Source organism: Somniosus microcephalus, unplaced genomic scaffold (assembly GCF_052327205.1).
Source record: "Somniosus microcephalus isolate GS21.2 unplaced genomic scaffold, FLI_Smic_1.0 unresolved_chr5, whole genome shotgun sequence".
NCBI lineage: Eukaryota > Metazoa > Chordata > Chondrichthyes > Squaliformes > Somniosidae > Somniosus > Somniosus microcephalus.
In genome coordinates, this window is record NW_028225183.1 from 54,828,144 (window position 1) to 54,968,639 (window position 140,496).

The window sequence follows — 140,496 nt, forward strand, 5'->3', positions numbered from 1 at the left end:
AGTGTCAGTATTTACCGAGTGTCCCCGGGACGGTGTCAGTATTTACCGAGTGTCCCCGGGACTGTGTAAGTATTTTCTGAGTGTCCCCGGGACAGTGTCAGTATTTACCGAGTGTCCCCGGGACAGTGTCAGTATTTACTGAGTCTCCCCGGGACAGTATCAGTATTTACCGAGTGTCCCCGGGACAGTGTCAGTATTTACCGAGTGTCCCCGGGACAGTTTCATTATTTTCTGAGTCTCCCCGGGACAGTATCAGTATTTACTGAGTCTCCCCGGGAGAGTATCAGTATTTACCGAGTGTCCCCGGGACAGTGTCAGTATTTACCGAGTGTCCCCGGGACAGTGTCAGTATTTACTGAGTCTCCCCGGGACAGTATCAGTATTTACCGAGTGTCCCCGGGACAGTGTCAGTATTTACCGAGTGTCCCCGGGACAGTGTCAGTATTTACCGAGAGTCCCCGGGACAGTGTCAGTATTTACTGAGTGTCCCCGGGACAGTGTCAGCATTTACCGAGTGTCCCCGGGACAGTGTCAGTATTTACTGAGTGCCCCCGCGACAGTGTCAGTATTTACCGAGTGTCCCCGGGACAGTGTCAGTATTTACTGAGTGTCCCCGGGACAGTGTCAGTATTTACCGAGTGTCCCCGGGACAGTGTCAGTATTTACGGAGAGTCCCCGGGGCAGTGTCAGTATTTACCGAGTGTCCCCGGTACGGTGTCAGTATTTACCGAGTGTCCGCGGGACAGTGTCAGTATTTACTGAGTCTCCCCGGGACAGTGTCAGTATTTACCGAGTGTCCCCGGGACAGGGTCAGTATTTACTGAGAGTCCCCGGGACAGTGTCAGTATTTACTGAGTGTCCCTGGGACAGTGTAAGTATTTACCGAGTGTCCCCGGGACAGTGTCATTATTTACTGAGTGTCCCCGGGACAGTGTCAGTATTTACTGAGTCTCCCCAGGAGAGTGTCAGTATTTACCGAGTGTCCCCGGGACAGTGTCAGTATTTACTGAGTGTCCCCGGGACAGTGTCAGTATTTAGTGTGAGTCCCCGGGACAGTGTCAGTTTTTACTGAGTGTCCCCGGGACAGTGTCAGTATTTACTGAGTGTCCCCGGGACAGTGTCAGTGTTTACTGAGTGTCCCCGGGACAGTGTCAGTATTTACCGAGTGTCCCCGGACAGTGTCAGTATTTACTGAGTGTCCCCGGGACAGTGTCAGTATTTACTGTGTCTCACCGGGACAGTGTCTGTATTTAATGAGTGTCACCGGGACAGTGTCAGTATTTACTGCGTGTCCCCGGGATAGTGCCAGTAATTACTGAGAGTCCCCGGGACAGTGTCAGTATTTACTGAGTGTCCCCGGGACAGTGTCAGAATTTACTGAGTGTCCCCGGGACAGTTTCAGTATTTACCGAGTGTCCCCGGGACAGTGTCAGTATTTAACCGAGTGACCCCGGGACAGTGTCAGAATTTACCGAGTGTCCCCGGGACAGTGTCAGTATTTACCGAGTGTCCCCGGGACAGTGTCAGTATTTACCGAGTGTCCCCGGGACAGTGTCAGTATTTACCGAGTGTCCCCGGGACAGTGTCAGTATTTACCGAGTGTCCCCGGGACAGTGTCAGTATTTACCGAGTGTCACCGGGACAGTGTCAGTATTTACTGAGTGTCCCCGGGATAGTGTCAGTATTTACCGAGCCTCCCCGGGACAGTGCCAGAATTTACTGAGTGTCCCCGGGACAGTGTCAGTATTTACTGAGAGCCCCCGGGGCTGTGTCACTATTTACTGAGTGTCCCCGGGACAGAGTCATTATTTACCGAGTGTCACCGGGACAGTGTCAGTATTTACCGAGAGTCCCCGGGACAGTGTCAGTATTTACCGAGTGTCCCCGGGACAGTGTCAGAATTTACTGAGTGTCCCCGGGACAGAGTCAGTATTTACCGAGTGTCCCCGGGACAGTGTCAGTATTTACGGAGAGTCCCCGGGGCAGTGTCAGTATTTACCGAGTGTCCCCGGGACGGTGTCAGTATTTACCGAGTGTCCCCGGGACTGTGTCAGTATTTACTGAGTCTCCCCGGGACAGTGTCAGTATTTATCGAGTGTCCGCGGGACAGTGTCAGTATTTACTGGTTGTCCCCGGGACAGTGTCAGTATTTACCGAGTGTCCCCGGGACAGGGTCAGTATTTAATGAGAGTCCCCGGGACAGTGTCAGTATTTACTGAGTGTCCTCGGGACAGTGTCATTATTTACCGAGTGTCCCCGGGACAGTGTCAGTATTTACTGAGTGTCCCCGGGACAGTGTCAGTATTTACTGAGTATCCCCAGGAGAGTGTCAGTATTTACCGAGTGTCCCCGGGACAGTGTCAGTATTTACTGAGTGTCCCCGGGACAGTGTCAGTATTTAGTGTGAGTCCCCGGGACAGTGTCAGTTTTTACTGAGTGTCCCCGGGACAGTGTCAGTATTTACTGAGTGTCCCCGGGACAGTGTCAGTATTTACCGAGAGTCCCCGGGACAGTGTCAGTATTTACCGAGTGTCCCCGGGACAGTGTCAGTATTTTCTGAGTGTCCCCGGGACAGTGTCAGTAATTACCGAGAGTCCCCGGGACAGTGTCAGTATTTACCGAGTGTCCCCGGGACAGTGTCAGTATTTTCCGAGTGTCCCCGCGACAGTGTCAGTATTTACCGAGTGTCCCCGGGACAGTGTCAGTATTTACTGAGTGTCCCCGGGACAGTGTCAGTATTTACTGAGTGTCCCCGGGGCTGTGTCAGTATTTACCGAGTGTCCCCTGGACAGTGTCAGTATTTACCGAGAGTCCCCGGGACAGTGTCAGTATTTACTGAGTGTCCCCGGGACAGTGTCAGTATTTACCGAGTGTCCCCAGGACAGTGTCAGTATTGACCGAGTGTCCCCGGGACAGTGTCAGTATTTACTGAGTGTCCCCGGGACAGTGTCAGTATTTACCGAGTGTCCCAGGGACAGTGTCAGTATTTACCGAGTGTCCCCGGGACAGTGTCAGTATTTACTGATTGTCCCCGGGACAGTGTCAGTATTCATTGATTGTCCCCGGGACAGTGTCAGTATTTACTGAGTGTCCCCGGGACAGTGTCAGTATTTACTGAGTGTCCCCGGGGCTGTGTCAGTATTTACCGAGTCTCCCCTGGACAGTGTCAGTATTTACCGAGAGTCCCCGGGACAGTGTCAGTATTTACTGAGTGTCCCCGGGACAGTGTCAGTATTTACCGAGTGTCACCAGGACAGTGTCAGTATTGACCGAGTGTTCCCGGGACAGTGTCAGTATTTACTGAGTGTCCCCGGGACAGTGTCAGTATTTACCGAGTGTCCCAGGGACAGTGTCAGTATTTACCGAGTGTCCCCGGGACACTGTCAGTATTTACTGAGAGTCCCCGGGACAGTGTCAGTATTTACTGAGTGTCCCCGGGACAGTGTCAGTATTTACTGAGTGACCCCGGGACAGTGTCAGTTTTTACCGAGTGTCCCCGGGACAGTGTCAGTATTTAGCGAGTGTCCCCGGGACAGTGTCAGTATTTACCGAGTGTCCCCGGGACAGTGTCAGTATTTACTGAGTGTCCCCGGGGCAGTGTCAGTATTTACCGAGTGTCCCCGGGACAGTGTCAGCATTTACTGAGTCTCCCCGGGACAGTGTCAGTATTTACCGAGTGTCCCCGGGACAGTGTCAGTATTTACCGAGTGTCCCCGGGACAGTGTCAGTATTTACTGAGTGTCCCCGGCAAAGTGTCAGTATTTACTGAGTGCCCCCAGGACAGTGTCAGTATTTACCGAGTGTCCCCGGGACAGTGTCAGTATTTACCGAGTGTCCCCGGGACAGTGTCAGTATTTACTGAGAGTCCCCGGGACAGTGTCAGTATTTACTGAGTGTCCCCGGGACAGTGTCAGTATTTACCGAGTGCCCCGGGACAGTGTCAATATTTACCGAGTCTCCCCGGGACAATGTCAGTATTTACCGAGTGTCCCCGGGACAGTGTCAGTATTTTCTGAGTGTCCCCGGGACAGTGTCAGTATTTACCGAGTGTCCCCGGGACAGTGTCAGTATTTACTGAGTCTCCCCGGGACAGTATCAGTATTTACCGAGTGTCCCCGGGACAGTGTCAGTATTTACCGAGTGTCCCCGGGACAGTGTCATTATTTACTGAGTCTCCCCGGGACAGTATCAGTATTTACTGAGTCTCCCCGGGAGAGTATCAGTATTTACCGAGTGTCCCCGGGACAGTGTCAGTATTTACCGAGTGTCCCCGGGACAGTGTCAGTATTTACTGAGTCTCCCCGGGACAGTATCAGTATTTACCGAGTGTCCCCGGGACAGTGTCAGTATTTACCGAGTGTCCCCGGGACAGTGTCAGTATTTACCGAGAGTCCCCGGGACAGTGTCAGTATTTACTGAGTGTCCCCGGGACAGTGTCAGCATTTACCGAGTGTCCCCGGGACAGTGTCAGTATTTACTGAGTGTCCTCGGGACAGTGTCATTATTTACCGAGTGTCCCCGGGACAGTGTCAGTATTTACCGAGTGTCCCCGGGACAGTGTCATTATTTACTGAGTCTCCCCGGGACAGTATCAGTATTTACTGAGTCTCCCCGGGAGAGTATCAGTATTTACCGAGTGTCCCCGGGACAGTGTCAGTATTTACCGAGTGTCCCCGGGACAGTGTCAGTATTTACTGAGTCTCCCCGGGACAGTATCAGTATTTACCGAGTGTCCCCGGGACAGTGTCAGTATTTACCGAGTGTCCCCGGGACAGTGTCAGTATTTACCGAGAGTCCCCGGGACAGTGTCAGTATTTACTGAGTGTCCCCGGGACAGTGTCAGTATTTACCGAGAGTCCCCGGGACAGTGTCAGTATTTACTGAGTGTCCCCGGGACAGTGTCAGAATTTACTGAGTGTCCCCGGGACAGAGTCAGTATTTACCGAGTGTCCCCGGGACAGTGTCAGTATTTACGGAGAGTCCCCGGGGCAGTGTCAGTATTTACCGAGTGTCCCCGGGACGGTGTCAGTATTTACCGAGTGTCCCCGGGACTGTGTCAGTATTTACTGAGTCTCCCCGGGACAGTGTCAGTATTTATCGAGTGTCCGCGGGACAGTGTCAGTATTTACTGGTTGTCCCCGGGACAGTGTCAGTATTTACCGAGTGTCCCCGGGACAGGGTCAGTATTTAATGAGAGTCCCCGGGACAGTGTCAGTATTTACTGAGTGTCCTCGGGACAGTGTCATTATTTACCGAGTGTCCCCGGGACAGTGTCAGTATTTACTGAGTGTCCCCGGGACAGTGTCAGTATTTACTGAGTATCCCCAGGAGAGTGTCAGTATTTACCGAGTGTCCCCGGGACAGTGTCAGTATTTACTGAGTGTCCCCGGGACAGTGTCAGTATTTAGTGTGAGTCCCCGGGACAGTGTCAGTTTTTACTGAGTGTCCCCGGGACAGTGTCAGTATTTACTGAGTGTCCCCGGGACAGTGTCAGTATTTACCGAGAGTCCCCGGGACAGTGTCAGTATTTACCGAGTGTCCCCGGGACAGTGTCAGTATTTTCTGAGTGTCCCCGGGACAGTGTCAGTAATTACCGAGAGTCCCCGGGACAGTGTCAGTATTTACCGAGTGTCCCCGGGACAGTGTCAGTATTTTCCGAGTGTCCCCGCGACAGTGTCAGTATTTACCGAGTGTCCCCGGGACAGTGTCAGTATTTACTGAGTGTCCCCGGGACAGTGTCAGTATTTACTGAGTGTCCCCGGGGCTGTGTCAGTATTTACCGAGTGTCCCCTGGACAGTGTCAGTATTTACCGAGAGTCCCCGGGACAGTGTCAGTATTTACTGAGTGTCCCCGGGACAGTGTCAGTATTTACCGAGTGTCCCCAGGACAGTGTCAGTATTGACCGAGTGTCCCCGGGACAGTGTCAGTATTTACTGAGTGTCCCCGGGACAGTGTCAGTATTTACCGAGTGTCCCAGGGACAGTGTCAGTATTTACCGAGTGTCCCCGGGACAGTGTCAGTATTTACTGATTGTCCCCGGGACAGTGTCAGTATTCATTGATTGTCCCCGGGACAGTGTCAGTATTTACTGAGTGTCCCCGGGACAGTGTCAGTATTTACTGAGTGTCCCCGGGGCTGTGTCAGTATTTACCGAGTCTCCCCTGGACAGTGTCAGTATTTACCGAGAGTCCCCGGGACAGTGTCAGTATTTACTGAGTGTCCCCGGGACAGTGTCAGTATTTACCGAGTGTCACCAGGACAGTGTCAGTATTGACCGAGTGTTCCCGGGACAGTGTCAGTATTTACTGAGTGTCCCCGGGACAGTGTCAGTATTTACCGAGTGTCCCAGGGACAGTGTCAGTATTTACCGAGTGTCCCCGGGACACTGTCAGTATTTACTGAGAGTCCCCGGGACAGTGTCAGTATTTACTGAGTGTCCCCGGGACAGTGTCAGTATTTACTGAGTGACCCCGGGACAGTGTCAGTTTTTACCGAGTGTCCCCGGGACAGTGTCAGTATTTAGCGAGTGTCCCCGGGACAGTGTCAGTATTTACCGAGTGTCCCCGGGACAGTGTCAGTATTTACTGAGTGTCCCCGGGGCAGTGTCAGTATTTACCGAGTGTCCCCGGGACAGTGTCAGCATTTACTGAGTCTCCCCGGGACAGTGTCAGTATTTACCGAGTGTCCCCGGGACAGTGTCAGTATTTACCGAGTGTCCCCGGGACAGTGTCAGTATTTACTGAGTGTCCCCGGCAAAGTGTCAGTATTTACTGAGTGCCCCCAGGACAGTGTCAGTATTTACCGAGTGTCCCCGGGACAGTGTCAGTATTTACCGAGTGTCCCCGGGACAGTGTCAGTATTTACTGAGAGTCCCCGGGACAGTGTCAGTATTTACTGAGTGTCCCCGGGACAGTGTCAGTATTTACCGAGTGCCCCGGGACAGTGTCAATATTTACCGAGTCTCCCCGGGACAATGTCAGTATTTACCGAGTGTCCCCGGGACAGTGTCAGTATTTTCTGAGTGTCCCCGGGACAGTGTCAGTATTTACCGAGTGTCCCCGGGACAGTGTCAGTATTTACTGAGTCTCCCCGGGACAGTATCAGTATTTACCGAGTGTCCCCGGGACAGTGTCAGTATTTACCGAGTGTCCCCGGGACAGTGTCATTATTTACTGAGTCTCCCCGGGACAGTATCAGTATTTACTGAGTCTCCCCGGGAGAGTATCAGTATTTACCGAGTGTCCCCGGGACAGTGTCAGTATTTACCGAGTGTCCCCGGGACAGTGTCAGTATTTACTGAGTCTCCCCGGGACAGTATCAGTATTTACCGAGTGTCCCCGGGACAGTGTCAGTATTTACCGAGTGTCCCCGGGACAGTGTCAGTATTTACCGAGAGTCCCCGGGACAGTGTCAGTATTTACTGAGTGTCCCCGGGACAGTGTCAGCATTTACCGAGTGTCCCCGGGACAGTGTCAGTATTTACTGAGTGCCCCCGGGACAGTGTCAGTATTTACCGAGTGTCCCCGGGACAGTGTCAGTATTTACTGAGTGTCCCCGGGACAGTGTCAGTATTTACCGAGTGTCCCCGGGACAGTGTCAGTATTTACGGAGATTCCCCGGGGCAGTGTCAGTATTTACCGAGTGTCCCCGGGACGGTGTCATTATTTACCGAGTGTCCCAGGGACTGTGTCAGTATTTACTGAGTCTCCCCGGGACAGTTTCAGTATTTACCGAGTGTCCGCGGGACAGTGTCAGTATTTACTGGTTGTCCCCGGGACAGTGTCAGTATTTACCGAGTGTCCCCGGGACAGGGTCATTATTTACTGAGAGTCCCCGGGACAGTGTCAGTATTTACTGAGTGTCCCCGGGAAAGTGTAAGTATTTACCGAGTGTCCCCGGGACAGTGTCAGTATTTACTGAGTGTCCCCGGGACAGTGTCAGCATTTACTGAGTCTCCCCAGGAGAGTGTCAGTATTTACCGAGTGTCCCCGGGACAGTGTCAATATTTACTGAGTGTCCCCGGGACAGTGTCAGTATTTAGTGTGAGTCCCCGGGACAGTGTCAGTTTTTACTGAGTGTCCCCGGGACAGTGTCATTATTTACTGAGTGTCCCCGGGACAGTGTCAGTGTTTACTGAGTGTCCCCGGGACAGTGTCAGTATTTACCGAGTGTCCCCGGACAGTGTCAGTATTTACTGAGTGTCCCCGGGACAGTGTCAGAATTTACTGTGTCTCACCGGGACAGTGTCTGTATTTAATGAGTGTATCCGGGACAGTGTCAGTATTTACTGCGTGTCCCCGGGATAGTGCCAGTAATTACTGAGAGTCCCCGGGACAGTGTCAGTATTTACTGAGTGTCCCCGGGACAGTGTCAGTATTTACCGAGTGTCCCCGGGACAGTGTCAGTATTTACCGAGTGTCCCCGGGACAGTGTCAGTATTTACCGAGTGTCCCCGGGACAGTGTCAGTATTTACTGAGTGTCCCCGGGACAGTGTCAGTATTTACCGAGCCTCCCCGGGACAGTGCCAGAATTTACTGAGTGTCCCCGGGACAGTGTCAGTATTTACTGAGAGCCCCCGGGGCTGTGTCACTATTTACTGAGTGTCCCCGGGACAGAGTCATTATTTACCGAGTGTCACCGGGACAGTGTCAGTATTTACCGAGAGTCCCCGGGACAGTGTCAGTATTTACCGAGTGTCCCCGGGACAGTGTCAGAATTTACTGAGTGTCCCCGGGACAGAGTCAGTATTTACCGAGTGTCCCCGGGACAGTGTCAGTATTTACGGAGAGTCCCCGGGGCAGTGTCAGTATTTACCGAGTGTCCCCGGGACGCTGTCAGTATTTACCGAGTGTCCCCGGGACTGTGTCAGTATTTACTGAGTCTCCCCGGGACAGTGTCAGTATTTACCGAGTGTCCGCGGGACAGTGTCAGTATTTACTGGTTGTCCCCGGGACAGTGTCAGTATTTACCGAGTGTCCCCGGGACAGGGTCAGTATTTAATGAGAGTCCCCGGGACAGTGTCATTATTTACCGAGTGTCCCCGGGACAGTGTCAGTATTTACTGAGTGTCCCCGGGACAGTGTCAGTATTTACTGAGTCTCCCCAGGAGAGTGTCAGTATTTACCGAGTGTCCCCGGGACAGTGTCAGTATTTACTGAGTGTCCCCGGGACAGTGTCAGTATTTAGTGTGAGTCCCCGGGACAGTGTCAGTTTTTACTGAGTGTCCCCGGGACAGTGTCAGTATTTACTGAGTGTCCCCGGGGCTGTGTCAGTATTTACCGAGTGTCCCCTGGACAGTGTCAGTATTTACCGAGAGTCCCCGGGACAGTGTCAGTATTTACTGAGTGTCCCCGGGACAGTGTCAGTATTTACCGAGTGTCCCCAGGACAGTGTCAGTATTGACCGAGTGTCCCCGGGACAGTGTCAGTATTTACTGAGTGTCCCCGGGACAGTGTCAGTATTTACCGAGTGTCCCAGGGACAGTGTCAGTATTTACCGAGTGTCCCCGGGACAGTGTCAGTATTTACTGATTGTCCCCGGGACAGTGTCAGTATTCATTGATTGTCCCCGGGACAGTGTCAGTATTTACTGAGTGTCCCCGGGACAGTGTCAGTATTTACTGAGTGTCCCCGGGGCTGTGTCAGTATTTACCGAGTCTCCCCTGGACAGTGTCAGTATTTACCGAGAGTCCCCGGGACAGTGTCAGTATTTACTGAGTGTCCCCGGGACAGTGTCAGTATTTACCGAGTGTCACCAGGACAGTGTCAGTATTGACCGAGTGTTCCCGGGACAGTGTCAGTATTTACTGAGTGTCCCCGGGACAGTGTCAGTATTTACCGAGTGTCCCAGGGACAGTGTCAGTATTTACCGAGTGTCCCCGGGACACTGTCAGTATTTACTGAGAGTCCCCGGGACAGTGTCAGTATTTACTGAGTGTCCCCGGGACAGTGTCAGTATTTACTGAGTGACCCCGGGACAGTGTCAGTTTTTACCGAGTGTCCCCGGGACAGTGTCAGTATTTAGCGAGTGTCCCCGGGACAGTGTCAGTATTTACCGAGTGTCCCCGGGACAGTGTCAGTATTTACTGAGTGTCCCCGGGGCAGTGTCAGTATTTACCGAGTGTCCCCGGGACAGTGTCAGCATTTACTGAGTCTCCCCGGGACAGTGTCAGTATTTACCGAGTGTCCCCGGGACAGTGTCAGTATTTACCGAGTGTCCCCGGGACAGTGTCAGTATTTACTGAGTGTCCCCGGCAAAGTGTCAGTATTTACTGAGTGCCCCCGGGACAGTGTCAGTATTTACCGAGTGTCCCCGGGACAGTGTCAGTATTTACCGAGTGTCCCCGGGACAGTGTCAGTATTTACTGAGAGTCCCCGGGACAGTGTCAGTATTTACTGAGTGTCCCCGGGACAGTGTCAGTATTTACCGAGTGCCCCGGGACAGTGTCAATATTTACCGAGTCTCCCCGGGACAATGTCAGTATTTACCGAGTGTCCCCGGGACAGTGTCAGTATTTTCTGAGTGTCCCCGGGACAGTGTCAGTATTTACCGAGTGTCCCCGGGACAGTGTCAGTATTTACTGAGTCTCCCCGGGACAGTATCAGTATTTACCGAGTGTCCCCGGGACAGTGTCAGTATTTACCGAGTGTCCCCGGGACAGTGTCATTATTTACTGAGTCTCCCCGGGACAGTATCAGTATTTACTGAGTCTCCCCGGGAGAGTATCAGTATTTACCGAGTGTCCCCGGGACAGTGTCAGTATTTACCGAGTGTCCCCGGGACAGTGTCAGTATTTACTGAGTCTCCCCGGGACAGTATCAGTATTTACCGAGTGTCCCCGGGACAGTGTCAGTATTTACCGAGTGTCCCCGGGACAGTGTCAGTATTTACCGAGAGTCCCCGGGACAGTGTCAGTATTTACTGAGTGTCTCCGGGACAGTGTCAGCATTTACCGAGTGTCCCCGGGACAGTGTCAGTATTTACTGAGTGCCCCCGGGACAGTGTCAGTATTTACCGAGTGTCCCCGGGACAGTGTCAGTATTTACTGAGTGTCCCCGGGACAGTGTCAGTATTTACCGAGTGTCCCCGGGACAGTGTCAGTATTTACGGAGATTCCCCGGGGCAGTGTCAGTATTTACCGAGTGTCCCCGGGACGGTGTCATTATTTACCGAGTGTCCCAGGGACTGTGTCAGTATTTACTGAGTCTCCCCGGGACAGTTTCAGTATTTACCGAGTGTCCGCGGGACAGTGTCAGTATTTACTGGTTGTCCCCGGGACAGTGTCAGTATTTACCGAGTGTCCCCGGGACAGGGTCATTATTTACTGAGAGTCCCCGGGACAGTGTCAGTATTTACTGAGTGTCCCCGGGAAAGTGTAAGTATTTACCGAGTGTCCCCGGGACAGTGTCAGTATTTACTGAGTGTCCCCGGGACAGTGTCAGCATTTACTGAGTCTCCCCAGGAGAGTGTCAGTATTTACCGAGTGTCCCCGGGACAGTGTCAATATTTACTGAGTGTCCCCGGGACAGTGTCAGTATTTAGTGTGAGTCCCCGGGACAGTGTCAGTTTTTACTGAGTGTCCCCGGGACAGTGTCATTATTTACTGAGTGTCCCCGGGACAGTGTCAGTGTTTACTGAGTGTCCCCGGGACAGTGTCAGTATTTACCGAGTGTCCCCGGACAGTGTCAGTATTTACTGAGTGTCCCCGGGACAGTGTCAGAATTTACTGTGTCTCACCGGGACAGTGTCTGTATTTAATGAGTGTATCCGGGACAGTGTCAGTATTTACTGCGTGTCCCCGGGATAGTGCCAGTAATTACTGAGAGTCCCCGGGACAGTGTCAGTATTTACTGAGTGTCCCCGGGACAGTGTCAGTATTTACTGAGTGTCCCCGGGACAGTGTCAGTATTTACCGAGTGTCCCCGGGACAGTGTCAGTATTTACCGAGTGTCCCCGGGACAGTGTCAGTATTTACTGAGTGTCCCCGGGACAGTGTCAGTATTTACCGAGCCTCCCCGGGACAGTGCCAGAATTTACTGAGTGTCCCCGGGACAGTGTCAGTATTTACTGAGAGCCCCCGGGGCTGTGTCACTATTTACTGAGTGTCCCCGGGACAGAGTCATTATTTACCGAGTGTCACCGGGACAGTGTCAGTATTTACCGAGAGTCCCCGGGACAGTGTCAGTATTTACCGAGTGTCCCCGGGACAGTGTCAGAATTTACTGAGTGTCCCCGGGACAGAGTCAGTATTTACCGAGTGTCCCCGGGACAGTGTCAGTATTTACGGAGAGTCCCCGGGGCAGTGTCAGTATTTACCGAGTGTCCCCGGGACGCTGTCAGTATTTACCGAGTGTCCCCGGGACTGTGTCAGTATTTACTGAGTCTCCCCGGGACAGTGTCAGTATTTACCGAGTGTCCGCGGGACAGTGTCAGTATTTACTGGTTGTCCCCGGGACAGTGTCAGTATTTACCGAGTGTCCCCGGGACAGGGTCAGTATTTAATGAGAGTCCCCGGGACAGTGTCATTATTTACCGAGTGTCCCCGGGACAGTGTCAGTATTTACTGAGTGTCCCCGGGACAGTGTCAGTATTTACTGAGTCTCCCCAGGAGAGTGTCAGTATTTACCGAGTGTCCCCGGGACAGTGTCAGTATTTACTGAGTGTCCCCGGGACAGTGTCAGTATTTAGTGTGAGTCCCCGGGACAGTGTCAGTTTTTACTGAGTGTCCCCGGGACAGGGTCATTATTTACTGAGAGTCCCCGGGACAGTGTCAGTATTTACTGAGTGTCCCCGGGAAAGTGTAAGTATTTACCGAGTGTCCCCGGGACAGTGTCAGTATTTACTGAGTGTCCCCGGGACAGTGTCAGCATTTACCGAGTCTCCCCAGGAGAGTGTCAGTATTTACCGAGTGTCCCCGGGACAGTGTCAGTATTTACTGAGTGTCCCCGGGACAGTGTCAGTATTTAGTGTGAGTCCCCGGGACAGTGTCAGTTTTTACTGAGTGTCCCCGGGACAGTGTCATTATTTACTGAGTGTCCCCGGGACAGTGTCAGTGTTTACTGAGTGTCCCCGGGACAGTGTCAGTATTTACCGAGTGTCCCCGGACAGTGTCAGTATTTACTGAGTGTCCCCGGGACAGTGTCAGAATTTACTGTGTCTCACCGGGACAGTGTCTGTATTTAATGAGTGTCACCGGGACAGTGTCAGTATTTACTGCGTGTCCCCGGGATAGTGCCAGTAATTACTGAGAGTCCCCGGGACAGTGTCAGTATTTACCGAGTGTCCCCGGGACAGTGTCAGTATTTACCGAGTGTCCCCGGGACAGTGTCAGTATTTACCGAGTGTCCCCGGGACAGTGTCAGTATTTACCGAGTGTCCCCGGGACAGTGTCAGTATTTACCGAGTGTCCCCAGGACAGTGTCAGTATTGACCGAGTGTCCCCGGGACAGTGTCAGTATTTACTGAGTGTCCCCGGGACAGTGTCAGTATTTACCGAGTGTCCCAGGGACAGTGTCAGTATTTACCGAGTGTCCCCGGGACAGTGTCAGTATTTACTGATTGTCCCCGGGACAGTGTCAGTATTCATTGATTGTCCCCGGGACAGTGTCAGTATTTACTGAGTGTCCCCGGGACAGTGTCAGTATTTACTGAGTGTCCCCGGGGCTGTGTCAGTATTTACCGAGTCTCCCCTGGACAGTGTCAGTATTTACCGAGAGTCCCCGGGACAGTGTCAGTATTTACTGAGTGTCCCCGGGACAGTGTCAGTATTTACCGAGTGTCACCAGGACAGTGTCAGTATTGACCGAGTGTTCCCGGGACAGTGTCAGTATTTACTGAGTGTCCCCGGGACAGTGTCAGTATTTACCGAGTGTCCCAGGGACAGTGTCAGTATTTACCGAGTGTCCCCGGGACACTGTCAGTATTTACTGAGAGTCCCCGGGACAGTGTCAGTATTTACTGAGTGTCCCCGGGACAGTGTCAGTATTTACTGAGTGACCCCGGGACAGTGTCAGTTTTTACCGAGTGTCCCCGGGACAGTGTCAGTATTTAGCGAGTGTCCCCGGGACAGTGTCAGTATTTACCGAGTGTCCCCGGGACAGTGTCAGTATTTACTGAGTGTCCCCGGGGCAGTGTCAGTATTTACCGAGTGTCCCCGGGACAGTGTCAGCATTTACTGAGTCTCCCCGGGACAGTGTCAGTATTTACCGAGTGTCCCCGGGACAGTGTCAGTATTTACCGAGTGTCCCCGGGACAGTGTCAGTATTTACTGAGTGTCCCCGGCAAAGTGTCAGTATTTACTGAGTGCCCCCGGGACAGTGTCAGTATTTACCGAGTGTCCCCGGGACAGTGTCAGTATTTACCGAGTGTCCCCGGGACAGTGTCAGTATTTACTGAGAGTCCCCGGGACAGTGTCAGTATTTACTGAGTGTCCCCGGGACAGTGTCAGTATTTACCGAGTGCCCCGGGACAGTGTCAATATTTACCGAGTCTCCCCGGGACAATGTCAGTATTTACCGAGTGTCCCCGGGACAGTGTCAGTATTTTCTGAGTGTCCCCGGGACAGTGTCAGTATTTACCGAGTGTCCCCGGGACAGTGTCAGTATTTACTGAGTCTCCCCGGGACAGTATCAGTATTTACCGAGTGTCCCCGGGACAGTGTCAGTATTTACCGAGTGTCCCCGGGACAGTGTCATTATTTACTGAGTCTCCCCGGGACAGTATCAGTATTTACTGAGTCTCCCCGGGAGAGTATCAGTATTTACCGAGTGTCCCCGGGACAGTGTCAGTATTTACCGAGTGTCCCCGGGACAGTGTCAGTATTTACTGAGTCTCCCCGGGACAGTATCAGTATTTACCGAGTGTCCCCGGGACAGTGTCAGTATTTACCGAGTGTCCCCGGGACAGTGTCAGTATTTACCGAGAGTCCCCGGGACAGTGTCAGTATTTACTGAGTGTCTCCGGGACAGTGTCAGCATTTACCGAGTGTCCCCGGGACAGTGTCAGTATTTACTGAGTGCCCCCGGGACAGTGTCAGTATTTACCGAGTGTCCCCGGGACAGTGTCAGTATTTACTGAGTGTCCCCGGGACAGTGTCAGTATTTACCGAGTGTCCCCGGGACAGTGTCAGTATTTACGGAGATTCCCCGGGGCAGTGTCAGTATTTACCGAGTGTCCCCGGGACGGTGTCATTATTTACCGAGTGTCCCAGGGACTGTGTCAGTATTTACTGAGTCTCCCCGGGACAGTTTCAGTATTTACCGAGTGTCCGCGGGACAGTGTCAGTATTTACTGGTTGTCCCCGGGACAGTGTCAGTATTTACCGAGTGTCCCCGGGACAGGGTCATTATTTACTGAGAGTCCCCGGGACAGTGTCAGTATTTACTGAGTGTCCCCGGGAAAGTGTAAGTATTTACCGAGTGTCCCCGGGACAGTGTCAGTATTTACTGAGTGTCCCCGGGACAGTGTCAGCATTTACTGAGTCTCCCCAGGAGAGTGTCAGTATTTACCGAGTGTCCCCGGGACAGTGTCAATATTTACTGAGTGTCCCCGGGACAGTGTCAGTATTTAGTGTGAGTCCCCGGGACAGTGTCAGTTTTTACTGAGTGTCCCCGGGACAGTGTCATTATTTACTGAGTGTCCCCGGGACAGTGTCAGTGTTTACTGAGTGTCCCCGGGACAGTGTCAGTATTTACCGAGTGTCCCCGGACAGTGTCAGTATTTACTGAGTGTCCCCGGGACAGTGTCAGAATTTACTGTGTCTCACCGGGACAGTGTCTGTATTTAATGAGTGTATCCGGGACAGTGTCAGTATTTACTGCGTGTCCCCGGGATAGTGCCAGTAATTACTGAGAGTCCCCGGGACAGTGTCAGTATTTACTGAGTGTCCCCGGGACAGTGTCAGTATTTACTGAGTGTCCCCGGGACAGTGTCAGTATTTACCGAGTGTCCCCGGGACAGTGTCAGTATTTACCGAGTGTCCCCGGGACAGTGTCAGTATTTACTGAGTGTCCCCGGGACAGTGTCAGTATTTACCGAGCCTCCCCGGGACAGTGCCAGAATTTACTGAGTGTCCCCGGGACAGTGTCAGTATTTACTGAGAGCCCCCGGGGCTGTGTCACTATTTACTGAGTGTCCCCGGGACAGAGTCATTATTTACCGAGTGTCACCGGGACAGTGTCAGTATTTACCGAGAGTCCCCGGGACAGTGTCAGTATTTACCGAGTGTCCCCGGGACAGTGTCAGAATTTACTGAGTGTCCCCGGGACAGAGTCAGTATTTACCGAGTGTCCCCGGGACAGTGTCAGTATTTACGGAGAGTCCCCGGGGCAGTGTCAGTATTTACCGAGTGTCCCCGGGACGCTGTCAGTATTTACCGAGTGTCCCCGGGACTGTGTCAGTATTTACTGAGTCTCCCCGGGACAGTGTCAGTATTTACCGAGTGTCCGCGGGACAGTGTCAGTATTTACTGGTTGTCCCCGGGACAGTGTCAGTATTTACCGAGTGTCCCCGGGACAGGGTCAGTATTTAATGAGAGTCCCCGGGACAGTGTCATTATTTACCGAGTGTCCCCGGGACAGTGTCAGTATTTACTGAGTGTCCCCGGGACAGTGTCAGTATTTACTGAGTCTCCCCAGGAGAGTGTCAGTATTTACCGAGTGTCCCCGGGACAGTGTCAGTATTTACTGAGTGTCCCCGGGACAGTGTCAGTATTTAGTGTGAGTCCCCGGGACAGTGTCAGTTTTTACTGAGTGTCCCCGGGACAGGGTCATTATTTACTGAGAGTCCCCGGGACAGTGTCAGTATTTACTGAGTGTCCCTGGGAAAGTGTAAGTATTTACCGAGTGTCCCCGGGACAGTGTCAGTATTTACTGAGTGTCCCCGGGACAGTGTCAGCATTTACCGAGTCTCCCCAGGAGAGTGTCAGTATTTACCGAGTGTCCCCGGGACAGTGTCAGTATTTACTGAGTGTCCCCGGGACAGTGTCAGTATTTAGTGTGAGTCCCCGGGACAGTGTCAGTTTTTACTGAGTGTCCCCGGGACAGTGTCATTATTTACTGAGTGTCCCCGGGACAGTGTCAGTGTTTACTGAGTGTCCCCGGGACAGTGTCAGTATTTACCGAGTGTCCCCGGACAGTGTCAGTATTTACTGAGTGTCCCCGGGACAGTGTCAGAATTTACTGTGTCTCACCGGGACAGTGTCTGTATTTAATGAGTGTCACCGGGACAGTGTCAGTATTTACTGCGTGTCCCCGGGATAGTGCCAGTAATTACTGAGAGTCCCCGGGACAGTGTCAGTATTTACCGAGTGTCCCCGGGACAGTGTCAGTATTTACCGAGTGTCCCCGGGACAGTGTCAGTATTTACCGAGTGTCCCCGGGACAGTGTCAGTATTTACCGAGTGTCCCCGGGACAGTGTCAGTATTTACTGAGTGTCCCCGGGACAGTGTCAGTATTTACCGAGCCTCCCCGGGACAGTGCCAGAATTTACTGAGTGTCCCCGGGACAGTGTCAGTATTTACTGAGAGCCCCCGGGGCTGTGTCACTATTTACTGAGTGTCCCCGGGACAGAGTCATTATTTACCGAGTGTCACCGGGACAGTGTCAGTATTTACCGAGAGTCCCCGGGACAGTGTCAGTATTTACCGAGTGTCCCCGGGACAGTGTCAGAATTTACTGAGTGTCCCCGGGACAGAGTCAGTATTTACCGAGTGTCCCCGGGACAGTGTCAGTATTTACGGAGAGTCCCCGGGGCAGTGTCAGTATTTACCGAGTGTCCCCGGGACGGTGTCAGTATTTACCGAGTGTCCCCGGGACTGTGTCAGTATTTACTGAGTCTCCCCGGGACAGTGTCAGTATTTACCGAGTGTCCGCGGGACAGTGTCAGTATTTACTGGTTGTCCCCGGGACAGTGTCAGTATTTACCGAGTGTCCCCGGGACAGGGTCAGTATTTAATGAGAGTCCCCGGGACAGTGTCAGTATTTACTGAGTGTCCTCGGGACAGTGTCATTATTTACCGAGTGTCCCCGGGACAGTGTCAGTATTTTCTGAGTGTCCCCGGGACAGTGTCAGTATTTACCGAGTGTCCCCGGGACAGTGTCAGTATTTACTGAGTCTCCCCGGGACAGTGTCAGTATTTACCGAGTGTCCCCGGGACAGTGTCAGTATTTACCGAGTGTCCCCGGGACAGTGTCAGTATTTACCGAGTGTCCCCGGGACAGTGTCAGTATTTACTGAGTGTCCCCGGGACAGTGTCAGTATTTACCGAGCCTCCCCGGGACAGTGCCAGAATTTACTGAGTGTCCCCGGGACAGTGTCAGTATTTACTGAGAGCCCCCGGGGCTGTGTCACTATTTACTGAGTGTCCCCGGGACAGAGTCATTATTTACCGAGTGTCACCGGGATTTACCGAGAGTCCCCGGGACAGTGTCAGTATTTACCGAGTGTCCCCGGGACAGTGTCAGAATTTACTGAGTGTCCCCGGGACAGAGTCAGTATTTACCGAGTGTCCCCGGGACAGTGTCAGTATTTACGGAGAGTCCCCGGGGCAGTGTCAGTATTTACCGAGTGTCCCCGGGACGCTGTCAGTATTTACCGAGTGTCCCCGGGACTGTGTCAGTATTTACTGAGTCTCCCCGGGACAGTGTCAGTATTTACCGAGTGTCCGCGGGACAGTGTCAGTATTTACTGGTTGTCCCCGGGACAGTGTCAGTATTTACCGAGTGTCCCCGGGACAGGGTCAGTATTTAATGAGAGTCCCCGGGACAGTGTCAGTATTTACTGAGTGTCCCCGGGACAGTGTCATTATTTACCGAGTGTCCCCGGGACAGTGTCAGTATTTACTGAGTGTCCCCGGGACAGTGTCAGTATTTACTGAGTCTCCCCAGGAGAGTGTCAGTATTTACCGAGTGTCCCCGGGACAGTGTCAGTATTTACTGAGTGTCCCCGGGACAGTGTCAGTATTTAGTGTGAGTCCCCGGGACAGTGTCAGTTTTTACTGAGTGTCCCCGGGACAGGGTCATTATTTACTGAGAGTCCCCGGGACAGTGTCAGTATTTACTGAGTGTCCCCGGGAAAGTGTAAGTATTTACCGAGTGTCCCCGGGACAGTGTCAGTATTTACTGAGTGTCCCCGGGACAGTGTCAGCATTTACCGAGTCTCCCCAGGAGAGTGTCAGTATTTACCGAGTGTCCCCGGGACAGTGTCAGTATTTACTGAGTGTCCCCGGGACAGTGTCAGTATTTAGTGTGAGTCCCCGGGACAGTGTCAGTTTTTACTGAGTGTCCCCGGGACAGTGTCATTATTTACTGAGTGTCCCCGGGACAGTGTCAGTGTTTACTGAGTGTCCCCGGGACAGTGTCAGTATTTACCGAGTGTCCCCGGACAGTGTCAGTATTTACTGAGTGTCCCCGGGACAGTGTCAGAATTTACTGTGTCTCACCGGGACAGTGTCTGTATTTAATGAGTGTCACCGGGACAGTGTCAGTATTTACTGCGTGTCCCCGGGATAGTGCCAGTAATTACTGAGAGTCCCCGGGACAGTGTCAGTATTTACCGAGTGTCCCCGGGACAGTGTCAGTATTTACCGAGTGTCCCCGGGACAGTGTCAGTATTTACCGAGTGTCCCCGGGACAGTGTCAGTATTTACCGAGTGTCCCCGGGACAGTGTCAGTATTTACTGAGTGTCCCCGGGACAGTGTCAGTATTTACCGAGCCTCCCCGGGACAGTGCCAGAATTTACTGAGTGTCCCCGGGACAGTGTCAGTATTTACTGAGAGCCCCCGGGGCTGTGTCACTATTTACTGAGTGTCCCCGGGACAGAGTCATTATTTACCGAGTGTCACCGGGACAGTGTCAGTATTTACCGAGAGTCCCCGGGACAGTGTCAGTATTTACCGAGTGTCCCCGGGACAGTGTCAGAATTTACTGAGTGTCCCCGGGACAGAGTCAGTATTTACCGAGTGTCCCCGGGACAGTGTCAGTATTTACGGAGAGTCCCCGGGGCAGTGTCAGTATTTACCGAGTGTCCCCGGGACGGTGTCAGTATTTACCGAGTGTCCCCGGGACTGTGTCAGTATTTACTGAGTCTCCCCGGGACAGTGTCAGTATTTACCGAGTGTCCGCGGGACAGTGTCAGTATTTACTGGTTGTCCCCGGGACAGTGTCAGTATTTACCGAGTGTCCCCGGGACAGGGTCAGTATTTAATGAGAGTCCCCGGGACAGTGTCAGTATTTACTGAGTGTCCTCGGGACAGTGTCATTATTTACCGAGTGTCCCCGGGACAGTGTCAGTATTTTCTGAGTGTCCCCGGGACAGTGTCAGTATTTACCGAGTGTCCCCGGGACAGTGCCAGAATTTACTGAGTGTCCCCGGGACAGTGTCAGTATTTACTGAGAGCCCCCGGGGCTGTGTCACTATTTACTGAGTGTCCCCGGGACAGAGTCATTATTTACCGAGTGTCACCGGGATTTACCGAGAGTCCCCGGGACAGTGTCAGTATTTACCGAGTGTCCCCGGGACAGTGTCAGAATTTACTGAGTGTCCCCGGGACAGAGTCAGTATTTACCGAGTGTCCCCGGGACAGTGTCAGTATTTACGGAGAGTCCCCGGGGCAGTGTCAGTATTTACCGAGTGTCCCCGGGACGCTGTCAGTATTTACCGAGTGTCCCCGGGACTGTGTCAGTATTTACTGAGTCTCCCCGGGACAGTGTCAGTATTTACCGAGTGTCCGCGGGACAGTGTCAGTATTTACTGGTTGTCCCCGGGACAGTGTCAGTATTTACCGAGTGTCCCCGGGACAGGGTCAGTATTTAATGAGAGTCCCCGGGACAGTGTCAGTATTTACTGAGTGTCCCCGGGACAGTGTCATTATTTACCGAGTGTCCCCGGGACAGTGTCAGTATTTACTGAGTGTCCCCGGGACAGTGTCAGTATTTACTGAGTCTCCCCAGGAGAGTGTCAGTATTTACCGAGTGTCCCCGGGACAGTGTCAGTATTTACTGAGTGTCCCCGGGACAGTGTCAGTATTTAGTGTGAGTCCCCGGGACAGTGTCAGTTTTTACTGAGTGTCCCCGGGACAGGGTCATTATTTACTGAGAGTCCCCGGGACAGTGTCAGTATTTACTGAGTGTCCCCGGGAAAGTGTAAGTATTTACCGAGTGTCCCCGGGACAGTGTCAGTATTTACTGAGTGTCCCCGGGACAGTGTCAGCATTTACCGAGTCTCCCCAGGAGAGTGTCAGTATTTACCGAGTGTCCCCGGGACAGTGTCAGTATTTACTGAGTGTCCCCGGGACAGTGTCAGTATTTAGTGTGAGTCCCCGGGACAGTGTCAGTTTTTACTGAGTGTCCCCGGGACAGTGTCATTATTTACTGAGTGTCCCCGGGACAGTGTCAGTGTTTACTGAGTGTCCCCGGGACAGTGTCAGTATTTACCGAGTGTCCCCGGACAGTGTCAGTATTTACTGAGTGTCCCCGGGACAGTGTCAGAATTTACTGTGTCTCACCGGGACAGTGTCTGTATTTAATGAGTGTTACCGGGACAGTGTCAGTATTTACTGCGTGTCCCCGGGATAGTGCCAGTAATTACTGAGAGTCCCCGGGACAGTGTCAGTATTTACCGAGTGTCCCCGGGACAGTGTCAGTATTTACCGAGTGTCCCCGGGACAGTGTCAGTATTTACCGAGTGTCCCCGGGACAGTGTCAGTATTTACCGAGTGTCCCCGGGACAGTGTCAGTATTTACTGAGTGTCCCCGGGACAGTGTCAGTATTTACCGAGCCTCCCCGGGACAGTGCCAGAATTTACTGAGTGTCCCCGGGACAGTGTCAGTATTTACTGAGAGCCCCCGGGGCTGTGTCACTATTTACTGAGTGTCCCCGGGACAGAGTCATTATTTACCGAGTGTCACCGGGACAGTGTCAGTATTTACCGAGAGTCCCCGGGACAGTGTCAGTATTAGCCGAGTGTCCCCGGGACAGTGTCAGAATTTACTGAGTGTCCCCGGGACAGAGTCAGTATTTACCGAGTGTCCCCGGGACAGTGTCAGTATTTACGGAGAGTCCCCGGGGCAGTGTCAGTATTTACCGAGTGTCCCCGGGACGGTGTCAGTATTTACCGAGTGTCCCCAGGACTGTGTCAGTATTTACTGAGTCTCCCCGGGACAGTGTCAGTATTTACCGAGTGTCCGCGGGACAGTGTCAGTATTTACTGGTTGTCCCCGGGACAGTGTCAGTATTTACCGAGTGTCCCCGGGACAGGGTCAGTATTTAATGAGAGTCCCCGGGACAGTGTCAGTATTTACTGAGTGTCCTCGGGACAGTGTCATTATTTACCGAGTGTCCCCGGGACAGTGTCAGTATTTTCTGAGTGTCCCCGGGACAGTGTCAGTATTTACCGAGTGTCCCCGGGACAGTGTCAGTATTTACTGAGTCTCCCCGGGACAGTATCAGTATTTACCGAGTGTCCCCGGGACAGTGTCAGTATTTACCGAGTGTCCCCGGGACAGTGTCATTATTTACTGAGTCTCCCCGGGACAGTATCAGTATTTACTGAGTCTCCCCGGGAGAGTATCAGTATTTACCGAGTGTCCCCGGGACAGTGTCAGTATTTACCGAGTGTCCCCGGGACAGTGTCAGTATTTACCGAGTCTCCCCGGGACAGTATCAGTATTTACCGAGTGTCCCCGGGACAGTGTCAGTATTTACCGAGTGTCCCCGGGACAGTGTCAGTATTTACCGAGAGTCCCCGGGACAGTGTCAGTATTTACTGAGTGTCCCCGGGACAGTGTCAGCATTTACCGAGTGTCCCCGGGACAGTGTCAGTATTTACTGAGTGCCCCCGGGACAGTGTCAGTATTTACCGAGTGTCCCCGGGACAGTGTCAGTATTTACTGAGTGTCCCCGGGACAGTGTCAGTATTTACCGAGTGTCCCCGGGACAGTGTCAGTATTTACGGAGATTCCCCGGGGCAGTGTCAGTATTTACCGAGTGTCCCCGGGACGGTGTCATTATTTACCGAGTGTCCCAGGGACTGTGTCAGTATTTACTGAGTCTCCCCGGGACAGTTTCAGTATTTACCGAGTGTCCGCGGGACAGTGTCAGTATTTACTGGTTGTCCCCGGGACAGTGTCAGTATTTACCGAGTGTCCCCGGGACAGGGTCATTATTTACTGAGAGTCCCCGGGACAGTGTCAGTATTTACTGAGTGTCCCCGGGAAAGTGTAAGTATTTACCGAGTGTCCCCGGGACAGTGTCAGTATTTACTGAGTGTCCCCGGGACAGTGTCAGCATTTACTGAGTCTCCCCAGGAGAGTGTCAGTATTTACCGAGTGTCCCCGGGACAGTGTCAATATTTACTGAGTGTCCCCGGGACAGTGTCAGTATTTAGTGTGAGTCCCCGGGACAGTGTCAGTTTTTACTGAGTGTCCCCGGGACAGTGTCATTATTTACTGAGTGTCCCCGGGACAGTGTCAGTGTTTACTGAGTGTCCCCGGGACAGTGTCAGTATTTACCGAGTGTCCCCGGACAGTGTCAGTATTTACTGAGTGTCCCCGGGACAGTGTCAGAATTTACTGTGTCTCACCGGGACAGTGTCTGTATTTAATGAGTGTATCCGGGACAGTGTCAGTATTTACTGCGTGTCCCCGGGATAGTGCCAGTAATTACTGAGAGTCCCCGGGACAGTGTCAGTATTTACTGAGTGTCCCCGGGACAGTGTCAGTATTTACCGAGTGTCCCCGGGACAGTGTCAGTATTTACCGAGTGTCCCCGGGACAGTGTCAGTATTTACCGAGTGTCCCCGGGACAGTGTCAGTATTTACTGAGTGTCCCCGGGACAGTGTCAGTATTTACCGAGCCTCCCCGGGACAGTGCCAGAATTTACTGAGTGTCCCCGGGACAGTGTCAGTATTTACTGAGAGCCCCCGGGGCTGTGTCACTATTTACTGAGTGTCCCCGGGACAGAGTCATTATTTACCGAGTGTCACCGGGACAGTGTCAGTATTTACCGAGAGTCCCCGGGACAGTGTCAGTATTTACCGAGTGTCCCCGGGACAGTGTCAGAATTTACTGAGTGTCCCCGGGACAGAGTCAGTATTTACCGAGTGTCCCCGGGACAGTGTCAGTATTTACGGAGAGTCCCCGGGGCAGTGTCAGTATTTACCGAGTGTCCCCGGGACGCTGTCAGTATTTACCGAGTGTCCCCGGGACTGTGTCAGTATTTACTGAGTCTCCCCGGGACAGTGTCAGTATTTACCGAGTGTCCGCGGGACAGTGTCAGTATTTACTGGTTGTCCCCGGGACAGTGTCAGTATTTACCGAGTGTCCCCGGGACAGGGTCAGTATTTAATGAGAGTCCCCGGGACAGTGTCAGTATTTACTGAGTGTCCCCGGGACAGTGTCATTATTTACCGAGTGTCCCCGGGACAGTGTCAGTATTTACTGAGTGTCCCCGGGACAGTGTCAGTATTTACTGAGTCTCCCCAGGAGAGTGTCAGTATTTACCGAGTGTCCCCGGGACAGTGTCAGTATTTACTGAGTGTCCCCGGGACAGTGTCAGTATTTAGTGTGAGTCCCCGGGACAGTGTCAGTTTTTACTGAGTGTCCCCGGGACAGGGTCATTATTTACTGAGAGTCCCCGGGACAGTGTCAGTATTTACTGAGTGTCCCCGGGAAAGTGTAAGTATTTACCGAGTGTCCCCGGGACAGTGTCAGTATTTACTGAGTGTCCCCGGGACAGTGTCAGCATTTACCGAGTCTCCCCAGGAGAGTGTCAGTATTTACCGAGTGTCCCCGGGACAGTGTCAGTATTTACTGAGTGTCCCCGGGACAGTGTCAGTATTAGTGTGAGTCCCCGGGACAGTGTCAGTTTTTACTGAGTGTCCCCGGGACAGTGTCATTATTTACTGAGTGTCCCCGGGACAGTGTCAGTGTTTACTGAGTGTCCCCGGGACAGTGTCAGTATTTACCGAGTGTCCCCGGACAGTGTCAGTATTTACTGAGTGTCCCCGGGACAGTGTCAGAATTTACTGTGTCTCACCGGGACAGTGTCTGTATTTAATGAGTGTCACCGGGACAGTGTCAGTATTTACTGCGTGTCCCTGGGATAGTGCCAGTAATTACTGAGAGTCCCCGGGACAGTGTCAGTATTTACCGAGTGTCCCCGGGACAGTGTCAGTATTTACCGAGTGTCCCCGGGACAGTGTCAGTATTTACCGAGTGTCCCCGGGACAGTGTCAGTATTTACCGAGTGTCCCCGGGACAGTGTCAGTATTTACTGAGTGTCCCCGGGACAGTGTCAGTATTTACCGAGCCTCCCCGGGACAGTGCCAGAATTTACTGAGTGTCCCCGGGACAGTGTCAGTATTTACTGAGAGCCCCCGGGGCTGTGTCACTATTTACTGAGTGTCCCCGGGACAGAGTCATTATTTACCGAGTGTCACCGGGACAGTGTCAGTATTTACCGAGAGTCCCCGGGACAGTGTCAGTATTTACCGAGTGTCCCCGGGACAGTGTCAGAATTTACTGAGTGTCCCCGGGACAGAGTCAGTATTTACCGAGTGTCCCCGGGACAGTGTCAGTATTTACGGAGAGTCCCCGGGGCAGTGTCAGTATTTACCGAGTGTCCCCGGGACGGTGTCAGTATTTACCGAGTGTCCCCGGGACTGTGTCAGTATTTACTGAGTCTCCCCGGGACAGTGTCAGTATTTACCGAGTGTCCGCGGGACAGTGTCAGTATTTACTGGTTGTCCCCGGGACAGTGTCAGTATTTACCGAGTGTCCCCGGGACAGGGTCAGTATTTAATGATAGTCCCCGGGACAGTGTCAGTATTTACTGAGTGTCCTCGGGACAGTGTCATTATTTACCGAGTGTCCCCGGGACAGTGTCAGTATTTACTGAGTGTCCCCGGGACAGTGTCAGTATTTACTGAGTCTCCCCAGGAGAGTGTCAGTATTTACCGAGTGTCCCCGGGACAGTGTCAGTATTTACTGAGTGTCACCGGGACAGTGTCAGTATTTAGTGTGAGTCCCCGGAACAGTGTCAGTTTTTACTGAGTGTCCCCGGGACAGTGTCAGTATTTACTGAGTGTCCCCGGGACAGTGTCAGTGTTTACTGAGTGTCCCCGGGACAGTGTCAGTATTTACCGAGTGTCCCCGGACAGTGTCAGTATTTACTGAGTGTCCCCGGGACAGTGTCAGTATTTACTGTGTCTCCCTGGGACAGTGTCTGTATTTAATGAGTGTCCCCGGGAGAGTGTCAGTATTTACTGAGTGTCCCCGGGATAGTGCCAGTAATTACTGAGAGTCCCCGGGACAGTGTCAGTATTTACCGAGTGTCCCCGGGACAGTGTCAGTATTTACGGAGAGTCCCCGGGACAGTGTCAGTATTTACTGGTTGTCCCCGGGACAGTGTCAGTATTTACCGAGTGTCCCCGGGACAGGGTCAGTATTTAATGAGAGTCCCCGGGACAGTGTCAGTATTTACTGAGTGTCCCCGGGACAGTGTCATTATTTACCGAGTGTCCCCGGGACAGTGTCAGTATTTACTGAGTGTCCCCGGGACAGTGTCAGTATTTACTGAGTCTCCCCAGGAGAGTGTCAGTATTTACCGAGTGTCCCCGGGACAGTGTCAGTATTTACTGAGTGTCCCCGGGACAGTGTCAGTATTTAGTGTGAGTCCCCGGGACAGTGTCAGTTTTTACTGAGTGTCCCCGGGACAGGGTCATTATTTACTGAGAGTCCCCGGGACAGTGTCAGTATTTACTGAGTGTCCCCGGGAAAGTGTAAGTATTTACCGAGTGTCCCCGGGACAGTGTCAGTATTTACTGAGTGTCCCCGGGACAGTGTCAGCATTTACCGAGTCTCCCCAGGAGAGTGTCAGTATTTACCGAGTGTCCCCGGGACAGTGTCAGTATTTACCGAGTGTCCCCGGGACAGTGTCAGTATTTACTGAGTGTCCCCGGGACAGTGTCAGTATTTACTGTGTCTCCCTGGGACAGTGTCTGTATTTAATGAGTGTCCCCGGGAGAGTGTCAGTATTTACTGAGTGTCCCCGGGATAGTGCCAGTAATTACTGAGAGTCCCCGGGACAGTGTCAGTATTTACCGAGTGTCCCCGGGACAGTGTCAGTATTTACGGAGAGTCCCCGGGACAGTGTCAGTATTTACTGGTTGTCCCCGGGACAGTGTCAGTATTTACCGAGTGTCCCCGGGACAGGGTCAGTATTTAATGAGAGTCCCCGGGACAGTGTCAGTATTTACTGAGTGTCCCCGGGACAGTGTCATTATTTACCGAGTGTCCCCGGGACAGTGTCAGTATTTACTGAGTGTCCCCGGGACAGTGTCAGTATTTACTGAGTCTCCCCAGGAGAGTGTCAGTATTTACCGAGTGTCCCCGGGACAGTGTCAGTATTTACTGAGTGTCCCCGGGACAGTGTCAGTATTTAGTGTGAGTCCCCGGGACAGTGTCAGTTTTTACTGAGTGTCCCCGGGACAGGGTCATTATTTACTGAGAGTCCCCGGGACAGTGTCAGTATTTACTGAGTGTCCCCGGGAAAGTGTAAGTATTTACCGAGTGTCCCCGGGACAGTGTCAGTATTTACTGAGTGTCCCCGGGACAGTGTCAGCATTTACCGAGTCTCCCCAGGAGAGTGTCAGTATTTACCGAGTGTCCCCGGGACAGTGTCAGTATTTACTGAGTGTCCCCGGGACAGTGTCATTATTTACTGAGTGTCCCCGGGACAGTGTCAGTGTTTACTGAGTGTCCCCGGGACAGTGTCAGTATTTACCGAGTGTCCCCGGACAGTGTCAGTATTTACTGAGTGTCCCCGGGACAGTGTCAGAATTTACTGTGTCTCACCGGGACAGTGTCTGTATTTAATGAGTGTCACCGGGACAGTGTCAGTATTTACTGCGTGTCCCCGGGATAGTGCCAGTAATTACTGAGAGTCCCCGGGACAGTGTCAGTATTTACCGAGTGTCCCCGGGACACTGTCAGTATTTACCGAGTGTCCCCGGGACAGTGTCAGTATTTACCGAGTGTCCCCGGGACAGTGTCAGTATTTACCGAGTGTCCCCGGGACAGTGTCAGTATTTACTGAGTGTCCCCGGGACAGTGTCAGTATTTACCGAGCCTCCCCGGGACAGTGCCAGAATTTACTGAGTGTCCCCGGGACAGTGTCAGTATTTACTGAGAGCCCCCGGGGCTGTGTCACTATTTACTGAGTGTCCCCGGGACAGAGTCATTATTTACCGAGTGTCACCGGGACAGTGTCAGTATTTACCGAGAGTCCCCGGGACAGTGTCAGTATTTACCGAGTGTTCCCGGGACAGTGTCAGAATTTACTGAGTGTCCCCGGGACAGAGTCAGTATTTACCGAGTGTCCCCGGGACAGTGTCAGTATTTACGGAGAGTCCCCGGGGCAGTGTCAGTATTTACCGAGTGTCCCCGGGACGGTGTCAGTATTTACCGAGTGTCCCCGGGACTGTGTCAGTATTTACTGAGTCTCCCCGGGACAGTGTCAGTATTTACCGAGTGTCCGCGGGACAGTGTCAGTATTTACTGGTTGTCCCCGGGACAGTGTCAGTATTTACCGAGTGTCCCCGGGACAGGGTCAGTATTTAATGAGAGTCCCCGGGACAGTGTCAGTATTTACTGAGTGTCCTCGGGACAGTGTCATTATTTACCGAGTGTCCCCGGGACAGTGTCAGTATTTACTGAGTGTCCCCGGGACAGTGTCAGTATTTACTGAGTCTCCCCAGGAGAGTGTCAGTATTTACCGAGTGTCCCCGGGACAGTGTCAGTATTTACTGAGTGTCACCGGGACAGTGTCAGTATTTAGTGTGAGTCCCCGGAACAGTGTCAGTTTTTACTGAGTGTCCCCGGGACAGTGTCAGTATTTACTGAGTGTCCCCGGGACAGTGTCAGTGTTTACTGAGTGTCCCCGGGACAGTGTCAGTATTTACCGAGTGTCCCCGGACAGTGTCAGTATTTACTGAGTGTCCCCGGGACAGTGTCAGTATTTACTGTGTCTCCCTGGGACAGTGTCTGTATTTAATGAGTGTCCCCGGGAGAGTGTCAGTATTTACTGAGTGTCCCCGGGATAGTGCCAGTAATTACTGAGAGTCCCCGGGACAGTGTCAGTATTTACCGAGTGTCCCCGGGACAGTGTCAGTATTTACGGAGAGTCCCCGGGGCAGTGTCAGTATTTACCGAGTGTCCCCGGGACGGTGTCAGTATTTACCGAGTGTCCCCGGGACTGTGTCAGTATTTACCGAGTGTCCCCGGGACAGTGTCAGTATTTACCGAGAGTCCCCGGGACAGTGTCAGTATTTACTGAGTGTCCCCGGGACAGTGTCAGTATTTACCGAGTGTCCCCAGGACAGTGTCAGTATTGACCGAGTGTCCCCGGGACAGTGTCAGTATTTACCGAGTGTCCCCGGGACAGTGTCAGTATTTACCGAGTGTCCCAGGGACAGTGTCAGTATTTACCGAGTGTCCCCGGGACAGTGTCAGTATTTACTGATTGTCCCCGGGACAGTGTCAGTATTGATTGATTGTCCCCGGGTCAGTGTCAGTATTTACCGAGTGTCCCCGGGACAGTGTCAGTATTTACCGAGTGTCCCCGGGACACTGTCAGTATTTACCGAGTGTCCCCGGGACACTGTCAGTATTTACTGAGAGTCCCCGGGACAGTGTCAGTATTTACTGAGTGTCCCCGGGACAGTGTCAGTATTTACCGAGTGTCCCCGGGACAGGGTCATTATTTACTGAGAGTCCCCGGGACAGTGTCAGTATTTACTGAGTGTCCCCGGGAAAGTGTAAGTATTTACCGAGTGTCCCCGGGACAGTGTCAATATTTACTGAGTGTCCCCGGGACAGTGTCAGTATTTAGTGTGAGTCCCCGGGACAGTGTCAGTTTTTACTGAGTGTCCCCGGGACAGTGTCATTATTTACTGAGTGTCCCCGGGACAGTGTCAGTGTTTACTGAGTGTCCCCGGGACAGTGTCAGTATTTACCGAGTGTCCCCGGACAGTGTCAGTATTTACTGAGTGTCCCCGGGACAGTGTCAGAATTTACTGTGTCTCACCGGGACAGTGTCTGTATTTAATGAGTGTATCCGGGACAGTGTCAGTATTTACTGCGTGTCCCCGGGATAGTGCCAGTAATTACTGAGAGTCCCCGGGACAGTGTCAGTATTTACCGAGTGTCCCCGGGACAGTGTCAGTATTTACCGAGTGTCCCCGGGACAGTGTCAGTATTTACCGAGTGTCCCCGGGACAGTGTCAGTATTTACCGAGTGTCCCCGGGACAGTGTCAGTATTTACTGAGTGTCCCCGGGACAGTGTCAGTATTTACCGAGCCTCCCCGGGACAGTGCCAGAATTTACTGAGTGTCCCCGGGACAGTGTCAGTATTTACTGAGAGCCCCCGGGGCTGTGTCACTATTTACTGAGTGTCCCCGGGACAGAGTCATTATTTACCGAGTGTCACCGGGACAGTGTCAGTATTTACCGAGAGTCCCCGGGACAGTGTCAGTATTTACCGAGTGTCCCCGGGACAGTGTCAGAATTTACTGAGTGTCCCCGGGACAGAGTCAGTATTTACCGAGTGTCCCCGGGACAGTGTCAGTATTTACGGAGAGTCCCCGGGGCAGTGTCAGTATTTACCGAGTGTCCCCGGGACGCTGTCAGTATTTACCGAGTGTCCCCGGGACTGTGTCAGTATTTACTGAGTCTCCCCGGGACAGTGTCAGTATTTACCGAGTGTCCGCGGGACAGTGTCAGTATTTACTGGTTGTCCCCGGGACAGTGTCAGTATTTACCGAGTGTCCCCGGGACAGGGTCAGTATTTAATGAGAGTCCCCGGGACAGTGTCAGTATTTACTGAGTGTCCCCGGGACAGTGTCATTATTTACCGAGTGTCCCCGGGACAGTGTCAGTATTTACTGAGTGTCCCCGGGACAGTGTCAGTATTTACTGAGTCTCCCCAGGAGAGTGTCAGTATTTACCGAGTGTCCCCGGGACAGTGTCAGTATTTACTGAGTGTCCCCGGGACAGTGTCAGTATTTAGTGTGAGTCCCCGGGACAGTGTCAGTTTTTACTGAGTGTCCCCGGGACAGGGTCATTATTTACTGAGAGTCCCCGGGACAGTGTCAGTATTTACTGAGTGTCCCCGGGAAAGTGTAAGTATTTACCGAGTGTCCCCGGGACAGTGTCAGTATTTACTGAGTGTCCCCGGGACAGTGTCAGCATTTACCGAGTCTCCCCAGGAGAGTGTCAGTATTTACCGAGTGTCCCCGGGACAGTGTCAGTATTTACTGAGTGTCCCCGGGACAGTGTCAGTATTTAGTGTGAGTCCCCGGGACAGTGTCAGTTTTTACTGAGTGTCCCCGGGACAGTGTCATTATTTACTGAGTGTCCCCGGGACAGTGTCAGTGTTTACTGAGTGTCCCCGGGACAGTGTCAGTATTTACCGAGTGTCCCCGGACAGTGTCAGTATTTACTGAGTGTCCCCGGGACAGTGTCAGAATTTACTGTGTCTCACCGGGACAGTGTCTGTATTTACTGGTTGTCCCCGGGACAGTGTCAGTATGTACCGAGTGTCCCCGGGACAGGGTCAGTATTTAATGAGAGTCCCCGGGACAGTGTCAGTATTTACTGAGTGTCCTCGGGACAGTGTCATTATTTACCGAGTGTCCCCGGGACAGTGTCAGTATTTACTGAGTGTCCCCGGGACAGTGTCAGTATTTACTGAGTCTCCCCAGGAGAGTGTCAGTATTTACCGAGTGTCCCCGGGACAGTGTCAGTATTTACTGAGTGTCACCGGGACAGTGTCAGTATTTAGTGTGAGTCCCCGGAACAGTGTCAGTTTTTACTGAGTGTCCCCGGGACAGTGTCAGTATTTACTGAGTGTCCCCGGGACAGTGTCAGTGTTTACTGAGTGTCCCCGGGACAGTGTCAGTATTTACCGAGTGTCCCCGGACAGTGTCAGTATTTACTGAGTGTCCCCGGGACAGTGTCAGTATTTACTGTGTCTCCCTGGGACAGTGTCTGTATTTAATGAGTGTCCCCGGGAGAGTGTCAGTATTTACTGAGTGTCCCCGGGATAGTGCCAGTAATTACTGAGAGTCCCCGGGACAGTGTCAGTATTTACCGAGTGTCCCCGGGACAGTGTCAGTATTTACGGAGAGTCCCCGGGGCAGTGTCAGTATTTACCGAGTGTCCCCGGGACGGTGTCAGTATTTACCGAGTGTCCCCGGGACTGTGTCAGTATTTACCGAGTGTCCCCGGGACAGTGTCAGTATTTACGGAGAGTCCCCGGGGCAGTGTCAGTATTTACCGAGTGTCCCCGGGACGGTGTCAGTATTTACCGAGTGTCCCCGGGACTGTGTCAGTATTTACCGAGTGTCCCCGGGACAGTGTCAGTATTTACCGAGAGTCCCCGGGACAGTGTCAGTATTTACTGAGTGTCCCCGGGACAGTGTCAGTATTTACCGAGTGTCCCCAGGACAGTGTCAGTATTGACCGAGTGTCCCCGGGACAGTGTCAGTATTTACCGAGTGTCCCCGGGACAGTGTCAGTATTTACCGAGTGTCCCAGGGACAGTGTCAGTATTTACCGAGTGTCCCCGGGACAGTGTCAGTATTTACTGATTGTCCCCGGGACAGTGTCAGTATTGATTGATTGTCCCCGGGTCAGTGTCAGTATTTACCGAGTGTCCCCGGGACAGTGTCAGTATTTACCGAGTGTCCCCGGGACACTGTCAGTATTTACCGAGTGTCCCCGGGACACTGTCAGTATTTACTGAGAGTCCCCGGGACAGTGTCAGTATTTACTGAGTGTCCCCGGGACAGTGTCAGTATTTACCGAGTGTCCCCGGGACAGGGTCATTATTTACTGAGAGTCCCCGGGACAGTGTCAGTATTTACTGAGTGTCCCCGGGAAAGTGTAAGTATTTACCGAGTGTCCCCGGGACAGTGTCAATATTTACTGAGTGTCCCCGGGACAGTGTCAGTATTTAGTGTGAGTCCCCGGGACAGTGTCAGTTTTTACTGAGTGTCCCCGGGACAGTGTCATTATTTACTGAGTGTCCCCGGGACAGTGTCAGTGTTTACTGAGTGTCCCCGGGACAGTGTCAGTATTTACCGAGTGTCCCCGGACAGTGTCAGTATTTACTGAGTGTCCCCGGGACAGTGTCAGAATTTACTGTGTCTCACCGGGACAGTGTCTGTATTTAATGAGTGTATCCGGGACAGTGTCAGTATTTACTGCGTGTCCCCGGGATAGTGCCAGTAATTACTGAGAGTCCCCGGGACAGTGTCAGTATTTACCGAGTGTCCCCGGGACAGTGTCAGTATTTACCGAGTGTCCCCGGGACAGTGTCAGTATTTACCGAGTGTCCCCGGGACAGTGTCAGTATTTACCGAGTGTCCCCGGGACAGTGTCAGTATTTACTGAGTGTCCCCGGGACAGTGTCAGTATTTACCGAGCCTCCCCGGGACAGTGCCAGAATTTACTGAGTGTCCCCGGGACAGTGTCAGTATTTACTGAGAGCCCCCGGGGCTGTGTCACTATTTACTGAGTGTCCCCGGGACAGAGTCATTATTTACCGAGTGTCACCGGGACAGTGTCAGTATTTACCGAGAGTCCCCGGGACAGTGTCAGTATTTACCGAGTGTCCCCGGGACAGTGTCAGAATTTACTGAGTGTCCCCGGGACAGAGTCAGTATTTACCGAGTGTCCCCGGGACAGTGTCAGTATTTACGGAGAGTCCCCGGGGCAGTGTCAGTATTTACCGAGTGTCCCCGGGACGCTGTCAGTATTTACCGAGTGTCCCCGGGACTGTGTCAGTATTTACTGAGTCTCCCCGGGACAGTGTCAGTATTTACCGAGTGTCCGCGGGACAGTGTCAGTATTTACTGGTTGTCCCCGGGACAGTGTCAGTATTTACCGAGTGTCCCCGGGACAGGGTCAGTATTTAATGAGAGTCCCCGGGACAGTGTCAGTATTTACTGAGTGTCCCCGGGACAGTGTCATTATTTACCGAGTGTCCCCGGGACAGTGTCAGTATTTACTGAGTGTCCCCGGGACAGTGTCAGTATTTACTGAGTCTCCCCAGGAGAGTGTCAGTATTTACCGAGTGTCCCCGGGACAGTGTCAGTATTTACTGAGTGTCCCCGGGACAGTGTCAGTATTTAGTGTGAGTCCCCGGGACAGTGTCAGTTTTTACTGAGTGTCCCCGGGACAGGGTCATTATTTACTGAGAGTCCCCGGGACAGTGTCAGTATTTACTGAGTGTCCCCGGGAAAGTGTAAGTATTTACCGAGTGTCCCCGGGACAGTGTCAGTATTTACTGAGTGTCCCCGGGACAGTGTCAGCATTTACCGAGTCTCCCCAGGAGAGTGTCAGTATTTACCGAGTGTCCCCGGGACAGTGTCAGTATTTACTGAGTGTCCCCGGGACAGTGTCAGTATTTAGTGTGAGTCCCCGGGACAGTGTCAGTTTTTACTGAGTGTCCCCGGGACAGTGTCATTATTTACTGAGTGTCCCCGGGACAGTGTCAGTGTTTACTGAGTGTCCCCGGGACAGTGTCAGTATTTACCGAGTGTCCCCGGACAGTGTCAGTATTTACTGAGTGTCCCCGGGACAGTGTCAGAATTTACTGTGTCTCACCGGGACAGTGTCTGTATTTACTGGTTGTCCCCGGGACAGTGTCAGTATGTACCGAGTGTCCCCGGGACAGGGTCAGTATTTAATGAGAGTCCCCGGGACAGTGTCAGTATTTACTGAGTGTCCTCGGGACAGTGTCATTATTTACCGAGTGTCCCCGGGACAGTGTCAGTATTTACTGAGTGTCCCCGGGACAGTGTCAGTATTTACTGAGTCTCCCCAGGAGAGTGTCAGTATTTACCGAGTGTCCCCGGGACAGTGTCAGTATTTACTGAGTGTCACCGGGACAGTGTCAGTATTTAGTGTGAGTCCCCGGAACAGTGTCAGTTTTTACTGAGTGTCCCCGGGACAGTGTCAGTATTTACTGAGTGTCCCCGGGACAGTGTCAGTGTTTACTGAGTGTCCCCGGGACAGTGTCAGTATTTACCGAGTGTCCCCGGACAGTGTCAGTATTTACTGAGTGTCCCCGGGACAGTGTCAGTATTTACTGTGTCTCCCTGGGACAGTGTCTGTATTTAATGAGTGTCCCCGGGAGAGTGTCAGTATTTACTGAGTGTCCCCGGGATAGTGCCAGTAATTACTGAGAGTCCCCGGGACAGTGTCAGTATTTACCGAGTGTCCCCGGGACAGTGTCAGTATTTACGGAGAGTCCCCGGGGCAGTGTCAGTATTTACCGAGTGTCCCCGGGACGGTGTCAGTATTTACCGAGTGTCCCCGGGACTGTGTCAGTATTTACCGAGTGTCCCCGGGACAGTGTCAGTATTTACCGAGAGTCCCCGGGACAGTGTCAGTATTTACTGAGTGTCCCCGGGACAGTGTCAGTATTTACCGAGTGTCCCCAGGACAGTGTCAGTATTGACCGAGTGTCCCCGGGACAGTGTCAGTATTTACCGAGTGTCCCCGGGACAGTGTCAGTATTTACCGAGTGTCCCAGGGACAGTGTCAGTATTTACCGAGTGTCCCCGGGACAGTGTCAGTATTTACTGATTGTCCCCGGGACAGTGTCAGTATTGATTGATTGTCCCCGGGTCAGTGTCAGTATTTACCGAGTGTCCCCGGGACAGTGTCAGTATTTACCGAGTGTCCCCGGGACACTGTCAGTATTTACCGAGTGTCCCCGGGACACTGTCAGTATTTACTGAGAGTCCCCGGGACAGTGTCAGTATTTACTGAGTGTCCCCGGGACAGTGTCAGTATTTACCGAGTGTCCCCGGGACAGGGTCATTATTTACTGAGAGTCCCCGGGACAGTGTCAGTATTTACTGAGTGTCCCCGGGAAAGTGTAAGTATTTACCGAGTGTCCCCGGGACAGTGTCAATATTTACTGAGTGTCCCCGGGACAGTGTCAGTATTTAGTGTGAGTCCCCGGGACAGTGTCAGTTTTTACTGAGTGTCCCCGGGACAGTGTCATTATTTACTGAGTGTCCCCGGGACAGTGTCAGTGTTTACTGAGTGTCCCCGGGACAGTGTCAGTATTTACCGAGTGTCCCCGGACAGTGTCAGTATTTACTGAGTGTCCCCGGGACAGTGTCAGAATTTACTGTGTCTCACCGGGACAGTGTCTGTATTTAATGAGTGTATCCGGGACAGTGTCAGTATTTACTGCGTGTCCCCGGGATAGTGCCAGTAATTACTGAGAGTCCCCGGGACAGTGTCAGTATTTACCGAGTGTCCCCGGGACAGTGTCAGTATTTACCGAGTGTCCCCGGGACAGTGTCAGTATTTACCGAGTGTCCCCGGGACAGTGTCAGTATTTACCGAGTGTCCCCGGGACAGTGTCAGTATTTACTGAGTGTCCCCGGGACAGTGTCAGTATTTACCGAGCCTCCCCGGGACAGTGCCAGAATTTACTGAGTGTCCCCGGGACAGTGTCAGTATTTACTGAGAGCCCCCGGGGCTGTGTCACTATTTACTGAGTGTCCCCGGGACAGAGTCATTATTTACCGAGTGTCACCGGGACAGTGTCAGTATTTACCGAGAGTCCCCGGGACAGTGTCAGTATTTACCGAGTGTCCCCGGGACAGTGTCAGAATTTACTGAGTGTCCCCGGGACAGAGTCAGTATTTACCGAGTGTCCCCGGGACAGTGTCAGTATTTACGGAGAGTCCCCGGGGCAGTGTCAGTATTTACCGAGTGTCCCCGGGACGCTGTCAGTATTTACCGAGTGTCCCCGGGACTGTGTCAGTATTTACTGAGTCTCCCCGGGACAGTGTCAGTATTTACCGAGTGTCCGCGGGACAGTGTCAGTATTTACTGGTTGTCCCCGGGACAGTGTCAGTATTTACCGAGTGTCCCCGGGACAGGGTCAGTATTTAATGAGAGTCCCCGGGACAGTGTCAGTATTTACTGAGTGTCCCCGGGACAGTGTCATTATTTACCGAGTGTCCCCGGGACAGTGTCAGTATTTACTGAGTGTCCCCGGGACAGTGTCAGTATTTACTGAGTCTCCCCAGGAGAGTGTCAGTATTTACCGAGTGTCCCCGGGACAGTGTCAGTATTTACTGAGTGTCCCCGGGACAGTGTCAGTATTTAGTGTGAGTCCCCGGGACAGTGTCAGTTTTTACTGAGTGTCCCCGGGACAGGGTCATTATTTACTGAGAGTCCCCGGGACAGTGTCAGTATTTACTGAGTGTCCCCGGGAAAGTGTAAGTATTTACCGAGTGTCCCCGGGACAGTGTCAGTATTTACTGAGTGTCCCCGGGACAGTGTCAGCATTTACCGAGTCTCCCCAGGAGAGTGTCAGTATTTACCGAGTGTCCCCGGGACAGTGTCAGTATTTACTGAGTGTCCCCGGGACAGTGTCAGTATTTAGTGTGAGTCCCCGGGACAGTGTCAGTTTTTACTGAGTGTCCCCGGGACAGTGTCATTATTTACTGAGTGTCCCCGGGACAGTGTCAGTGTTTACTGAGTGTCCCCGGGACAGTGTCAGTATTTACCGAGTGTCCCCGGACAGTGTCAGTATTTACTGAGTGTCCCCGGGACAGTGTCAGAATTTACTGTGTCTCACCGGGACAGTGTCTGTATTTAATGAGTGTCACCGGGACAGTGTCAGTATTTACTGCGTGTCCCCGGGATAGTGCCAGTAATTACTGAGAGTCCCCGGGACAGTGTCAGTATTTACCGAGTGTCCCCGGGACAGTGTCAGTATTTACCGAGTGTCCCCGGGACAGTGTCAGTATTTACCGAGTGTCCCCGGGACAGTGTCAGTATTTACCGAGTGTCCCCGGGACAGTGTCAGTATTTACTGAGTGTCCCCGGGACAGTGTCAGTATTTACCGAGCCGCCCCGGGACAGTGCCAGAATTTACTGAGTGTCCCCGGGACAGTGTCAGTATTTACTGAGAGCCCCCGGGGCTGTGTCACTATTTACTGAGTGTCCCCGGGACAGAGTCATTATTTACCGAGTGTCACCGGGACAGTGTCAGTATTTACCGAGAGTCCCCGGGACAGTGTCAGTATTTACCGAGTGTCCCCGGGACAGTGTCAGAATTTACTGAGTGTCCCCGGGACAGCGTCAGTATTTACCGAGTGTCCCCGGGACAGTGTCAGTATTTACGGAGAGTCCCCGGGGCAGTGTCAGTATTTACCGAGTGTCCCCGGGACGGTGTCAGTATTTACCGAGTGTCCCCGGGACTGTGTCAGTATTTACTGAGTCTCCCCGGGACAGTGTCAGTATTTACCGAGTGTCCGCGGGACAGTGTCAGTATTTACTGGTTGTCCCCGGGACAGTGTCAGTATTTACCGAGTGTCCCCGGGACAGGGTCAGTATTTAATGAGAGTCCCCGGGACAGTGTCAGTATTTACTGAGTGTCCTCGGGACAGTGTCATTATTTACCGAGTGTCCCCGGGACAGTGTCAGTATTTACTGAGTGTCCCCGGGACAGTGTCAGTTTTTACTGAGTGTCCCCGGGACAGTGTCAGTATTTACTGAGTGTCCCCGGGACAGTGTCAGTGTTTACTGAGTGTCCCCGGGACAGTGTCAGTATTTACCGAGTGTCCCCGGACAGTGTCAGTATTTACTGAGTGTCCCCGGGACAGTGTCAGTATTTACTGTGTCTCCCTGGGACAGTGTCTGTATTTAATGAGTGTCCCCGGGACAGTGTCAGTATTTACTGAGTGTCCCCGGGATAGTGCCAGTAATTACTGAGAGTCCCCGGGACAGTGTCAGTATTTACCGAGTGTCCCCGGGACAGTGTCAGTATTTACGGAGAGTCCCCGGGGCAGTGTCAGTATTTACCGAGTGTCCCCGGGACAGTGTCAGTATTTACCGAGTGTCCCCGGGACAGTGTCAGTATTTACCGAGTGTCCCCAGGACAGTGTCAGTATTGACCGAGTGTCCCCGGGACAGTGTCAGTATTTACCGAGTGTCCCCGGGACAGTGTCAGTATTTACCGAGTGTCCCAGGGACAGTGTCAGTATTTACCGAGTGTCCCCGGGACAGTGTCAGTATTTACTGATTGTCCCCGGGACAGTGTCAGTATTGATTGATTGTCCCCGGGTCAGTGTCAGTATTTACCGAGTGTCCCCGGGACAGTGTCAGTATTTACCGAGTGTCCCCGGGACACTGTCAGTATTTACCGAGTGTCCCCGGGACACTGTCAGTATTTACTGAGAGTCCCCGGGACAGTGTCAGTATTTACTGAGTGTCCCCGGGACAGTGTCAGTATTTACTGAGTGACCCCGGGACAGTGTCAGTTTTTACCGAGTGTCCCCGGGACAGTGTCAGTATTTAGCGAGTGTCCCCGGGACAGTGTCAGTATTTACCGAGTGTCCCCGGGACAGTGTCAGTATTTACCGAGTGTCCCCGGGGCAGTGTCAGTATTTACCGAGTGTCCCCGGGACAGTGTCAGTATTTACCGTGTGTCCCGGGGACAGTGTCAGTATTTACCGAGAGTCCCCGGGACAGTGTCAGTATTTACCGAGTGTCCCCGGGACAGTGTCAGTATTTACCGAGTGTCCCCGGGACAGTGTCAGTATTTACTGAGTGTCCTCGGGACAGTGTCATTATTTACCGAGTGTCCCCGGGACAGTGTCAGTATTTACTGAGTGTCCCCGGGACAGTGTCAGTATTTACTGAGTCTCCCCAGGAGAGCGTCAGTATTTACCGAGTGTCCCCGGGACAGTGTCAGTATTTACTGAGTGTCACCGGGACAGTGTCAGTATTTAGTGTGAGTCCCCGGGACAGTGTCAGTTTTTACTGAGTGTCCCCGGGACAGTGTCAGTATTTACTGAGTGTCCCCGGGACAGTGTCAGTGTTTACTGAGTGTCCCCGGGACAGTGTCAGTATTTACCGAGTGTCCCCGGACAGTGTCAGTATTTACTGAGTGTCCCCGGGACAGTGTCAGTATTTACTGTGTCTCCCTGGGACAGTGTCTGTATTTAATGAGTGTCCCTGGGACAGTGTCAGTATTTACTGAGTGTCCCCGGGATAGTGCCAGTAATTACTGAGAGTCCCCGGGACAGTGTCAGTATTTACCGAGTGTCCCCGGGACAGTGTCAGTATTTACGGAGAGTCCCCGGGGCAGTGTCAGTATTTACCGAGTGTCCCCGGGACGGTGTCAGTATTTACCGAGTGTCCCCGGGACTGTGTCAGTATTTACCGAGTGTCCCCGGGACAGTGTCAGTATTTACCGAGAGTCCCCGGGACAGTGTCAGTATTTACTGAGTGTCCCCGGGACAGTGTCAGTATTTACCGAGTGTCCCCAGGACAGTGTCAGTATTGACCGAGTGTCCCCGGGACAGTGTCAGTATTTACCGAGTGTCCCCGGGACAGTGTCAGTATTTACCGAGTGTCCCAGGGACAGTGTCAGTATTTACCGAGTGTCCCCGGGACAGTGTCAGTATTTACTGATTGTCCCCGGGACAGTGTCAGTATTGATTGATTGTCCCCGGGTCAGTGTCAGTATTTACCGAGTGTCCCCGGGACAGTGTCAGTATTTACCGAGTGTCCCCGGGACACTGTCAGTATTTACCGAGTGTCCCCGGGACACTGTCAGTATTTACTGAGAGTCCCCGGGACAGTGTCAGTATTTACTGAGTGTCCCCGGGACAGTGTCAGTATTTACTGAGTGACCCCGGGACAGTGTCAGTTTTTACCGAGTGTCCCCGGGACAGTGTCAGTATTTAGCGAGTGTCCCCGGGACAGTGTCAGTATTTACCGAGTGTCCCCGGGACAGTGTCAGTATTTACCGAGTGTCCCCGGGGCAGTGTCAGTATTTACCGAGTGTCCCCGGGACAGTGTCAGTATTTACCGAGTGTCCCGGGGACAGTGTCAGTATTTACCGAGAGTCCCCGGGACAGTGTCAGTATTTACCGAGTGTCCCCGGGACAGTGTCAGTATTTACCGAGTGTCCCCGGGACAGTGTCAGTATTTACCGAGTCTCCCCGGGACAGTGTCAGTATTTACCGAGTGTCCCCGGGACAGTGTCAGTATTTTCTGAGTGTCTCCGGGACAGTGTCAGTATTTACCGAGAGTCCCCGGGACAGTGTCAGTATTTACCGAGTGTCCCCGGGACAGTGTCAGTATTTTCTGAGTGTCCCCGGGACAGTGTCAGTATTTACCGAGAGTCCCCGGGACAGTGTCAGTATTTACCGAGTGTCCCCGGGACAGTGTCAGTATTTACCGAGTGTCCCCGGGACAGTGTCAGTATTTACCGAGTGTCCCCGGGACGGTGTCAGTATTTACCGAGTGTCCCCGGGACTGTGTCAGTATTTACTGAGTCTCCCCGGGACAGTGTCAGTATTTACCGAGTGTCCGCGGGACAGTGTCAGTATTTACTGGTTGTCCCCGGGACAGTGTCAGTATTTACCGAGTGTCCCCGGGACAGAGTCAGTATTTAATGAGAGTCCCCGGGACAGTGTCAGTATTTACTGAGTGTCCTCGGGACAGTGTCATTATTTACCGAGTGTCCCCGGGACAGTGTCAGTATTTACTGAGTGTCCCCGGGACAGTGTCAGTATTTACTGAGTCTCTCCAGGAGAGTGTCAGTATTTACCGAGTGTCCCCGGGACAGTGTCAGTATTTACTGAGTGTCACCGGGACAGTGTCAGTATTTAGTGTGAGTCCCCGGGACAGTGTCAGTTTTTACTGAGTGTCCCCGGGACAGTGTCAGTATTTACTGAGTGTCCCCGGGACAGTGTCAGTGTTTACTGAGTGTCCCCGGGACAGTGTCAGTATTTACCGAGTGTCCCCGGACAGTGTCAGTATTTACTGAGTGTCCCCGGGACAGTGTCAGTATTTAGTGTGAGTCCCCGGGACAGTGTCAGTTTTTACTGAGTGTCCCCGGGACAGTGTCAGTATTTACTGAGTGTCCCCGGGACAGTGTCAGTGTTTACTGAGTGTCCCCGGGACAGTGTCAGTATTTACCGAGTGTCCCCGGGACAGTGTCAGTATTTACTGAGTGTCCCCGGGACAGTGTCAGTATTTACTGAGTGTCCCCGGGACAGTGTCAGTATTTACTGAGTGTCACCGGGACAGTGTCAGTATTTAGTGTGAGTCCCCGGGACAGTGTCAGTTTTTACTGAGTGTCCCCGGGACAGTGTCAGTATTTACTGAGTGTCCCCGGGACAGTGTCAGTGTTTACTGAGTGTCCCCGGGACAGTGTCAGTATTTACCGAGTGTCCCCGGGACAGTGTCAGTATTTACTGAGTGTCCCCGGGACAGTGTCAGTATTTACTGAGTCTCCCCAGGAGAGTGTCAGTATTTACCGAGTGTCCCCGGGACAGTGTCAGTATTTACTGAGTGTCACCGGGACAGTGTCAGTATTTAGTGTGAGTCCCCGGGACAGTGTCAGTTTTTACTGAGTGTCCCCGGGACAGTGTCAGTATTTAGCGAGTGTCCCCGGGACAGTGTCAGTATTTACCGAGTGTCCCAGGGACAGTGTCAGTATTTACCGAGTGTCCCCGGGACAGTGTCAGTATTTACTGATTGTCCCCGGGACAGTGTCAGTATTGATTGATTGTCCCCGGGTCAGTGTCAGTATTTACCGAGTGTCCCCGGGACAGTGTCAGTATTTACCGAGTGTCCCCGGGACACTGTCAGTATTTACCGAGGGTCCCCGGGACACTGTCAGTATTTAATGAGAGTCCCCGGGACAGTGTCAGTATTTACTGAGTGTCCCCGGGACAGTGTCAGTATTTACTGAGTGACCCCGGGACAGTGTCAGTTTTTACCGAGTGTCCCCGGGACAGTGTCAGTATTTAGCGAGTGTCCCCGGGACAGTGTCAGTATTTACCGAGTGTCCCCGGGACAGTGTCAGTATTTACCGAGTGTCCCCGGGGCAGTGTCAGTATTTACCGAGTGTCCCCGGGACAGTGTCAGTATTTACCGAGTGTCCCGGGGACAGTGTCAGTATTTACCGAGAGTCCCCGGGACAGTGTCAGTATTTACCGAGTGTCCCCGGGACAGTGTCAGTATTTACCGAGTGTCCCCGGGACAGTGTCAGTATTTACCGAGTCTCCCCGGGACAGTGTCAGTATTTACCGAGTGTCCCCGGGACAGTGTCAGTATTTTCTGAGTGTCTCCGGGACAGTGTCAGTATTTACCGAGAGTCCCCGGGACAGTGTCAGTATTTACCGAGTGTCCCCGGGACAGTGTCAGTATTTTCTGAGTGTCCCCGGGACAGTGTCAGTATTTACCGAGAGTCCCCGGGACAGTGTCAGTATTTACCGAGTGTCCCCGGGACAGTGTCAGTATTTACCGAGTGTCCCCGGGACAGTGTCAGTATTTACCGAGTGACCCCGGGACAGTGTCAGTATTTACTGAGTGTCCCCGGGACAGTGTCAGTATTTACCGAGTGTCCCCGGGACAGTGTCAGTGTTTACCGAGTGTCCCCGGGACGGTGTCAGTATTTACCGAGTGTCCCTGGGACAGTGTCAGTATTTACTGAGAGTCCCCGGGACAGTGTCAGTATTTACCGAGTGTCCCCAGGACAGTGTCAGTATTTACTAAGTGTCCCCGGGACAGTGTCAGTATTTACTGAGTGTCCCCGGGGCTGTGTCAGTATTTACCGAGTGTCCCCTGGACAGTGTCAATATTTACCGAGAGTCCCCGGGACAGTGTCAGTATTTACTGAGTGTCCCCGGGACAGTGTCTGTATTTACCGAGTGTCCCCGGGACAGTGTCAGTATTTACCGAGTGTCCCCGGGACAGTGTCAGTATTTTCTGAGTGTCCCCGCGACAGTGTCAGTATTTTCTGAGTGTCCCCGGGACAGTGTCAGTATTTACCGAGAGTCCCCGGGACAGTGTCAGTATTTACCGAGTGTCCCCGGGACAGTGTCAGTATTTACCGAGTGTCCCCGGGACAGTGTCAGTATTTACCGAGTGACCCCGGGACAGTGTCAGTATTTACTGAGTGTCCCCGGGACAGTGTCAGTATTTACCGAGTGTCCCCGGGACAGTGTCAGTGTTTACCGAGTGTCCCCGGGACAGTGTCAGTATTTACCGAGTGTCCCCGGGACAGTGTCAGTATTTACTGAGAGTCCCCGGGACAGTGTCAGTATTTACCGAGTGTCCCCAGGACAGTGTCAGTATTTCCTAAGTGTCCCCGGGACTGTGTCAGTATTTACTGAGTGTCCCCGGGGCTGTGTCAGTATTTACCGAGTGTCCCCTGGACAGTGTCAATATTTACCGAGAGTCCCCGGGACAGTGTCAGTATTTACTGAGTGTCCCCGGGACAGTGTCTGTATTTACCGAGTGTCCCCGGGACAGTGTCAGTATTTACCGAGTGTCCCCGGGACAGTGTCAGTATTTTCTGAGTGTCCCCGGGACAGTGTCAGTATTTACCGAGAGTCCCCGGGACAGTGTCAGTATTTACCGAGTGTCCCCGGGACAGTGTCAGTATTTACCGAGTGTCCCCGGGACAGTGTCAGTATTTTCTGAGTGTCCCCGGGACAGTGTCAGTTTTTACCGAGTGTCCCCGGGACAGTGTCAGTATTTAGCGAGTGTCCCCGGGACAGTGTCAGTATTTACCGAGTGTCCCCGGGACAGTGTCAGTATTTACCGAGTGTCCCCGGGGCAGTGTCAGTATTTACCGAGTGTCCCCGGGACAGTGTCAGTATTTACCGAGTGTCCCGGGGACAGTGTCAGTATTTACCGAGAGTCCCCGGGACAGTGTCAGTATTTACCGAGTGTCCCCAGGACAGTGTCAGTATTTACTAAGTGTCCCCGGGACAGTGTCAGTATTTACTGAGTGTCCCCGGGGCTGTGTCAGTATTTACCGAGTGTCCCCTGGACAGTGTCAATATTTACCGAGAGTCCCCGGGACAGTGTCAGTATTTACTGAGTGTCCCCGGGACAGTGTCTGTATTTACCGAGTGTCCCCGGGACAGTGTCAGTATTTACCGAGTGTCCCCGGGACAGTGTCAGTATTTTCTGAGTGTCCCCGGGACAGTGTCAGTATTTTCTGAGTGTCCCCGGGACAGTGTCAGTATTTACCGAGAGTCCCCGGGACAGTGTCAGTATTTACCGAGTGTCCCCGGGACAGTGTCAGTATTTACCGAGTGTCCCCGGGACAGTGTCAGTATTTACCGAGTGACCCCGGGACAGTGTCAGTATTTACTGAGTGTCCCCGGGACAGTGTCAGTATTTACCGAGTGTCCCCGGGACAGTGTCAGTGTTTACCGAGTGTCCCCGGGACAGTGTCAGTATTTACCGAGTGTCCCCGGGACAGTGTCAGTATTTACTGAGAGTCCCCGGGACAGTGTCAGTATTTACCGAGTGTCCCCAGGACAGTGTCAGTATTTCCTAAGTGTCCCCGGGACAGTGTCAGTATTTACTGAGTGACCCCGGGGCTGTGTCAGTATTTACCGAGTGTCCCCTGGACAGTGTCAATATTTACCGAGAGTCCCCGGGACAGTGTCAGTATTTACTGAGTGTCCCCGGGACAGTGTCTGTATTTACCGAGTGTCCCCGGGACAGTGTCAGTATTTACCGAGTGTCCCCGGGACAGTGTCAGTATTTTCTGAGTGTCCCCGGGACAGTGTCAGTATTTACCGAGAGTCCCCGGGACAGTGTCAGTATTTACCGAGTGTCCCCGGGACAGTGTCAGTATTTACCGAGTGTCCCCGGGACAATGTCAGTATTTTCTGAGTGTCCCCGGGACAGTGTCAGTTTTTACCGAGTGTCCCCGGGACAGTGTCAGTATTTAGCGAGTGTCCCCGGGACAGTGTCAGTATTTACCGAGTGTCCCCGGGACAGTGTCAGTATTTACCGAGTGTCCCCGGGGCAGTGTCAGTATTTACCGAGTGTCCCCGGGACAGTGTCAGTATTTACCGAGTGTCCCGGGGACAGTGTCAGTATTTACCGAGAGTCCCCGGGACAGTGTCAGTATTTACCGAGTGTCCCCGGGACAGTGTCAGTATTTACCGAGTGTCCCCGGGACAGTGTCAGTATTTACCGAGTCTCCCCGGGACAGTGTCAGTATTTACCGAGTGTCCCCGGGACAGTGTCAGTATTTTCTGAGTGTCTCCGGGACAGTGTCAATATTTACCGAGAGTCCCCGGGACAGTGTCAGTATTTACCGAGTGTCCCCGGGACAGTGTCAGTATTTTCTGAGTGTCCCCGGGACAGTGTCAGTATTTACCGAGAGTCCCCGGGACAGTGTCAGTATTTACCGAGTGTCCCCGGGACAGTGTCAGTATTTACTGAGTGTCCCCGGGACAGTGTCAGTATTTACTGAGTCTCCCCAGGAGAGTGTCAGTATTTACCGAGTGTCCCCGGGACAGTGTCAGTATTTACTGAGTGTCACCGGGACAGTGTCAGTATTTAGTGTGAGTCCCCGGGACAGTGTCAGTTTTTACTGAGTGTCCCCGGGACAGTGTCAGTATTTAGCGAGTGTCCCCGGGACAGTGTCAGTATTTACCGAGTGTCCCAGGGACAGTGTCAGTATTTACCGAGTGTCCCCGGGACAGTGTCAGTATTTACTGATTGTCCCCGGGACAGTGTCAGTATTGATTGATTGTCCCCGGGTCAGTGTCAGTATTTACCGAGTGTCCCCGGGACAGTGTCAGTATTTACCGAGTGTCCCCGGGACACTGTCAGTATTTACCGAGGGTCCCCGGGACACTGTCAGTATTTAATGAGAGTCCCCGGGACAGTGTCAGTATTTACTGAGTGTCCCCGGGACAGTGTCAGTATTTACTGAGTGACCCCGGGACAGTGTCAGTTTTTACCGAGTGTCCCCGGGACAGTGTCAGTATTTAGCGAGTGTCCCCGGGACAGTGTCAGTATTTACCGAGTGTCCCCGGGACAGTGTCAGTATTTACCGAGTGTCCCCGGGGCAGTGTCAGTATTTACCGAGTGTCCCCGGGACAGTGTCAGTATTTACCGAGTGTCCCGGGGACAGTGTCAGTATTTACCGAGAGTCCCCGGGACAGTGTCAGTATTTACCGAGTGTCCCCGGGACAGTGTCAGTATTTACCGAGTGTCCCCGGGACAGTGTCAGTATTTACCGAGTCTCCCCGGGACAGTGTCAGTATTTACCGAGTGTCCCCGGGACAGTGTCAGTATTTTCTGAGTGTCTCCGGGACAGTGTCAGTATTTACCGAGAGTCCCCGGGACAGTGTCAGTATTTACCGAGTGTCCCCGGGACAGTGTCAGTATTTTCTGAGTGTCCCCGGGACAGTGTCAGTATTTACCGAGAGTCCCCGGGACAGTGTCAGTATTTACCGAGTGTCCCCGGGACAGTGTCAGTATTTACCGAGTGTCCCCGGGACAGTGTCAGTATTTACCGAGTGACCCCGGGACAGTGTCAGTATTTACTGAGTGTCCCCGGGACAGTGTCAGTATTTACCGAGTGTCCCCGGGACAGTGTCAGTGTTTACCGAGTGTCCCCGGGACGGTGTCAGTATTTACCGAGTGTCCCTGGGACAGTGTCAGTATTTACTGAGAGTCCCCGGGACAGTGTCAGTATTTACCGAGTGTCCCCAGGACAGTGTCAGTATTTACTAAGTGTCCCCGGGACAGTGTCAGTATTTACTGAGTGTCCCCGGGGCTGTGTCAGTATTTACCGAGTGTCCCCTGGACAGTGTCAATATTTACCGAGAGTCCCCGGGACAGTGTCAGTATTTACTGAGTGTCCCCGGGACAGTGTCTGTATTTACCGAGTGTCCCCGGGACAGTGTCAGTATTTACCGAGTGTCCCCGGGACAGTGTCAGTATTTTCTGAGTGTCCCCGCGACAGTGTCAGTATTTTCTGAGTGTCCCCGGGACAGTGTCAGTATTTACCGAGAGTCCCCGGGACAGTGTCAGTATTTACCGAGTGTCCCCGGGACAGTGTCAGTATTTACCGAGTGTCCCCGGGACAGTGTCAGTATTTACCGAGTGACCCCGGGACAGTGTCAGTATTTACTGAGTGTCCCCGGGACAGTGTCAGTATTTACCGAGTGTCCCCGGGACAGTGTCAGTGTTTACCGAGTGTCCCCGGGACAGTGTCAGTATTTACCGAGTGTCCCCGGGACAGTGTCAGTATTTACTGAGAGTCCCCGGGACAGTGTCAGTATTTACCGAGTGTCCCCAGGACAGTGTCAGTATTTCCTAAGTGTCCCCGGGACTGTGTCAGTATTTACTGAGTGTCCCCGGGGCTGTGTCAGTATTTACCGAGTGTCCCCTGGACAGTGTCAATATTTACCGAGAGTCCCCGGGACAGTGTCAGTATTTACTGAGTGTCCCCGGGACAGTGTCTGTATTTACCGAGTGTCCCCGGGACAGTGTCAGTATTTACCGAGTGTCCCCGGGACAGTGTCAGTATTTTCTGAGTGTCCCCGGGACAGTGTCAGTATTTACCGAGAGTCCCCGGGACAGTGTCAGTATTTACCGAGTGTCCCCGGGACAGTGTCAGTATTTACCGAGTGTCCCCGGGACAGTGTCAGTATTTTCTGAGTGTCCCCGGGACAGTGTCAGTTTTTACCGAGTGTCCCCGGGACAGTGTCAGTATTTAGCGAGTGTCCCCGGGACAGTGTCAGTATTTACCGAGTGTCCCCGGGACAGTGTCAGTATTTACCGAGTGTCCCCGGGGCAGTGTCAGTATTTACCGAGTGTCCCCGGGACAGTGTCAGTATTTACCGAGTGTCCCGGGGACAGTGTCAGTATTTACCGAGAGTCCCCGGGACAGTGTCAGTATTTACCGAGTGTCCCCAGGACAGTGTCAGTATTTACTAAGTGTCCCCGGGACAGTGTCAGTATTTACTGAGTGTCCCCGGGGCTGTGTCAGTATTTACCGAGTGTCCCCTGGACAGTGTCAATATTTACCGAGAGTCCCCGGGACAGTGTCAGTATTTACTGAGTGTCCCCGGGACAGTGTCTGTATTTACCGAGTGTCCCCGGGACAGTGTCAGTATTTACCGAGTGTCCCCGGGACAGTGTCAGTATTTTCTGAGTGTCCCCGGGACAGTGTCAGTATTTTCTGAGTGTCCCCGGGACAGTGTCAGTATTTACCGAGAGTCCCCGGGACAGTGTCAGTATTTACCGAGTGTCCCCGGGACAGTGTCAGTATTTACCGAGTGTCCCCGGGACAGTGTCAGTATTTACCGAGTGACCCCGGGACAGTGTCAGTATTTACTGAGTGTCCCCGGGACAGTGTCAGTATTTACTGAGTGTCCCCGGGGCTGTGTCAGTATTTACCGAGTGTCCCCTGGACAGTGTCAATATTTACCGAGAGTCCCCGGGACAGTGTCAGTATTTACTGAGTGTCCCCGGGACAGTGTCTGTATTTACCGAGTGTCCCCGGGACAGTGTCAGTATTTACCGAGTGTCCCCGGGACAGTGTCAGTATTTTCTGAGTGTCCCCGCGACAGTGTCAGTATTTTCTGAGTGTCCCCGGGACAGTGTCAGTATTTACCGAGAGTCCCCGGGACAGTGTCAGTATTTACCGAGTGTCCCCGGGACAGTGTCAGTATTTACCGAGTGTCCCCGGGACAGTGTCAGTATTTACCGAGTGACCCCGGGACAGTGTCAGTATTTACTGAGTGTCCCCGGGACAGTGTCAGTATTTACCGAGTGTCCCCGGGACAGTGTCAGTGTTTACCGAGTGTCCCCGGGACAGTGTCAGTATTTACCGAGTGTCCCCGGGACAGTGTCAGTATTTACTGAGAGTCCCCGGGACAGTGTCAGTATTTACCGAGTGTCCCCAGGACAGTGTCAGTATTTCCTAAGTGTCCCCGGGACTGTGTCAGTATTTACTGAGTGTCCCCGGGGCTGTGTCAGTATTTACCGAGTGTCCCCTGGACAGTGTCAATATTTACCGAGAGTCCCCGGGACAGTGTCAGTATTTACTGAGTGTCCCCGGGACAGTGTCTGTATTTACCGAGTGTCCCCGGGACAGTGTCAGTATTTACCGAGTGTCCCCGGGACAGTGTCAGTATTTTCTGAGTGTCCCCGGGACAGTGTCAGTATTTACCGAGAGTCCCCGGGACAGTGTCAGTATTTACCGAGTGTCCCCGGGACAGTGTCAGTATTTACCGAGTGTCCCCGGGACAGTGTCAGTATTTTCTGAGTGTCCCCGGGACAGTGTCAGTTTTTACCGAGTGTCCCCGGGACAGTGTCAGTATTTAGCGAGTGTCCCCGGGACAGTGTCAGTATTTACCGAGTGTCCCCGGGACAGTGTCAGTATTTACCGAGTGTCCCCGGGGCAGTGTCAGTATTTACCGAGTGTCCCCGGGACAGTGTCAGTATTTACCGAGTGTCCCGGGGACAGTGTCAGTATTTACCGAGAGTCCCCGGGACAGTGTCAGTATTTACCGAGTGTCCCCAGGACAGTGTCAGTATTTACTAAGTGTCCCCGGGACAGTGTCAGTATTTACTGAGTGTCCCCGGGGCTGTGTCAGTATTTACCGAGTGTCCCCTGGACAGTGTCAATATTTACCGAGAGTCCCCGGGACAGTGTCAGTATTTACTGAGTGTCCCCGGGACAGTGTCTGTATTTACCGAGTGTCCCCGGGACAGTGTCAGTATTTACCGAGTGTCCCCGGGACAGTGTCAGTATTTTCTGAGTGTCCCCGGGACAGTGTCAGTATTTTCTGAGTGTCCCCGGGACAGTGTCAGTATTTACCGAGAGTCCCCGGGACAGTGTCAGTATTTACCGAGTGTCCCCGGGACAGTGTCAGTATTTACCGAGTGTCCCCGGGACAGTGTCAGTATTTACCGAGTGACCCCGGGACAGTGTCAGTATTTACTGAGTGTCCCCGGGACAGTGTCAGTATTTACCGAGTGTCCCCGGGACAGTGTCAGTGTTTACCGAGTGTCCCCGGGACAGTGTCAGTATTTACCGAGTGTCCCCGGGACAGTGTCAGTATTTACTGAGAGTCCCCGGGACAGTGTCAGTATTTACCGAGTGTCCCCAGGACAGTGTCAGTATTTCCTAAGTGTCCCCGGGACAGTGTCAGTATTTACTGAGTGACCCCGGGGCTGTGTCAGTATTTACCGAGTGTCCCCTGGACAGTGTCAATATTTACCGAGAGTCCCCGGGACAGTGTCAGTATTTACTGAGTGTCCCCGGGACAGTGTCTGTATTTACCGAGTGTCCCCGGGACAGTGTCAGTATTTACCGAGTGTCCCCGGGACAGTGTCAGTATTTTCTGAGTGTCCCCGGGACAGTGTCAGTATTTACCGAGAGTCCCCGGGACAGTGTCAGTATTTACCGAGTGTCCCCGGGACAGTGTCAGTATTTACCGAGTGTCCCCGGGACAATGTCAGTATTTTCTGAGTGTCCCCGGGACAGTGTCAGTTTTTACCGAGTGTCCCCGGGACAGTGTCAGTATTTAGCGAGTGTCCCCGGGACAGTGTCAGTATTTACCGAGTGTCCCCGGGACAGTGTCAGTATTTACCGAGTGTCCCCGGGGCAGTGTCAGTATTTACCGAGTGTCCCCGGGACAGTGTCAGTATTTACCGAGTGTCCCGGGGACAGTGTCAGTATTTACCGAGAGTCCCCGGGACAGTGTCAGTATTTACCGAGTGTCCCCGGGACAGTGTCAGTATTTACCGAGTGTCCCCGGGACAGTGTCAGTATTTACCGAGTCTCCCCGGGACAGTGTCAGTATTTACCGAGTGTCCCCGGGACAGTGTCAGTATTTTCTGAGTGTCTCCGGGACAGTGTCAATATTTACCGAGAGTCCCCGGGACAGTGTCAGTATTTACCGAGTGTCCCCGGGACAGTGTCAGTATTTTCTGAGTGTCCCCGGGACAGTGTCAGTATTTACCGAGAGTCCCCGGGACAGTGTCAGTATTTACCGAGTGTCCCCGGGACAGTGTCAGTATTTACTGAGTGTCCCCGGGACAGTGTCAGTATTTACTGAGTCTCCCCAGGAGAGTGTCAGTATTTACCGAGTGTCCCCGGGACAGTGTCAGTATTTACTGAGTGTCACCGGGACAGTGTCAGTATTTAGTGTGAGTCCCCGGGACAGTGTCAGTTTTTACTGAGTGTCCCCGGGACAGTGTCAGTATTTAGCGAGTGTCCCCGGGACAGTGTCAGTATTTACCGAGTGTCCCAGGGACAGTGTCAGTATTTACCGAGTGTCCCCGGGACAGTGTCAGTATTTACTGATTGTCCCCGGGACAGTGTCAGTATTGATTGATTGTCCCCGGGTCAGTGTCAGTATTTACCGAGTGTCCCCGGGACAGTGTCAGTATTTACCGAGTGTCCCCGGGACACTGTCAGTATTTACCGAGGGTCCCCGGGACACTGTCAGTATTTAATGAGAGTCCCCGGGACAGTGTCAGTATTTACTGAGTGTCCCCGGGACAGTGTCAGTATTTACTGAGTGACCCCGGGACAGTGTCAGTTTTTACCGAGTGTCCCCGGGACAGTGTCAGTATTTAGCGAGTGTCCCCGGGACAGTGTCAGTATTTACCGAGTGTCCCCGGGACAGTGTCAGTATTTACCGAGTGTCCCCGGGGCAGTGTCAGTATTTACCGAGTGTCCCCGGGACAGTGTCAGTATTTACCGAGTGTCCCGGGGACAGTGTCAGTATTTACCGAGAGTCCCCGGGACAGTGTCAGTATTTACCGAGTGTCCCCGGGACAGTGTCAGTATTTACCGAGTGTCCCCGGGACAGTGTCAGTATTTACCGAGTCTCCCCGGGACAGTGTCAGTATTTACCGAGTGTCCCCGGGACAGTGTCAGTATTTTCTGAGTGTCTCCGGGACAGTGTCAGTATTTACCGAGAGTCCCCGGGACAGTGTCAGTATTTACCGAGTGTCCCCGGGACAGTGTCAGTATTTTCTGAGTGTCCCCGGGACAGTGTCAGTATTTACCGAGAGTCCCCGGGACAGTGTCAGTATTTACCGAGTGTCCCCGGGACAGTGTCAGTATTTACCGAGTGTCCCCGGGACAGTGTCAGTATTTACCGAGTGACCCCGGGACAGTGTCAGTATTTACTGAGTGTCCCCGGGACAGTGTCAGTATTTACCGAGTGTCCCCGGGACAGTGTCAGTGTTTACCGAGTGTCCCCGGGACGGTGTCAGTATTTACCGAGTGTCCCTGGGACAGTGTCAGTATTTACTGAGAGTCCCCGGGACAGTGTCAGTATTTACCGAGTGTCCCCAGGACAGTGTCAGTATTTACTAAGTGTCCCCGGGACAGTGTCAGTATTTACTGAGTGTCCCCGGGGCTGTGTCAGTATTTACCGAGTGTCCCCTGGACAGTGTCAATATTTACCGAGAGTCCCCGGGACAGTGTCAGTATTTACTGAGTGTCCCCGGGACAGTGTCTGTATTTACCGAGTGTCCCCGGGACAGTGTCAGTATTTACCGAGTGTCCCCGGGACAGTGTCAGTATTTTCTGAGTGTCCCCGCGACAGTGTCAGTATTTTCTGAGTGTCCCCGGGACAGTGTCAGTATTTACCGAGAGTCCCCGGGACAGTGTCAGTATTTACCGAGTGTCCCCGGGACAGTGTCAGTATTTACCGAGTGTCCCCGGGACAGTGTCAGTATTTACCGAGTGACCCCGGGACAGTGTCAGTATTTACTGAGTGTCCCCGGGACAGTGTCAGTATTTACCGAGTGTCCCCGGGACAGTGTCAGTGTTTACCGAGTGTCCCCGGGACAGTGTCAGTATTTACCGAGTGTCCCCGGGACAGTGTCAGTATTTACTGAGAGTCCCCGGGACAGTGTCAGTATTTACCGAGTGTCCCCAGGACAGTGTCAGTATTTCCTAAGTGTCCCCGGGACTGTGTCAGTATTTACTGAGTGTCCCCGGGGCTGTGTCAGTATTTACCGAGTGTCCCCTGGACAGTGTCAATATTTACCGAGAGTCCCCGGGACAGTGTCAGTATTTACTGAGTGTCCCCGGGACAGTGTCTGTATTTACCGAGTGTCCCCGGGACAGTGTCAGTATTTACCGAGTGTCCCCGGGACAGTGTCAGTATTTTCTGAGTGTCCCCGGGACAGTGTCAGTATTTACCGAGAGTCCCCGGGACAGTGTCAGTATTTACCGAGTGTCCCCGGGACAGTGTCAGTATTTACCGAGTGTCCCCGGGACAGTGTCAGTATTTTCTGAGTGTCCCCGGGACAGTGTCAGTTTTTACCGAGTGTCCCCGGGACAGTGTCAGTATTTAGCGAGTGTCCCCGGGACAGTGTCAGTATTTACCGAGTGTCCCCGGGACAGTGTCAGTATTTACCGAGTGTCCCCGGGGCAGTGTCAGTATTTACCGAGTGTCCCCGGGACAGTGTCAGTATTTACCGAGTGTCCCGGGGACAGTGTCAGTATTTACCGAGAGTCCCCGGGACAGTGTCAGTATTTACCGAGTGTCCCCAGGACAGTGTCAGTATTTACTAAGTGTCCCCGGGACAGTGTCAGTATTTACTGAGTGTCCCCGGGGCTGTGTCAGTATTTACCGAGTGTCCCCTGGACAGTGTCAATATTTACCGAGAGTCCCCGGGACAGTGTCAGTATTTACTGAGTGTCCCCGGGACAGTGTCTGTATTTACCGAGTGTCCCCGGGACAGTGTCAGTATTTACCGAGTGTCCCCGGGACAGTGTCAGTATTTTCTGAGTGTCCCCGGGACAGTGTCAGTATTTTCTGAGTGTCCCCGGGACAGTGTCAGTATTTACCGAGAGTCCCCGGGACAGTGTCAGTATTTACCGAGTGTCCCCGGGACAGTGTCAGTATTTACCGAGTGTCCCCGGGACAGTGTCAGTATTTACCGAGTGACCCCGGGACAGTGTCAGTATTTACTGAGTGTCCCCGGGACAGTGTCAGTATTTACCGAGTGTCCCCGGGACAGTGTCAGTGTTTACCGAGTGTCCCCGGGACAGTGTCAGTATTTACCGAGTGTCCCCGGGACAGTGTCAGTATTTACTGAGAGTCCCCGGGACAGTGTCAGTATTTACCGAGTGTCCCCAGGACAGTGTCAGTATTTCCTAAGTGTCCCCGGGACAGTGTCAGTATTTACTGAGTGACCCCGGGGCTGTGTCAGTATTTACCGAGTGTCCCCTGGACAGTGTCAATATTTACCGAGAGTCCCCGGGACAGTGTCAGTATTTACTGAGTGTCCCCGGGACAGTGTCTGTATTTACCGAGTGTCCCCGGGACAGTGTCAGTATTTACCGAGTGTCCCCGGGACAGTGTCAGTATTTTCTGAGTGTCCCCGGGACAGTGTCAGTATTTACCGAGAGTCCCCGGGACAGTGTCAGTATTTACCGAGTGTCCCCGGGACAGTGTCAGTATTTACCGAGTGTCCCCGGGACAATGTCAGTATTTTCTGAGTGTCCCCGGGACAGTGTCAGTTTTTACCGAGTGTCCCCGGGACAGTGTCAGTATTTAGCGAGTGTCCCCGGGACAGTGTCAGTATTTACCGAGTGTCCCCGGGACAGTGTCAGTATTTACCGAGTGTCTCCGGGGCAGTGTCAGTATTTACCGAGTGTCCCCGGGACAGTGTCAGTATTTACCGAGTGTCCCGGGGACAGTGTCAGTATTTACCGAGAGTCCCCGGGACAGTGTCAGTATTTACCGAGTGTCCCCGGGACAGTGTCAGTATTTACCGAGTGTCCCCGGGACAGTGTCAGTATTTACCGAGTCTCCCCGGGACAGTGTCAGTATTTACCGAGTGTCCCCGGGACAGTGTCAGTATTTTCTGAGTGTCTCCGGGACAGTGTCAATATTTACCGAGAGTCCCCGGGACAGTGTCAGTATTTACCGAGTGTCCCCGGGACAGTGTCAGTATTTTCTGAGTGTCCCCGGGACAGTGTCAGTATTTACCGAGAGTCCCCGGGACAGTGTCAGTATTTACCGAGTGTCCCCGGGACAGTGTCAGTATTTACCGAGTGTCCCCGGGACAGTGTCAGTATTTACCGAGTGACCCCGGGACAGTGTCAGTATTTACTGAGTGTCCCCGGGACAGTGTCAGTATTTACCGAGTGTCCCCGGGACAGTGTCAGTGTTTACCGAGTGTCCCCGGGACAGTGTCAGTATTTACCGAGTGTCCCCGGGACAGTGTCAGTATTTACTGAGAGTCCCCGGGACAGTGTCAGTATTTACCGAGTGTCCCCAGGACAGTGTCAGTATTTACTAAGTGTCCCCGGGACAGTGTCAGTATTTACTGAGTGTCCCCGGGGCTGTGTCAGTATTTACCGAGTGTCCCCTGGACAGTGTCAATATTTACCGAGAGTCCCCGGGACAGTGTCAGTATTTACTGAGTGTCCCCGGGACAGTGTCTGTATTTACCGAGTGTCCCCGGGACAGTGTCAGTATTTACCGAGTGTCCCCGGGACAGTGTCAGTATTTTCTGAGTGTCCCCGGGACAGTGTCAGTATTTTCTGAGTGTCCCCGGGACAGTGTCAGTATTTACCGAGAGTCCTCGGGACAGTGTCAGTATTTACCGAGTGTCCCCGGGACAGTGTCAGTATTTACCGAGTGTCCCCGGGACAGTGTCAGTATTTACCGAGTGACCCCGGGACAGTGTCAGTATTTACTGAGTGTCCCCGGGACAGTGTCAGTATTTACCGAGTGTCCCCGGGACAGTGTCAGTGTTTACCGAGTGTCCCCGGGACAGTGTCAGTATTTACCGAGTGTCCCCGGGACAGTGTCAGTATTTACTGAGAGTCCCCGGGACAGTGTCAGTATTTACCGAGTGTCCCCAGGACAGTGTCAGTATTTACTAAGTGTCCCCGGGACAGTGTCAGTATTTACTGAGTGTCCCCGGGGCTGTGTCAGTATTTACCGAGTGTCCCCTGGACAGTGTCAATATTTACCGAGAGTCCCCGGGACAGTGTCAGTATTTACTGAGTGTCCCCGGGACAGTGTCTGTATTTACCGAGTGTCCCCGGGACAGTGTCAGTATTTACCGAGTGTCCCCGGGACAGTGTCAGTATTTTCTGAGTGTCCCCGGGACAGTGTCAGTATTTACCGAGTGTCCCCGGGACAGTGTCAGTATTTACCGAGTGACCCCGGGACAGTGTCAGTATTTACTGAGTGTCCCCGGGACAGTGTCAGTATTTACCGAGTGTCCCCGGGACAGTGTCAGTGTTTACCGAGTGTCCCCGGGACAGTGTCAGTATTTACCGAGTGTCCCCGGGACAGTGTCAGTATTTACTGAGAGTCCCCGGGACAGTGTCAGTATTTACCGAGTGTCCCCAGGACAGTGTCAGTATTTCCTAAGTGTCCCCGGGACAGTGTCAGTATTTACTGAGTGACCCCGGGGCTGTGCCAGTATTTACCGAGTGTCCCCTGGACAGTGTCAATATTTACCGAGAGTCCCCGGGACAGTGTCAGTATTTACTGAGTGTCCCCGGGACAGTGTCTGTATTTACCGAGTGTCCCCGGGACAGTGTCAGTATTTACCGAGTGTCCCCGGGACAGTGTCAGTATTTTCTGAGTGTCCCCGGGACAGTGTCAGTATTTACCGAGAGTCCCCGGGACAGTGTCAGTATTTACCGAGTGTCCCCGGGACAGTGTCAGTATTTACCGAGTGTCCCCGGGACAATGTCAGTATTTTCTGAGTGTCCCCGGGACAGTGTCAGTTTTTACCGAGTGTCCCCGGGACAGTGTCAGTATTTAGCGAGTGTCCCCGGGACAGTGTCAGTATTTACCGAGTGTCCCCGGGACAGTGTCAGTATTTACCGAGTGTCCCCGGGGCAGTGTCAGTATTTACCGAGTGTCCCCGGGACAGTGTCAGTATTTACCGAGTGTCCCGGGGACAGTGTCAGTATTTACCGAGAGTCCCCGGGACAGTGTCAGTATTTACCGAGTGTCCCCGGGACAGTGTCAGTATTTACCGAGTGTCCCCGGGACAGTGTCAGTATTTACCGAGTCTCCCCGGGACAGTGTCAGTATTTACCGAGTGTCCCCGGGACAGTGTCAGTATTTTCTGAGTGTCTCCGGGACAGTGTCAGTATTTACCGAGAGTCCCCGGGACAGTGTCAGTATTTACCGAGTGTCCCCGGGACAGTGTCAGTATTTTCTGAGTGTCCCCGGGACAGTGTCAGTATTTACCGAGAGTCCCCGGGACAGTGTCAGTATTTACTGAGTGTCCCCGGGACAGTGTCAGTATTTACCGAGTGTCCCCGGGACAGTGTCAGTATTTACCGAGTGACCCCGGGACAGTGTCAGTATTTACTGAGTGTCCCCGGGACAGTGTCAGTATTTACCGAGTGTCCCCGGGACAGTGTCAGTGTCTACCGAGTGTCCCCGGGACAGTGTCAGTATTTACCGAGTGTCCCCGGGACAGTGTCAGTATTTACTGAGAGTCCCCGGGACAGTGTCAGTATTTACCGAGTGTCCCCAGGACAGTGTCAGTATTTACTAAGTGTCCCCGGGACAGTGTCAGTATTTACTGAGTGTCCCCGGGGCTGTGTCAGTATTTACCGAGTGTCCCCTGGACAGTGTCAATATTTACCGAGAGTCCCCGGGACAGTGTCAGTATTTACTGAGTGTCCCCGGGACAGTGTCTGTATTTACCGAGTGTCCCCGGGACAGTGTCAGTATTTACCGAGTGTCCCCGGGACAGTGTCAGTATTTTCTGAGTGTCCCCGGGACAGTGTCAGTATTTTCTGAGTGTCCCCGGGACAGTGTCAGTATTTACCGAGAGTCCTCGGGACAGTGTCGGTATTTACCGAGTGTCCCCGGGACAGTGTCAGTATTTACCGAGTGTCCCCGGGACAGTGTCAGTATTTACCGAGTGACCCCGGGACAGTGTCAGTATTTACTGAGTGTCCCCGGGACAGTGTCAGTATTTACCGAGTGTCCCCGGGACAGTGTCAGTGTTTACCGAGTGTCCCCGGGACAGTGTCAGTATTTACCGAGTGTCCCCGGGACAGTGTCAGTATTTACTGAGAGTCCCCGGGACAGTGTCAGTATTTACCGAGTGTCCCCAGGACAGTGTCAGTATTTACTCAGTGTCCCCGGGACAGTGTCAGTATTTACTGAGTGTCCCCGGGGCTGTGTCAGTATTTACCGAGTGTCCCCTGGACAGTGTCAATATTTACCGAGAGTCCCCGGGACAGTGTCAGTATTTACTGAGTGTCCCCGGGACAGTGTCTGTATTTACCGAGTGTCCCCGGGACAGTGTCAGTATTTACCGAGTGTCCCCGGGACAGTGTCAGTATTTTCTGAGTGTCCCCGGGTCAGTGTCAGTATTTACCGAGAGTCCCCGGGACAGTGTCAGTATTTACCGAGTGTCCCCGGGACAGTGTCAGTATTTACCGAGTGTCCCCGGGACAGTGTCAGTATTTTCGGAGTGTCCCCGGGACAGTGTCAGTATTTACCGAGAGTCCCCGGGACAGTGTCAGTATTTACCGAGTGTCCCCGGGACAGTGTCAGTATTTTCTGAGTGTCCCCGGGACAGTGTCAGTATTTACCGAGAGTCCCCGGGACAGTGTCAGTATTTACCGAGTGTCCCCGGGACAGTGTCAGTATTTACCGAGTGTCCCCGGGACAGTGTCAGTATTTACTGAGTGTCCCCGGGACAGTGTCAGTATTTACCGAGTGTCCCCGGGACAGTGTCAGTATTTACCGAGTGTCCCCGGGACAGTGTCAGTATTTACCGAGTGTCCCCGGGACAGTGTCAGTATTTACTGAGAGTCCCCGGGACAGTGTCAGTATTTACCGAGTGTCCCCAGGACAGTGTCAGTATTTACTAAGTGTCCCCGGGACAGTGTCAGTATTTACTGAGTGTCCCCGGGGCTGTGTCAGTATTTACCGAGTGTCCCCTGGACAGTTTCAGTATTTACCGAGAGTCCCCGGGACAGTGTCAGTATTTACTGAGTGTCCCCGGGACAGTGTCAGTATTTACCGAGTGTCCCCGGGACAGTGTCTGTAATTACCGAGTGTCCCCGGGACAGTGTCAGTATTTACCGAGTCTCCCCGTGACAGTGTCAGTATTTACCGAGTGCCCCCGGGACAGTGTCAGTATTTTCTCCAGGGACAGTTTCAGTATTTACGAGAGTCCCCGGGACAGTGTCAGTATTTACCGAGTGTCCCCGGGACAGTGTCAGTATTTTCTGTGTGTCCCCGGGGACAGTGTCAGTATTTACCGAGAGTCCCCGGGACAGTGTCAGTATTTACCGAGTGTCCCCGGGACAGTGTCAGTATTTACTGAGTGTCCCCGGGACAGTGTCAGTATTTACCGAGTGTCCCCGGGACAGTGTCAGTATTTACCGAGTGTCCCCCGGGACAGTGTCAGTATTTACCGAGTGTCCCCGGGACAGTGTCAGTATTTACTGAGAGTCCCCCCGGGACAGTGTCAGTATTTACCGAGTGTCCCCGGGACAGTGTCAGTATTTACTAAGTGTCCCCGGGGACAGTGTCAGTATTTACTGAGTGTCCCCGGGGCTGTGTCAGTATTTACCGAGTGTCCCCTGGACAGTGTCAGTATTTACCGAGAGTCCCCGGGACAGTGTCAGTATTTGCTGAGTGTCCCCCGGGACAGTGTCCAGTATTTACCGAGTGTCCCCGGGACAGTGTCTGTATTTACCGAGTGTCCCCGGGACAGTGTCAGTATTTACCGAGTCTCCCCGTGACAGTGTCAGTTATTTACCCGAGTGTCCCCGGGACAGTGTCAGTATTTTCTGAGTGTCCCCGGGACAGTTTCAGTATTTACCGAGAGTCCCCGGGGACAGTGTCAGTATTTACCGAGTGTCCCCGGGACAGTGTCAGTATTTTCTGTGTGTCCCCGGGACAGTGTCAGTATTTACCGAGAGTCCCCGGGACAGTGTCAGTATTACCGAGTGTCCCGGGACAGTGTCAGTATTTACCGAGTGTCCCCCGGGACATTGTCAGTATTTTCTGAGTGTCCCCGGGACAGTGTCAGTTTTTACCGAGTGTCCCCGGGACAGTGTCAGTATTTAGCGAGTGTCCCCGGGACAGTGTCAGTATTTACCGAGTGTCCCCGGGACAGTGTCAGTATTTACCGAGTGTCCCCGGGGCAGTGTCAGTATTTACCGAGTGTCCCCGGGACAGTGTCAGTATTTACCGAGTGTCCCGGGGACAGTGTCAGTATTTACCGAGAGTCCCCGGGACAGTGTCAGTATTTACCGAGTGTCCCCGGGACAGTGTCAGTATTTACCGAGTGTCCCCGGGACAGTGTCAGTATTTACCGAGTCTCCCCGGGACAGTGTCAGTATTTACCGAGTGTCCCCAGGACAGTGTCAGTATTTTCTGAGTGTCTCCGGGACAGTGTCAGTATTTACCGAGAGTCCCCGGGACAGTGTCAGTATTTACCGAGTGTCCCCGGGACAGTGTCAGTATTTTCTGAGTGCCCCCGGGACAGTGTCAGTATTTACCGAGAGTCCCCGGGACAGTGTCAGTATTTACCGAGTGTCCCCGGGACAGTGTCAGTATTTACCGAGTGTCCCCGGGACAGTGTCAGTATTTACCGAGTGACCCCGGGACAGTGTCAGTATTTACTGAGTGTCCCCGGGACAGTGTCAGTATTTACCGAGTGTCCCCGGGACAGTGTCAGTGTTTACCGAGTGTCCCCGGGACAGTGTCAGTATTTACCGAGTGTCCCCGGGACAGTGTCAGTATTTACTGAGAGTCCCCGGGACAGTGTCAGTATTTACCGAGTGTCCCCAGGACAGTGTCAGTATTTACTAAGTGTCCCCGGGACAGTGTCAGTATTTACTGAGTGTCCCCGGGGCTGTGTCAGTATTTACCGAGTGTCCCCTGGACAGTGTCAATATTTACCGAGAGTCCCCGGGACAGTGTCAGTATTTACTGAGTGTCCCCGGGACAGTGTCTGTATTTACCGAGTGTCCCCGGGACAGTGTCAGTATTTACCGAGTGTCCCCGGGACAGTGTCAGTATTTTCTGAGTGTCCCCGGGACAGTGTCAGTATTTTCTGAGTGTCCCCGGGACAGTGTCAGTATTTACCGAGAGTCCTCGGGACAGTGTCAGTATTTACCGAGTGTCCCCGGGACAGTGTCAGTATTTACCGAGTGTCCCCGGGACAGTGTCAGTATTTACCGAGTGACCCCGGGACAGTGTCAGTATTTACTGAGTGTCCCCGGGACAGTGTCAGTATTTACCGAGTGTCCCCGGGACAGTGTCAGTGTTTACCGAGTGTCCCCGGGACAGTGTCAGTATTTACCGAGTGACCCCGGGACAGTGTCAGTATTTACCGAGTGTCCCCGGGACAGTGTCAGTATTTACCGAGTGTCCCCGGGACAGTGTCAGTATTTACCGAGTGTCCCCGGGACAGTGTCAGTATTTACCGAGTGTCCCCGGGACAGTGTCAGTATTTTCTGAGTGTCCCCGGGACAGTGTCAGTATTTACCGAGAGTCCCCGGGACAGTGTCAGTATTTACCGAGTGTCCCCGGGACAGTGTCAGTATTTACCGAGTGTCCCCGGGACAGTGTCAGTATTTACCGAGTGTCCCCGGGACAGTGTCAGTATTTACCGAGTGTCCCCGGGACAGTGTCAGTATTTACCGAGTGTCCCCGGGACAGTGTCAGTATTTACCGAGTGTCCCCGGGGACAGTGTCAGTATTTACTGAGAGTCCCCGGGACAGTGTCAGTATTTACCGAGTGTCCCCAGGACAGTGTCAGTATTTACTAAGTGTCCCCGGGACAGTGTCAGTATTTACTGAGTGTCCCCGGGGCTGTGTCAGTATTTACCGAGTGTCCCCTGGACAGTGTCAGTATTTACCGAGAGTCCCGGGACAGTGTCAGTATTTACTGAGTGTCCCCGGGACAGTGTCAGTATTTACCGAGTGTCCCCGGGACAGTGTCTGTAATTACCGAGTGTCCCCCGGGACAGTGTCAGTATTTACCGAGTTCTCCCGTGACAGTGTCAGTATTTACCGAGTGCCCCCGGGACAGTGTCAGTATTTTCCTGAGTGTCCCCGGGACAGTTTCAGTATTTACCGAGAGTCCCCGGGACAGTGTCAGTATTTACCGAGTGTCCCGGGACAGTGTCAGTATTTTCTGTGTGTCCCCGGGACAGTGTCAGTATTTACCGAGAGTCCCCGGGACAGTGTCAGTATTTACCGAGTGTCCCCGGGACAGTGTCAGTATTTACTGAGTGTCCCGGGACAGTGTCAGTATTTACCGAGTGTCCCCGGGACAGTGTCAGTATTTACCGAGTGTCCCCGGGACAGTGTCAGTATTTACCGAGTGTCCCCGGGACAGTGTCAGTATTTACCGAGAGTCCCCGGGACAGTGTCAGTATTTACCGAGTGTCCCCCGGGACAGTGTCAGTATTTACTAAGTGTCCCCGGGGACAGTGTCAGTATTTACTGAGTGTCCCCGGGGCTGGGTCAGTATTTACCGAGTGTCCCCTGGACAGTGTCAGTATTTACCGAGAGTCCCCGGGACAGTGTCAGTATTTACTGAGTGTCCCCCGGGACAGTGTCAGTATTTACCGAGTGTCCCCGGACAGTGTCTGTATTTACCGAGTGTCCCCGGGACAGTGTCAGTATTTACCGAGTCTCCCCGTGACAGTGTCAGTATTTACAGAGTGTCCCCGGGACAGTGTCAGTATTTTCTGAGTGTCCCCGGGACAGTTTCAGTATTTACCGAGAGTCCCCGGACAGTGTCAGTATTTACCGAGTGTCCCCGGGACAGTGTCAGTATTTTCTGTGTGTCCCCGGGACAGTGTCAGTATTTAACGAGAGTCCCCGGGACAGTGTCAGTATTTACCGAGTGTCCCCGGGACAGTGTCAGTATTTACCGAGTGTCCCCCGGGGACAGTGTCAGTATTTACCGAGTGTCCCCGGGACAGTGTCAGTATTTACTGAGTGTCCCCGGGGGCAGGGTCAGTATTTACCGAGTGTCCCCGGGACAGTGTCAGTATTTACTGAGTGCCCCCGGGACAGTGTCAGTATTTACCGAGTGTCCCCGGGACAGTGTCAGTATTTACTGAGTCTCCCCGGGACAGTATCAGTATTTACCGTGTGTCCCCGGGACAGTGTCAGTATTTACCGTGTGTCCCCGGCACCGTGTCATTATTCACTGAGTCTCCCCGGGAGAGTATCAGTATTTACCGAGTGTCCCCGGGACAGTGTCAGTATTTACCGAGTGTCCCCGGGACAGTGTCAGTATTTACTGAGAGTCCCCGGGACAGTGTCAGTATTTATTGAATGTCCCCGGGACAGTGTCAGTATTTACCGAGTGTCCCCGGGACAGTGTCAGTATTTACCGTGTCTCCCCGGGACAGTGTCAGTATTTACCGAGTGTCCCCGGGACAGTGTCAGTATTTTCTGAGTGTCCCCGGGACAGTGTCAGTATTTACCGAGAGTCCCCGGGACAGTGTCAGTATTTACCGAGTGTCCCCGGGACAATGTCAGTATTTTCTGAGTGTCCCCGGGACAGTGTCAGTAATTACCGAGAGCCCCGTGACAGTGTCAGTATTTACCGAGTGTCCCCGGGACAGTGTCAGTATTTTCCGAGTGTCCCCACGACAGTGTCAGTATTTACCGAGTGTCCCCGGGACAGTGTCAGTATTTACTGAGTGTCCCCGGGACAGTGTCAGTATTTACTGAGTGTCCCCGGGGCTGTGTCAGTATTTACCGAGTGTCCCCTGGACAGTGTCAGTATTTACCGAGAGTCCCCGGGACAGTGTCAGTATTTACTGAGTGTCCCCGGGACAGTGTCAGTATTTACCGAGTGTCCCCAGGACAGTGTCAGTATTGACCGAGTGTCCCCGGGACAGTGTCAGTATTTATTGAGTGTCCCCGGGACAGTGTCAGTATTTACCGAGTGTCCCAGGGACAGTGTCAGTATTTACCGAGTGTCCCCGGGACAGTGTCAGTATTTACTGATTGTCCCCGGGACAGTGTCAGTATTGATTGATTGTCCCCGGGTCAGTGTCAGTATTTACCGAGTGTCCCCGGGACAGTGTCTGTATTTACCGAGTGTCCCCGGGACACTGTCAGTATTTACTGAGAGTCCCCGGGACAGTGTCAGTATTTACTGAGTGTCCCCGGGACAGTGTCAGTATTTACTGAGTGACCCCGGGACAGTGTCAGTTTTTACCGAGTGTCCCCGGGCAGTGTCAGTATTTACCGAGTGTCCCCGGGACAGTGTCAGTATTTACTGAGAGTCCCCGGGACAGTGTCAGTATTTACTGAGTGTCCCCGGGACAGTGTCAGTATTTACCGAGTGTCCCCGGGACAGTGTCAGTATTTACCGTGTCTCCCCGGGACAGTGTCAGTATTTACCGAGTGTCCCCGGGACAGTGTCAGTATTTTCTGAGTGTCCCCGGGACAGTGTCAGTATTTACCGAGAGTCCCCGGGACAGTGTCAGTATTTACCGAGTGTCCCCGGGACAATGTCAGTATTTTCTGAGTGTCCCCGGGACAGTGTCAGTAATTACCGAGAGTCCCCGGGACAGTGTCAGTATTTACCGAGTGTCCCCGGGACAGTGTCAGTATTTTCCGAGTGTCCCCGCGACAGTGTCAGTATTTACCGAGTGTCCCCGGGACAGTGTCAGTATTTACTGAGTATCCCCGGGACAGTGTCAGTATTTACTGAGTGTCCCCGGGGCTGTGTCAGTATTTACCGAGTGTCCCCTGGACAGTGTCAGTATTTACCGAGAGTCCCCGGGACAGTGTCAGTATTTACTGAGTGTCCCCGGGACAGTGTCAGTATTTACCGAGTGTCCCCAGGACAGTGTCAGTATTGACCGAGTGTCCCCGGGACAGTGTCAGTATTTACTGAGTGTCCCCGGGACAGTGTCAGTATTTACCGAGTGTCCCAGGGACAGTGTCAGTATTTACCGAGTGTCCCCGGGACAGTGTCAGTATTTACTGATTGTCCCCGGGACAGTGTCAGTATTGATTGATTGTCCCCGGGTCAGTGTCAGTATTTACCGAGTGTCCCCGGGACAGTGTCAGTATTTACCGAGTGTCCCCGGGACACTGTCAGTATTTACTGAGAGTCCCCGGGACAGTGTCAGTATTTACTGAGTGTCCCCGGGACAGTGTCAGGATTTACTGAGTGACCCCGGGACAGTGTCAGTTTTTACCGAGTGTCCCCGGGACAGTGTCAGTATTTAGCGAGTGTCCCCGGGACAGTGTCAGTATTTACCGAGTGTGCCCGGGACAGTGTCAGTATTTACTGAGTGTCCCCGGGGCAGTGTCAGTATTTACCGAGTGTCCCCGGGACAGTGTCAGCATTTACTGAGTCTCCCCGGGACAGTGTCAGTATTTACCGAGTGTCCCCGGGACAGTGTCAGTATTTACCGAGTGTCCCCGGGACAGTGTCAGTATTTACTGAGTGTCCCCGTGAAAGTGTCAGTATTTACTGAGTGCCCCCGGGACAGTGTCAGTATTTACCGAGTGTCCCCGGGACAGTGTCAGTATTTACCGAGTGTCCCCGGGACAGTGTCAGTATTTACCGAGAGTCCCCGGGACAGTGTCAGTATTTACTAAGTGTCCCCGGGACAGTGTCAGTATTTACCGAGTGTCCCCGGGACAGTGTCAGTATTTACTAAGTGTCCCCGGGACAGTGTCAGTATTTACCGAGTGTCCCCGGGACAGTGTCAGTATTTACTGAGTGACCCCGGGAGAGTGTCAGTATTTACCGAGTGTCCCCGGGACAGTGTCACTATTTACTGAGTGTCCCCGGGACAGTGTCAGTATTTAATGAGTGTCCCCGGGACAGTGTCAGTATTTACCGAGTGTCCCAGGGACAGTGTCAGTATTGACCGAGTGTCCCCGGGACATTGTCAGTATTTCCTGATTGTCCCCGGGACAGTGTCAGTATTTACCGATTGTCCCCGGGACAGTATCAGTATTTACCGCGTGTCCCCGGGACAGTGTCAGTAGTTACCGAGTGTCCCCGGGACACTGTCAGTATTTACTGAGAGACCCCGGGACAGTGTCAGTATTTACTGAGTGTCCCCGGGACAGTGTCACTATTTACCGAGTGACCCCGGGAGAGTGTCAATATTTACCGAGTGTCCCCGGGACAGTGTCAGTATTTACCGAGTGTCCCTGTGACAGTGTCAGTATTTACCGAGTGTCCCCGGGACAGTGTCAGTATTTACTGAGTGTCCCCGGGGCAGTGTCAGTATTTACCGAGTGTCCCCGGGACAGTGTCAGTATTTACTGAGTGCCCCCGGGACAGTGTCAGTATTTACCGAGTGTCCCCGGGACAGTGTCAGTATTTACTGAGTCTCCCCGGGACAGTATCAGTATTTACCGAGTGTCCCCGGGACAGTGTCAGTATTTACCGAGTGTCCCCGGGACAGTGTCATTATTTACTGAGTCTCCCCGGGAGAGTATCAGTATTTACCGAGTGTCCCCGGGACAGTGTCAGTATTTACCGAGTGTCCCCGGGACAGTGTCAGTATTTACTGAGAGTCCCCGGGACAGTGTCAGTATTTACTGAGTGTCCCCGGGACAGTGTCAGTATTTACCGAGTGTCCCCGGGACAGTGTCAGTATTTACCGAGTCTCCCCGGGACAGTGTCAGTATTTACCGAGTGACCCCGGGACAGTGTCATTATTTATTGAGTGTCCCCGGGACAGTGTCAGTATTTACCGAGTGTCCCCGGGACAGTGTCAGTATTTACCGAGCCTCCCCGGGACAGTGTCAGTATTTAACGAGTGTCCCCGGGACAGTGTCAGTATTTTCTGAGTGTCCCCGGGACAGTGTCAGTATTTATCGAGAGTCCCCGGGACAGTGTCAGTATTTACCGAGTGTCCCCGGGACAGTGTCAGTATTTACCGAGTGTCCCCGGGACAGTGTCAGTATTTACCGAGTGTCCCCGGGACAGTGTCAGTATTTACCGAGTCTCCCCGTGACAGTGTCAGTATTTACCGAGTGTCCCCGGGACAGTGTCAGTATTTTCTGAGTGTCCCCGGGACTGTGTCAGTATTTACCGAGAGTCCCCGGGACAGTGTCAGTATTTACCGAGTGTCCCCGGGACAGTGTCAGTATTTTCTGTGTGTCCCCGGGACAGTGTCAGTATTTACCGAGAGTCCCCGGGACAGTGTCAGTATTTACTGAGTGTCCCCGGGGCTGTGTCAGTATTTACCGAATGTCCCCTGGACAGTGTCAGTATTTACCGAGAGTCCCCGGGACAGTGTCAGTATTTACCGAGTGTCCCCGGGACAGTGTCAGTATTTACCGAGTGTCCCCGGGACAGTGTCAGTATTTACCGAGAGTCCCCGGGACAGTGTCAGTATTTACTGAGTGTCCCCGGGACAGTGTCAGTATTTACCGAGTGTCCCCAGGACAGTGTCAGTATTGACCGAGTGTCCCCGGGACAGTGTCAGTATTTACTGAGTGTCCCCGGGACAGTGTCAGTATTTACCGAGTGTCCCCGGGACAGTGTCAGTATTTACTGATTGTCCCCAGGACAGTGTCAGTATTGATTGATTGTCCCCGGGACAGTGTCAGTATTTACCGAGTGTCCCCGGGACAGTGTCAGTATTTACTGATTGTCCCCGGGACAGTGTCAGTATTGATTGATTGTCCCCGGGACAGTGTCAGTATTTACCGAGTGTCCCCGGGACAGTGTCAGTATTTACTGAGTGTCCCCGGGAAAGTGTCAGTATTTACTCAGTGCCCCCGGGACAGTGTCAGTATTTACCGAGTGTCCCCGGGACAGTGTCAGTATTTACCGAGTGTCCCCGGGACAGTGTCAGTATTTACCGAGAGTCCCCGGGACAGTGTCAGTATTTACTGAGTGTCCCCGGGACAGTGTCAGTATTTACCGAGTGTCCCCGCGACAGTGTCAGTATTTACCGAGTGTCCCCGGGACAGTGTCAGTATTTACTAAGTGTCACCGGGACAGTGTCAGTATTTACCGAGTGTCCCCGGGACAGTGTCAGTATTTACTCAGTGACCCCGGGACAGTGTCAGTATTTACCGAGTGTCCCCGGGACAGTGTCACTATTTACTGAGTGTCCCCGGGACAGTGTCAGTATTTAATGAGTGTCCCCGGGACAGTGTCAGTATTTACCGAGTGTCCCAGGGACAGTGTCAGTATTGACCGAGTGTCCCCGGGACATTGTCAGTATTTCCTGATTGTCCCCGGGACAGTGTCAGTATTTACCGATTGTCCCCGGGACAGTATCAGTATTTACCGCGTGTCCCCGGGACAGTGTCAGTATTTACTGAGAGTCCCCGGGACAGTGTCAGTATTTACTGAGTGTCCCCGGGACAGTGTCACTATTTACCGAGTGACCCCGGGAGAGTGTCAATATTTACCGAGTGTCCCCGGGACAGTGTCAGTATTTACCGAGTGTCCCTGTGACAGTGTCAGTATTTACCGAGTGTCCCCGGGACAGTGTCAGTATTTACTGAGTGTCCCCGGGGCAGTGTCAGTATTTACCGAGTGTCCCCGGGACAGTGTCAGTATTTACTGAGTGCCCCCGGGACAGTGTCAGTATTTACCGAGTGTCCCCGGGACAGTGTCAGTATTTACTGAGTCTCCCCGGGACAGTATCAGTATTTACCGAGTGTCCCCGGGACAGTGTCAGTATTTACCGAGTGTCCCCGGGACAGTGTCATTATTTACTGAGTCTCCCCGGGAGAGTATCAGTATTTACCGAGTGTCCCCGGGACAGTGTCAGTATTTACCGAGTGTCCCCGGGACAGTGTCAGTATTTACTGAGAGTCCCCGGGACAGTGTCAGTATTTACTGAGTGTCCCCGGGACAGTGTCAGTATTTACCGAGTGTCCCCGGGACAGTGTCAGTATTTACCGAGTCTCCCCGGGACAGTGTCAGTATTTACCGAGTGTCCCCGGGACAGTTTCAGTATTTATTGAGTGTCCCCGGGACAGTGTCAGTATTTACCGAGTGTCCCCGGGACAGTGTCAGTATTTACCGAGCCTCCCCGGGACAGTGTCAGTATTTACCGAGTGTCCCCGGGACAGTGTCAGTATTTTCTGAGTGTCCCCGGGACAGTGTCAGTATTTATCGAGAGTCCCCGGGACAGTGTCAGTATTTACCGAGTGTCCCCGGGACAGTGTCAGTATTTACCGAGTGTCCCCGGGACAGTGTCAGTATTTACCGAGTGTCCCCGGGACAGTGTCAGTATTTACCGAGTCTCCCCGTGACAGTGTCAGTATTTACCGAGTGTCCCCGGGACAGTGTCAGTATTTTCTGAGTGTCCCCGGGACAGTGTCAGTATTTACCGAGAGTCCCCGGGACAGTGTCAGTATTTACCGAGTGTCCCCGGGACAGTGTCAGTATTTTCTGTGTGTCCCCGGGACAGTGTCAGTATTTACCGAGAGTCCCCGGGACAGTGTCAGTATTTACTGAGTGTCCCCGGGGCTGTGTCAGTATTTACCGAATGTCCCCTGGACAGTGTCAGTAATTACCGAGAGTCCCCGGGACAGTGTCAGTATTTACCGAGTGTCCCCGGGACAGTGTCAGTATTTACCGAGTGTCCCCGGGACAGTGTCAGTATTTACCGAGAGTCCCCGGGACAGTGTCAGTATTTACTGAGTGTCCCCGGGACAGTGTCAGTATTTACCGAGTGTCCCCAGGACAGTGTCAGTATTGACCGAGTGTCCCCGGGACAGTGTCAGTATTTACTGAGTGTCCCCGGGACAGTGTCAGTATTTACCGAGTGTCCCCGGGACAGTGTCAGTATTTACTGATTGTCCCCGGGACAGTGTCAGTATTGATTGATTGTCCCCGGGACAGTGTCAGTATTTACCGAGTGTCCCCGGGACAGTGTCAGTATTTACTGATTGTCCCCGGGACAGTGTCAGTATTGATTGATTGTCCCCGGGACAGTGTCAGTATTTACCGAGTGTCCCCGGGACAGTGTCAGTATTTACTGAGTGTCCCCGGGAAAGTGTCAGTATTTACTCAGTGCCCCCGGGACAGTGTCAGTATTTACCGAGTGTCCCCGGGACAGTGTCAGTATTTACCGAGTGTCCCCGGGACAGTGTCAGTATTTACCGAGAGTCCCCGGGACAGTGTCAGTATTTACTGAGTGTCCCCGGGACAGTGTCAGTATTTACCGAGTGTCCCCGGGACAGTGTCAGTATTTACCGAGTGTCCCCGGGACAGTGTCAGTATTTACTAAGTGTCCCCGGGACAGTGTCAGTATTTACCGAGTGTCCCCGGGACAGTGTCAGTATTTACTGAGTGACCCCGGGACAGTGTCAGTATTTACCGAGTGTCCCCGGGACAGTGTCAGTATTTACTGAGTGAACCCGGGACAGTGTCAGTATTTACCGAGTGTCCCCGGGACAGTGTCACTATTTACTGAGTGTCCCCGGGACAGTGTCAGTATTTAATGAGTGTCCCCGGGACAGTGTCAGTATTTACCGAGTGTCCCAGGGACAGTGTCAGTATTGACCGAGTGTCCCCGGGACATTGTCAGTATTTCCTGATTGTCCCCGGGACAGTGTCAGTATTTACCGATTGTCCCCGGGACAGTATCAGTATTTACCGCGTGTCCCCGGGACAGTGTCAGTAGTTACCGAGTGTCCCCGGGACACTGTCAGTATTTACTGAGAGTCCCCGGGACAGTGTCAGTATTTACTGAGTGTCCCCGGGACAGTGTCACTATTTACCGAGTGACCCCGGGAGAGTGTCAATATTTACCGAGTGTCCCCGGGACAGTGTCAGTATTTACCGAGTGTCCCTGTGACAGTGTCAGTATTTACCGAGTGTCCCCGGGACAGTGTCAGTATTTACTGAGTGTCCCCGGGGCAGTGTCAGTATTTACCGAGTGTCCCCGGGACAGTGTCAGTATTTACTGAGTGCCCCCGGGACAGTGTCAGTATTTACCGAGTGTCCGCGGGACAGTGTCAGTATTTACTGTGTCTCCCCGGGACAGTATCAGTATTTACCGAGTGTCCCCGGGACAGTGTCAGTATTTACCGAGTGTCCCCGGGACAGTGTCAGTATTTACCGAGTGTCCCCGGGACAGTGTCATTATTTACTGAGTCTCCCCGGGAGAGTATCATTATTTACCGAGTGTCCCCGGGACAGTGTCAGTATTTACCGAGTGACCCCGGGACAGTTTCAGTATTTACTGAGAGTCCCCGGGACAGTCTCAGTATTTACTGAGTGTCCCCGGGACAGTGTCAGTATTTACCGAGTGTCCCCGGGACAGTGTCAGTATTTACCGAGTCTCCCCGGGACAGTGTCAGTATTTACCGAGTGTCCCCGGGACAGTGTCAGTATTTATGGAGTGTCCCCGGGACAGTGTCAGTATTTACCGAGTGTCCCCGGGACAGTGTCAGTATTTACCGAGTCTCCCCGGGACAGTGTCAGTATTTACCGAGTGTCCCCGGGACAGTGTCAGTATTTTCTGAGTGTCCCCGGGACAGTGTCAGTATTTACCGAGAGTCCCCGGGACAGTGTCAGCATTTACCGAGTGTCCCCGGGACAGTGTCAGTATTTACCGAGTGTCCCCGGGACAGTGTCATTATTTACCGAGTGTCCCCGGGACAGTGTCAGTATTTACCGAGTCTCCCCGTGACAGTGTCAGTATTTACCGAGTGTCCCCGGGACAGTGTCAGTATTTTCTGAGTGTCCCCGGGACAGTGTCAGTATTTACCGAGAGTCCCCGGGACAGTGTCAGTATTTACCGAGTGTCCCCGGGACAGTGTCAGTATTTTCTGTGTGTCCCCGGGACAGTGTCTGTATTTACCGAGAGTCCCCGGGACAGTGTCAGTATTTACTGAGTGTCCCCGGGGCTGTGTCAGTATTTACCGAGTGTCCCCTGGACAGTGTCAGTATTTACCGAGAGTCCCCGGGACAGTGTCAGTATTTACTGAGTGTCCCCGGGACAGTGTCAGTATTTACCGAGTGTCCCCAGGACAGTGTCAGTATTTACTGAGTGTCCCCGGGACAGTGTCAGTATTTACCGAGTGTCCCCGGGACAGTGTCAGTATTTACTGATTGTCCCCGGGACAGTGTCAGTATTGATTGATTGTCCCCGGGACAGTGTCAGTATTTACCGAGTGTCCCCGGGACAGTGTCAGTATTTACTGAGTGTCCCCGGGAAAGTGTCAGTATTTACCGAGTGCCCCCGGGACAGTGTCAGTATTTACCGAGTGTCCCCGGGACAGTGTCAGTATTTACCGAGTGTCCCCGGGACAGTGTCAGTATTTACCGAGAGTCCCCGGGACAGTGTCAGTATTTACTGAGTGTCCCCGGGACAGTGTCAGTATTTACCGAGTGTCCCCGGGACAGTGTCAGTCTTTACTAAGTGTCCCCGGGACAGTGTCAGTATTTACCGAGTGTCCCCGGGACAGTGTCAGTATTTAGTGAGTGACCCCGGGACAGTGTCACGATTTACTGAGTGTCCCCGGGACAGTGTCAGTATTTAATGAGTGTCCCCGGGACAGTGTCAGTATTTACCGAGTGTCCCAGGGACAGTGTCAGTATTGACCGAGTGTCCCCGGGACATTGTCAGTATTTCCTGATTGTCCCCGGGACAGTGTCAGTATTTACCGATTGTCCCCGGGACAGTATCAGTATTTACCGCGTGTCCCCGGGACAGTGTCAGTAGTTACCGAGTGTCCCCGGGACAGTGTCAGTATTTACCGTGTCTCCCCGGGACAGTGTCAGTATTTACCGAGTGTCCCCGGGACAGTGTCAGTATTTTCTGAGTGTCCCCGGGACAGTGTCAGTATTTACCGAGAGTCCCCGGGACAGTGTCAGTATTTACCGAGTGTCCCCGGGACAATGTCAGTATTTTCTGAGTGTCCCCGGGACAGTGTCAGTAATTACCGAGAGTCCCCGGGACAGTGTCAGTATTTACCGAGTGTCCCCGGGACAGTGTCAGTATTTTCCGAGTGTCCCCGCGACAGTGTCAGTATTTACCGAGTGTCCCCGGGACAGTGTCAGTATTTACTGAGTATCCCCGGGACAGTGTCAGTATTTACTGAGTGTCCCCGGGGCTGTGTCAGTATTTACCGAGTGTCCCCTGGACAGTGTCAGTATTTACCGAGAGTCCCCGGGACAGTGTCAGTATTTACTGAGTGTCCCCGGGACAGTGTCAGTATTTACCGAGTGTCCCCAGGACAGTGTCAGTATTGACCGAGTGTCCCCGGGACAGTGTCAGTATTTACTGAGTGTCCCCGGGACAGTGTCAGTATTTACCGAGTGTCCCAGGGACAGTGTCAGTATTTACCGAGTGTCCCCGGGACAGTGTCAGTATTTACTGATTGTCCCCGGGACAGTGTCAGTATTGATTGATTGTCCCCGGGTCAGTGTCAGTATTTACCGAGTGTCCCCGGGACAGTGTCAGTATTTACCGAGTGTCCCCGGGACACTGTCAGTATTTACTGAGAGTCCCCGGGACAGTGTCAGTATTTACTGAGTGTCCCCGGGACAGTGTCAGGATTTACTGAGTGACCCCGGGACAGTGTCAGTTTTTACCGAGTGTCCCCGGGACAGTGTCAGTATTTAGCGAGTGTCCCCGGGACAGTGTCAGTATTTACCGAGTGTGCCCGGGACAGTGTCAGTATTTACTGAGTGTCCCCGGGGCAGTGTCAGTATTTACCGAGTGTCCCCGGGACAGTGTCAGCATTTACTGAGTCTCCCCGGGACAGTGTCAGTATTTACCGAGTGTCCCCGGGACAGTGTCAGTATTTACCGAGTGTCCCCGGGACAGTGTCAGTATTTACTGAGTGTCCCCGTGAAAGTGTCAGTATTTACTGAGTGCCCCCGGGACAGTGTCAGTATTTACCGAGTGTCCCCGGGACAGTGTCAGTATTTACCGAGTGTCCCCGGGACAGTGTCAGTATTTACCGAGAGTCCCCGGGACAGTGTCAGTATTTACTAAGTGTCCCCGGGACAGTGTCAGTATTTACCGAGTGTCCCCGGGACAGTGTCAGTATTTACTAAGTGTCCCCGGGACAGTGTCAGTATTTACCGAGTGTCCCCGGGACAGTGTCAGTATTTACTGAGTGACCCCGGGAGAGTGTCAGTATTTACCGAGTGTCCCCGGGACAGTGTCACTATTTACTGAGTGTCCCCGGGACAGTGTCAGTATTTAATGAGTGTCCCCGGGACAGTGTCAGTATTTACCGAGTGTCCCAGGGACAGTGTCAGTATTGACCGAGTGTCCCCGGGACATTGTCAGTATTTCCTGATTGTCCCCGGGACAGTGTCAGTATTTACCGATTGTCCCCGGGACAGTATCAGTATTTACCGCGTGTCCCCGGGACAGTGTCAGTAGTTACCGAGTGTCCCCGGGACACTGTCAGTATTTACTGAGAGACCCCGGGACAGTGTCAGTATTTACTGAGTGTCCCCGGGACAGTGTCACTATTTACCGAGTGACCCCGGGAGAGTGTCAATATTTACCGAGTGTCCCCGGGACAGTGTCAGTATTTACCGAGTGTCCCTGTGACAGTGTCAGTATTTACCGAGTGTCCCCGGGACAGTGTCAGTATTTACTGAGTGTCCCCGGGGCAGTGTCAGTATTTACCGAGTGTCCCCGGGACAGTGTCAGTATTTACTGAGTGCCCCCGGGACAGTGTCAGTATTTACCGAGTGTCCCCGGGACAGTGTCAGTATTTACTGAGTCTCCCCGGGACAGTATCAGTATTTACCGAGTGTCCCCGGGACAGTGTCAGTATTTACCGAGTGTCCCCGGGACAGTGTCATTATTTACTGAGTCTCCCCGGGAGAGTATCAGTATTTACCGAGTGTCCCCGGGACAGTGTCAGTATTTACCGAGTGTCCCCGGGACAGTGTCAGTATTTACTGAGAGTCCCCGGGACAGTGTCAGTATTTACTGAGTGTCCCCGGGACAGTGTCAGTATTTACCGAGTGTCCCCGGGACAGTGTCAGTATTTACCGAGTCTCCCCGGGACAGTGTCAGTATTTACCGAGTGACCCCGGGACAGTGTCATTATTTATTGAGTGTCCCCGGGACAGTGTCAGTATTTACCGAGTGTCCCCGGGACAGTGTCAGTATTTACCGAGCCTCCCCGGGACAGTGTCAGTATTTAACGAGTGTCCCCGGGACAGTGTCAGTATTTTCTGAGTGTCCCCGGGACAGTGTCAGTATTTATCGAGAGTCCCCGGGACAGTGTCAGTATTTACCGAGTGTCCCCGGGACAGTGTCAGTATTTACCGAGTGTCCCCGGGACAGTGTCAGTATTTACCGAGTGTCCCCGGGACAGTGTCAGTATTTACCGAGTCTCCCCGTGACAGTGTCAGTATTTACCGAGTGTCCCCGGGACAGTGTCAGTATTTTCTGAGTGTCCCCGGGACTGTGTCAGTATTTACCGAGAGTCCCCGGGACAGTGTCAGTATTTACCGAGTGTCCCCGGGACAGTGTCAGTATTTTCTGTGTGTCCCCGGGACAGTGTCAGTATTTACCGAGTGTCCCCGGGACAGTGTCAGTATTTACTGAGTGTCCCCGGGGCTGTGTCAGTATTTACCGAATGTCCCCTGGACAGTGTCAGTATTTACCGAGAGTCCCCGGGACAGTGTCAGTATTTACCGAGTGTCCCCGGGACAGTGTCAGTATTTACCGAGTGTCCCCGGGACAGTGTCAGTATTTACCGAGAGTCCCCGGGACAGTGTCAGTATTTACTGAGTGTCCCCGGGACAGTGTCAGTATTTACCGAGTGTCCCCAGGACAGTGTCAGTATTGACCGAGTGTCCCCGGGACAGTGTCAGTATTTACTGATTGTCCCCAGGACAGTGTCAGTATTGATTGATTGTCCCCGGGACAGTGTCAGTATTTACCGAGTGTCCCCGGGACAGTGTCAGTATTTACTGATTGTCCCCGGGACAGTGTCAGTATTGATTGATTGTCCCCGGGACAGTGTCAGTATTTACTGAGTGTCCCCGGGACAGTGTCAGTATTTACTGAGTGTCCCCGGGAAAGTGTCAGTATTTACTCAGTGCCCCCGGGACAGTGTCAGTATTTACCGAGTGTCCCCAGGACAGTGTCAGTATTTACCGAGAGTCCCCGGGACAGTGTCAGTATTTACTGAGTGTCCCCGGGACAGTGTCAGTATTTACCGAGTGTCCCCGCGACAGTGTCAGTATTTACCGAGTGTCCCCGGGACAGTGTCAGTATTTACTAAGTGTCACCGGGACAGTGTCAGTATTTACCGAGTGTCCCCGGGACAGTGTCAGTATTTACTCAGTGACCCCGGGACAGTGTCAGTATTTACCGAGTGTCCCCGGGACAGTGTCACTATTTACTGAGTGTCCCCGGGACAGTGTCAGTATTTAATGAGTGTCCCCGGGACAGTGTCAGTATTTACCGAGTGTCCCAGGGACAGTGTCAGTATTGACCGAGTGTCCCCGGGACATTGTCAGTATTTCCTGATTGTCCCCGGGACAGTGTCAGTATTTACCGATTGTCCCCGGGACAGTATCAGTATTTACCGCGTGTCCCCGGGACAGTGTCAGTAGTTACCGAGTGTCCCCGGGACACTGTCAGTATTTACTGAGAGTCCCCGGGACAGTGTCAGTATTTACTGAGTGTCCCCGGGACAGTGTCACTATTTACCGAGTGACCCCGGGAGAGTGTCAATATTTACCGAGTGTCCCCGGGACAGTGTCAGTATTTACCGAGTGTCCCTGTGACAGTGTCAGTATTTACCGAGTGTCCCCGGGACAGTGTCAGTATTTACTGAGTGTCCCCGGGGCAGTGTCAGTATTTACCGAGTGTCCCCGGGACAGTGTCAGTATTTACTGAGTGCCCCCGGGACAGTGTCAGTATTTACCGAGTGTCCCCGGGACAGTGTCAGTATTTACTGAGTCTCCCCGGGACAGTATCAGTATTTACCGAGTGTCCCCGGGACAGTGTCAGTATTTACCGAGTGTCCCCGGGACAGTGTCATTATTTACTGAGTCTCCCCGGGAGAGTATCAGTATTTACCGAGTGTCCCCGGGACAGTGTCAGTATTTACCGAGTGTCCCCGGGACAGTGTCAGTATTTACTGAGAGTCCCCGGGACAGTGTCAGTATTTACTGAGTGTCCCCGGGACAGTGTCAGTATTTACCGAGTGTCCCCGGGACAGTGTCAGTATTTACCGAGTCTCCCCGGGACAGTGTCAGTATTTACCGAGTGTCCCCGGGACAGTTTCAGTATTTATTGAGTGTCCCCGGGACAGTGTCAGTATTTACCGAGTGTCCCCGGGACAGTGTCAGTATTTACCGAGCCTCCCCGGGACAGTGTCAGTATTTACCGAGTGTCCCCGGGACAGTGTCAGTATTTTCTGAGTGTCCCCGGGACAGTGTCAGTATTTATCGAGAGTCCCCGGGACAGTGTCAGTATTTACCGAGTGTCCCCGGGACAGTGTGAGTATTTACCGAGTGTCCCCGGGACAGTGTCAGTATTTACCGAGTGTCCCCGGGACAGTGTCAGTATTTACCGAGTCTCCCCGTGACAGTGTCAGTATTTACCGAGTGTCCCCGGGACAGTGTCAGTATTTTCTGAGTGTCCCCGGGACAGTGTCAGTATTTACCGAGAGTCCCCGGGACAGTGTCAGTATTTACCGAGTGTCCCCGGGACAGTGTCAGTATTTTCTGTGTGTCCCCGGGACAGTGTCAGTATTTACCGAGAGTCCCCGGGACAGTGTCAGTATTTACTGAGTGTCCCCGGGGCTGTGTCAGTATTTACCGAATGTCCCCTGGACAGTGTCAGTAATTACCGAGAGTCCCCGGGACAGTGTCAGTATTTACCGAGTGTCCCCGGGACAGTGTCAGTATTTACCGAGTGTCCCCGGGACAGTGTCAGTATTTACCGAGAGTCCCCGGGACAGTGTCAGTATTTACTGAGTGTCCCCGGGACAGTGTCAGTATTTACCGAGTGTCCCCAGGACAGTGTCAGTATTGACCGAGTGTCCCCGGGACAGTGTCAGTATTTACTGAGTGTCCCCGGGACAGTGTCAGTATTTACCGAGTGTCCCCGGGACAGTGTCAGTATTTACTGATTGTCCCCGGGACAGTGTCAGTATTGATTGATTGTCCCCGGGACAGTGTCAGTATTTACCGAGTGTCCCCGGGACAGTGTCAGTATTTACTGATTGTCCCCGGGACAGTGTCAGTATTGATTGATTGTCCCCGGGACAGTGTCAGTATTTACCGAGTGTCCCCGGGACAGTGTCAGTATTTACTGAGTGTCCCCGGGAAAGTGTCAGTATTTACTCAGTGCCCCCGGGACAGTGTCAGTATTTACCGAGTGTCCCCGGGACAGTGTCAGTATTTACCGAGTGTCCCCGGGACAGTGTCAGTATTTACCGAGAGTCCCCGGGACAGTGTCAGTATTTACTGAGTGTCCCCGGGACAGTGTCAGTATTTACCGAGTGTCCCCGGGACAGTGTCAGTATTTACCGAGTGTCCCCGGGACAGTGTCAGTATTTACTAAGTGTCCCCGGGACAGTGTCAGTATTTACCGAGTGTCCCCGGGACAGTGTCAGTATTTACTGAGTGACCCCGGGACAGTGTCAGTATTTACCGAGTGTCTCCGGGACAGTGTCACTATTTACTGAGTGTCCCCGGGACAGTGTCAGTATTTACTGAGTGTCCCCGGGACAGTGTCAGTATTTACCGAGTGTCCCCGGGACAGTGTCAGTATTTACCGAGTGTCCCCGGGACAGTGTCAGTATTTACTGAGTGAACCCGGGACAGTGTCAGTATTTACCGAGTGTCCCCGGGACAGTGTCACTATTTACTGAGTGTCCCCGGGACAGTGTCAGTATTTAATGAGTGTCCCCGGGACAGTGTCAGTATTTACCGAGTGTCCCAGGGACAGTGTCAGTATTGACCGAGTGTCCCCGGGACATTGTCAGTATTTCCTGATTGTCCCCGGGACAGTGTCAGTATTTACCGATTGTCCCCGGGACAGTATCAGTATTTACCGCGTGTCCCCGGGACAGTGTCAGTAGTTACCGAGTGTCCCCGGGACACTGTCAGTATTTACTGAGAGTCCCCGGGACAGTGTCAGTATTTACTGAGTGTCCCCGGGACAGTGTCACTATTTACCGAGTGACCCCGGGAGAGTGTCAATATTTACCGAGTGTCCCCGGGACAGTGTCAGTATTTACCGAGTGACCCCGGGACAGTGTCAGTATTTACTGAGAGTCCCCGGGACAGTGTCAGTATTTACTGAGTGTCCCCGGGACAGTGTCAGTATTTACCGAGTGTCCCCGGGACAGTGTCAGTATTTACCGAGTCTCCCCGGGACAGTGTCAGTATTTACCGAGTGTCCCCGGGACAGTGTCAGTATTTATGGAGTGTCCCCGGGACAGTGTCAGTATTTACCGAGTGTCCCCGGGACAGTGTCAGTATTTACCGAGTCTCCCCGGGACAGTGTCAGTATTTACCGAGTGTCCCCGGGACAGTGTCAGTATTTGCTGAGTGTCCCCGGGACAGTGTCAGTATTTACCGAGAGTCCCCGGGACAGTGTCAGCATTTACCGAGTGTCCCCGGGACAGTGTCAGTATTTACCGAGTGTCCCCGGGACAGTGTCATTATTTACCGAGTGTCCCCGGGACAGTGTCAGTATTTACCGAGTCTCCCCGTGACAGTGTCAGTATTTACCGAGTGTCCCCGGGACAGTGTCAGTATTTTCTGAGTGTCCCCGGGACAGTGTCAGTATTTACCGAGAGTCCCCGGGACAGTGTCAGTATTTACCGAGTGTCCCCGGGACAGTGTCAGTATTTTCTGTGTGTCCCCGGGACAGTGTCTGTATTTACCGAGAGTCCCCGGGACAGTGTCAGTATTTACTGAGTGTCCCCGGGGCTGTGTCAGTATTTACCGAGTGTCCCCTGGACAGTGTCAGTATTTACCGAGAGTCCCCGGGACAGTGTCAGTATTTACTGAGTGTCCCCGGGACAGTGTCAGTATTTACCGAGTGTCCCCAGGACAGTGTCAGTATTTACTGAGTGTCCCCGGGACAGTGTCAGTATTTACCGAGTGTCCCCGGGACAGTGTCAGTATTTACTGATTGTCCCCGGGACAGTGTCAGTATTGATTGATTGTCCCCGGGACAGTGTCAGTATTTACCGAGTGTCCCCGGGACAGTGTCAGTATTTACTGAGTGTCCCCGGGAAAGTGTCAGTATTTACTGAGTGCCCCCGGGACAGTGTCAGTATTTACCGAGTGTCCCGGGGACAGTGTCAGTATTTACCGAGTGTCCCCGGGACAGTGTCAGTATTTACCGAGAGTCCCCGGGACAGTGTCAGTATTTACTGAGTGTCCCCGGGACAGTGTCAGTATTTACCGAGTGTCCCCGGGACAGTGTCAGTCTTTACTAAGTGTCCCCGGGACAGTGTCAGTATTTACCGAGTGTCCCCGGGACAGTGTCAGTATTTAGTGAGTGACCCCGGGACAGTGTCACGATTTACTGAGTGTCCCCGGGACAGTGTCAGTATTTAATGAGTGTCCCCGGGACAGTGTCAGTATTTACCGAGTGTCCCAGGGACAGTGTCAGTATTGACCGAGTGTCCCCGGGACATTGTCAGTATTTCCTGATTGTCCCCGGGACAGTGTCAGTATTTACCGATTGTCCCCGGGACAGTATCAGTATTTACCGCGTGTCCCCGGGACAGTGTCAGTAGTTACCGAGTGTCCCCGGGACACTGTCAGTATTTACTGAGAGTCCCCGGGACAGTGTCAGTATTTACTGAGTGTCCCCGGGACAGTGTCACTATTTACCGAGTGACCCCGGGAGAGTGTCAATATTTACCGAGTGTCCCCGGGACAGTGTCAGTATTTACCGAGTGTCCCTGTGACAGTGTCAGTATTTACCGAGTGTCCCCGGGACAGTGTCAGTATTTACTGAGTGTCCCCGGGGCAGTGTCAGTATTTACCGAGTGTCCCCGGGACAGTGTCAGTATTTACTGAGTGCCCCCGGGACAGTGTCAGTATTTACCGAGTGTCCCCGGGACAGTGTCAGTATTTACTGAGTCTCCCCGGGACAGTATCAGTATTTACCGAGTGTCCCCGGGACAGTGTCAGTATTTACCGAGTGTCCCCGGGACAGTGTCATTATTTACTGAGTCTCCCCGGGAGAGTATCAGTATTTACCGAGTGTCCCCGGGACAGTGTCAGTATTTACCGAGTGTCCCCGGGACAGTGTCAGTATTTACTGAGAGTCCCCGGGACAGTGTCAGTATTTACTGAGTGTCCCCGGGACAGTGTCAGTATTTACCGAGTGTCCCCGGGACAGTGTCAGTATTTACCGAGTCTCCCCGGGACAGTGTCAGTATTTACCGAGTGTCCCCGGGACAGTGTCAGTATTTATTGAGTGTCCCCGGGACAGTGTCAGTATTTACCGAGTGTCCCCGGGACAGTGTCAGTATTTACCGAGTCTCCTCGGGACAGTGTCAGTATTTACCGAGTGTCCCCGGGACAGTGTCAGTATTTTCTGAGTGTCCCCGGGACAGTGTCAGTATTTACCGAGAGTCCCCGGGACAGTGTCAGTATTTACCGAGTCTCCCCGTGACAGTGTCAATATTTACCGAGTATCCCCGGGACAGTGTCAGTATTTTCTGAGTGTCCCCGGGACAGTGTCAGTATTTACCGAGAGTCCCCGGGACAGTGTCAGTATTTACCGAGTGTCCCCGGGACAGTGTCAGTATTTTCTGTGTGTCCCCGGGACAGTGTCAGTATTTACCGAGAGTCCCCGGGACAGTGTCAGTATTTACTGAGTGTCCCCGGGGCTGTGTCAGTATTTACCGAGTGTCCCCTGGACAGTGTCAGTATTTACCGAGAGTCCCCGGGACAGTGTCAGTATTTACTGAGTGTCCCCGGGACAGTGTCAGTATTTACCGAGTGTCCCCAGGACAGTGTCAGTATTGACCGAGTGTCCCCGGGACAGTGTCAGTATTTACTGAGTGTCCCCGGGACAGTGTCAGTATTTACCGAGTGTCCCAGGGACAGTGTCAGTATTTACCGAGTGTCCCCGGGACAGTGTCAGTATTTACTGATTGTCCCCGGGACAGTGTCAGTATTGATTGATTGTCCCCGGGTCAGTGTCAGTATTTACCGAGTGTCCCCGGGACAGTGTCAGTATTTACCGAGTGTCCCCGGGACACTGTCAGTATTTACTGAGAGTCCCCGGGACAGTGTCAGTATTTACTGAGTGTCCCCGGGACAGTGTCAGTATTTACTGAGTGACCCCGGGACAGTGTCAGTTTTTACCGAGTGTCCCCGGGACAGTGTCAGTATTTACCGAGTGTCCCCGGGACAGTGTCAGTATTTACTGAGAGTCCCCGGGACAGTGTCTGTATTTACTGAGTGTCCCCGGGACAGTGTCAGTATTTACCGAGTGTCCCCGGGACAGTGCCAGTATTTACCGTGTCTCCCCGGGACAGTGTCAGTATATACCGAGTGTCCCCGGGACAGTGTCAGTTTTTTCTGAGTGTCCCCGGGACAGTGTCAGTATTTACCGAGAGTCCCCGGGACAGTGTCAGTATTTACCGAGTGTCCCCGGGACAATGTCAGTATTTTCTGAGTGTCCCCGGGACAGTGTCAGTAATTACCGAGAGTCCCCGGGACAGTGTCAGTATTTACCGAGTGTCCCCGGGACAGTGTCAGTATTTTCCGAGTGTCCCCGCGACAGTGTCAGTATTTACCGAGTGTCCCCGGGACAGTGTCAGTATTTACTGAGTGTCCCCGGGACAGTGTCAGTATTTATTGAGTGTCCCCGGGGCTGTGTCAGTATTTACCGAGTGTCCCCTGGACAGTGTCAGTATTTACCGAGAGTCCCCGGGACAGTGTCAGTATTTACTGAGTGTCCCCGGGACAGTGTCAGTATTTACCGAGTGTCCCCAGGACAGTGTCAGTATTGACCGAGTGTCCCCGGGACAGTGTCAGTATTTACTGAGTGTCCCCGGGACAGTGTCAGTATTTACCGAGTGTCCCAGGGACAGTGTCAGTATTTACCGAGTGTCCCCGGGACAGTGTCAGTATTTACTGATTGTCCCCGGGGCAGTGTCAGTATTTACCGAGTGTCCCCGGGACAGTGTCAGCATTTACTGAGTCTCCCCGGGACAGTGTCAGTATTTACCGAGTGTCCCCGTGACAGTGTCAGTATTTACCGAGTGTCCCCGGGACAGTGTCAGTATTTACTGAGTGTCCCCGGGAAAGTGTCAGTATTTACTGAGTGCCTCCGGGACAGTGTCAGTATTTACCGAGTGTCCCCGGGACAGTGTCAGTATTTACCGAGTGTCCCCGGGACAATGTCAGTATTTACCGAGAGTCCCCGGGACAGTGTCAGTATTTACTGAGTGTCCCCGGGACAGTGTCAGTATTTACCGAGTGTCCCCGGGACAGTGTCAGTATTTACTAAGTGTCCCCGGGACAGTGTCAGTATTTACCGAGTGTCCCCGGGACAGTGTCAGTATTTACTGAGTGACCCCGGGACAGTGTCAGTATTTACCGAGTGTCCCCGGGACAGTTACACTATTTACTGAGTGTCCCCGGGACAGTGTCAGTATTTAATGAGTGTCCCCGGGACAGTGTCAGTATTTACCGAGTGTCCCAGGGACAGTGTCAGTATTTACCGAGTGTCCCCGGGACATTGTCAGTATTTACTGATTGTCCCCGGGACAGTGTCAGTATTTACCGATTGTCCCCGGGACAGTGTCAGTATTTATCGAGAGTCCCCGGGACAGTGTCAGTATTTACCGAGTGTCCCCGGGACAGTGTCAGTATTTACCGAGTGTCCCCGGGACAGTGTCAGTATTTACCGAGTGTCCCCGGGACAGTGTCAGTATTTACCGAGTCTCCCCGTGACAGTGTCAGTATTTACCGAGTGTCCCCGGGACAGTGTCAGTATTTTCTGAGTGTCCCCGGGACAGTGTCAGTATTTACCGAGAGTCCCCGGGACAGTGTCAGTATTTACCGAGTGTCCCCGGGACAGTGTCAGTATTTTCTGTGTGTCCCCGGGACAGTGTCAGTATTTACCGAGAGTCCCCGGGACAGTGTCAGTATTTACTGAGTGTCCCCGGGGCTGTGTCAGTATTTACCGAATGTCCCCTGGACAGTGTCAGTATTTACCGAGAGTCCCCGGGACAGTGTCAGTATTTACCGAGTGTCCCCGGGACAGTGTCAGTATTTACCGAGTGTCCCCGGGACAGTGTCAGTATTTACCGAGAGTCCCCGGGACAGTGTCAGTATTTACTGAGTGTCCCCGGGACAGTGTCAGTATTTACCGAGTGTCCCCAGGACAGTGTCAGTATTGACCGAGTGTCCCCGGGACAGTGTCAGTATTTACTGAGTGTCCCCGGGACAGTGTCAGTATTTACCGAGTGTCCCCGGGACAGTGTCAGTATTTACTGATTGTCCCCGGGACAGTGTCAGTATTGATTGATTGTCCCCGGGACAGTGTCAGTATTTACCGTGTGTCCCCGGGACAGTGTCAGTATTTACTGATTGTCCCCGGGACAGGGTCAGTATTGATTGATTGTCCCCGGGACAGTGTCAGTATTTACCGAGTGTCCCCGGGACAGTGTCAGTATTTACTGAGTGTCCCCGGGAAAGTGTCAGTATTTACTCAGTGCCCCCGGGACAGTGTCAGTATTTACCGAGTGTCCCCGGGACAGTGTCAGTATTTACCGAGTGTCCCCGGGACAGTGTCAGTATTTACCGAGAGTCCCCGGGACAGTGTCAGTATTTACTGAGTGTCCCCGGGACAGTGTCAGTATTTTCCGAGTGTCCCCGGGACAGTGTCAGTATTTACCGAGTGTCCCCGGGAGAGTGTCAGTATTTACTAAGTGTCCCCGGGACAGTGTCAGTATTTACCGAGTGTCCCCGGGACAGTGTCAGTATTTACTGAGTGACCCCGGGACAGTGTCAGTATTTACCGAGTGTCCCCGGGACAGTGTCACTATTTACTGAGTGTCCCCGGGAAAGTGTCAGTATTTAATGAGTGTCCCCGGGACAGTGTCAGTATTTACCGAGTGTCCCAGGGACAGTGTCAGTATTGACCGAGTGTCCCCGGGACATTGTCAGTATTTCCTGATTGTCCCCGGGACAGTGTCAGTATTTACCGATTGTCCCCGGGACAGTATCAGTATTTACCGCGTGTCCCCGGGACAGTGTCAGTAGTTACCGAGTGTCCCCGGGACACTGTCAGTATTTACTGAGAGTCCCCGGGACAGTGTCAGTATTTACTGAGTGTCCCCGGGACAGTGTCACTATTTACCGAGTGACCCCGGGAGAGTGTCAATATTTACCGAGTGTCCCCGGGACAGTGTCAGTATTTACCGAGTGTCCCTGTGACAGTGTCAGTATTTACCGAGTGTCCCCGGGACAGTGTCAGTATTTACTGAGTGTCCCCGGGGCAGTGTCAGTATTTACCGAGTGTCCCCGGGACAGTGTCAGTATTTACTGAGTGCCCCCGGGACAGTGTCAGTATTTACCGAGTGTCCCCGGGACACTGTCAGTATTTACTGAGTCTCCCCGGGACAGTATCAGTATTTACCGAGTGTCCCCGGGACAGTGTCAGTATTTACCGAGTGTCCCCGGGACAGTGTCATTATTTACTGAGTCTCCCCGGGAGAGTATCAGTATTTACCGAGTGTCCCCGGGACAGTGTCAGTATTTACCGAGTGTCCCCGGGACAGTGTCAGTATTTACTGAGAGTCCCCGGGACAGTGTCAGTATTTACTGAGTGTCCCCGGGACAGTGTCAGTATTTACCGAGTGTCCCCGGGACAGTGTCAGTATTTACCGAGTCTCCCCGGGACAGTGTCAGTATTTACCGAGTGTCCCCGGGACAGTGTCAGTATTTATTGAGTGTCCCCGGGACAGTGTCAGTATTTACCGAGTGTCCCCGGGACAGTGTCAGTATTTACCGAGCCTCCCCGGGACAGTGTCAGTATTTACCGAGTGTCCCCGGGACAGTGTCAGTATTTTCTGAGTGTCCCCGGGACAGTGTCAGTATTTATCGAGAGTCCCCGGGACAGTGTCAGTATTTACCGAGTGTCCCCGGGACAGTGTCAGTATTTACCGAGTGTCCCCGGGACAGTGTCAGTATTTACCGAGTGTCCCCGGGACAGTGTCAGTATTTACCGAGTCTCCCCGTGACAGTGTCAGTATTTACCGAGTGTCCCCGGGGCAGTGTCAGTATTTTCTGAGTGTCCCCGGGACAGTGTCAGTATTTACCGAGAGTCCCCGGGACAGTGTCAGTATTTACCGAGTGTCCCCGGGACAGTGTCAGTATTTTCTGTGTGTCCCCGGGACAGTGTCAGTATTTACCGAGAGTCCCCGGGACAGTGTCAGTATTTACTGAGTGTCCCCGGGGCTGTGTCAGTATTTACCGAATATCCCCTGGACAGTGTCAGTATTTACCGAGAGTCCCCGGGACAGTGTCAGTATTTACCGAGTGTCCCCGGGACAGTGTCAGTATTTACCGAGTGTCCCCGGGACAGTGTCAGTATTTACCGAGAGTCCCCGGGACAGTGTCAGTATTTACTGAGTGTCCCCGGGACAGTGTCAGTATTTACCGAGTGTCCCCAGGACAGTGTCAGTATTGACCGAGTGTCCCCGGGACAGTGTCAGTATTTACTGAGTGTCCCCGGGACAGTGTCAGTATTTACCGAGTGTCCCCGGGACAGTGTCAGTATTTACTGATTGTCCCCGGGACAGTGTCAGTATTGATTGATTGTCCCCGGGACAGTGTCAGTATTTACCGAGTGTCCCCGGGACAGTGTCAGTATTTACTGATTGTCCCCGGGACAGTGTCAGTATTTACCGAGTGTCCCCGGGACAGTGTCAGTATTTACTGAGTGTCCCCGGGAAAGTGTCAGTATTTACTCAGTGCCCCCGGGACAGTGTCAGTATTTACCGAGTGTCCCCGGGACAGTGTCAGTATTTACCGAGTGTCCCCGGGACAGTGTCAGTATTTACCGAGAGTCCCCGGGACAGTGTCAGTATTTACTGAGTGTCCCCGGGACAGTGTCAGTATTTTCCGAGTGTCCCCGGGACAGTGTCAGTATTTACCGAGTGTCCCCGGGAGAGTGTCAGTATTTACTAAGTGTCCCCGGGACAGTGTCAGTATTTACCGAGTGTCCCCGGGACAGTGTCAGTATTTACTGAGTGACCCCGGGACAGTGTCAGTATTTACCGAGTGTCCCCGGGACAGTGTCACTATTTACTGAGTGTCCCCGGGAAAGTGTCAGTATTTAATGAGTGTCCCCGGGACAGTGTCAGTATTTACCGAGTGTCCCAGGGACAGTGTCAGTATTGACCGAGTGTCCCCGGGACATTGTCAGTATTTCCTGATTGTCCCCGGGACAGTGTCAGTATTTACCGATTGTCCCCGGGACAGTATCAGTATTTACCGCGTGTCCCCGGGACAGTGTCAGTAGTTACCGAGTGTCCCCGGGACACTGTCAGTATTTACTGAGAGTCCCCGGGACAGTGTCAGTATTTACTGAGTGTCCCCGGGACAGTGTCACTATTTACCGAGTGACCCCGGGAGAGTGTCAATATTTACCGAGTGTCCCCGGGACAGTGTCAGTATTTACCGAGTGTCCCTGTGACAGTGTCAGTATTTACCGAGTGTCCCCGGGACAGTGTCAGTATTTACTGAGTGTCCCCGGGGCAGTGTCAGTATTTACCGAGTGTCCCCGGGACAGTGTCAGTATTTACTGAGTGCCCCCGGGACAGTGTCAGTATTTACCGAGTGTCCCCGGGACACTGTCAGTATTTACTGAGTCTCCCCGGGACAGTATCAGTATTTACCGAGTGTCCCCGGGACAGTGTCATTATTTACCGAGTGTCCCCGGGACAGTGTCATTATTTACTGAGTCTCCCCGGGAGAGTATCAGTATTTACCGAGTGTCCCCGGGACAGTGTCAGTATTTACCGAGTGTCCCCGGGACAGTGTCAGTATTTACTGAGAGTCCCCGGGACAGTGTCAGTATTTACTGAGTGTCCCCGGGACAGTGTCAGTATTTACCGAGTGTCCCCGGGACAGTGTCAGTATTTACCGAGTCTCCCCGGGACAGTGTCAGTATTTACCGAGTGTCCCCGGGACAGTGTCAGTATTTATTGAGTGTCCCCGGGACAGTGTCAGTATTTACCGAGTGTCCCCGGGACAGTGTCAGTATTTACCGAGCCTCCCCGGGACAGTGTCAGTATTTACCGAGTGTCCCCGGGACAGTGTCAGTATTTTCTGAGTGTCCCCGGGACAGTGTCAGTATTTATCGAGAGTCCCCGGGACAGTGTCAGTATTTACCGAGTGTCCCCGGGACAGTGTCAGTATTTACCGAGTGTCCCCGGGACAGTGTCAGTATTTACCGAGTGTCCCCGGGACAGTGTCAGTATTTACCGAGTCTCCCCGTGACAGTGTCAGTATTTACCGAGTGTCCCCGGGGCAGTGTCAGTATTTTCTGAGTGTCCCCGGGACAGTGTCAGTATTTACCGAGAGTCCCCGGGACAGTGTCAGTATTTACCGAGTGTCCCCGGGACAGTGTCAGTATTTTCTGTGTGTCCCCGGGACAGTGTCAGTATTTACCGAGAGTCCCCGGGACAGTGTCAGTATTTACTGAGTGTCCCCGGGGCTGTGTCAGTATTTACCGAATATCCCCTGGACAGTGTCAGTATTTACCGAGAGTCCCCGGGACAGTGTCAGTATTTACCGAGTGTCCCCGGGACAGTGTCAGTATTTACCGAGTGTCCCCGGGACAGTGTCAGTATTTACCGAGAGTCCCCGGGACAGTGTCAGTATTTACTGAGTGTCCCCGGGACAGTGTCAGTATTTACCGAGTGTCCCCAGGACAGTGTCAGTATTGACCGAGTGTCCCCGGGACAGTGTCAGTATTTACTGAGTGTCCCCGGGACAGTGTCAGTATTTACCGAGTGTCCCCGGGACAGTGTCAGTATTTACTGATTGTCCCCGGGACAGTGTCAGTATTGATTGATTGTCCCCGGGACAGTGTCAGTATTTACCGAGTGTCCCCGGGACAGTGTCAGTATTTACTGATTGTCCCCGGGACAGTGTCAGTATTGATTGATTGTCCCCGGGACAGTGTCAGTATTTACCGAGTGTCCCCGGGACAGTGTCAGTATTTACTGAGTGTCCCCGGGAAAGTGTCAGTATTTACTCAGTGCCCCCGGGACAGTGTCAGTATTTACCGAGTGTCCCCGGGACAGTGTCAGTATTTACCGAGTGTCCCCGGGACAGTGTCAGTATTTACCGAGAGTCCCCGGGACAGTGTCAGTATTTACTGAGTGTCCCCGGGACAGTGTCAGTATTTACCGAGTGTCCCCGGGACAGTGTCAGTATTTACCGAGTGTCCCCGGGACAGTGTCAGTATTTACTAAGTGTCCCCGGGACAGTGTCAGTATTTACCGAGTGTCCCCGGGACAGTGTCAGTATTTACTGAGTGACCCCGGGACAGTGTCAGTATTTACCGAGTGTCCCCGGGACAGTGTCACTATTTACTGAGTGTCCCCGGGACAGTGTCAGTATTTAATGAGTGTCCCCGGGACAGTGTCAGTATTTACCGAGTGTCCCAGGGACAGTGTCAGTATTGACCGAGTGTCCCCGGGACATTGTCAGTATTTCCTGATTGTCCCCGGGACAGTGTCAGTATTTACCGATTGTCCCCGGGACAGTATCAGTATTTACCGCGTGTCCCCGGGACAGTGTCAGTATTTACCGAGAGTCCCAGGGACAGTGTCAGTATTTACCGAGTGTCCCCGGGACAGTGTCAGTGTTTACTGATTGTCCCCGGGACAGTGTCAGTATTGATTGATTGTCCCCGGGTCAGTGTCAGTATTTACCGAGTGTCCCCGGGACAGTGTCAGTATTTACCGAGTGTCCCCGGGACACTGTCAGTATTTACTGAGAGTCCCCGGGACGGTGTCAGTATTTACTGAGTGTCCCCGGGACAGTGTCAGTATTTACTGAGTGACCCCGGGACAGTGTCAGTTTTTACCGAGTGTCCCCGGGACAGTGTCAGTATTTGGCGAGTGTCCCCGGGACAGTGTCAGTATTTACCGAGTGTCCCCGGGACAGTGTCAGTATTTACTGAGTGTCCCCGGGGCAGTGTCAGTATTTACCGAGTGTCCCCGGGACAGTGTCAGCATTTACCGAGTCTCCCCGGGACAGTGTCAGTATTTACCGAGTGTCCCCGGGACAGTGTCAGTATTTACCGAGTGTCCCCGGGACAGTGTCAGTATTTACTGAGTGTCCCCGGGAAAGTGTCAGTATTTACTGAGTGCCCCCGGGACAGTGTCAGTATTTACCGAGTGTCCCCGGGAGAGTGTCAGTATTTACCGAGTGTCCCCGGGACAGTGTCAGTATTTACCGAGAGTCCCCGGGACAGTGTCAGTATTTACTGAGTGTCCCCGGGACAGTGTCAGTATTTACCGAGTGTCCCCGGGACAGTGTCAGTATTTACTAAGTGTCCCCGGGACAGTGTCAGTATTTACCGAGTGTCCCCGGGACAGTGTCAGTATTTACTGAGTGAACCCGGGACAGTGTCAGTATTTACCGAGTGTCCCCGGGACAGTGTCACTATTTACTGAGTGTCCCCGGGACAGTGTCAGTATTTAATGAGTGTCCCCGGGACAGTGTCAGTATTTACCGAGTGTCCCAGGGACAGTGTCAGTATTGACCGAGTGTCCCCGGGACACTGTCAGTATTTACTGAGAGTCCCCGGGACAGTGTCAGTATTTACTGAGTGTCCCCGGGACAGTGTCACTATTTACCGAGTGACCCCGGGAGAGTGTCAATATTTACCGAGTGTCCCCGGGACAGTGTCAGTATTTACCGAGTGTCCCTGTGACAGTGTCAGTATTTACTGAGTGTCCCCGGGGCAGTGTCAGTATTTACCGCGTGTCCCCGGGACAGTTTCAGTATTTACTGAGTGCCCCCGGGACAGTGTCAGTATTTACCGAGTGTCCGCGGGACAGTGTCAGTATTTACTGAGTCTCCCCGGGACAGTATCAGTATTTACCGAGTGTCCCCAGGACAGTGTCAGTATTTACCGAGTGTCCCCGGGACAGTGTCAGTATTTACCGAGTGTCCCCGGGACAGTGTCATTATTTACTGAGTCTCCCCGGGAGAGTATCAGTATTTACCGAGTGTCCCCGGGACAGTGTCAGTATTTACCGAGTGACCCCGGGACAGTGTCAGTATTTACTGAGAGTCCCCGGGACAGTGTCAGTATTTACTGAGTGTCCCCGGGACAGTGTCAGTATTTACTGAGAGTCCCCGGGACAGTGTCAGTATTTACCGAGTGTCCCCGGGACAGTGTCAGTATTTACCGAGTCTCCCCGGGACAGTGTCAGTATTTACCGAGTGTCCCCGGGACAGTGTCAGTATTTATTGAGTGTCCCCGGGACAGTGTCAGTATTTACCGAGTGTCCCCGGGACAGTGTCAGTATTTACCGAGTCTCCCCGGGACAGTGTCAGTATTTACCGAGTGTCCCCGGGACAGTGTCAGTATTTTCTGAGTGTCCCCGGGACAGTGTCAGTATTTACCGAGAGTCCCCGGGACAGTGTCAGCATTTACCGAGTGTCCCCGGGACAGTGTCAGTATTTACCGAGTGTCCCCGGGACAGTGTCATTATTTACCGAGTGTCCCCGGGACAGTGTCAGTATTTACCGAGTCTCCCCGTGACAGTGTCAGTATTTACCGAGTGTCCCCGGGACAGTGTCAGTATTTTCTGAGTGTCCCCGGGACAGTGTCAGTATTTACCGAGAGTCCCCGGGACAGTGTCAGTATTTACCGAGTGTCCCCGGGACAGTGTCAGTATTTTCTGTGTGTCCCCGGGACAGTGTCTGTATTTACCGAGAGTCCCCGGGACAGTGTCAGTATTTACCGAGAGTCCCCGGGACAGTGTCAGTATTTACTGAGTGTCCCCGGGACAGTGTCAGTATTTACCGAGTGTCCCCAGGACAGTGTCAGTATTGACCGAGTGTCCCCGGGACAGTGTCAGTATTTACTGAGTGTCCCCGGGACAGTGTCAGTATTTACCGAGTGTCCCCGGGACAGTGTCAGTATTTACTGATTGTCCCCGGGACAGTGTCAGTATTGATTGATTGTCCCCGGGACAGTGTCAGTATTTACCGAGTGTCCCCGGGACAGTGTCAGTCTTTACTGAGTGTCCCCGGGAAAGTGTCAGTATTTACTGAGTGCCCCCGGGACAGTGTCAGTATTTACCGAGTGTCCCCGGGACAGTGTCAGTATTTACCGAGTGTCCCCGGGACAGTGTCAGTATTTACCGAGAGTCCCCGGGACAGTGTCAGTATTTACTGAGTGTCCCCGGGACAGTGTCAGTATTTACCGAGTGTCCCCGGGACAGTGTCAGTCTTTACTAAGTGTCCCCGGGACAGTGTCAGTATTTACCGAGTGTCCCCGGGACAGTGTCAGTATTTTCTGTGTGTCCCCGGGACAGTGTCAGTATTTACCGAGAGTCCCCGGGACAGTGTCAGTATTTACTGAGTGTCCCCGGGGCTGTGTCAGTATTTACCGAATATCCCCTGGACAGTGTCAGTATTTACCGAGAGTCCCCGGGACAGTGTCAGTATTTACCGAGTGTCCCCGGGACAGTGTCAGTATTTACCGAGTGTCCCCGGGACAGTGTCAGTATTTACCGAGAGTCCCCGGGACAGTGTCAGTATTTACTGAGTGTCCCCGGGACAGTGTCAGTATTTACCGAGTGTCCCCAGGACAGTGTCAGTATTGACCGAGTGTCCCCGGGACAGTGTCAGTATTTACTGAGTGTCCCCGGGACAGTGTCAGTATTTACCGAGTGTCCCCGGGACAGTGTCAGTATTTACTGATTGTCCCCGGGACAGTGTCAGTATTGATTGATTGTCCCCGGGACAGTGTCAGTATTTACCGAGTGTCCCCGGGACAGTGTCAGTATTTACTGATTGTCCCCGGGACAGTGTCAGTATTGATTGATTGTCCCCGGGACAGTGTCAGTATTTACCGAGTGTCCCCGGGACAGTGTCAGTATTTACTGAGTGTCCCCGGGAAAGTGTCAGTATTTACTCAGTGCCCCCGGGACAGTGTCAGTATTTACCGAGTGTCCCCGGGACAGTGTCAGTATTTACCGAGTGTCCCCGGGACAGTGTCAGTATTTACCGAGAGTCCCCGGGACAGTGTCAGTATTTACTGAGTGTCCCCGGGACAGTGTCAGTATTTACCGAGTGTCCCCGGGACAGTGTCAGTATTTACCGAGTGTCCCCGGGACAGTGTCAGTATTTACTAAGTGTCCCCGGGACAGTGTCAGTATTTACCGAGTGTCCCCGGGACAGTGTCAGTATTTACTGAGTGACCCCGGGACAGTGTCAGTATTTACCGAGTGTCCCCGCGACAGTGTCACTATTTACTGAGTGTCCCCGGGACAGTGTCAGTATTTAATGAGTGTCCCCGGGACAGTGTCAGTATTTACCGAGTGTCCCAGGGACAGTGTCAGTATTGACCGAGTGTCCCCGGGACATTGTCAGTATTTCCTGATTGTCCCCGGGACAGTGTCAGTATTTACCGATTGTCCCCGGGACAGTATCAGTATTTACCGCGTGTCCCCGGGACAGTGTCAGTATTTACCGAGAGTCCCAGGGACAGTGTCAGTATTTACCGAGTGTCCCCGGGACAGTGTCAGTGTTTACTGATTGTCCCCGGGACAGTGTCAGTATTGATTGATTGTCCCCGGGTCAGTGTCAGTATTTACCGAGTGTCCCCGGGACAGTGTCAGTATTTACCGAGTGTCCCCGGGACACTGTCAGTATTTACTGAGAGTCCCCGGGACGGTGTCAGTATTTACTGAGTGTCCCCGGGACAGTGTCAGTATTTACTGAGTGACCCCGGGACAGTGTCAGTTTTTACCGAGTGTCCCCGGGACAGTGTCAGTATTTGGCGAGTGTCCCCGGGACAGTGTCAGTATTTACCGAGTGTCCCCGGGACAGTGTCAGTATTTACTGAGTGTCCCCGGGGCAGTGTCAGTATTTACCGAGTGTCCCCAGGACAGTGTCAGCATTTACCGAGTCTCCCCGGGACAGTGTCAGTATTTACCGAGTGTCCCCGGGACAGTGTCAGTATTTACCGAGTGTCCCCGGGACAGTGTCAGTATTTACTGAGTGTCCCCGGGAAAGTGTCAGTATTTACCGAGTGTCCCCGGGACAGTGTCACTATTTACTGAGTGTCCCCGGGACAGTGTCAGTATTTAATGAGTGTCCCCGGGACAGTGTCAGTATTTACCGAGTGTCCCAGGGACAGTGTCAGTATTGACCGAGTGTCCCCGGGACACTGTCAGTATTTACTGAGAGTCCCCGGGACAGTGTCAGTATTTACTGAGTGTCCCCGGGACAGTGTCACTATTTACCGAGTGACCCCGGGAGAGTGTCAATATTTACCGAGTGTCCCCGGGACAGTGTCAGTATTTACCGAGTGTCCCTGTGACAGTGTCAGTATTTACTGAGTGTCCCCGGGGCAGTGTCAGTATTTACCGCGTGTCCCCGGGACAGTTTCAGTATTTACTGAGTGCCCCCGGGACAGTGTCAGTATTTACCGAGTGTCCGCGGGACAGTGTCAGTATTTACTGAGTCTCCCCGGGACAGTATCAGTATTTACCGAGTGTCCCCAGGACAGTGTCAGTATTTACCGAGTGTCCCCGGGACAGTGTCAGTATTTACCGAGTGTCCCCGGGACAGTGTCATTATTTACTGAGTCTCCCCGGGAGAGTATCAGTATTTACCGAGTGTCCCCGGGACAGTGTCAGTATTTACCGAGTGACCCCGGGACAGTGTCAGTATTTACTGAGAGTCCCCGGGACAGTGTCAGTATTTACTGAGTGTCCCCGGGACAGTGTCAGTATTTACTAAGTGTCCCCGGGACAGTGTCAGTATTTACCGAGTGTCCCCGGGACAGTGTCAGTATTTACTGAGTGAACCCGGGACAGTGTCAGTATTTACCGAGTGTCCCCGGGACAGTGTCACTATTTACTGAGTGTCCCCGGGACAGTGTCAGTATTTAATGAGTGTCCCCGGGACAGTGTCAGTATTTACCGAGTGTCCCAGGGACAGTGTCAGTATTTACCGAGTGTCCCCGGGAGAGTGTCAGTATTTACCGAGTGTCCCCGGGACAGTGTCAGTATTTACCGAGAGTCCCCGGGACAGTGTCAGTATTTACTGAGTGTCCCCGGGACAGTGTCAGTATTTACCGAGTGTCCCCGGGACAGTGTCAGTATTTACTAAGTGTCCCCGGGACAGTGTCAGTATTTACCGAGTGTCCCCGGGACAGTGTCAGTATTTACTGAGTGAACCCGGGACAGTGTCAGTATTTACCGAGTGTCCCCGGGACAGTGTCACTATTTACTGAGTGTCCCCGGGTCAGTGTCAGTATTTAATGAGTGTCCCCGGGACAGTGTCAGTATTTACCGAGTGTCCCAGGGACAGTGTCAGTATTGACCGAGTGTCCCCGGGACATTGTCAGTATTTCCTGATTGTCCCCGGGACAGTGTCAGTATTTACCGATTGTCCCCGGGACAGTATCAGTATTTACCGCGTGTCCCCGGGACAGTGTCAGTAGTTACCGAGTGTCCCCGGGACACTGTCAGTATTTACTGAGAGTCCCCGGGACAGTGTCAGTATTTACTGAGTGTCCCCGGGACAGTGTCACTATTTACCGAGTGACCCCGGGAGAGTGTCAATATTTACCGAGTGTCCCCGGGACAGTGTCAGTATTTACCGAGTGTCCCTGTGACAGTGTCAGTATTTACTGAGTGTCCCCGGGGCAGTGTCAGTATTTACCGCGTGTCCCCGGGACAGTGTCAGTATTTACTGAGTGCCCCCGGGACAGTGTCAGTATTTACCGAGTGTCCGCGGGACAGTGTCAGTATTTACTGAGTCTCCCCGGGACAGTATCAGTATTTACCGAGTGTCCCCAGGACAGTGTCAGTATTTACCGAGTGTCCCCGGGACAGTGTCAGTATTTACCGAGTGTCCCCGGGACAGTGTCATTATTTACTGAGTCTCCCCGGGAGAGTATCAGTATTTACCGAGTGTCCCCGGGACAGTGTCAGTATTTACCGAGTGACCCCGGGACAGTGTCAGTATTTACTGAGAGTCCCCGGGACAGTGTCAGTATTTACTGAGTGTCCCCGGGACAGTGTCAGTATTTACCGAGTGTCCCCGGGACAGTGTCAGTATTTACCGAGTCTCCCCGGGACAGTGTCAGTATTTACCGAGTGTCCCCGGGACAGTGTCAGTATTTATTGAGTGTCCCCGGGACAGTGTCAGTATTTACCGAGTGTCCCCGGGACAGTGTCAGTATTTACCGAGTCTCCCCGGGACAGTGTCAGTATTTACCGAGTGTCCCCGGGACAGTGTCAGTATTTTCTGAGTGTCCCCGGGACAGTGTCAGTATTTACCGAGAGTCCCCGGGACAGTGTCAGCATTTACCGAGTGTCCCCGGGACAGTGTCAGTATTTACCGAGTGTCCCCGGGACAGTGTCATTATTTACCGAGTGTCCCCGGGACAGTGTCAGTATTTACCGAGTCTCCCCGTGACAGTGTCAGTATTTACCGAGTGTCCCCGGGACAGTGTCAGTATTTTCTGAGTGTCCCCGGGACAGTGTCAGTATTTACCGAGAGTCCCCGGGACAGTGTCAGTATTTACCGAGTGTCCCCGGGACAGTGTCAGTATTTTCTGTGTGTCCCCGGGACAGAGTCTGTATTTACCGAGAGTCCCCGGGACAGTGTCAGTATTTACCGAGAGTCCCCGGGACAGTGTCAGTATTTACTGAGTGTCCCCGGGACAGTGTCAGTATTTACCGAGTGTCCCCAGGACAGTGTCAGTATTGACCGAGTGTCCCCGGGACAGTGTCAGTATTTACTGAGTGTCCCCGGGACAGTGTCAGTATTTACCGAGTGTCCCCGGGACAGTGTCAGTATTTACTGATTGTCCCCGGGACAGTGTCAGTATTGATTGATTGTCCCCGGGACAGTGTCAGTATTTACCGAGTGTCCCCGGGACAGTGTCAGTATTTACTGAGTGTCCCCGGGAAAGTGTCAGTATTTACCGAGTGCCCCCGGGACAGTGTCAGTATTTACCGAGTGTCCCCGGGACAGTGTCAGTATTTACCGAGTGTCCCCGGGACAGTGTCAGTATTTACCGAGAGTCCCCGGGACAGTGTCAGTATTTACCGAGTGTCCCCGGGACAGTGTCAGTATTTACCGAGTGTCCCCGGGACAGTGTCAGTCTTTACTAAGTGTCCCCGGGACAGTGTCAGTATTTACCGAGTGTCCCCGGGACAGTGTCAGTATTTACTGAGTGACCCCGGGACAGTGTCACGATTTACTGAGTGTCCCCGGGACAGTGTCAGTATTTAATGAGTGTCCCCGGGACAGTGTCAGTATTTACCGAGTGTCCCAGGGACAGTGTCAGTATTGACCGAGTGTCCCCGGGACATTGTCAGTATTTCCTGATTGTCCCCAGGACAGTGTCAGTATTTACCGATTGTCCCCGGGACAGTATCAGTATTTACCGCGTGTCCCCGGGACAGTGTCAGTAGTTACCGAGTGTCCCCGGGAGAGTGTCAATATTTACCGAGTGTCCCCGGGACAGTGTCAGTAATTACCGAGTGTCCCTGTGACAGTGTCAGTATTTACCGAGTGTCCCCGGGACAGTGTCAGTATTTACTGAGTGTCCCCGGGGCAGTGTCAGTATTTACCGAGTGTCCCCGGGACAGTGTCATTATTTACTGAGTGTCCCCGGGAGAGTGTCAGTATTTACCGAGTGTCCCCGGGACAGTGTCAGTATTTACCGAGTGTCCCCGGGACAGTGTCAGTATTTACTGAGAGTCCCCGGGACAGTGTCAGTATTTACTGAGTGTCCCCGGGACAGTGTCAGTATTTACCGAGTGTCCCCGGGACAGTGTCAGTATTTACCGAGTCTCCCCGGGACAGTGTCAGTATTTACCGAGTGTCCCCGGGACAGTGTCAGTATTTATTGAGTGTCCCCGGGACAGTGTCAGTATTTACCGAGTGTCCCCGGGACAGTGTCAGTATTTACCGAGTCTCCTCGGGACAGTGTCAGTATTTACCGAGTGTCCCCGGGACAGTGTCAGTATTTTCTGAGTGTCCCCGGGACAGTGTCAGTATTTACCGAGAGTCCCCGGGACAGTGTCAGTATTTACCGAGTGTCCCCGGGACAGTGTCAGTATTTACCGAGTGTCCCCAGGACAGTGTCAGTATTTACCGAGTGTCCCCGGGACAGTGTCAGTATTTACCGAGTCTCCCCGTGACAGTGTCAGTATTTACCGAGTATCCCCGGGACAGTGTCAGTATTTTCTGAGTGTCCCCGGGACAGTGCCAGTATTTACCGAGAGTCCCCGGGACAGTGTCAGTATTTACCGAGTGTCCCCGGGACAGTGTCAGTATTTTCTGTGTGTCCCCGGGACAGTGTCAGTATTTACCGAGAGTCCCCGGGACAGTGTCAGTATTTACTGAGTGTCCCCGGGGCTGTGTCAGTATTTACCGAGTGTCCCCTGGACAGTGTCAGTATTTACCGAGAGTCCCCGGGACAGTGTCAGTATTTACTGAGTGTCCCCGGGACAGTGTCAGTATTTACCGAGTGTCCCCAGGACAGTGTCAGTATTGACCGAGTGTCCCCGGGACAGTGTCAGTATTTACTGAGTGTCCCCGGGACAGTGTCAGTATTTACCGAGTGTCCCAGGGACAGTGTCAGTATTTACCGAGTGTCCCCGGGACAGTGTCAGTATTTACTGATTGTCCCCGGGACAGTGTCAGTATTGATTGATTGTCCCCGGGTCAGTGTCAGTATTTACCGAGTGTCCCCGGGACAGTGTCAGTATTTACCGAGTGTCCCCGGGACACTGTCAGTATTTACTGAGAGTCCCCGGGACAGTGTCAGTATTTACTGAGTGTCCCCGGGACAGTGTCAGTATTTACTGAGTGACCCCGGGACAGTGTCAGTTTTTACCGAGTGTCCCCGGGACAGTGTCAGTATTTACCGAGTGTCCCCGGGACAGTGTCAGTATTTACTGAGAGTCCCCGGGACAGTGTCTGTATTTACTGAGTGTCCCCGGGACAGTGTCAGTATTTACCGAGTGTCCCCGGTACAGTGTCAGTATTTACCGTGTCTCCCCGGGACAGTGTCAGTATTTACCGAGTGTCCCCGGGACAGTGTCAGTATTTTCTGAGTGTCGCCGGGACAGTGTCAGTATTTACCGAGAGTCCCCGGGACAGTGTCAGTATTTACCGAGTGTCCCCGGGACAATGTCAGTATTTTCTGAGTGTCCCCGGGACAGTGTCAGTAATTACCGAGAGTCCCCGGGACAGTGTCAGTATTTACCGAGTGTCCCCGGGACAGTGTCAGTATTTTCCGAGTGTCCCCGCGACAGTGTCAGTATTTACCGAGTGTCCCCGGGACAGTGTCAGTATTTACTGAGTGTCCCCGGGACAGTGTCAGTATTTATTGAGTGTCCCCGGGGCTGTGTCAGTATTTACTGAGTGTCCCCTGGACAGTGTCAGTATTTACCGAGAGTCCCCGGGACAGTGTCAGTATTTACTGAGTGTCCCCGGGACAGTGTCAGTATTTACCGAGTGTCCCCAGGACAGTGTCAGTATTGACCGAGTGTCCCCGGGACAGTGTCAGTATTTACTGAGTGTCCCCGGGACAGTGTCAGTATTTACCGAGTGTCCCAGGGACAGTGTCAGTATTTACCGAGTGTCCCCGGGACAGTGTCAGTATTTACTGATTGTCCCCGGGGCAGTGTCAGTATTTACCGAGTGTCCCCGGGACAGTGTCAGCATTTACTGAGTCTCCCCGGGACAGTGTCAGTATTTACCGAGTGTCCCCGGGACAGTGTCAGTATTTACCGAGTGTCCCCGGGACAGTGTCAGTATTTACTGAGTGTCCCCGGGAAAGTGTCAGTATTTACTGAGTGCCTCCGGGACAGTGTCAGTATTTACCGAGTGTCCCCGGGACAGTGTCAGTATTTACCGAGTGTCCCCGGGACAATGTCAGTATTTACCGAGAGTCCCCGGGACAGTGTCAGTATTTACTGAGTGTCCCCGGGACAGTGTCAGTATTTACCGAGTGTCCCCGGGACAGTGTCAGTATTTACTAAGTGTCCCCGGGACAGTGTCAGTATTTACCGAGTGTCCCCGGGACAGTGTCAGTATTTACTGAGTGACCCCGGGACAGTGTCAGTATTTACCGAGTGTCCCCGGGACAGTTTCACTATTTACTGAGTGTCCCCGGGACAGTGTCAGTATTTAATGAGTGTCCCCGGGACAGTGTCAGTATTTACCGAGTGTCCCAGGGACAGTGTCAGTATTTACCGAGTGTCCCCGGGACATTGTCAGTATTTACTGATTGTCCCCGGGACAGTGTCAGTATTTACCGATTGTCCCCGGGACAGTATCAGTATTTACCGAGTGTCCCCGGGACAGTGTCAGTAGTTACCGAGTGTCCCCGGGACACTGTCAGTATTTACTGAGAGTCCCCGGGACAGTGTCAGTATTTACTGAGTGTCCCCGGGACAGTGTCACTATTTACCGAGTGACCCCGGGAGAGTGTCAATATTTACCGAGTGTCCCCGGGACAGTGTCAGTATTTACCGAGTGTCCCTGTGACAGTGTCAGTATTTACCGAGTGTCCCCGGGACAGTGTCAGTATTTACTGAGTGTCCCCGGGGCAGTGTCAGTATTTACCGAGTGTCCCCGGGACAGTGTCAGTGTTTACTGAGTGCCCCCGGGACAGTGTCAATATTTACCGAGTGTCCCCGGGACAATGTCAGTATTTACTGAGTCTCCCCGGGACAGTATCAGTATTTACCGAGTGTCCCCGGGACAGTGACAGTATTTACCGAGTGTCCCCGGGAGAGTGTCATTATTTACTGAGTCTCCCCGGGAGAGTATCAGTATTTACCGAGTGTCCCTGGGACAGTGTCAGTATTTACCGAGTGTCCCCGGGACAGTGTCAGTATTTACTGAGAGTCCCCGGGACAGTGTCAGTATTTACTGAGTGTCCCCGGGACAGTGTCAGTATTTACCGAGTGTCCCCGGGACAGTGTCAGTATTTACCGAGTCTCCCCGGGACAGTGTCAGTATTTACCGAGTGCCCCGGGACAGTGTCAGTATTTACTGAGTGTCCCCGGGACAGTGTCAGTATTTACCGAGTGTCCCCGGGACAGTGTCAGTATTTACCGAGTCTCCCCGGGACAGTGTCAGTATTTACCGAGAGTCCCCGGGACAGTGTCAGTATTTTCTGAGTGTCCCCGGGGCAGTGTCAGTATTTACCGAGTGTCCCCGGGACAGTGTCAGCATTTACTGAGTCTCCCCGGGACAGTGTCAGTATTTACCGAGTGTCCCCGGGACAGTGTCAGTATTTACCGAGTGTCCCCGGGACAGTGTCAGTATTTACTGAGTGTCCCCGGGAAAGTGTCAGTATTTACTGAGTGCCTCCGGGACAGTGTCAGTATTTACCGAGTGTCCCCGGGACAGTGTCAGTATTTACCGAGTGTCCCCGGGACAATGTCAGTATTTACCGAGAGTCCCCGGGACAGTGTCAGTATTTACTGAGTGTCCCCGGGACAGTGTCAGTATTTACCGAGTGTCCCCGGGACAGTGTCAGTATTTACTAAGTGTCCCCGGGACAGTGTCAGTATTTACCGAGTGTCCCCGGGACAGTGTCAGTATTTACTGAGTGACCCCGGGACAGTGTCAGTATTTACCGAGTGTCCCCGGGACAGTGTCACTATTTACTGAGTGTCCCCGGGACAGTGTCAGTATTTAATGAGTGTCCCCGGGACAGTGTCAGTATTTACCGAGTGTCCCAGGGACAGTGTCAGTATTTACCGAGTGTCCCCGGGACATTGTCAGTATTTACTGATTGTCCCCGGGACAGTGTCAGTATTTACCGATTGTCCCCGGGACAGTATCAGTATTTACCGAGTGTCCCCGGGACAGTGTCAGTAGTTACCGAGTGTCCCCGGGACACTGTCAGTATTTACTGAGAGTCCCCGGGACAGTGTCAGTATTTACTGAGTGTCCCCGGGACAGTGTCACTATTTACCGAGTGACCCCGGGAGAGTGTCAATATTTACCGAGTGTCCCCGGGACAGTGTCAGTATTTACCGAGTGTCCCTGTGACAGTGTCAGTATTTACCGAGTGTCCCCGGGACAGTGTCAGTATTTACTGAGTGTCCCCGGGGCAGTGTCAGTATTTACCGAGTGTCCCCGGGACAGTGTCAGTGTTTACTGAGTGCCCCCGGGACAGTGTCAGTATTTACCGAGTGTCCCCGGGACAATGTCAGTATTTACTGAGTCTCCCCGGGACAGTATCAGTATTTACCGAGTGTCCCCGGGACAGTGACAGTATTTACCGAGTGTCCCCGGGACAGTGTCATTATTTACTGAGTCTCCCCGGGAGAGTATCAGTATTTACCGAGTGTCCCTGGGACAGTGTCAGTATTTACCGAGTGTCCCCGGGACAGTGTCAGTATTTACTGAGAGTCCCCGGGACAGTGTCAGTATTTACTGAGTGTCCCCGGGACAGTGTCAGTATTTACCGAGTGTCCCCGGGACAGTGTCAGTATTTACCGAGTCTCCCCGGGACAGTGTCAGTATTTACCGAGTGTCCCCGGGACAGTGTCAGTATTTACTGAGTGTCCCCGGGACAGTGTCAGTATTTACCGTGTGTCCCCGGGACAGTGTCAGTATTTACCGAGTCTCCCCGGGACAGTGTCAGTATTTACCGAGTGTCCCCGGGACAGTGTCAGTATTTTCTGAGTGTCCCCGGGACAGTGTCAGTATTTACCGAGAGTCCCCGGGACAGTGTCAGTATTTACCGAGTGTCCCCGGGACAGTGTCAGTATTTACCGAGTGTCCCCGGGACAGTGTCAGTATTTACCGAGTGTCCCCGGGACAGTGTCAGTATTTACCGAGTCTCCCCGTGACAGTGTCAGTATTTACCGAGTGTCCCCGGGACAGTGTCAGTATTTTCTGAGTGTCCCCGGGACAGTGTCAGTATTTACCGAGAGTCCCCGGGACAGTGTCAGTATTTACCGAGTGTCCCCGGGACAGTGTCAGTATTTTCTGTGTGTCCCCGGGACAGTGTCAGTATTTACCGAGAGTCCCCGGGAGAGTGTCAGTATTTACCGAGTGTCCCCGGGACAGTGTCAGTATTTACCGAGTGTCCCCGGGACAGTGTCAGTATTTACCGAGTGTCCCCGGGACAGTGTCAGTATTTACTGAGTGTCCCCGGGGCAGGGGCAGTATTTACCGAGTGTCCCCGGGACAGTGTCAGTATTTACTGAGTGCCCCCGGGACAGTGTCAGTATTTACCGAGTGCCCCCGGGACAGTGTCAGTATTTACTGAGTCTCCCCGGGACAGTATCAGTATTTACCGTGTGTCCCCGGGACCGTGTCATTATTTACTGAGTCTCCCCGGGAGAGTATCAGTATTTACCGAGTGTCCCCGGGACAGTGTCAGTATTTACCGAGTGTCCCCGGGACAGTGTCAGTATTTACTGAGAGTCCCCGGGACAGTGTCAGTATTTACTGAGTGTCCCCGGGACAGTGTCAGTATTTACCGAGTGTCCCCGGGACAGTGTCAGTATTTACCGTGTCTCCCCGGGACAGTGTCAGTATTTACCGAGTGTCCCCGGGACAGTGTCAGTATTTTCTGAGTGTCCCCGGGACAGTGTCAGTATTTACCGAGTGTCCCCGGGACAGTGTCAGTATTTTCTGAGTGTCCCCGGGACAGTGTCAGTAATTACCGAGAGTCCCCGGGACAGTGTCAGTATTTACCGAGTGTCCCCGCGACAGTGTCAGTATTTACCGAGTGTCCCCGGGACAGTGTCAGTATTTACTGAGTGTCCCCGGGGCTGTGTCAGTATTTACTGAGTGCCCCCGGGACAGTGTCAGTATTTACTGAGTGTCCCCGGGACAGTGTCAGTATTTACTGAGTGCCCCCGGGACAGTGTCAGTATTTACCTAGTGTCCCCGGGACAGTGTCAGTATTTACCGAGTGTCCCCTGGACAGTGTCAGTATTGACCGAGTGTCCCCGGGACAGTGTCAGTATTTACTGAATATCCCCGGGACAGTGTCAGTATTTACCGAGTGTCCCCGGGACAGTGTCAGTATTTACCGAGTGTCCCCGGGACAGTGTCAGTATTTACCGAGTGTCCCCGGGACAGTGTCAGTATTTACCGAGTGTCCCCGGGACAGTGTCAGTATTTACCGAGTGTCCCCGGGACAGTGTCAGTATTTACCGAGTGTCCCCGGGACAGTGTCAGTATTTACTGAGTGTCCCCGGGACAGTGTCAGTATTTACCGAGTGTCCCCGGGACAGTGTCAGTATTTACCGAGTGTCCCCGGGGCTGTGTCAGTATTTACCGAGTGTCCCCGGGGCAGTGTCAGTATTTACCGAGTCTCCCCGGGACAGTGTCAGTATTTACTGAGTGTCCCCGGGACAGTGTCAGTATTTACCGAGTGTCCCCGGGACAGTGTCAGTATTTACCGAGTGTCCCCGGGACAGTGTCAGTAATTACCGAGTGTCCCCGGGACAGTGTCAGTATTTACCGAGTGTCCCCGGGACAGTGTCAGTATTTACCGAGTGTCCCCGGGACAGTGTCAGTATTTACCGAGTGTCCCCGGGACAGTGTCAGTATTTACTGGTTGTCCCCATGACAGTGTCAGTATTTACCGAGTGTCCCCGGGACAGGGTCAGTATTTACTGAGAGTCCCCGGGACATTGTCAGTATTTACTGAGTGTCCCCGGGACAGTGTCAGTATTTAGCGAGTGTCCCCGGGACAGTGTCAGTATTTACTGAGTATCCCCGGGACAGTGTCAGTATTTACTGAGTCTCCCCGGGACGGTGTCAGTATTTACCGAGTGTCCCCGGGACAGTGTCAGTATTTACTGAGTGTCCCCGGGACAGTGTCAGTTTTTAGTGTGAGTCCCCGGGACAGTGTCAGTATTTACTGTGTGTCCCCGGGACAGTGTCAGTATTTACTGAGTGTCCCCGGGACAGTGTCAGTATTTACTGAGTGTCCCCGGGACAGTGTCAGTATTTACCGAGTGTCCCCGGACAGTGTCAGTATTTACTGAGTGTCCCCGGGACAGTGTCAGTATTTACTGTGTCTCCCCCCAGGACTGTGTCAGTATTTACTGAGTGTCCCCGGGACAGTGTCAGTATTTACTGAGTGCCCCGGGACAGTGTCAGTATTTACTGAGTGTCCCCGGGACAGTGTCAGTATTTAATGAGAGTCCTCGGGACAGTGTCAGTATTTACTGAGTGTCCCCGGGTCAGTGTCAGTGTTTACCGAGTGTCCCCGGGACAGTGTCAGTATTTACTGAGTGACCCGGGACAGTGTCAGTATATTCCGTGTGTCCCCGGGACAGTGTCAGCATTTACCGAGTGTCCCCGGGACAGTGTCAGTATTTACCGAGTGCCCCCGGGACAGTGTCAGTATTTACCGAGTGTCCCCGGGACAGTGTCAGTATTTACTGAGTGTCCCCGGGACAGTGTCAGTATTTACCGAGTGTCCCCGGGACAGTGTCAGTATTTACCGAGTGTCCCCGGGACAGTGTCAGTATTTACCGAGTGTCCCTGGCACAGTGTCAGTATTTACCGAGTGTCCCCGGGACAGTGTCAGCATTTACCGAGTGTCCCCGGGACAGTGTCAGTATTTACCGAGTGTCCCCGGGACAGTGTCAGTATTTACTGAGTGTCCCCGGGACAGTGTCAGTATTTACTGAGTGTCCCCGGGACAGTGTCAGTATTTACCGAGTGTCCCCGGGACAGTGTCAGTGTTTACCGAGTGTCCCCGGGGCTGTGTCAGAATTTACTGAGTGTCCCCGGGACAGAGTCAGTATTTACCGAGTGTCCCCGGGACAGTGTCAGTATTTACGGAGAGTCCCCGGGGCAGTGTCAGTATTTACCGAGTGTCCCCGGGACAGTGTCAGTATTTACCGAGTGTCCCCGCGACTGTGTTAGTATTTACTGAGTCTCCCCGGGACAGTGTCAGTATTTACCGAGTGTCCCCGGGTCAGTGTCAGTATTTACTGGTTGTCCCCGGGACAGTGTCAGTATTTACCGAGTGTCCCCGGGACATTGTCAGTATTTACTGAGAGTCCCCGGGACAGTGTCAGTATTTACTGAGTGTCCCCGGGACAGTGTCATATTTACCGAGTGTCCCAGGGACAGTGTCAGTATTTACTGAGTGTCCCCGGGAAAGTGTCAGTATTTACTGAGTCTCCCGGGATGGTGTCCGTATTTACCGAGTGTCCCCGGGACAGTGTCAGTATTTACTGAGTGTCCCCGGGACAGTGTCACTATTTACTGAGTGTCCCCGGGACAGTGTCAGTATTTACTGAGTGTCCCCGGGACAGTGTCAGTATTTACTGAGTCTCCCGGGATGGTGTCCGTATTTACCGAGTGTCCCCGGGACAGTGTCAGTATTTACTGAGTGTCCCCGGGACAGTGTCACTATTTACTGAGTGTCCCCGGGACAGTGTCAGTATTTACCGAGTATCCTCGGACAGTGCCAGTGTTTACTGAGTGTCCCCGGGACAGTGTCAGTATTTACTGTGTCTCCCCGGGACAGTGTCAGTATTTACTGAGTGTCCCCGGGACAGTCTCAGTATTTACTGAGTGTCCCCGGGACAGTGTCAGTATTTACTGAGTGTCCCCGGGACAGTGTCAGAATTTACTGAGTGTCCCCGGGACAGTTTCAGTATTTACCGAGTGTCCCCGGGACAGTGTCAGTATTTACCGAGTGTCCCCGGGACAGTGTCAGAATTTACCGAGTGTCCCCGGGACAGTGTCAGTATTTACCGAGTGTCCCCGGGACAGTGTCAGTATTTACCGAGTGTCCCCGAGACAGTGTCATTATTTACTGAGTGTCCCCGGGACAGTGTCAGTATTTACCGAGTGTCCCCGGGACAGTGTCAGTATTTACTGAGTGTCCCCGGGACAGTGTCAGTATATACCGAGTATCCCCGGTACAGTGTCAGTATTTACCGAGTGTCCCCGGGACAGTGTCAGTATTTACTGAGTGTCCCCGGGACAGTGTCTGTATTTTCTGAGTGTCCCCGGGACAGTGTCAGTATTTACCGAGGGTCCCCGGGACAGTGTCAGTATTTACTGAGTGTCCCCGGGACAGTGTCTGTATTTACTGAGTGTCCCCGGGACAGTGTCAGTATTTACTGTGTGTCCCCGGGACAGTGTCAAAATTTACTGAGTGTCCCCGGGACAGTGTCAGTATTTACCGAGTGTCCCCGGGACAGTGTCAGTATTTACTGAGTGTCCCCGGGACAGGGTCAGTATTTACTGAGTGTCCCCGGGACAGTGTCAGTATTTACCGAGTGTCCCCGGGACAGTGTCAGTATTTTCTGAGTGTCCCCGGGACAGTGTCAATATATACCGAGTGTCCCCGGGACAGTGTCAGTATTTACCGAGTGTCCCCGGGACAGTGTCAGTATTTACCGTGTGTCCGCGGGACTGTGTCAGTGTTTACTGCGTGTCCCCGGGACAGTGCCCGGGACAGTGCCAGTATTTACCGAGTGTCCCCTGGACAGTGTCAGAATTTACCGAGTGTCCCCGGGACAGTGTCAGTATTTACCGAGTGTCCCCGGGACAGTGTCAGTATTTACTGAGTGTCCCCGGGACAGTGTCAGTATTTACCGAGTGTCCCCGAGACAGTGTCATTATTTACTGAGTGTCCCCGGGACAGTGTCAGTATTTACCGAGTGTCCCCGGGACAGTGTCAGTATTTACTGAGTGTCCCCGGGACAGTGTCAGTATATACCGAGTATCCCCGGGACAGTGTCAGTATTTACCGAGTGTCCCCGGGACAGTGTCAGTATTTACTGAGTGTCCCCGGGACAGTGTCAGTATTTACCGAGTGTCCCCGGGACAGTGTCAGTATTTACTGAGTCTCCCCGGGACAGTGTCAGTATTTACCGAGTGTCCCCGGGACAGTGTCAGTATTTACCGAGTGTCCCCGGGACAGGGACAGTATTTACTGAGAGTCCCCGGGACAGTGTCAGTATTTACTGAGTGTCCCCGGGACAGTGTCAGTATTTACCGAGTGTCCCCGGGACAGTGTCAGTATTTACCGAGTGTCCCCGGGACAGTGTCAGTATTTACCGAGTGTCCCCGGGACAGTGTCAGTATTTACCGAGTGTCCCCGGGACAGTGTCAGTATTTACTGAGTGTCCCCGGGACAGTGTCAGTATATTCCGTGTGTCCCCGGGACAGTGTCAGTATTTACCGAGTGTCCCCGGGACAGTGTCAGAATTTACTGAGTGTCCCCGGGACAGAGTCAGTATTTACCGAGTGTCCCCGGGACAGTGTCAGTATTTACTGAGTGTCCCCGGGACAGTGTCAGTATTTACCGAGTGTCCCCGGGACAGTGTCAGTATTTACTGAGTGTCCCCGGGACAGTGTCAGTATTTACCGAGTGTCCCCGGGACAGTGTCAGTATTTACTGAGTGTCCCCGGGACAGTGTCAGTATATTCCGTGTGTCCCCGGGACAGTGTCAGTATTTACTGAGTGCCCCCGGGGCTGTGTCAGAATTTACTGAGTGTCCCCGGGACAGAGTCAGCATTTACCGAGTGTCCCCGGGACAGTGTCAGTATTTACGGAGAGTCCCCGGGGCAGTGTCAGTATTTACCGAGTGTCCCCGGGACAGTGTCAGTATTTACCGAGTGTCCCCGGGACAGTGTCAGTATTTACCGAGTGTCCCCGGGACAGTGTCAGTATTTACTGGTTGTCCCCGGGACAGTGTCAGTATTTACCGAGTGTCCCCGGGACAGGGTCAGTATTTACTGAGAGTCCCCGGGACATTGTCAGTATTTACTGAGTCTCCCCGGGACAGTGTCAGTATTTACCGAGTGTCCCCGGGACAGTGTCAGTATTTAGCGAGTGTCCCCGGGACAGTGTCAGTATTTACTGAGTGTCCCCGGGACAGTGTCAGTATTTACTGAGTCTCCCCGGGACGGTGTCAGTATTTACCGAGTGTCCCCGGGACGGTGTCAGTATTTACTGAGTGTCCCCGGGACAGTGTCAGTTTTTAGTGTGAGTCCCCGGGACAGTGTCAGTATTTACTGTGTGTCCCCGGGACAGTGTCAGTATTTACTGAGCGTCCCCGGGACAGTGTCAGTATTTACTGAGTGTCCCCGGGACAGTGTCAGTATTTACCGAGTGTCCCCGGACAGTGTCACTATTTACTGAGTGTCCTCGAGACAGTGTCAGTATTTACTGAGTGTCCCCGGGTCAGTGTCAGTGTTTACCGAGTGTCCCCGGGACAGTGTCAGTATTTACTGAGTGTCCCCGGGACAGTGTCAGTATATTCCGTGTGTCCCCGGGACAGTGTCAGCATTTACCGAGTGTCCCCGGGACAGTGTCAGCATTTACCGAGTGCCCCCGGGACAGTGTCAGTATTTACCGAGTGTCCCCGGACAGTGTCACTATTTACTGAGTGTCCTCGAGACAGTGTCAGTATTTACTGAGTGTCCCCGGGTCAGTGTCACTGTTTACCGAGTGTCCCCGGGACAGTGTCAGTATTTACTGAGTGTCCCCGGGACAGTGTCAGTATATTCCGTGTGTCCCCGGGACAGTGTCAGCATTTACCGAGTGTCCCCGGGACAGTGTCAGTATTTACCGAGTGCCCCCGGGACAGTGTCAGTATTTACCGAGTGTCCCCGGGACAGTGTCAGTATTTACTGAGTGGCCCCGGGACAGTGTCAGTATTTACTGAGAGTCCCCGGGACAGTGTCAGTATTTACTGAGAGTCCCCGGGACAGAGTCAGTATTTACCGAGTGTCCCCGGGACAGTGTCAGTATTTACGGAGAGTCCCCGGGGTAGTGTCAGTATTTACCGAGTGTCCCCGGGACAGTGTCAGTATTTACCGAGTGTCCCCGGGACTGTGTCAGGATTCACTGAGTCTCCCCGGGACAGTGTCAGTATTTACCGAGTGTCCCCGGGACAGTGTCAGTATTTACTGGTTGTCCCCGGGACAGTGTCAGTATTTACCGAGTGTCCCCGGGACATGGTCAGTATTTACTGAGAGTCCCCGGGACAGTGTCAGTATTTACTGAGTGTCCCCGGGACAGTGTCAGTATTTACCGAGTGTCCCAGGGACAGTGTCAGTATTTACTGAGTGTCCCCGGGAAAGTGTCAGTATTTACTGAGTCTCCCGGGACGGTGTCAGTATTTACCGAGTGTCCCCGGGACAGTGTCAGTATTTACTGAGTGTCCCCGGGACAGTGTCAGTTTTTACTGAGTGTCCCCGGGACAGTGTCAGTATTTACTGAGTGTCCCCGGGACAGTGTCAGTATTTACCGAGTGCCCTCGGACAGTGTCAGTATTTACTGAGTGTCCCCGGGACAGTGTCAGTATTTAATGTGTCTTCCCGGGACAGTGTCAGTATTTACTGAGTGTCCCCGGGACAGTGTCAGTATTTACTGAGTGTCCTCGGGACAGTGTCAGAATTTACTGAGTGTCCCCGGGACAGTTTCAATATTTACCGAGTGTCCCCGGGACAGTGTCAGTATTTACCGTGTGTCCCCGGGACAGTGTCAGAATTTACCGAGTGTCCCCGGGACAGTGTCAGTATTTACCGAGTGTCCCCGGGACAGTGTCAGTATTTACCGAGTGTCCCCGGGACAGTGTCAGTATTTACCGAGTGTCCCCGAGACAGTGTCATTATTTACTGAGTGTCCCCGGGACAGTGTCAGTATTTACCGAGTGTCCCCGGGACAGTGTCAGTATTTACTGAGTGTCCCCGGGACAGTGTCAGTATATACCGAGTATCCCCGGGACAGTGTCAGTATTTACCGAGTGTCCCCGGGACAGTGTCAGTATTTACTGAGAGTCCCCGGGGCTGTGTCAGTATTTACTGAGTGTCCCCGGGACAGAGTCATTCTTTACCGAGTGTCCCCGGGACAGTGTCAGTATTTACCGAGTGTCCCCGGGACAGTGTCAGTATTTACCGAGTGTCCCCGGGACAGTGTCAGTATTTACTGAGTGTCCCCGGGACAGTGTCTGTATTTACTGAGTGTCCCCGGGACAGTGTCAGTATTTACTGTGTGTCCCCGGGACAGTGTCAAAATTTACTGAGTGTCCCCGGGACAGTGTCAGTATTTACCGAGTGTCCCCGGGACAGTGTCAGTATTTACTGAGTGTCCCCGGGACAGTGTCAGTATATACCGAGTGTCCCCGGGACTGTGTCAGTATTTTCTGAGTGTCCCCGGGACAGTGTCAATATATACCGAGTGTCCCCGGGACAGTGTCAGTATTTACCGAGTGTCCCCGGGACAGTGTCAGTATTTACCGTGTGTCCGCGGGACTGTGTCAGTGTTTACTGCGTGTCCCCGGGACAGTGCCCGGGACAGTGCCAGTATTTACCGAGTGTCCCCTGGACAGTGTCAGAATTTACCGAGTGTCCCCGGGACAGTGTCAGTATTTACCGAGTGTCCCCGGGACAGTGTCAGTATTTACCGAGTGTCCCCGGGACAGTGTCAGTATTTACCGAGTGTCCCCGGGACAGTGTCAGTATTTACTGAGTGTCCCCGGGACAGTGTCAGTATTTACCGAGTCTCCCCGGGACAGTGCCAGTATTTACTGAGTGTCCCCGGGACAGTGTCAGTATTTACTGAGAGTCCCCGGGGCTGTGTCCGTATTTACTGAGTGTCCCCGGGACAGAGTCATTCTTTACCGAGTGTCCCCGGGACAGTGTCAGTATTTACCGAGTGTCCCCGGGACAGTGTCAGTATTTACCGAGTGTCCGTGTGTATTTTGGTGTTTTGGAGTGTGTGTTTTGGAGTGTGTGTTTTGTTGTTTTGGAGTGTATGTTTTGGTGTTTTGGAGTGTGTGTTTTGCTTTTTTCGTGTTTTGGTGTGTATGTTTTGGACTGTTTTGGAGTGTGTGTTTTGGTGTTTTACAGTGTGTGTTTTTGTGTTTTGGACTGTTTTGGTGTTTGTGTTCTGTTGTTTTGGACTGTTTTGGAGTTTGTGCTTTGGTGTTATGGAGTGTTTTGGAGTGTGTGTTTTGGTGTTTTGGAGTGCTTTGGAGTGTGTGTTTTGGTGTGTTTTGGAGTGTGTGTTTTTGTGTTTTGGAGTGTGTGTTTTGGAGTGTGTGTTTAATTGTTTTTGGAGTGTGTGTTTTGGTGTTTTGGAGAGTGTGTTTTGGTGTTTTGGAGTGTGTGCTTTGGTGTTTTGGAGTGTGTTTTGGTGTGTTTTGGAGTGTGTGTTTTGGTGCTTTGGAGTGTGTGTTTTGGTATGTTTTGGAGTGTGTGTTTTGGTGTTTTGGACTGTGTGTTTTGGAGTGTGTGCGTTGTCGTTTTGGACTGATTTGGAGTGTGTGTTTTGGTGTTTTGGAGTGTGTGTTTTGGTGTGTTTTGGAGTGTGTGTTTTGGTGTGTTTTGGAATGTGTGTTTTGGTGTTTTGGAGTGTGTGTTTTGGTGCTTTGGAGTGTGTGTTTTGGTGTGTTTTGGAGCGTGTGTTTTGCTCTTTTGGAGTGTGTGTTTTGGTATTTTGGACTGTTTTGGAGTGTGTGTTTTGGTGTTTTGGAATGTGTGTTTTGGTGTTCTGGAGTGTGTGTTTTGGTGTTTTGCAGTGTATGTTTTTGTGTTTTGGAATATTTTGGAGTGTGTTTTGGAGTTTTGGACTGTTTTGGAGTTTGTGTTTTGGTGTCATGGAGTGTTTTGGAGTGTGTATTTTGGTGTTGTGGAGTTTAAGTTTTGGTATTTTGGAGTGTTTTGGAGTGTGTGTTTTGGTGTTTTGGAGTGCTTTGGAGTGTGTGTTTTGGTGTTTTGGAGTGTGTGTTTTGGTGTTTTGGAGTGTGTGTTTAGGTGTTTTGGGGTGTGTGTTTTGGTGTTTTGGAGTCTGTGCTTTGGTGTTTTGGAGTGTGTTTTGGTGTGTTTTGGAGTGTGTGTTTTGGTGTGTTGGAGTGTATTTTGGTGTTTTGGACTGTGTGTTTTGGAGTGTGTGCTTTGTTGTTTTGCACTGATTTGGAGTGTGTGTATTGGTGTTTTGGAGTGTGTGTTTTGGTGTGTTTTGGAGTGTGTGTTTTGGAGTGTGTGTTTTGGTGTTTTGGGGTGTGTGTTTTTGTGTTTTGGAGTGTGTGTTTTGGTGTTTTGGAGTGTGTGTTTTGGTGTGTTTTGGAGTGTGTGTTTTGGTGTGTTCGAGTGTGTATTTTGGTGTTTTGGACTATGTGTTTTGGAGTGTGTGCTTTGTTGTTTTGGACTGATTTGGAGTGTGTGTTTTGGTGTTTTGGAATGTGTGTTTTGGTGTGTTTTGGAGTGTGTGTTATGGTGTGTTTTGGAGTGTGTGTTTTGGTGTTTTGGAGTGTGTTTTTTTGGTGTTTTGGAGTGTGTGTTTTGGTGTATTCGTTTTTTGGACTGTTTTGGTGTGTGTGTTTTGGACTGTTTTGGAGTGTGTGTTTTGGTGTTTTGGAGTGCTTTGGAGTGTGTGTTTTGGTGTTTTGGAGTGTGTGTTTTGGTGTTTTGGAGTGTGTGTTTAGGTGTTTTGGGGTGTGTGTTTTGGTGTTTTGGAGTCTGTGCTTTGGTGTTTTGGAGTGTGTTTTGGTGTGTTTTGGTGTGTTGGAGTGTATTTTGGTGTTTTGGACTGTGTGTTTTGGAGTGTGTGCTTTGGTGTTTTGGACTGATTTGGAGTGTGTGTATTGGTGTTTTGGAGTGTGTGTTTTGGTGTGTTTTGGAGTGTGTGTTTTGGAGTGTGTGTTTTGGTGTTTTGTGGTGTGTGTTTTTGTGTTTTGGAGTGTGTGTTTTGGTGTTTTGGAGTGTGTGTTTTGGTGTGTTTTGGAGTGTGTGTTTTGGTGTGTTCGAGTGTGTATTTTGGTGTTTTGGACTGTGTGTTTTGGACTGTGTGCTTTGTTGTTTTGGACTGATTTGGAGTGTGTGTTTTGGTGTTTTGGAATGTGTGTTTTGGTGTGTTTTGGAGTGTGTGTTATGGTGTGTTTTGGAGTGTGTGTTTTGGTGTTTTGGAGTGTGTTTTTTTGGTGTTTTGGAGTGTGTGTTTTGGTGTATTCGTTTTTTGGACTGTTTTGGTGCGTGTGTTTTGGACTGTTTTGGAGTGTGTGTTTTGGTGTTTTGGAATGTGTTTTTTGGTGTTCTGGAGTGTGTGTTTTGGTATTTTGCAATGTGTGTTTTGTGTTTTGGACAAATTTGAGTGTGTTTTGGTGTTTTGGAATGTTTTGGAGTTTGTGTTCTGTTGTTTTGGGCTGTTTTGGAGTTTGTGTTTTGGTGTTTTGGAGTGTTTATTTTGGTGTTTTGGAATATTTTGGAGTTTACGTTTTGGTGCTTTGGAGTGTTTTGGAGTTTGTGTTTTGGTGTGTTTAGGAGTGTGTATTTTTGTGTTTTGGAGTGTGTGTTTTGGAGTGTGTGTTTTGGTGTTTTTGGAGTGTGTGTTTTGGTGTTTTGGAGTGTGTGTTTTGGTGTTTTGGAGTGTGTGTTTAGGTCTTTTGGGGTGTGTGTTTTGGTGTTTTGGAGTGTGTGTTTTGGTGTTTTGGAGTATGTGTTATGGTGTGTTTTGGAGTGTGTGTTTTGGTGTGTTGGAGTGTGTATTTTGGTGTTTTGGACGGTGTGTTATGGAATGTGTGCTTTGGTGTTCTGGACTGATTTGGAGTGTGGCATTTGTTGTTTTGGAGTGTATGTTTTGGTGTGTTTTGGAGTGTGTGTTTTGGTGTTTTGGGGTGTGTGTTTTGGTGTTATGGAGTGTGTGTTTTGGTGTTTTGGAGTATGTGTTTTGGTGTGTTTAGGTGTTTTGGGGTGTGTGTTTTGGTGTTTTGGAATGTGTGCTTTGGTGTTTTGGAGTGTGTGTTTTGGTGTGTTTGGAGTGTGTGTTTTGGTGTGTTGGAGTGTGTATTTTGGTGTTTTGGACTGTGTGTTTTGGAGTGTGTGCTTTGGTGTTTTGGACTGATTTGGAGTGTGTGTTTTGGTGTTTTGGAGTATGTGTTTTGTTGTGTTTTGGAGTGTGTGTTTTGGAGTGTGTGTTTTGGTGTTTTGGGGTGTGTGTTTTTCTGTTTTGGAGTGTGTGTTTTGCTGTTTTGGAGTGTGTGTTTTGGTGTGTTTTGGAGTGTGTGTTTTTGTGTGTTGGAGTGTGTATTTTGGTGTTTTGGACTGTCTGCTTTGGAGTGTGTGCTTTGTTGTTTTGGACTGATTTGGAGTGTGTGTTTTGGTGTTTTGGAGTGTGTGTTTTGTTGTGTTTTGGAGTGTGTGTTTTGGTGTGTTTTGGAGTGTGTGTTATGGTGTTTTGGAGTGTGTGTTTTGGTCCTTTGGAGTGTGTGTTTTGGTGTGTTTTTGGAGCGTGTGTTTTGCTGTTTTGGAGTGTGTGTTTTGGTGTTTTGGATTGTTTTGGAGTGTGTGTTTTGGTGTTTAGGAATGTGTGTTTTGGTGTTCTGGAGTGTGTGTTTTGGTGTTTTGCAGTGTGTGTTTTTGTGTTTTGGACTATTTTGGAGTGTGTTTTGGCGTTTTGGACTGTTTTGGAGTTTGTGTTTTGGTGTGTTGGAGTGTATTTTGGTGTTTTGGACTATGTGTTTTGGAGTGTGTGCTTTGGTGTTTTGGACTGATTTGGAGTGTGTGTTTTGGTGTTTTGGAGTGTGTGTTTTGGTATGTTTTGGAGTGTGTGTTTTGGTGTTTTGGACTGTGTGTTTTGGAGTGTGTGCGTTGTCGTTTTGGACTGATTTGGAGTGTGTGTTTTGGTGTTTTGGAGTGTGTGTTTTGGTGTGTTTTGGAGTGTGTGTTTTGGTGTGTTTTGGAATGTGTGTTTTGGTGTTTTGGAGTGTGTGTTTTGGTGCTTTGGAGTGTGTGTTTTGGTGTGTTTTGGAGCGTGTGTTTTGGTGTTTTGGACTGATTTGGAGTGTGTGTTTTGGTGTTTTGGAGTATGTGTTTTGTTGTGTTTTGGAGTGTGTGTTTTGGAGTGTGTGTTTTGGTGTTTTGGGGTGTGTGTTTTTCTGTTTTGGAGTGTGTGTTTTGGTGTTTTGGAGTGTGTGTTTTGGTGTGTTTTGGAGTGTGTGTTTTTGTGTGTTGGAGTGTGTATTTTGGTGTTTTTGACTGTGTGCTTTGGAGTGTGTGCTTTGTTGTTTTGGACTGATTTGGAGTGTGTGTTTTGGTGTTTTGGAGTGTGTGTTTTGTTGTGTTTTGGAGTGTGTGTTTTGGTGTGTTTTGGAGTGTGTGTTATGGTGTTTTGGAGTGTGTGTTTTGGTGCTTTGGAGTGTGTGTTTTGGTGTGTTTTTGGAGCGTGTGTTTTGCTGTTTTGGAGTGTGTGTTTTGGTGTTTTGGATTGTTTTGGAGTGTGTGTTTTGATGTTTAGGAATGTGTGTTTTGGTGTTCTGGAGTGTGTGTTTTGGTGGTTTGCAGTGTGTGTTTTTGTGTTTTGGACTATTTTGGAGTGTGTTTTGGCGTTTTGGACTGTTTTGGAGTTTGTGTTTTGGTGTTATGGAGTGTTTTGGAGTGTGTATTTTGGTGTTTTGGAGTTAAATTTGGTGTTTTGGAGTGTGTGTTTTGGTGTTTTGGAGTGCTTTGGAGTGTGTGTTTTGGTGTGTTTTGGAGTGTGTGTTTTGGTGTTTTGGAGTGTGTGTTTAGGTGTTTTGGGGTGTGTGTTTTGGTGTTTTGGAGTGTGTGTTTTGGTGTTTTGGAGTGTGTGTTTTGGTGTTTTGGAGTGTGTGTTTAGGTGTTTTGGGGTGTGTGTTTTGGTGTTTTGGAGTGTGTGCTTTGGTGTTTTGGAGTGTGTTTTGGTGTGTTTTGGAGTGTGTGTTTTGGTGTGTTGGAGTGTATTTTGGTGTTTTGGACTATGTGTTTTGGAGTGTGTGCTTTGGTGTTTTGGACTGATTTGGAGTGTGTGTTTTGGTGTTTTGGAGTGTGTGTTTTGGTGTGTTTTGGAGTGTGCGTTTTGGAGTGTGTTTTTTGGTGTTTCGGGGTGTGTTTTTTTGTGTTTTGGAGTGTGTGTTTTGGTGTTTTGGAGTGTGTGTTTTGGTGTGTTTTGGAGTGTGTGTTTTGTTGTGTTGGAGTGTGTATTTTGGTGATTGGACTGTGTGTTTTGGAGTTTGTGCTTTGTGGTTTTGGACTGGTTTGGAGTGTGTGTTTTGGTGTTTTGGAATGTGTGTTTTGGTGTGTTTTGGAGTGTGTGTTTTGGTGTGTTTTGGAGTGTGTTTTTTGGTGTTTTGGAGTGTGTGTTTTGGTGTTTTGGAGTGTGTGTTTTGGTGTATTCGTGTTTTGGACTGTTTTGGTGTGTGTGTTTTGGACTGTTTTGGAGTGTGTGTTTTGTTGTTTTGGAATGTGTTTTTTGGTGTTCTGGAGTGTGTGTTTTGGTGTTTTGCAGTGTGTGTTGTTGTGTTTTGGACTATTTTGAATGTGTTTTGGTGTTTTGGACTGTTTTGGAGTTTGTGATCTGTTGTTTTGGATTGTTTTGGAGTTTACATTTTGGTGCTTTGGAGTGTTTTGGAGTGTGTGTTTTGGTGTGTTTTGGAGTGTGTATTTTTGTGTTTTGGAGTGTGTCTTTTGAAGTGTGTATTTTGGTGTTTTTGGAGTGTGTGTTTTGGTGATTTGGTGTGTGTGTTTTGGTGTTTTGGAGTGTGTGTGTAGGTCTTTTGGGGTGTGTGTTTTGGTGTTTTGGAGTGTGTGTTTTGGTGTTTTGGAGTCTGTGTTATGGTGTGTTTTGGAGTGTGTGTTTTGGTGTGTTGGAGTGTGTATTTTGGTGTTTTGGACGGTGTGTTTTGGAATGTGTGCTTTGGTGTTCTGGACTGATTTGGAGTGTGGCTTTTGTTGTTGTGGAGTGTATGTTTTGGTGTGTTTTGGAGTGTGTGTTTTGGCGTGTGTGTTTTGGTGTTTTGGGGTGTGTGTTTTGGTGTTATGGAGTGTGTGTTTTAGTGTTTTGGAGTATGTGTTTTGGTGTGTTTAGGTGTTTTGGGGTGTGTGTTTTGGTGTTTTGGAATGTGTGCTTTGGTGTTTTGGAGTGTGTGTTTTGGTGTGTTTGGAGTGTGTGTTTTGGTGTGTTGGAGTGTGTATTTTGGTGTTTTGGACTGTGTGTTTTGGAGTGTGTGCTTTGGTGTTTTGGACTGATTTGGAGTGTGTGTTTTGGTGTTTTGGAGTATGTGTTTTGTTGTGTTTTGGAGTGTGTGTTTTGGAGTGTGTGTTTTGGTGTTTTGGGGTGTGTGTTTTTCTGTTTTGGAGTGTGTGTTTTGGTGTTTTGGAGTGTGTGTTTTGGTGTGTTTTGGAGTGTGTGTTTTGGCGTGTGTGTTTTGGTATTTCGGGGGGGGGTGTTTTGGTGTTCTGGAGTATGTGTTTTGGTGTGTTTTGGTGTTTTTGGAGTGTGTGTTTTGGTGTTTTGGAGTGTGTGTTTAGGTGCGTTTTGGAGTGTGTATTTTGGTGTTTTTGGAGTGTGTGTTTTGGAGTTTGTGTTTTGGTGTTTTGGAGTGTTTTGGAGTGTGTGTTTTGGTGTTTTGGAGTTTTTTGGAGTGTGTGTTTTGGTGTTTTGGAGTGTTTTGGAGTGTGTGTTTTGGTGTTTTGGAGTGTGTGTTTTGGTGTTTTGGAGTGTGTGTTTTGTTGTTTTGGACTGTTTTGGAGTGTGTGTTTTGGTGTTTTGGACTGTTTTGGAGTTTGTGTTTTGATGTTTTGGACTGTTTTGGAGTGTGTGTTTTGGTGTGTTTGGAGTGTGTGTTTTGGTGTGTTGGAGTGTGTATTTTGGTGTTTTGGACTGTGTGTTTTGGAGTGTGTGCTTTGGTGTTTTGGACTGATTTGGAGTGTGTGTTTTGGTGTTTTGGAGTATGTGTTTTGTTCTGTTTTGGAGTGTGTGTTTGGTGTTTTGGGGTGTGTGTTTTTCTGTTTTGGAGTGTGTGTTTTGGTGTTTTGGAGTGTGTGTTTTGGTGTGTTTTGGAGTGTGTGTTTTTGTGTGTTGGAGTGTGTATTTTGGTGTTTTGGACTGTGTGCTTTGCAGTGTGTGCTTTGTTGTTTTGGACTGATTTGGAGTGTGTGTTTTGGTGTTTTGGAGTGTGTGTTTTGTTGTGTTTTGGAGTGTGTGTTTTGGTGTGTTTTGGAGTGTGTGTTATGGTGTTTTGGAGTGTGTGTTTTGGTGCTTTGGAGTGTGTGTTTTGGTGTGTTTTTGGAGCGTGTGTTTTGCTGTTTTGGAGTGTGTGTTTTGGTGTTTTGGATTGTTTTGGAGTGTGTGTTTTGGTGTTTAGGAATGTGTGTTTTGGTGTTCTGGAGTGTGTGTTTTGGTGGTTTGCAGTGTGTGTTTTTGTGTTTTGGACTATTTTGGAGTGTGTTTTGGCGTTTTGGACTGTTTTGGAGTTTGTGTTTTGGTGTTATGGAGTGTTTTGGAGTGTGTATTTTGGTGTTTTGGAGTTAAATTTTGGTGTTTTGGAGTGTTTTGGAGTGTGTGTTTTGGTGTTTTGGAGTGCTTTGGAGTGTGTGTTTTGGGGTGTTTTGGAGTGTGTGTTTTGGTGTTTTGGAGTGTGTGTTTAGGTGTTTTGGGGTGTGTGTTTTGGTGTTTTGGAGTGTGTGTTTTGGTGTTTTGGAGTGTGTGTTTTGGTGTTTTGGAGTGTGTGTTTAGGTGTTTTGGGGTGTGTGTTTTGGTGTTTTGGAGTGTGTGCTTTGGTGTTTTGGAGTGTGTTTTGGTGTGTTTTGGAGTGTGTTTTGGTGTGTTTTGGAGTGTGTGTTTTGGTGTGTTGGAGTGTATTTTGGTGTTTTGGACTATGTGTTTTGGAGTGTGTGCTTTGGTGTTTTGGACTGATTTGGAGTGTGTGTTTTGGTGTTTTGGAGTGTGTGTTTTGGTGTGTTTTGGAGTGTGCGTTTTGGAGTGTGTTTTTTGGTGTTTCGGGTGTGTTTTTTTGTGTTTTGGAGTGTGTGTTTTGGTGTTTTGGAGTGTGTGTTTTGGTGTGTTTTGGAGTGTGTGTTTTGGTGTGTTGGAGTGTGTATTTTGGTGATTGGACTGTGTGTTTTGGAGTGTGTGCTTTGTGGTTTTGGACTGGTTTGGAGTGTGTGTTTTGGTGTTTTGGAATGTGTGTTTTGGTGTGTTTTGGAGTGTGTGTTTTGGTGTGTTTTGGAGTGTGTGTTTTGGTGTTCTGGAGTGTGCGTTTTGGTGTTTTGCAGTGTGTGTTGTTGTGTTTTGGACTATTTTGAATGTGTTTTGGTGTTTTGGACTGTTTTGGAGTTTGTGATCTGTTGTTTTGGACTGTTTTGGAGTTTGTGTTTTGGTGTTTTGGAGTGTTTATTTTGGTGTTTTGGAATGTTTTGGAGTTTACGTTTTGGTGCTTTGGAGTGTTTTGGAGTGTCTGTTTTGGTGTGTTTTGGAGTGTGTATTTTTGTGTTTTGGAGTGTGTGTTTTGGAGTGTGTGTTTTGGTTTTTTTGGAGTGTGTGTTTTGGTGTTTTGGAGTGTGTGTTTTGGTGTTTTGGAGTGTGTGTGTAGGTCTTTTGGGGTGTGTGTTTTGGTGTTTTGGAGTGTGTGTTTTGGTGTTTTGGAGTCTGTGTTATGGTGTGTTTTGGAGTGTGTGTTTTGGTGTGTTGGAATGTGTATTTTGGTGTTTTGGACGGTGTGTTTTGGAATGTGTGCTTTGTGTTCTGGACTGATTTGGAGTGTGGCTTTTGTTGTTTTGGAGTGTATGTTTTGGTGTGTTTTGGAGTGTGTGTTTTGGTGTTTTGGGGTGTGTGTTTTGGTGTTATGGAGTGTGTGTTTTGGTGTTTTGGAGTATGTGTTTTGGTGAGTTTAGGTGTTTTGGGGTGTGTGTTTTGGTGTTTTGGAATGTGTGCTTTGGTGTTTTGGAGTGTGTGTTTTGGTGTGTTTGGAGAGTGTGTTTTGGTGTGTTTTGGAGTGTGTGTTTTGGTGTGTTTTGGAATGTGTGTTTTGGTGTTTTGGAGTGTGTGTTTTGGTGCTTTGGAGTGTGTGTTTTGGAGCGTGTGTTTTGCTGTTTTGGAGTGTGTGTTTTGGTGTTTTGGAATGTGTGTTTTGGTGTTCTGGAGTGTGTGTTTTGGTGTTTTGCAGTGTATGTTTTTGTGTTTTGGACTATTTTGGAGTGTGTTTTGGAGTTTTGGACTGTTTTGGAGTTTGTGTTTTGGTGTCATGGAGTATTTTGGAGTGTGTATTTTGGTGTTTTGGAGTTTAAGTTTTGGTATTTTGGAGTGTTTTTGAGTGTGTGTTCTGGTGTTTTGGAGTGCTTTGGAGTGTGTGTTTTGATGTGTTTTGGAGTGTGTGTTTTTGTGTTTTGGAGTGTGTGTTTTGGTGTGTTTTGGAGTGTGTGTTTTATTGTTTTTGGAGTGTGTGTTTTGGTGTTTTGGAGTGTGTGTTTTGGTGTTTTGGAGTGTGTGTTTAGGTGTTTTGGAGTGTGTGTTTAGGTCTTTTGAGGTGTGTGTTTTGGTGTTTTGGAATGTGTGTGTTTTGGTGTTTGGAGTGTGTGTTATGGTGTGTTTTGGAGTGTGTGTTTTGGTGTGTTGGAGTGTGTATTTTGGTGTTTTGGACGGGGTGTTTTGGAATGTGTGCTTTGGTGTTCTGGACTGATTTGGTGTGTGGCATTTGTTGTTTTGGGGTGTATGTTTTGGTGTGTTTTGGAGTGTGTGTTTTGGCGTGTGTGTTTTGGTGTTTTGGGGTGTGTGTTTTGGTGTTATGGAGTGTGTGTTTTGGTGTTTTGGAGTATGTGTTTTGGTGTGTTTAGGTGTTTTGGGGTGTGTTTTTTGGTGTTTTGGAATGTGTGCTTTGGTGTTTTGGAGTGTGTGTTTTGGTGTGTTTGGAGTGTGTGTTTTTGGTGTGTTGGAGTGTGTATTTTGGTGTTTTGGACTGTGTGTTTTGGAGTGTTTGCTTTGGTGTTTTGGACTGATTTGGAGTGTGTGTTTTGGTGTTTTGGAGTATGTGTTTTGTTGTGTTTTGGAGTGTGTGTTTTGGAGTGTGTGTTTTGGTGTTTTGGGGTGTGTGTTTTTCTGTTTTGGAGTGTGTGTTTTGGTGTTTTGGAGTGTGTGTTTTGGTGTGTTTTGGAGTGTGTGTTTTTGTGTGTTGGAGTGTGTATTTTGGTGTTTTGGACTGTGTGCTTTGGAGTGTGCTTTGTTGTTTTGGACTGATTTGGAGTGTGTGTTTTGGTGTTTTGGAGTGTGTGTTTTGTTGTGTTTTGGAGTGTGTGTTTTGGTGTGTTTTGGAGTGTGTGTTATGGTGTTTTGGAGTGTGTGTTTTGGTGCTTTGGAGTGTGTGTTTTGGTGTGTTTTTGGAGCGTGTGTTTTGCTGTTTTGGAGTGTGTGTTTTGGTGTTTTGGATTGTTTTGGAGTGTGTGTTTTGGTGTTTAGGAATGTGTGTTTTGGTGTTCTGGAGTGTGTGTTTTGGTGGTTTGCAGTGTGTGTTTTTGTGTTTTGGACTATTTTGGAGTGTGTTTTGGCGTTTTGGACTGTTTTGGAGTTTGTGTTTTGGTGTTATGGAGTGTTTTGGAGTGTGTATTTTGGTGTTTTGGAGTTAAATTTTGGTGTTTTGCAGTGTGTGTTTTGGTGTTTTGGAGTGCTTTGGAGTGTGTGTTTTGGAGTGTTTTGGAGTGTGTGTTTTGGTGTTTTGGAGTGTGTGTTTAGGTGTTTTGGGGTGTGTGTTTTGGTGTTTTGGAGTGTGTGTTTTGGTGTTTTGGAGTGTGTGTTTTCGTGTTTTGGAGTGTGTGTTTAGGTGTTTTGGGGTGTGTGTTTTGGTGTTTTGGAGTGTGTGCTTTGGTGTTTTGGAGTGTGTTTTGTTGTGTTTTGGAGTGTGTGTTTTGGTGTGTTGGAGTGTATTTTGGTGTTTTGGACTATGTGTTTTGGAGTGTGTGCTTTGGTGTTTTGGACTGATTTGGAGTGTGTGTTTTGGTGTTTTGGAGTGTGTGTTTTGGTGTGTTTTGGAGTGTGCGTTTTGGAGTGTGTTTTTTGGTGTTTCGGGGTGTGTTTTTTTGTGTTTTGGAGTGTGTGTTTTGGTGTTTTGGAGTGTGTGTTTTGGTGTGTTTTGGAGTGTGTGTTTTGGTGTGTTGGAGTGTGTATTTTGGTGATTGGACTGTGTGTTTTGGAGTTTGTGCTTTGTGGTTTTGGACTGGTTTGGAGTGTGTGTTTTGGTGTTTTGGAATGTGTGTTTTGGTGTGTTTTGGAGTGTGTGTTTTGGTGTGTTTTGGAGTGTGTGTTTTGGTGTTTTGGAGTGTGTGTTTTGGTGTTTTGGAGTGTGTGTTTTGGTGTATTCGTGTTTCGGACTGTTTTGGTGTGTGTGTTTTGGACTGTTTTGGAGTGTGTGTTTTGTTGTTTTGGAATGTGTTTTTTGGTGTTCTGGAGTGTGTGTTTTGGTGTTTTGCAGTGTGTGTTGTTGTGTTTTGGACTATTTGAAAGTGTTTTGGTGTTTTGGACTGTTTTGGAGTTTGTGATCTGTTGTTTTGGACTGTTTTGGAGTTTACATTTTGGTGCTTTGGAGTGTTTTGGAGTTTGTGTTTTGGTGTGTTCTGGAGTGTGTATTTTTGTGTTTTGGAGTGTGTGTTTTGAAGTGTGTGTTTTGGTGTTTTTGGAGTGTGTGTTTTGGTGATTTGGTGTGTGTGTTTTGGTGTTTTGGAGTGTGTGTGTAGGTCTTTTGGGGTGTGTGTTTTGGTGTTTTGGAGTGTGTGTTTTGGTGTTTTGGAGTCTGTGTTATGGTGTGTTTTGGAGTGTGTGTTTTGGTGTGTTGGAGTGTGTATTTTGGTGTTTTGGACGGTGTGTTTTGGAATGTGTGCTTTGGTGTTCTGGACTGATTTGGAGTGTGGCTTTTGTTGTTTTGGAGTGTATGTTTTGGTGTGTTTTGGAGTGTGTGTTTTGGCGTGTGTGTTTTGGTGTTTTGGGGTGTGTGTTTTGGTGTTATGGAGTGTGTGTTTTAGTGTTTTGGAGTATGTGTTTTGGTGTGTTTAGGTGTTTTGGGGTGTGTGTTTTGGTGTTTTGGAATGTGTGCTTTGGTGTTTTGGAGTGTGGTGTTTTGGTGTGTTTGGAGTGTGTGTTTTGGTGTGTTGGAGTGTGTATTTTGGTGTTTTGGACTGTGTGTTTTGGAGTGTGTGCTTTGGTGTTTTGGACTGATTTGGAGTGTGTGTTTTGGTGTTTTGGAGTATGTGTTTTGTTGTGTTTTGGAGTGTGTGTTTTGGAGTGTGTGTTTTGGTGTTTTGGGTGTGTGTTTTTCTGTTTTGGAGTGTGTGTTTTGGTGTTTTGGAGTGTGTGTTTTGGTGTGTTTTGGAGTGTGTGTTTTGGCGTGTGTGTTTTGGTATTTCGGGGGGGGGGTGTTTTGGTGTTCTGGAGTATGTGTTTTGGTGTGTTTTGGTGTTTTTGGAGTGTGTGTTTTGGTGTTTTGGAGTGTGTGTTTAGGTGCGTTTTGGAGTGTGTATTTTGGTGTTTTTGGAGTGTGTGTTTTGGAGTGTGTGTTTTGGTGTTTTGGACTGATTTGGAGTGTGTGTTTTGGTGTTTTGGAGTGTGTGTTTTGGTGTGTTTTGGAGTGTTTGTTTTGCTGGTTTGGAGTGCGTGTTTGGTGCTTTGCAGTTTATGTTTGGTGTTTTAGAGAGTGTGTTTTGGTGTTTTGGAGTGTGTGTTATTGGTGTTTTGGACTATTTTGGAGTATGTTTTTTGGACTCTTTTGGAGTTTTTGTTCTGTTGTTTTGGGCTGTCTTGGAGTTTGTGTTTTGGTGTTTTGGAGTGTTTTGGAGTGTGTATTTTGGTGTTTTGGAGTTTTTTGGAGTGTGTGTTTTGGTGTTTTGGAGTGTTTTGGAGTGTGTGTTTTGGTGTTTTGGAGTGTGTGTTTTGGTGTTTTGGAGTGTGTGTTTTGTTGTTTTGGACTGTTTTGGAGTGTGTGTTTTGGTGTTTTGGACTGTTTTGGAGTTTGTGTTTTGATGTTTTGGACTGTTTTGGAGTGTGTGTTTTGGTGTGTTTGGAGTGTGTGTTTTGGTGTGTTGGAGTGTGTATTTTGGTGTTTTGGACTGTGTGTTTTGGAGTGTGTGCTTTGTGTTTTGGACTGATTTGGAGTGTGTGTTTTGTGTTTTGGAGTATGTGTTTTGTTGTGTTTTGGAGTGTGTGTTTTGGAGTGTGTGTTTTGGTGTTTTGGGGTGTGTGTTTTTCTGTTTTGGAGTGTGTGTTTTGGTGTTTTGGAGTGTGTGTTTTGGTGTGTTTTGGAGTGTGTGTTTTTGTGTGTTGGAGTGTGTGTTTTGGTGTTTTGGAGTGTGTGTTTTGTTGTGTTTTGGAGTGTGTGTTTTGGTGTGTTTTGGAGTGTGTGTTATGGTGTTTTGGAGTGTGTGTTTTGGTGCTTTGGAGTGTGTGTTTTGGTGTGTTTTTGGAGCGTGTGTTTTGCTGTATTGGCGTGTGTGTTTTGGTGTTTTGGATTGTTTTGGAGTGTGTGTTTTGGTGTTTAGGAATGTGTGTTTTGGTGTTCTGGAGTGTGTGTTTTGGTGGTTTGCAGTGTGTGTTTTTGTGTTTTGGACTATTTTGGAGTGTGTTTTGGCGTTTTGGACTGTTTTGGAGTTTGTGTTTTGGTGTTATGGAGTGTTTTGGAGTGTGTATTTTGGTGTTTTGGAGTTAAATTTTGGTGTTTTGGAGTGTTTTGGAGTGTGTGTTTTGGTGTTTTGGAGTGCTTTGGAGTGTGTGTTTTGGGGTGTTTTGGAGTGTGTGTTTTGGTGTTTTGGAGTGTGTGTTTAGGTGTTTTGGGGTGTGTGTTTTGGTGTTTTGGAGTGTGTGTTTTGGTGTTTTGGAGTGTGTGTTTTGGTGTTTTGGAGTGTGTGTTTAGGTGTTTTGGGGTGTGTGTTTTGGTGTTTTGGAGTGTGTGCTTTGGTGTTTTGGAGTGTGTTTTGGTGTGTTTTGGAGTGTGTTTTGGTGTGTTTTGGAGTGTGTGTTTTGGTGTGTTGGAGTGTATTTTGGTGTTTTGGACTATGTGTTTTGGAGTGTGTGCTTTGGTGTTTTGGACTGATTTGGAGTGTGTGTTTTGGTGTTTTGGAGTGTGTGTTTTGGTGTGTTTTGGAGTGTGCGTTTTGGAGTGTGTTTTTTGGTGTTTCGGGGTGTGTTTTTTGTGTTTTGGAGTGTGTGATTTGGTGTTTTGGAGTGTGTGTTTTGGTGTGTTTTGGAGTGTGTGTTTTGGTGTGTTGGAGTGTGTATTTTGGTGATTGGACTGTGTGTTTTGGAGTGTGTGCTTTGTGGTTTTGGACTGGTTTGGAGTGTGTGTTTTAGTGTTTTGGAATGTGTGTTTTGGTGTGTTTTGGAGTGTGTGTTTTGGTGTGTTTTGGAGTGTGTGTTTTGGTGTTCTGGAGTGTGTGTTTTGGTGTTTTGCAGTGTGTGTTGTTGTGTTTTGGACTATTTTGAATGTGTTTTGGTGTTTTGGACTGTTTTGGAGTTTGTGATCTGTTGTTTTGGACTGTTTTGGAGTTTGTGTTTTGGTGTTTTGGAGTGTTTTGGAGTGTTTATTTTGGTGTTTTGGAATGTTTTGGAGTTTACGTTTTGGTGCTTTGGAGTGTTTTGGAGTGTGTGTTTTGGTGTGTTTTGGAGTGTGTATTTTGTGTTTTTGGAGTGTGTGTTTTGGAGTGTGTGTTTTGGTTTTTTTTGGAGTGTGTGTTTTGGTGTTTTGGAGTGTGTGTTTTGGTGTTTTGGAGTGTGTGTGTAGGTCTTTTGGGGTGTGTGTTTTGGTGTTTTGGAGTGTGTGTTTTGGTGTTTTGGAGTCTGTGTTATGGTGTGTTTTGGAGTGTGTGTTTTGGTGTGTTGGAATGTGTATTTTGGTGTTTTGGACGGTGTGTTTTGGAATGTGTGCTTTGGTGTTCTGGACTGATTTGGAGTGTGGCTTTTGTTGTTTTGGAGTGTATGTTTTGGTGTGTTTTGGAGTGTGTGTTTTGGTGTTTTGGGGTGTGTGTTTGGTGTTATGGAGTATGTGTTTTGGTGTTTTGGAGTATGTGTTTTGGTGAGTTTAGGAGTTTTGGGGTGTGTGTTTTGTGTTTTGGAATGTGTGCTTTGGTGTTTTGGAGTGTGTGTTTTGGTGTGTTTGGAGTGTGTGTTTTGGTGTGTTGGAGTGTGTAATTTGGTGGTTTTGGACTGTGTGTTTTGGAGTGTGTGCTTTGGTGTTTTGGACTGATTTGAGTGTGTGTTTTGGTGTTTTGGAGTATGTGTTTTGTTGTGTTTTGGAGTGTGTGTTTTGGAGTGTGTGTTTTGGTGTTTTGGGGTGTGTGTTTTCTGTTTTGGAGTGTGTGTTTTGGTGTTTTGGAGTGTGTGTTTTGGTGTTTTGGAGTGTGTGTTTAGGTGCGTTTTGGAGTGTGTATTTTGGTGTTTTTGGAGTGTGTGTTTTGGAGTGTGTGTTTTGGTGTTTTGGACTGATTTGGAGTGTGTGTTTTGGTGTTTTGGAGTGTGTGTTTGGTGTGTTTTGGAGTGTTTGTTTTGGTGGTTTGGAGTGCTTTGGAGTGTGTGTTTTGGTATGTTTTGGAATGTGTGTTTTTGTGTTTTGGAGTGTGTGTTTTGGAGTGTGTGTTGTATTGTTTTTGGAGTGTTTGTTTTGGTGTTTTGGAGAGTGTGTTTTGGTGTTTTGGAGTGTGTGTTTAGGTGTTTTGGGGTGTGTGTTTTGGTGTTTTGGAGTGTGTGCTTTGGAGTGTTTTGGAGTGTGTGTTTTGGTGTGTTTTGGAGTGTGTATTTTTGTGTTTTGGAGTGTGTGTTTTGGAGTGTGTGCTTTGGTGTTTTTGGAGTGTTTGTTTTGGTGTTTTGGAGTGTGTGTTTTGGTGTTTTGGAGTGTGTGTGTAGGTCTTTTGGGGTGCGTGTTTTGGTGTTTGGAGTGTGTGTTTTGGTGTTTTAGAGTCTGTGTTATGGTGTGTTTTGGAGTGTGTGTTTTGGTGTGTTGGAGTGTGTATTTTGGTGTTTTGGACGGTGTGTTTTGGAATGTGTGCTTTGGTGTTCTGGACTGATTTGGAGTGTGGCTTTTGTTGTTTTGGAGTGTATGTTTTGGTGTGTTTTGGAGTGTGTGTTTTGGCGTGTGTGTTTTGGTGTTTTGGGGTGTGTGTTTTGGTGTTATGGAGTGTGTGTTTTGGTGTTTTGGAGTATGTGTTTTGGTGTGCTTAGGTGTTTTGGGGTGTGTGTTTTGGTGTTTTGGAATGTGTGCTTTGGTGTTTTGGAGTGTGTGTTTTGGTGTGTTTGGAGTGTGTGGTTTGGTGTGTTGGAGTGTGTATTTTGGTGTTTTGGACTGATTTGGAGTGTGTGTTTTGGTGTTTTGGAGAATGTGTTTTGTTGTGTTTTGGAGTGTGTGTTTTGGAGTGTGTGTTTTGGTGTTTTGGGGTGTGTGTTTTTCTGTTTTGGAGTGTGTGTTTTGGTGTTTTGGAGTGTGTGTTTTGGTGTGTTTTGGAGTGTGTGTTTTGGCGTGTGTGTTTTGGTATTTTGGGGTGTGTGTTTTGGTGTTTTGGAGTGTGTGTTTTGGTGTTCTGGAGTATGTGTTTTGGTGTGTTTTGGTGTTTTTGTAGTGTGTGTTTTGGTGTTTTGGAGTGTGTGTTTAGGTGCGTTTTGGAGTGTGTATTTTGGTGTTTTTGGAGTGTGTGTTTTGGAGTGTGTGTTTTGGTGTTTTGGACTGATTTGGAGTGTGTGCTTTGGTGTTTTGGAGTGTGTTTTGTTGTGTTTTGGAGTGTGTGTTTTGGTGCTTTGGAGTGTGTGATTTGGTGTGTTTTGGAGTGTGTGTTTTGGTGTTTTGGACTGTGTGTTTTGGAGTGTGTGCTTTGTCGATTTGGACTGATTTGGAGTGTGTGTTTTGGTGTTTTGGAGTGTGTGTTTTGGTGTGTTTTGGAGTGTGTGTTTTGGTGTGTTTTGGAATGTGTGTTTTGGTGTTTTGGAGTGTGTGTTTTGGTGCTTTGGAGTGTGTGTTTTGCAGCGTGTGTTTTGCTGTTTTGGAGTGTGTGTTTTGGTGTTTTGGAATGTGTGTTTTGGTGTTCTGGAGTCTGTGTTTTGGTGTTTTGCAGTGTATGTTTTTGTGTTTTGGACTATTTTGGAGTGTGTTTTGGAGTTTTGGACTGTTTTGGAGTTTGTGTTTTGGTGTCATGGAGTGTTTTGGAGTATGTATTTTGGTGTTTTGGAGTTTAAGTTTTGGTATTTTGGAGTGTTTTGGAGTGTGTGTTCTGGTGTTTTGGAGTGCTTTGGAGTGTGTGTTTTGGTGTGTTTTGGAGTGTGTGTTTTTGTGTTTTGGAGTGTGTGTTTTGGTGTGTTTTGTGGAGTGTGTGTTTTATTGTTTTTGGAGTGTGTGTTTTGGTGTTTTGGAGTGTGTGTTTTGGTGTTTTGGAGTGTGTGTTTAGGTGTTTTGGGGTGTGTGTTTTGGTGTTTTGGAGTCTGTGCTTTGGTGTTTTGGAGTGTGTTTTGGTGTGTTTTGGAGTGTATGTTTTGGTGTATTGGAGTGTATTTTGGTGTTTTGCATTGTGTGTTTTGGAGTGTGTGCTTTGGTGTTTTGGACTGATTTGGAGTGTGTGTATTGATGTTTTGGAGTGTGTGTTTTGGTGTGTTTTGGAGTGTGTGTTTTGGAGTGTGAGTTTTGGTGTTTTGGGGTGTGTGTTTTTGTGTTTTGGAGTGTGTGTTTTGGTGTTTTGGAGTGTGTGTTTTGGTGTGTTTTGGAGTGTGTGTTTTGGTGTGTTCGAGTGTGTATTTTGGTGTTTTGGAATGTGTGTTTTGGAGTGTGTGCTTTGTTGTTTTGGACTGGTTTGGAGTGTGTGTTTTGGTGTTTTGGAATGTGTGTTTTGGTGTGTTTTGGAGTGTGTGTTATGGTGTGTTTTGGAGTGTGTGTTTTGGTGTTCTGGAGTGTGTGTTTTGGTATTTTGCAGTGTGTGCTTTTGTGTTGTGGACAAATTTGAGTGTGTTTTGGTGTTTTGGACTGTTTTGGAGTTTGTGTTCTGTTGTTTTGGGCTGTTTTGGAGTTTGTGTTTTGGTGTTTTGGAGTGTTTTGGAGTATTTATTTTGGTGTTTTGGAATGTTTTGGAGTTTACGTTTTGGTGCTTTGGAGTGTTTTGGAGTGTGTGTTTTGGAGTGTGTATTTTTGTGTTTTGGAGTGTGTGTTTTGGAGTGTGTGTTTTGGTGTTTTTGGAGTGTGTGTTTTGGTGTTTTGGAGTGTGTGTTTTGGTGTTTTGGAGTGTGTGTGTAGGTCTTTTGGGGTGTGTGTTTTGGTGTTATGGAGTGTGTGTTTTGGTGTTTTGGAGTCTGTGTTATGGTGTGTTTTGGTGTGTGTGTTTTGGTGTTTTGGAGTGTGTGTTTTGGTGTTTTGGAGTGTGTGTTATGGTGTGTTTTGGAGTGTGTGTTTTGGTGTGTTGGAGTGTGTATTTTGGTGTTTTGGACGGGGTGTTTTGGAATGTGTGCTTTGGTGTTCTGGACTGATTTGGTGTGTGGCATTTGTTGTTTTGGAGTGTATGTTTTGGTGTGTTTTGGAGTGTGTGTTTTGGCGTGTGTGTTTTGGTGTTTTGGGGTGTGTGTTTTGGTGTTATGGAGTGTGTGTTTTGGTGTTTTGGAGTATGTGTTTTGGTGTGTTTAGGTGTTTTGGAGTGTGTGTTTTGGTGTTTAGGAATGTGTGCTTTGGTGTTTTGGCGCGTGTGTTTTGGTGTGTTTGGAGTGTGTGTTTTGGTGTGTTGGAGTGTGTATTTTGGTGTTTTGGACTGTGTGTTTTGGAGTGTGTGCTTTGGTGTTTTGGACTGATTTGGAGTGTGTGTTTTGGTGTTTTGGAGTATGTGTTTTGTTGTGTTTTGGAGTGTGTGTTTTGGAGTGTGTGTTTTGGTGTTTTGGGGTGTGTGTTTTTGTGTGTTGGAGTGTGTATTTTGGTGTTTTGGACTGTGTGCTTTGGAGTGTGTGCTTTGTTGTTTTGGACTGATTTGGAGTGTGTGTTTTGGTGTTTTGGAGTGTGTGTTTTGTTGTGTTTTGGAGTGTGTGTTTTGGAGTGTGTGTTTTGGTGCTTTGGAGTGTGTGTTTTGGTGTGTTTTTGGAGCGTGTGTTTTGCTGTTTTGGAGTGTGTGTTTTGGTGTTTTGGATTGTTTTGGAGTGTGTGTTTTGGTGTTTAGGAATGTGTGTTTTGGTGTTCTGGAGTGTGTGTTTTGGTGGTTTGCAGTGTGTGTTTTTCTGTTTTGGACTATTTTGGAGTGTGTTTTGGCGTTTTGGACTGTTTTGGAGTTTGTGTTTTGGTGTTATGGAGTGTTTTGGAGTGTGTATTTTGGTGTTTTGGAGTAAAGTTTTGGTGTTTTGGAGTGTTTTGGAGTGTGTGTTTTGGTGTTTTGGAGTGCTTTGGAGTGTGTGTTTTGGTGTTTCGGGGTGTGTTTTTTTGTGTTTTGGAGTGTGTGTTTTGGTGTTTTGGAGTGTGTGTTTTGGTGTGTTTTGGAGTGTGTGTTTTGGTGTGTTGGAGTGTGTATTTTGGTGATTGGACTGTGTGTTTTGGAGTGTGTGCTTTGTGGTTTTGGACTGGTTTGGAGTGTGTGTTTTGGTGTTTTGGAATGTGTGTTTTGGTGTGTTTTGGAGTGTGTGTTTTGGTGTGTTTTGGAGTGTGTGTTTTGGTGTTTTGGAGTGTGTGTTTTGGTGTTTTGGAGTGTGTGTTTTGGTGTATTCGTGTTTTGGACTGTTTTGGTGTGTGTGTTTTGGACTGTTTTGGAGTGTGTGTTTTGTTGTTTTGGAATGTGTTTTTTGGTGTTCTGGAGTGTGTGTTTTGGTGTTTTGCAGTGTGTGTTGTTGTGTTTTGGACTATTTTGAATGTGTTTTGGTGTTTTGGACTGTTTTGGAGTTTGTGATCTGTTGTTTTGGACTGTTTTGGAGTTTGTGTTTTGGTGTTTTGGAGTGTTTTGGAGTGTTTATTTTGGTGTTTTGGAATGTTTTGGAGTTTACGTTTTGGTGCTTTGGAGTGTTTTGGAGTGTGTGTTTTGGTGTGTTTTGGAGTGTGTATTTTTGTGTTTTGGAGTGTGTGTTTTGGAGTGTGTGTTTTGGTTTTTTTGGAGTGTGTGTTTTGGTGTTTTGGAGTGTGTGTTTTGGTGTTTTGGAGTGTGTGTGTAGGTCTTTTGGGGTGTGTGTTTTGGTGTTTTGGAGTGTGTGTTTTGGTGTTTTGGATTCTGTGTTATGGTGTGTTTTGGAGTGTGTGTTTTGGTGTGTTGGAGTGTGTATTTTGGTGTTTTGGACGGTGTGTTTTGGAATGTGTGCTTTGGTGTTCTGGACTGATTTGGAGTGTGGCTTTTGTTGTTTTGGAGTGTATGTTTTGGTGTGTTTTGGAGTGTGTGTTTTGGCGTGTGTGTTTTGGTGTTTTGGGGTGTGTGTTTTGGTGTTATGGAGTGTGTGTTTTGGTGTTTTGGAGTATGTGTTTTGGTGTGTTTAGGTGTTTTGGGGTGTGTGTTTTGGTGTTTTGGAATGTGTGCTTTGGTGTTTTGGAGTGTGTGTTTTGGTGTGTTTGGAGTGTGTGTTTTGGTGTGTTGGAGTGTGTATTTTGGTGTTTTGGACTGTGTGTTTTGGAGTGTGTGCTTTGATGTTTTGGACTGATTTGGAGTGTGTGTTTTGGTGTTTTGGAGTATGTGTTTTGTTGTGTTTTGGAGTGTGTGTTTTGGAGTGTGTGTTTTGGTGTTTTGGGGTGTGTGTTTTTCTGTTTTGGAGTGTGTGTTTTGGTGTTTTGGAGTGTGTGTTTTGGTGTGTTTTGGAGTGTGTGTTTTGGCGTGTGTGTTTTGGTATTTTGGGGTGTGTGTTTTGGTGTTCTGGAGTATGTGTTTTGGTGTGTTTTGGTGTTTTTGGAGTGTGTGTTTTGGTGTTTTGGAGTGTGTGTTTAGGTGCGTTTTGGAGTGTGTATTTTGGTGTTTTTCGAGTGTGTGTTTTGGAGTGTGTGTTTTGGTGTTTTGGACTGATTTGGAGTGTGTGTTTTGGTGTTTTGGAGTGTGTGTTTTGGTGTGTTTTGGAGTGTTTGTTTTGGTGGTTTGGAGTGCGTGTTTTGGTGCTTTGCAGTTTGTGTTTTGGTGTTTTAGAGAGTGTGTTTTTGTGTTTTGGAGTGTGTGTTATTGGTGTTTTGGACTATTTTGGAGTATGTTTTTTGGACTCTTTTGGTGTTTTTGTTCTGTTGTTTTGGGCTGTCTTGGAGTTTGTGTTTTGGTGTTTTGGATTGTTTTGGAGTGTGTATTTTGGTGTTTTGGAGTGTGTCTTTTGGTGTTTTGGAGTGTGTGTTTAGGTGTTTGGGGTGTGTGTTTTGGTGTTTTGGAGTGTGTGTTTTGCTGTTTTGGAGTGTGTGTTTTGGTGTTTTGGAGTGTGTGTTTAGGTGTTTTGGGGTGTGTGTTTTGGTGTTTTGGAGTGTGTGCTTTGGTGTTTTGGAGTGTGTTTTGGTGTGTTTTGGAGTGTGTGTTTTGGTGTGTTGGAGTGTATTTTGGTGTTTTGGACTATGTGTTTTGGAGTGAGTGCTTTGGTGTTTTGGACTGATTTGGAGTGTGTGTTTTGGTGTTTTGGAGTGTGTGTTTTGGTGCTTTGGAGTGTGTGTTTTGGTGTGTTTTGGAGTGTGTATTTTGGTGTTTTTGTAGTGTGTGTTTTGGAGTGTGTGTTTTGGTGTTTTGGAGTGTGTGTTTTGGTGTTTTGGAGTGTGTGTTTTGGTGTTTTGGACTGTTTTGGAGTTTGTGTTTTGATGTTTTGGACTGTTTTGGAGTGTGTGTTTTGGTGTGTTTGGAGTGTGTGTTTTGGTGTGTTGGAGTGTGTATTTTGGTGTTTTGGACTGTGTGTTTTGGAGTGTGTGCTTTGGTGTTTTGGACTGATTTGGAGTGTGTGTTTTGGTGTTTTGGAGTATGTGTTTTGTTGTGTTTTGGAGTGTGTGTTTTGGAGTGTGTGTTTTGGTGTTTTGGGGTGTGTGTTTTTCTGTTTTGGAGTGTGTGTTTTGGTGTTTTGGAGTGTGTGTTTTGGTGTGTTTTGGAGTGTGTGTTTTTGTGTGTTGGAGTGTGTATTTTGGTGTTTTGGACTGTGTGCTTTGCAGTGTGTGCTTTGTTGTTTTGGACTGATTTGGAGTGTGTGTTTTGGTGTTTTGGAGTGTGTGTTTTGTTGTGTTTTGGAGTGTGTGTTTTGGTGTGTTTTGGAGTGTGTGTTATGGTGTTTTGGAGTGTGTGTTTTGGTGCTTTGGAGTGTGTGTTTTGGTGTGTTTTTGGAGCGTGTGTTTTGCTGTTTTGGAGTGTGTGTTTTGGTGTTTTGGATTGTTTTGGAGTGTGTGTTTTGGTGTTTAGGAATGTGTGTTTTGGTGTTCTGGAGTGTGTGTTTTGGTGGTTTGCAGTGTGTGTTTTTGTGTTTTGGACTATTTTGGAGTGTGTTTTGGCGTTTTGGACTGTTTTGGAGTTTGTGTTTTGGTGTTATGGAGTGTTTTGGAGTGTGTATTTTGGTGTTTTGGAGTTAAATTTTGGTGTTTTGGAGTGTTTTGGAGTGTGTGTTTTGGTGTTTTGGAGTGTGTGTTTTGGTGTTTTGGAGTGTGTGCTTTAGTGTTTTGGAGTGTGTTTTGCTGTGTTTTGGAGTGTGTTTTGGTGTGTTTTGGAGTGTGTGTTTTGGTGTGTTGGAGTGTATTTTGGTGTTTTGGACTATGTGTTTTGGAGTGTGTGCTTTGGTGTTTTGGACTGATTTGGAGTGTGTGTTTTGGTGTTTTGGAGTGTGTGTTTTGGTGTGTTTTGGAGTGTGCGTTTTGGAGTGTTTTTTTTGGTGTTTCGGGGTGTGTTTTTTTGTGTTTTGGAGTGTGTGTTTTGGTGTTTTGGAGTGTGTGTTTTGGAGTGTGTGTTTTGGTGTGTTGGAGTGTGTATTTTGGTGATTGGACTGTGTGTTTTGGAGTTTGTGCTTTGTGGTTTTGGACTGGTTTGGAGTGTGTGTTTTGGTGTTTTGGAATGTGTGTTTTGGTGTGTTTTGGAGTGTGTGTTTTGGTGTGTTTTGGAGTGTGTGTTTTGGTGTTTTGGAATGTGTGTTTTGGTGTTTTGGAGTGTGTGTTTTGGTGTATTCGTGTTTTGGACTGTTTTGGTGTGTGTGTTTTGGACTGTTTTGGAGTGTGTGTTTTGTTGTTTTGGAATGTGTTTTTTGGTGTTCTGGAGTGTGTGTTTTGGTGTTTTGCAGTGTGTGTTGTTGTGTTTTGGACTATTTTGAATGTGTTTTGGTGTTTTGGACTGTTTTGGAGTTTGTGATCTGTTGTTTTGGACTGTTTTGGAGTTTGTGTTTTGGTGTTTTGGAGTGTTTTGGAGTGTTTATTTTGGTGTTTTGGAATGTTTTGGAGTTTACGTTTTGGTGCTTTGGAGTGTTTTGGAGTGTGTGTTTTGGTATGTTTTGGAGTGTGTATTTTAGTGTTTTGGAGTGTGTGTTTTGGAGTGTGTGTTTTGGTTTTTTTGGAGTGTGTGTTTTGGTGTTTTGGAGTGTGTGTTTTGGTGTTTTGGAGTCTGTGTTATGGTGTGTTTTGGAGTGTGTGTTTTGGTGTGTTGGAGTGTGTATTTTGGTGTTTTGGACGGTGTGTTTTGGAATGTGTGCTTTGGTGTTCTGGACTGATTTGGAGTGTGGCTTTTGTTGTTTTGGAGTGTATGTTTTGGTGTGTTTTGGAGTGTGTGTTTTGGCGTGTGTGTTTTGGCGTTTTGGGGTGTGTGTTTTGGTGTTTTGGAATGTGTGCTTTGGTGTTTTGGACTGTGTGTTTTGGAGTGTGTGCTTTGGTGTTTTGGACTGATTTGGAGTGTGTGTTTTGGTGTTTTGGAGTATGTGTTTTGTTGTGTTTTGGAGTGTGTGTTTTGGTGTTTTTCTGTTTTGGAGTGTGTGTTTTGGTGTTTTGGAGTGAGTGTTTTGGTGTGTTTTGGAGTGTGTGTTTTGGCGTGTGTGTTTTGGTATTTTGGGGGGTGTGTTTTGGTGTTCTGGAGTATGCGTTTTGGTGTGTTTTGGTGTTTTTGGAGTGTGTGTTTTGGTGTTTTGGAGTGTGTGTTTAGGTGCGTATTGGAGTGTGTATTTTGGTGTTTTTGGAGTGTGTGTTTTGGAGTGTGTGTTTTGGTGTTTTGGACTGATTTGGAGTGTGTGTTTTGGTGTTTTGGAGTGTGTGTTTTGGTGTGTTTTGGAGTGTTTGTTTTGGTGGTTTGGAGTGTGTGATTTGGTGCTTTGCAGTTTGTGTTTTGGTGTTTTAGAGAGTGTGTTTTGGTGTTTTGGAGTGTGTGTTATTGGTGTTTTGGACTATTTTGGAGTATGTTTTTTGGACTCTTTTGGAGTTTTTGTTCTGTTGTTTTGGGCTGTCTTGGAGTTTGTGTTTTGGTGTTTTGGAGTGTTTTGGAGTGTGTATTTTGGTGTTTTGGAGTGTTTTGGAGTGTGTGTTTTGGTGTTTTGGAGTGTGTGTTTAGGTGTTTTGGGGTGTGTGTTTTGGTGTTTTGGAGTGTGTGTTTTGGTGTTTTGGAGTGTGTGTTTTGGTGTTTTGGAGTGTGTGTTTAGGTGTTTTGGGGTGTGTGTTTTGGTGTTTTGGAGTGTGTGCTTTGGTGTTTTGCAGTGTGTTTTGGTGTGTTTTGGTGTGTTGGAGGGTATTTTGGTGTTTTGGACTATGTGTTTTGGAGTGAGTGCTTTGGTGTTTTGGACTGATTTGGAGTGTGTGTTTTGGTGTTTTGGAGTGTGTGTTTTGGTGTGTTTTGCAGTGTGCGTTTTGGAGTTTGTTTTTTGGTGTTTCGGGGTGTGTTTTTTTGTGTTTTGGAGTGTGTGTTTTGGTGTTTTGGAGTGTGTGTTTTGGTGTGTTTTGGAGTGTGTGTTTTGGTGTGTTGGAGTGTGTATTTTGGTGATTGGACTGTGTGTTTTGGAGTGTGTGCTTTGTGGTTTTGGACTGGTTTGGAGTGTGTGTTTTGGTGTTTTGGAATGTGTGTTTTGGTGTGTTTTGGAGTGTGTGTTTTGGTGTGTTTTGGAGTGTGTGTTTTGGTGTTTTGGAGTGTGTGTTTTGGTGTTTTGGAGTGTGTGTTTTGGTGTATTCGTGTTTTGGACTGTTTTGGTGTGTGTGTTTTGGACTGTTTTGGAGTTTGTGTTTTGTTGTTTTGGAATGTGTTTTTTGGTGTTCTGGAGTGTGTGTTTTGGTGTTTTGCAGTGTGTGTTGTTGTGTTTTGGACTATTTTGAATGTGTTTTGGTGTTTTGGACTGTTTTGGAGTTTGTGATCTGTTGTTTTGGACTGTTTTGGAGTTTGTGTTTTGGAGTTTTGGAGTGTTTATTTTGATGTTTTGGAGTTTACGTTTTGGTGCTTTGGAGTGTTTTGGAGTGTGTGTTTTGGTGTGTTTTGGAGTTTGTATTTTTGTGTTTTGGAGTGTGTGTTTTGGAGTGTGTGTTTTGGTGTTTTTGGAGTGTGTGTTTTGGTGTTTTGGAGTGTGTGTTTTGGTGTTTTGGAGTGTGTGTGTAGGTCTTTTGGGGTGTGTGTTTTGGTGTTTTGGAGTGTGTGTTTTGGTGTTTTGGAGTCTGTGTTATGGTGTGTTTTGGAGTGTGTGTTTTGGTGTGTTGGAGTGTGTATTTTGGTGTTTTGGACGGTGTGTTTTGGAATGTGTGCTTTGGTGTTCTGGACTGATTTGGAGTGTGGCTTTTGTTGTTTTGGAGTGTATGTTTTGGTGTGTTTTGGAGTGTGTGTTTTGGCGTGTGTGTTTTGGTGTTTTGGGGTGTGTGTTTTGGTGTTATGGAGTGTGTGTTTTGGTGTTTTGGAGTATGTGTTTTGGTGTGTTTAGGTGTTTTGGGGTGTGTGTTTTGGTGTTTTGGAATGTGTGCTTTGGTGTTTTGGAGTGTGTGTTTTGGTGTGTTTGGAGTGTGTGTTTTGGTGTGTTGGAGTATGTATTTTGGTGTTTTGGACTGTGTGTTTTGGAGTGTGTGCTTTGGTGTTTTGGACTGATTTGGAGTGTGTGTTTTGGTGTTTTGGAGTATGTGTTTTGTTGTGTTTTGGAGTGTGTGTTTTGGTGTTTTGGGGTGAGTGTTTTTCTGTTTTGGAGTGTGTGTTTTGGTGTTTTGGGGTGTGTGTTTTGGTGTTCTGGAGTATGTGTTTTGGTGTGTTTTGGTGTTTTGGAGTGTGTGTTTTGGTGTTTTGGAGCGTGTGTTTAGGTGCGTTTTGGAGTGTGTATTTTGGTGTTTTTGGAGTGTGTGTTTTGGAGTGTGTGTTTTGGTGTTTTGGACTGATTTGGAGTGTGTGTTTTGGTGTTTTGGAGTGTGTGTTTTGGTGTGTTTTGGAGTGTTTGTTTTGGTGGTTTGGAGTGCGTGATTTGGTGCTTTGCAGTTTGGGTTTTGGTGTTTTAGAGAGTGTGTTTTGGTGTTTTGGAGTGTGTGTTATTGGTGTTTTGGACTATTTTGGAGTATGTTTTTTGGACTCTTTTGGAGTTTTTGTTTTGTTGTTTTGGGCTGTCTTGGAGTTTGTGGTTTGGTGTTTTGGAGTGTTTTGGAGTGTGTATTTGGTGTTTTGGAGTGTTTTGGAGTGTGTGTTTTGGTGTTTTGGAGTGTGTGTTTAGGTGTTTTGGCGTGTGTGTTTTGGTGTTTTGGAGTGTGTGTTTTGGTGTTTTGGAGTGTGTGTTTTGGTGTTTTGGAGTGTGTGTTTAGGTGTTTTGGGGTGTGTGTTTGGTGTTTTGGAGTGTGTGCTTTGGTGTTTTGGAGTGTGTTTTGGTGTGTTTTGGAGTGTGTGTTTTGGTGTGTTGGAGTGTATTTTGGTGTTTTGGACTATGTGTTTTGGAGTGAGTGCTTTGGTGTTTTGGACTGATTTGGAGTGTGTGTTTTGGTGTTTTGGAGTGTGTGTTTTGGTGTTTTTTGAAGTGTGCGTTTTGGAGTGTGTTTTTTGGTGTTTCGGGGTGTGTTTTTTTGTGTTTTGGAGTGTGTGTTTTGGTGTTTTGGAGTGTGTGTTTTGGTGTGTTTTGGAGTGTGTGTTTTGGTGTGTTGGAGTGTGTATTTTGGTGATTGGACTGTGTGTTTTGGAGTGTGTGCTTTGTGGTTTTGGACTGGTTTGGAGTGTGTGTTTTGGTGTTTTGGAATGTGTGTTTTGGTGTGTTTTGGAGTGTGTGTTTTTGGTGTGTTTTGGAGTGTGTGTTTTGGTGTTTTGGAGTGTGTGTTTTGGTGTTTTGGAGTGTGTGTTTTGGTGTATTCGTGTTTTGGACTGTTTTGGTGTGTGTGTTTTGGACTGTTTTGGAGTGTGTGTTTTGGTGTTTTGCAGTGTGTGTTGTTGTGTTTTGGACTATTTTGAATGTGTTTTGGTGTTTTGGACTGTTTTGGAGTTTGTGATCTGTTGTGTTGGACTGTTTTGGAGTTTGTGTTTTGGTGTTTTGGAGTGTTTATTTTGGTGTTTTGGAATGTTTTGGAGTTTACGTTTTGGTGCTTTGGAGTGTTTTGGAGTGTGTGTTTTGGTGTGTTTTGGAGTGTGTATTTTTGTGTTTTGGAGTGTGTGTTTTGGAGTGTGTGTTTTGGTGTGTTTGGAGTGTGTGTTTTGGTGTTTTGGAGTGTGTGTTTTGGTGTTTTGGAGTGTGTGTGTAGGTCTTTTGGGGTGTGTGTTTTGGTGTTTTGGAGTGTGTATTTTGGTGTTTTGGCGTCTGTGTTATGGTGTGTTTTGGAGTGTCTGTTTTGGTGTGTTGGAGTGTGTATTTTGGTGTTTTGGACTGTGTGTTTTGGAGTGTGTGCTTTGGTGTTTTGGACTGATTTGGAGTGTGTGTTTTGGT